At 42.5% G+C, this 121,896-nt stretch overlaps 1 protein-coding gene across 1 annotated transcript; it reads right to left on the reverse strand.

The window, feature by feature from the left end:
* Nucleotides 1–44,742: 44,742 nt before the first annotated feature.
* Nucleotides 44,743–121,507, reverse strand: plcl1 (phospholipase C like 1). Its single transcript, XM_086123796.1, has 12 exons — nucleotides 120,762–121,507; nucleotides 70,808–70,882; nucleotides 69,754–70,041; nucleotides 67,052–67,330; nucleotides 64,908–65,299; nucleotides 62,391–63,498; nucleotides 61,222–61,398; nucleotides 56,179–56,541; nucleotides 54,732–54,935; nucleotides 51,748–51,823; nucleotides 51,478–51,587; nucleotides 44,743–50,661 (listed from the first exon to the last, which is right to left on the reverse strand). The coding sequence occupies exons 1-12, from the start codon at nucleotides 120,930–120,932 to the stop codon at nucleotides 50,461–50,463; spliced, it is 3,444 nt and encodes a 1,147-aa protein (XP_085979922.1). The 5' UTR covers nucleotides 120,933–121,507; the 3' UTR covers nucleotides 44,743–50,460.
* Nucleotides 121,508–121,896: the final 389 nt, after the last annotated feature.

Raw genomic sequence — 121,896 nt, forward strand, 5'->3', positions numbered from 1 at the left:
AAGTTTCTTTGCATTTTTAAAAAAAAATCTATTGACTTTAACATCACATGGAGAGAAAAAAAACAGCATCTCGGAGTCTCAATTCTCATATTTTTGTAACATTTCTAACTGTCTCCCAAGTGTAAAATGAAATGAATCTTTCATGCAATGTGAAATTACTTTTTAACTTCTTATGTGTGATATCAGTTTCAGTCTCATAATCAATGGAATTGATTCTGGCATGTACAAAATGTGCGGCCGCATAATGCGCTGTTCCTCTGGGGCAACAAAATTGTTTGATGGCATCATGTAAACTGTCGTTGGGATGTGGAGGACTTGGGGAATGAAAATGGCGTTATGATTATTGTCAAACGCTCACAGCTCCTGATGCTGACGGCTCGCCATGATGCCGCTTCTTCACTCCACTCTGTGCTCAGCCATGTCTCGGAAGCTATGTTATGTATTGTCTTCTTTTTTTTTTTCTTCAACAGACAGCGGATGAGTGAGAGTGTTGTGCTTGTCTTTTATCATTTGATCTTCATTTTAAGTTTGAAAGGTGTTATATCAAAAAAAAAAGGTTCATTGATTGGTTGATTAGTTCATTGATGAAGAGAGTTGTATTCTTAATGACTGTAGTATGTTGTCCTTTTATGTGGGTTAGGGGACAACTTTTTTTGGTTGTTTTTGTGAATAATCTTTCATTTAACATTTATTAGCATCGTGACCCCTTGTAATGTCTCTTTTATTACCGGTAGGCTCTTTGCTTTTCCTTACATTTTTTTGGGGCTGAAATTAAATTACATTAAAAATAACAGCGTGTTTGCTTGAGGGAGGCATCAAGTGAGAGTGTGCGCAGGGTGCCATTCACGCTAGAACCGCTACAGCTCATAAATTTTGAGCCACCGTTTTTCAAGAAAAAAATATGGACATCTAAAATTGTGCAACTGGTATTATTTTAAATCATGTAAATATCTCAACCAAAATCTGACTTGACCTACCGTTTCTCGGCATGTCTTCATAAATCCCTACCAACTGCCCGCTTCCCTCCTACCTCCTTCCTTCAATAAAGGCCGTGCCAGTCAGAGGGGAGGGCGGGGGTCTTAGGCCCGCGCCTCCCAGACAACTGCAAACAATTAGGGAAATTAGTGGCTCCAGCATCACCATCAGGAGGCCTGCTTGTTTATAATTTAATCGGGCCGCATGTCAAAACAGTCAAGGCCTGAGAGAAACAAGATGCGTCGGCGAGCTGAAATTCAAACTGCCAGCCAGCTCAAAATATTAGGAGTGCTCGTTTAATATAGCGTGCCAGCGTGTGGCACACGGTGACATGTAGCAGCAGGACACAATCAGAAAGGCTTTTTTTCTTTTTTTGTAATCACGGAAAAAATAATTTAAACTTTTTTTTTTTTTTTAATCCAGCACACATTTTGTTAGTTAATGCTTTCAGTTTTTGGACTCCCCCACCCACTTTTACTCCCTGCCTCCCTCCCTCCTCATTTCACTTAGCGGTGCTCTGGGAATTTCAAACGCTTGGATCCGCGCCGCCTTTCAAATTCATTATAAAAGCTTTTTGCTAACTAAATACAGAGAAAGGGGGGGGAGAAAACTGCCACATTCATCTCTTGGACCCCCCCCCCCCACACCTCCACCCACGTCCTCCTGACAATATATAAATAAACTAGAGTGACCTGATTGAGATGTAAAAGGCAGGGAGTTAGCGCTGGGACCATACATTACTTCCCAACATTAAGAGGCGTCTGCTCAGGCGACACATGGCATTCGGAGAGAGCGGCCCCAACGGGCAAACGTTGAGGTTACAAATGATTCACACCAACCAAATGATGAAACAGCGAGAAAACCAACATTTCTTTTGCTATTAACACCTTCAAGACCTCTTGCCAAAACACACAAACATAAAGACATCAATGTTTCTCGAACATAAATCCCAAAATATTGGAACATCAATGGCCCGGTGTAGCGGAGGCCTTTGCTGAGGCCAAACAATCCTAATTTGGACCGGCACCAATTGTGCGCCTTGCGAAGCATCTCATCCTTGTGCTTGAATATCATGTATGCATTAATTTCTAACAGTGAAAGGAAACTCTAAAAACTTGCAAACTTAGCAAAAATTACAACAACAAAAAATTGACTGAACCAAAAAGAACCTATGTGGGTTTTTTCTTTGGCAGCAGTGTCCAAGCAATGGCCTGTGGCTCATTTGCAGATTGTCATCCGTTATTATCATTATTTTTCTTTTTGTGGCAGACTGAATTTAAAAATAACCACTAACACAGCCCGCAAAAAGGAGGTATCGAAAAAGTATGAGGGTTGTAACACCCACAGCCTCCACAGTTGTGACGCCCTACTGCAAGCAATACTACTAATAATGAGATGTGTTTATTTGGAGATTTTCTATGTTTGCAAATAGATAATGAAATCATTTACAGCTAAGATAGTAATACAACTTCTATTCATGTTGCAGCAAAAAGTGTTTCCTCCACTTTCTGCTTTGTGTTACATTATAGTGTGATATAGCCCACCCCAAAGTCCTGGAAAATCCTAAATGACCATATTTACCTTATAACCTTTGACAAAAAGGACTAGTCTTAGTGCATTTAATCAATTTAAGTCAAAAAACTTCACATTGGCTGCTGTTCTACTGTCGCACCTTGACTTGTGTAAATGGGTGTTCCAACTTGTTTTCTTATTGTTCAGTAGAATATGCATTGAAATGAAAATTCTTGGCCGAAACTGAAAACCAAAAATGTGGCCAACAAGGCAGAAAAGCGAAACACCTGAAAATGTACTAATAATCCAAAAAAAAAATCCTCTACTGAATCATTTTCTTTGCCAAATTGTCTGAATGCTTCATTGTGTTACGGGCCGAAATTAGAAGAACCTTTGGCTGTCACATCCACAAATGCAAAATGAAAGCACTCACGAGGAGCATAGAGAAGACTAGAGAAGATGGAACAGACTAATGGCATTTCGATAACTTTCAGTAAGGACAATTGATTTGATATGGTAGTAAATTGAGTTTCGAGCCTGGTAAGGGAGAAATTGAAACTCATCAGTCAAGTCATCATTGTGGTCATGGAGGATGGCTGCAATGTAGAACAGGGAAAGAGCCTGAATTTGAAGGATGCGAATTGGGACAGCCTCCGCATGACCTAATATGCAACCTCCCAAGAATGAAGACACTAATTTGGACACATCTGCTTTTAACAGCATTTAAAATGCAACCCAACCAAACATTGCCAGCATAATAAGGCAAGGCAAGTCAAGAAGAGATGGTAAGCGTGCTGTGCTGAAAGAAGAACTAAACAGAAGAGCAGAATGAGGTCAGCGTGGATGGAATAGGGAGTCCTGACGCTGATGGTCTCAGTGGAGCATCATTAAAGCTGATGGGAATCACAACAAGGCCGTAATTGGCGATAAGACAACGCATGGTGAAAGTGATCCAGAGCCAGGGATCATGATAGTACAAACACACGCATGCACACGCATACACTAACACATACACTCACTCAGTGTGCGCTTGAGTGACAGACCAGCCAGAGAGCAGACCACAAGGGCTGGCAGACATGCAGGATCCCGGTCAAAGAGCATTATTTCCAGTGCATGACTGCATGCAGCGTGGCACCAAACGGCTCTCATTACAGCAGCCCGCTAATGTGGCCGAGCTGAGCCGGCCTCTCTCACACACATTCGCACACACACACGCACTCACACACGCACACACACACAGACACACACACACACACACACACACGCACACACACATGCACACACTCAACACAAGGGCCCTGACCACCAGCCGCCAGGCCGCGCAATCAGCCGGCTGCTATCAGCTTTCTAATTGGATCAGTGGCACGAATGTGATTACAGCAGGCGTATTTATTTACATAATAATTATTACTGCCGTCCCCAGAGGAGCCGCTGAGAACATCAGGGCCTGAGGAGAGATGGAGGGCGGGATAGGATAGGAGGGAGGGAGATTATGGGCAGTGCAAACAGAGAGGATGAACAGTCTTCCTGGTGAGGAAGACAAATTGACAAAAGCCAAACAGTGGAAGAATGCATGCTCGCAAGTGCTCACTAATTTTCAAAAAAAAATTAAAGTTGCATTCAAAGGCTCTGCTTTCTTTCATGACATCAATTTGATTAAGATGCAGTGAATTTTGAATTTACTTACTACTTACTATTACAGTATTGCAGGCCACCCACATTGCAGTTCAGTGTTTGTCATTTATTTATTTTTTTATATTTTACTGTGTACTTATTGTAATGCCCAAACATGTGCATTTGATTCCGACTCTGGCCTTTCCGTGTGGAGTTTGCATGTTCTCCCCGTGCCTGCGTGGGTTTTCTCCGGGTACTCCGGTTTTCTCCCACATTCCAAAAACATGCACCACAGGTTAACGGAACACTCTAAATTGTCCCTAGGTGTGAATGTGAGTGCGAATGGTTGTTAGTCTATGTGTGCCTTCCGATTGGCTGGCAACCAGCTCAGGCTGTACCCTGCCTATGACCAGGATAACGGCTGGGATAGGGATAGTTATTGAGCTAACAACAAGAAAATATAATTAATGAATAATACTCGTATTTCTTACCTTGGAGAATAATTAATGCGTGTCTGACAACTACCTAGTTATATCTACAGCTTGCATTCACAAAGTACCTGAATTACTTTTGGGTTTTGAAAACTGAAACAAGTAGCTCACAAGTAACAACATACTGAATCCACACTTAGCTAAAATGTCTTCTTGATTTGTTTTGATGTTAACAATTAGAAACATGCACAACCCCGTCCCACCACAGGACAGCAACCAGCACAATGTTGTTGACAAGTTGTGCTGTTCAGTCATTTTCCATTACAGGCGGAAACACCTCTAAGATCGTCCATTTCATGTCCAGTAACCGGGTTTGCATTCAGTTAGGTATGAGACATTAGCGCATTGGAGATTAGCATGTTAGATGTTTTTGCAGGCGCTGTCTGCGGTCTGGTGTTGCAGTTCCCTCACATTAACATGAACATAATGCACATTAAGCCACATCACTGGTAGCCTGCCTTCCCCGTGGACTTCCCATCATGACAAGCTAGGGCTATAGTTGTTTGCACAAAACTCAGATAAAAGTTGCTCCCTTGAGAATCCTTCAAATACATCCTTCTAATTTAGCAGAAGGCTTTTGGACACAGAGAGTCAGGGTGAGCGATGTGGGAGGGGAGGTGGGGGGGGGGGGGGGGGGGCTCTGGGGACATGCTTAAGTTTATGTTTGTCGCCATTGAAGTAGTCCGTAGCCCGACTTTGCGTGCCACTTAATGGTGCATAATCACAGTCTTCTAAAATGGGCAATTATATATCGGCTATGGCACGCTAGAATGACGGCGAGCCCTCTGGGCCGTAGTAAATTAGCGGTCATTAATCAGTTTCATTTCGGAAGACGTGGTTGATAAATACCTCGAGAATGAATACGGTTTGCTCACCATGTATAAACTACATTTGATATGTGTTCTGATGGCCGACAGGGTGGGACAGGAAGCATGCAGGCTAACCAAAGCGTCCCAGAGGAGCGCTACCACAGTAGTTGACGTAAATAGACATCCGTTTAAAAAGAGAATTAATGCCACCTACGGACAATTAAAGATCTAATCGGCTTCCTCGTTTACAAAAAGTTCTGAAAAATAAATATTAAGCTAACTGGAGGTCTTTAGCCGATTTCCAATTGGGGATGGTCAAGCAGCAACTGTCAAAACAAAGACTCCACTGGGGGCAAACAGTGTCCACTTTGATGCAGGGTTAATCAAATATCTGGCAACCCTGCTTTCTGGATTTAATAGCTGCCGAGACCACACACAATTGCTTGTTAATGATTGAGGCGTTTCAGTGCTTGCAATTAACTGACTGCAAATGCGGCCATAGTTTCAATCTTTGGGCCTGTTCGCCTCTTTACACATGCACAGAATTTTTACAATTGGTTTAACAAGATTGACATCTCTTCCTTTTACACAGAACCCAGCAATGTTGTCATATTGACACCCCTATTTGTGCTTCAACATAGCGACAAGCACCATACAGTCAGGTAAGTACAAAGTAGATGAAGCCAGTGTCTGGTGTGAAGTATGAAATTGCTTGCAGAAAGAAATTGTAGAATGCCCTTCAGGGTAAACAAAACTGCAGGGTTGACTTCATCATCACTTTCCAATTCAATGAGAAGGAGTTTATCAGGAATCTTTCAGATAAACATCCTGCAATATTACAGCATCACTTCCATAACGCAAGACATCATTGTAAAGAATCCAGGAAAGCCGGATTTTAATGAACATTCACACCCGTGTTCCGACATTACGCAATACGTTCACACAGAGGCTCTGATACTGCTTCAGAAGTTGCAAAATTGCAGGGTGGCCTTAAATGGGAGAACTGCATGGCAAAATGTTGGTTTTGACAGGCTTGGCTCTATATTCATAAACAGCTGCGGTCATATGTGTAAAATGGAACATGTTGATTTTTGTGCCATGGCAAGTCTCGTTTAGCTTGTTTGGGAATTTGGCAGAAGGATCTGTTGGGCCATGTTGGGCGTTCTGGCAGACCGAGGGTATTTTCTTTTACACGTCCCCGGCGCACCTGAAAGTTGGGTGGCTGAAAGTCGAAAGTAAGCTAAACTTGACACCTGCTGGAAAAAGGTCAAAGTTTTGGCGTGAATTGTGTAATGTGATTTTGTTGAATTTGTTCGTGATGCACGGACAAACAGATTCTGAGCTGATATGGTGATGCATGTACGGTCATTGAATTTCCATTTCCATTTTCTAATCTGCGTTATCCTCACAAGGGTCGCAATGATGGAGGAGCCTATCCCAGCTGTCTTCAAGCAGTAGGTGGGGTAACACCCTGAAGTGGCCAATTGCAGGTCATCGAATTTCATTCATAAATATGGCAACAACAAACCCTCTGAATCATTGTCGAAATCAATTTATTGAATGCATTATTATTATCATCATTATAATATTCTTAAAATCACCAGCCTCAGGGCAGCACAGCTATGGGGGCGGGGATTCACACATTGACAAGAAGCATCAGGGTGCAAGGTGGTCTACAAGTGCCCACTCCACAGTGGTGATCTGTGATCGCCGACTTTCTATCATCCGTCAACAGAGGTCTACTTACAGTTACTTACAAATGTATTTTGCACACTATGATATGGACGCCAACAAATCACTTTCAAAGACTGCTCGCATTTAAAGGAAACAAGAGGAGCCGTTTCCATTGTTCACCAGGCTAATGGGCTGAATTCATGCCTACAACGGCACATGGCTGTTTCTGTGCGCGTCTGCAAAAATATATAAATAAAGGAAACATCGGAGTTAGAAAGTGCTCCCCTCCAAACTTACACTGGATAGAAGCCTGGAGTGTTACAGAGGCTTCTGAATATTCACAGAGAATGTGAAAAATTGCTGGGTCAACTTCATCATGTCTCTTCTTTGTTGAGCTACTGCACGGTACACCGGATACTATTGTACCTCTAAATGTGGAAGCCTGCATAGCTGACTTTGTCACCCCTATTTTGTGTCAGCGGCATTTAAAATTGGCAATGCGGGAATCAAGGACGGAAAAATTAAACGGTACTAGAGACTACACTGTACTTTTTTTCCGGTTATATGACTGACCAAATCATTTTCTTTGCAAACATGGGTGTTTCCTGTCCACTCTCCCAACTCGTTACCGTCACTCCTCTTAATCACTTAAGTCCTTCCAATCGTTCCTTTTGCTCAAGACACCTATGCAACTCTTGACGCTCAGCCACAGACAGACTGCGAAGGCAGCTAATGTCATTAATTATGAACCGATATGTTACCGTCTGTGTGCGGCTTGGGGGAATTTGTGGCTCCCTTGGCCTGGCATCTGGTCCCATCTCATCATCACGAAACAAGGGAATAGACGAGGAGGGTGGCAAGATAGATTTGACAGATGTGAAGGAAAGAAACCAAGAGGTGGTAAAAGCGGAAAAACTTCGGGGGGGGGGGGGGGTAAACAATTAGTGGGGGCAGGGGGGACTCAAAAGGAACAAAGAGAAGCGGACATGCCATCAAATGAGTGCTGTGTATGTTTGCATTTATCACTTAGCTTTTACGAGACCTTTATTGCTGAAGCAGGAGTTACAGAGTTTAAAGGTTATTGGAGTATGCAGAAGTGATCAACTGTCAACTGAGATGGTATAAGGTACAATGGCAACAGTCCTTGGCGTTGTTTATTTGTTTCTTTATTCGTCTCACAATGGAGAAATTCCCAATTTACAGCAGCAAAGTTATGAAAGGGAGAAAGTAGAAGAACAAAAACTATAGGAGTTGCTGTAAAGGCAGCCACTCTCGCGACGCCATCTTGAAGTCATAAGAACATAATGACAAAATAATACAACACAACACATAAGACACAGACAGTCATTCAATCTTAACCACTTTTGTGCATACTCTTTGTTGATTGAAGCAATTATAGATGAAAGAGGAGAGGATCAAAGTGTCCTTTCACCAGTGGATCAAGGGTGTCATGTTGAAAATGTGCACACGTCTGCTACGAGCTAATTTTTGAAAGCAAACATGAAGCTGTAGTGTCCATTGACAAAAAAAGAGATTGGTCAAAATTCCGATCGACTCGTTTGCATGGTAATCGTGATCAATTGGAATATAAAACCGCGACAACTGGACGTCGTCATAACAGACACACGTCATTTCCGCTATTACTTTATACTGTCAAAGACATATTCGTGTCTTTCACCACGCTAATAGTCTGTTTCCTCTTCGTTTCCAAAAGTGTGCTTCTGTGCTGCGTCTGAGTTTCACCATGTTTGTTTATTTCCGCTTGTGTATTTCTGATGGGTAGCACATCAAACTCCACATCCTGCTACAGAATAAATAAATAAAAATCACAGACGAGCATTGTTTTGTTGTGTTTTCGTGCTGGTATTGCTGGTGTGGGGTCATCAGTAAGACCCAACAGCAAAAGCAAGACCGTGATGGTCATCACTGTTTTGTTGTTGTTGTTTTTTGCAGGGTCCAGGTAGTTCCTATATTCAAAAGATTAAGATTCCACATGGATTGTTCCCTTTAATGGAGGTATCCTGGCACTCGTTTATATCCAGGTAAGAAAAAGAGTAACCATGGGGTCTTATTTGGGTTTTTAGAAACCTCAACATGAACATATTTGGGTTTTTGCGGGTATTTGCATGGCTTTGCACAACCTGAGTGTTGCTAACATTCAGGTTTTGAAAGGGTTATGGACCGCTTGTAAACATAGGCTAGTCATTGTAGTCTCAGTCTTTCTCATCATTGGTCGTAGCCTTTTGTGGTGGCATCAACAACAACAAAAAAACACAGAAAATTGTACAACCACAGAGGCAATCAGGTTTCGAGGTTCCACTGTATTTTGTGTACTGTATTGTGTGTGTTGAACAAAATGATGGTGATTCTTATTTCGGACGACGAAAATGACCAGTGGTTTTCAATGTTGTGACTGAATGGTGTAAACAGGGTTTCTTCTCTATATTTATCCAGAAATTATGTGTTGCAAAAGTTGATATTAAAATAAAATTCTTTCTATGTGACTAATTTGTCACCGCACAGCCATTCTGGTCGCGTCCTGACGTGGTTCACACCGGGACGGGGGGTAGGGTTGTGGGGGGGGGGACGGCACTCTGAGACAGAATGGAGCAAAATGGTATGCGGCCACTGTCCACTTTAAGGCTTACACCTGTGGTTTTGCAGCTGTGACAAAAATGTCCACTGTGGGAAAAGGCCTCCTCCCAAGAAATGTTCACAGTGCGGCAAACTTGCTTTAAGTCACTTGGGGGTTTTTTTTCTTTTTACCCGTCATATGCACCCGTGGCTGAATTCCAACTTTAAGCCGTGCGTCTCTTATGAAAAGCATCTTTGTTTTCTCAGACTTATTGTGACTGACATTGTCCCCTATCCCCCCCCCCCCCTGAGCACGAAGCAAAGTCAACTTGTGTGGCCTTGGCGTGTCCTGCCTGTGACCTCTGCTTTGTTCAAGTGAAATTAAACCTGTCGTGACAAATTCCACATAGAGTCAGAGGCCTTTTTTAAATTTTATTTTAATTGGTGGCACACCAACCACTTAAAAGCAGGCTGCATACCAGGAAAACTACAGTAGAGTGAAGCCTTCAAAGTGGAAGAAAAAAACCCAAACAGAAAACAATTCTGTAAAGTGAAGGGTCAAACCGTCACCGTCGTAAAACCCATTCCGAACTGCGCAGGCAAATGTTCTAACATTTGGACGTTCATCCATTGTATCATCAAGCAAAATAAACGAATATGAATGGAAATTCCGAGGCACTGCTCGGATTACAAATGCAATGTTAGATTCTGCTGAAAGAAGTATTCGCATGTCATTTGAATTTAATTGTATTTCTCATGTTGTACTGAACAACCAGACTTTCACATCTGCCTCACAGGCAAGAGGTTCTGTGTTTGAATCTTGGATTAGGCCCTTTTCTGTGACGTTTTTATTCTCTTAACCTTAAATATTGGTCCTTCCCCTAGCCTGTGGGTATCAAACTCAAGGCCCGGGGGGCTAGATCTGGCCCGCCACATTATTTCATGTGGCCCGCGATGGCAAATCAAATGTGTCAACTTTCATGATGCTTGCTAAAATCTCTTACAAAATTTGAAATTCTTGGATGTATTGGAATAATGTTCTTGTTACCAAAGCCCTCATGGCAGTAACTTAAACAAGAGTTGAATCAACCGTTCTTTATATGCTTCTAGTCATAATGACCCTCCAAGGGAAACAGTAACAGAAATGTGGCCCACAACAAAAAATGACTGACACTTCTCCCCCAGAGCAAACAAGCTAAGCAGACAAGACAATCGCGTATTCACTTCCTCATCTTTCAACTTGGAGTGGGTTGCTTGAGTTATCCTGTCCTGTAGGAGGTTCTTCCCCCATCAGAGAATGCCCAGATCTCCCAACACTAGTCACTGTGTTATTCATTTCGATACGTTTACTACACCAGCTGCTCCCACCCCTGAACTAGATCTGTGAGAGTACGTGGTTATTTAACTGCTTATGCAGTGTATCAACATGCAACTTTGACAACACTCAACAAACAAGATTTGAGTGATCAACTCCTTTATTACTTGGCTTGTCATATGTAAACATACCCCTGGTGTTGGGCGGAATCCTCGTACCTCCAAAATCATCACTTCTCAGGAGGCCCTAAAAGCCTAACGTTTGCTCAACCATTGCATCATTAAAGAGAGAAAGTTATTTTTAACAATTAAGATTGGTCAATAATTTGTCAAAATAACATAAATAACATGATCTGGTGCATGGGTGTGCCAAAGCATTTGCACGGGTTGTTCAAAGAAATGGAAAAATGCTTTTATGAGGTGCACAAACGACACAGTGAAGTAAGTATCTACCGGTAGTTTTCAGAATTTCTATTCTGATCTGAGAAATGTACCAAAGCGACTTAACTGAACTGCAAATCTAAAACAAACAAAGGGAGAAAAAAATGTAAATGTCATTGAACACAAATATACTGTATATTGGATGCGCTGATGGATGGACATGATAGTAGTCATGACAAAGCAAGAGAAAAACAGAACAAAAGATCAATCGAGAGATCTATCGAGAGATAAAGTGAGAAATGGACCTTTGACATTTAACAGGCATTTTATGGGCGCCATTTTTTTATGAAAGGAAGACTAAACAGTCATGAAGTTTCAAATAGCACTAGCAATAGATAGATGGATAGATGGATAGATAGATAGATAGATAGATAGATAGATTCATTCATTTTCCGAACCGTTTTTATCCTCACTAGGGTTGCGGGGGATGCTGGAGCCTATCCCAGCCGTCTTCGGGCAGTAGGCGGGGGACACCCTGAACCAGTTGCCAGCCAATTGCAGGGCATAGATAGATAGATAGATAGCCAAACTCCAAATTCTATGAGCCTTAATGCTTACGACAGTGGAGTTGACATACTGCAATTGGTGTGTCAATGTGTTTACAGATGTGTAAGGATTGAAGGGACACTTGGACAAAGGTGACCAAGTGCACTTGAAGTATCGCAAGACCTTTTCATTGGTTAATAAATAGAGCTTTAACAGTCCGGATATTGGAGAGAGATGACAGTACGGAGGGCGTGTGTGTATGTGTGTGTGGGTGTACTGTGTGACTCCTATACAGGGGTTGTTAAATTGTACTCACAAGGCTGCAGTTAAATGCTGGTTAATGATGGGCAACAGTAGAAAAAGGCAAGCCACCTTTGGACTTGACGAGTGTCCTCACAACAATCCTGACTCATAAATCCTAATGTATCCATGAACTACACCCACACCCACACACACACACACACGCACACACTCTCTCTCTCTCTCTCTCTCCCTCAGGAAAATGCTACTGTAAAGAGCGCTCCAAGTAATATTTATATAATGGAAAAAAATTAAATAAATGGACACTTGATGTTGGTGGCAACACTCGCGTCTCAGTACGATATACTGTATGTGCTTGAGGAGTGCACATGCGTGAAAGCGTGCTATATTCAGCACAATGAATTGTTTGCATGTGTATTTCATTTGTTGGACTATGAAGCGTTTTTGGGGAAAAGTACAATAAGAATCCGATTCAAGTTCATTCAGTACTCGCTTGCTGATATGAACATGAATAGCAAACACATATTTTGGGTGTGAGTCCGAGCCTTTCAAATAACAACAACTTCTGCCATCTATACAAGTAGCCGCTTCTTATAACAATGAAATTTACTGCCTTATACAGTACACTGAAACGGAATGCAAGTGATGTTAGCACGTTGATCCTCAACAACCCATCCACTTTCTAACATGGCCCCTTTGGAAAATTTATGACCACCTTGCTTCAGATGATCACTGACAGAAATCTCACAGGATTTGATGGTATCGTGCATGAAGATGGTATGATTCAATGAAGTTTTCAAGACTGGCTGAATTCCTAATTTGACCATTATTGGCACGTTCCACTCATCCAGGTTTCTTCGGGATACTTTCTTTGAGTGATTTGAATTACACGATCTGAACGGGGCACGTTGAAAAGTCTACTTCCAGCCAAGTAATCATACGGACTGTCAGACTGCTTTTATGCTCTATTGTTGAAAGGGTCCCACGGTCAACATGGGACAGCGATGGCGCTCACAATCACTGGCGCGCTGGCGCGCGCACAAAGACCCACATAATATGTTCGCCACCGAGGCCACAGACGCCCCAACGAGCCTCATGATTAGCATGGCCCTAGCCGCGCTTTTGTTTTTTTTGTTGTTTTTTTTTGCCTTTGTTTGTTTGCCACTGTGCAGAAATGTCTCTCTGGAATCTGGTGTGATTGCACCACAGGTTAGCGACACCCATCCATTAGAGCTCAGTGGAGCCTTGTACTTAGACAGTCTCAGCGGCAGCTATATTTGACCATGCATGCCTAGCTGAGGCCGGACGTCGCGCAGCTTTACTGCTGATGTTTTCCCCCCGCCGCACATTCCAGCCCCTGTTAGCCATCACGACGAGCTACGCTAATGTCCTCACATTAGTGGGCCGAATTGTATTTGTACAATTAAAGCAATTCTTTGCTTATAAACGATCCTGCTAATGTTCATCATTTTCATTTCAACTTTGTAAACCGTTATGTCAAGTATGGCATGTAAATATAGAATTGAGGCTTCCATTACTTGACCAAATCCATTCTACCTCAGGCTTGTTTTCTTTTTTCAGGATTGATGTTAACCCAAAATATGCTAAAGTCTGAGGACAGCTCGCTAACTTTGGGTTTAGTGATCGAACTGTGGTAGGCTCTGACCATGACAACTAAAGTGAAAGAAGATTAAAGTATGCGGTGTTACACTGGAATAGCCACAGCAGTGCATATATATTATGCAGCTTACTACTGGCAAGACAGAGATGTGCAAAACGATGGCAAAGTGTCACAATTTACTTGAGCAGGCCGTCTGTTCAAAAAGTGGCGGTCTGAGGGTGTTTTGATTTACACGCCCCAGTGCACCTGACAATTTAATGACAGAAAGTGGACTGGACATTAGACGAGCTAAAAGCAGGTCTAAGTTGTGGCACAGATGATGTAATAGTAATTTGTTGGATTTCAATGGATTTGAAGGCAGGCAGACAGATTCTGCAGCATCTCTGAGGCTGTCTCCAAGTGGCCACTTCACAGGGGTGATCTGTGATCGCCCTGGCCAAGTTTACATCATCCACCTGTGGAGGTCTGCTTCTAGTTTCTTACAAACTTGCTTTGCACGCTTCAATCTTCTGCATGTACTCCAGCAAGTTCATTTCTACATTTGTAATGTCAAAGACTGTGTGGGCATCGGAATCCATTGGCCAGGATACAAGCCAAATACGAAAATACCAAGAAAAAGTGAACTCCAACCATACAGACTGAGACTGTACTTTACGCTACACTTGCACTGGGCATGTAAATAGGGTTCTTTGGGTTTATTTTGACCCATAAAGTGCCAAAAATAGGCGATCATGTGAATAAACTGCAGGAAGCATCAAATCTAACAGTGAAAGAAGATGATAGACAGTTCCTCCATTACACTGGAAACAGTGCACAGATATGATGCTTGCCACCAAATAAGAAAATCTGCATAGCATGCCAGGATAGATTTTGACACAAAAAGGAGGTAAAATACTGGCAACCAAGATCAATGTATGTTTGCAGTCCTATGCTGAATCATTGATGAGTACATGTTAAGCTGCTTGCTTCAGGAACTACGACATTAGGCTCGACCCCAAATCTGCCAAAATGCTATCACAGTACTGAACTATGGAGGTCGACAACACAAGAGAATTGACGAAAGACCGCTTGGAGTATTATGCAGAAATTGTGGCAACTGCATAATGCCAAGAATGTGATATAAATAGGGGTGGGTATATTACATGGAGTCGTATTACGGAACTGAGGAAGACCACAAAGGCGATAATTCCCACTGAAGTGTATACAGTGTAAATAAGATTCACACTTTCCTCATTTTTAGACATACTTTTCTACAGGAGTAGTTGACAATATATTTGGTAAATATTTCTTGTCAATCAGATCTCATCCTTTTACTGTTTTATATCTGCTCACTTAGAAACGTTCACTGTGGTTTGAGATTTGTGTATACACCATACTGTACAGCTTGCATGAGTCTTCTATTTTGTCGGTGCGGTTTTCTTTAATAAATATTTTTTGTAATGGCACTTTGTCTGAGCCTGCATATTTGGAATCCTAAAACATTATTCGGTTCGGGGTGAACCTAACAAACTTGACTCTAGCATTAGTACCAGTAGTCGTAAGATTTATGATGTACTGTCAATTTCTCTGACAGTTGCCATCGAAACTGCATTGTAATATTTGTAAACGCAGACATTTAGTCTTGTATCTTAGATGTTTATGTTCTGGCCCGTGATTCAGCTTGTGTATCCACTCGCATGTTTGAATATATGTGTGGCAAAAGGAGGGTATCACATGGGAAAGAAAAGACATCTAGAAGGAAGAGCGAGAGCAGAGGCGAATCAAGCAAATCGTCATTTTGACTTAAAAATGCACTCATTATGTGCACTCATGAATTATTTTGCAGCAAAACACTAATTTTGCATTAGACTTACAGTACAGTGATTCGGGAGGCGCAAGAAGGATATTCAAGTGCTCCTGGGGGTTTTCCCCCCCCCTTTACTTTCTACCTTAGTGTGTTTTAGTGCTGCGGTGAAAATAGGTCATATCAGCACCAGGCGCGAAGGATGGCGGTGTAAAGTCTCTTGGCAATGGCACCAATACCAAGGGACAGCCCTTTCGCTGCAGTGGATGCTTGTGGTTATACACACACACACACACACACACACACACACTGATGGGCAACCCGCATTGCTATTAATACAAGCACCAACCATTTTAATATTTAATTGCTTTGATGGACTGCATCTGTGCTGCTCTGTGATGCAAACATTATTATACATACTAAGTGCCTTAATTGCAATTAGAGCTGAAAATTTAATTAAACTCAATAAATGAGATCAGAGATGTTTTCCCCTTGCCCCTCCCATCTTTTTTCTCTTCTGTGTATTTAAGCCCTTCCTTGTATGGGTGGCCCACTCCACTCAAGAGCCTTCATTATTCGCAGTATCAGTAAGTGTGAGGAAAACATTGGGGGTTTTTTTCTTATATTGTATTGCATATTGATTTCAAATAAGCTGAAACTGAACCCCAAAAAAGGACGTTTTTTTAATCATTAATACAAATGACAGGTAGCAGAATTACTCAAAAACTACAGTGAAACCTCTGGAAAAAAAATCAACTTCAACTTGAGAATTTATTTGATATTTGAATCAGGAAGTCCTACTATGTAATTTGTTAAAACTAACATTTTGTTTGTTTGTGTGTTATCAAAAGAACTTTACTGATTTTCACATTTGGAGTAAGTAGCAAAGGTGCACATTTGGAAACATATTTCTCGGTCAATGCGAAATAAACTCAGCTCATTCGCTATTTTCAATGACCTTGGGTCATGGGATGGTCTTGGGATGGCCAGCGTGAACATCATTTGCTCCATGCGTCACACACTGCAAGTACGTTTGTCTATTTTTGCTCTAAATTGGCCCTTAGTGTGGCTCCAAATAAAAGGGACAACTTGCGAGTGTTAGTAAGCAAGCCTAAAACCAATTACCATTGAAAAGAAGGAAATAATAACTAAATACGGCTATCTACCTACCTACTCTCTAAAAACAATTGGGTTATTTCATCACCGAAAACGACATTTTTTGATCATTTGTGCTGGGTCAAAATGATGGGTTATTTCTTACAAAAGTAATCAAATAGTTGGTTCAAATTAAACACTGATTGGGTTAGATGCCTGTAATGTTTTTGTTGGGTCAAAGATCAACAAATCAAGTCTGACCAGTGGCCATGACAGCCATCGACACCCGTTCTACACAATCAGCACCATGCTCAGGTTGATACTTTTGACATTTGGATTTCTTAATTTATCACTGTTTTGGTAAGTAATTGACACATTTTTGTCTTTTGAAAACCGTCACGTTGCTTTGTACCGCCGTGTGTTGGACAGGGTGAGTGCGGGTATCGTAAAAAAAAAGCTGTAGCGTGTGCAGTGCGCTGATCAGTGCAATATACTGGACCAGGCACCTCAAAATCTGACAAGAGGCCTTAAAGTGCAGTGATTGTCGCCCTTTGTCTTTTTTCACTTCACCCGAGCGGTGAGGTATCTTAAAATGGCTCGTAACTTGGCTCGTCATACACAGAAAAAATTCAACCAAGCAATGGCATGTCACCTCCCCCGCCCCAAAAAAAATCTTTTTAATCAGGTATATTTGCTCATGGCGGCCCGGCGGTCCAGTGGTTGGCGCTTCGACCTCACAGTGCAGAGGTTGTGGGTTCGATCCCAGCTACGGCCTCCCTGTGTGGAGTTTGCATGTTCTCCCCGGGCCTGCGTGGGTTTTCTCCGGGTACTCCAGTTTCCTCCCACATTCCAAAAACATGCACGGAAGGTTAATGGAACACTCTAACTCAGAGGTGGGCAAACTACGGCCCGCGGGCCGAATCCGGCGCGTTGGTCTTTTTAATCCGGCCCGCCGAAGGTTGGTCCACAATTAAGGTTCGATGTGAATGATTGCATTCATTTCAATTGGACTTGTAATGACAGGCATTTCACCGCCAGGTGGCGCATTGACTTGAAGTTGCAGAACACGGGGGGGATCTTTTCGACCACCTAGGACCTCTGTATCGCTCTACTTCTACTGGTCTGATCACAACCCATCTGCAGCAATGCACAGGCTAAAATAGGTCATCAACTTAGCTGGTAGCAGACGTGTGCACATTTTCAGCATGACGTCTCTGATCCACTGGTGAAAGGACACTTTGATCCTCTCCTCTTTCATCTATAACTGCTTCAGACAACAAAGTGTATGCAGAAAAGTGGTGAAGATTGCACGACTGTCTGTGTCCTATGTGTTGTGTTGTGTTATTTTGACTTCAAAATGGCGCCGCGTGAGTGGCTGCCTTTCCAGTAGCTCCTATATTTTGTTGTTCTACTTCTTCCTTTCATAACTTTGCTGCTGTGAATCGGGAATTTCTCCATTGCGAGACTAATAAAGGTTTTCTTATCTTATCTTAACAACACTGTTGTCATTTTTAAAAAGTATATTAATACAGTACTTTCATGCTTTTTTTCTTTTGATGTTTGATATGGACTGTCAACAAATGCAGTTTTGTTTTTTAATGTACCATAGCTCGTGCTGACCTGGCCCTTCTGTCAAATTTTAAAAGTCAATGCGGCCCCCGAGCCAAAAGGTTTGCCCACCCCTGCTCTAACTTGTCCCTCGGTGTGAGTGTGAGTGTGGGTGGTTGATCGTCTGTGTGTGCCCTGCGATTGGCTGGCAACTGGTTCAGGGTGTCCCCCGCCTCTGCCCAAAGACGACTGGGATAGGCTCCTGCACGCCCCACCACCCTTGTGAGGATAAAGCGGATCAGAAAATGGATGGATGGATGGATTTTGATGCATTTCTTTGATTGTGTTATGCACAGTCACTATTATGAAAACCACTTTTCAAAATGTGATCTAGTTCAGAATGATTCAAACGATTCGAAGTGGTACAATCCCATTTTTCACATCAGTTTGTTGGGGGTACATTTGCAATATCAGTACCAGCCTGATATTCTGGGGCCCCTGAACAATGGAAACACTGGCAGCGTTTGGTGGAAATCTGTCATTTGAGGCTAAAAAGTTCTCAAGATGATTACATGATACTTTTATTCTTCTCCCTTTAAACGACGTCAAATTCCACATACAATTGAACACAATTCCACAAAAAAAGAGATAAATAGAGCAACAGATAAATAAGGCATGACATCCAGTAGTTTCTATTTGGTGTCAAGGCTGCCATGACGAACACACATGGATGCAGGCAACAATATGGCCGTCTGTCAGGTGTATGCATTATTGATCAGGGGGCGAGGCGTGTCGGTGCGGGGTGTTTGCGGCCTGGTGTGTAAACAGCTGTGTACTGCTTGACATGCTTTTGCACTCTCAGCTCAGCGCTCACAGGGTCTGCTGGCACTGATCAGACCAGAACCAAGGCGACAAGGCAACCACTGGACCCTCCCTGCCCCCCCCCCCACCCCGAAACTGCTCCCCCGTGCACACAAATATCTTATTGGTGAGTGCACGAAGATGCGGGCACTTAAATTGTCACATGAGCTGAAAGGAGCCTCACATGCAGATAAATGGGACACACAAGCAACAAATATACACAGCTCGAAAGTAATACATGAATAAATGAACATACATCCAGTCTGTCATTTGAACTTTTCCAATTGTGAAGGTACGTGCGGAGGTAATAGTCGAGTGGATCTGAGAGGGTCTTTTCACCAATAAACCAAACACAAACAAACGGCCACAATGCTTCCAAAGTGGCGTGTGAGGTTTATCTACAAACAAGCAAGAATTTTGTCACTCTGGGATGTTTTTCAATCCGGACATGATATATATAAAAATCTTCAATTCTTACAGATTTTCCTTGTGTTTATCTTTCTTCTTCTACAGTTAGTCATTTGTTGTCAATGTGCTTAATAAAATGAAATGTATTTTTCTTCGACACAATGGGAGACTTATGTGGCATTTTAACATGTCATTTGGACACATAAGGTCTAAATTTTGGAAAACCATTTTCAGGACTGGCAAGTTTTAAAGCATGCGAGGACACTCTGATATGGCCAAAAGCATTGGAACAGACCTAATTATTTAGCACCAGAACCGCAACAGAGGATCCATCATTTATTTAGCTTTGCTTTTTACACAGAACCCAGCGATTTTCTAATGCGAAGCGTCTTGGTGGCATATTAACACAACAACATGAAAGGAGAAGTGAGTGTCAAGTGTAGAAAAAAAAGCATTGTCTTTAACAAAGGCATCGTCACGGCCCTTGAAATGACTTGGATGTGACAGAGAAGAATATTGGCAGAAAAGTTCGGCTCCTTCCTGATCTATGGAACAACAACACTGAAAAAGATTTTCTTTTTCAATTCCTTTGGGCATAACTTCAAGGTGACCTTTAACAGAGAATACCTGTATGTCACATACCTACCTGTACATGATTTTGTACATTAATACCAACCAACAACGATCCAAAATCACAGCCTTCATGATGAGTGGAATACATCAGGGAAATGTTTGCGAGCCAGTCATTTTCTATCAAGTTAAAAGTAAAGACCATGATGTCCTGCATCAGTGTCAGGGACCTGTTGGTGGGATGACCAACCCTGGAGTTCGACCTTTTTGAAACTTAGAGCTTTACTTCATCTATGCTGCATGTCATACATAAGCATATTTGACAATAAAGATGACCTTGACCTTCTTGTGTATGGATTAATGCCTGTTTGACACACACTTTTGAAATAAGAAATTTGCTCAAATTACCTTTAATCATGTTTTTTTTAACTGAATGTTATCATTGCTAATCAGTTACATTCCTTTATGGGAAGACACTGATAAAGTAGATGATTTCTTGCAGAAACAGGTCAATATAAATATTCAACACTTTATAAATCTCTGCCAGTGTTTACATTATCAAATGATCACATCCCTAGAAAATCACAATGTCCCATCACTGATGAGCTACTTTTGGACCAGGCCCGCCGGCTAGTCAGGTGCTGCTTGGGGGCTACCAGGTGACCATGGGCACCACATTGGTGACACCTGGACGAGACTATATCTACCGATACATTTGTCCATAAAGTGTAATTATGTTGTTGTTTGTTACGTTTCAGAAGAAATTAAGCACGTTTGCATTATTCGTGGTGGTTATGCGGTAACCCTGTGTCTTTTAAACTATGCCACATAAATGTTCATAAAAAAATGCCTCTCGATTCATGAACAACACAAATGGAGGAAGGAGAAGGAGGAAAACGCTTGACATTGGGAGTAAACAAACAAAAAAGAAAAGAGTGGGGAGGAGAGCGGATGTTAGCGACATGGTTTACGGAAGGAAAGGTTGAAATCGATGCGGCCACTAATTTATTCAATGCACACTGTTTCCAGAACATGGAGGCCACCTGATGATATCCAGACTTTTGTCCAAAATCAAATGAAAACCTTCCAGCAGTCGCCTGTGATGGTCATGTCTGAAAGGTACAAAAAGCCCAGTGAAACGTCTTGTGAACAAGCTACGTCTGCTAAACCCCCTCTTCAAGAAACGGCCACCGAGATGAAACACTTTGAAGATCATAATATTCTCCTTTAAAAGAATAAGAATATCTCGGTTATGACACATCATGTATAGCGTGACATGTTTGAACTAAAGGTAAGAATATACTTCAAAATATATTGACTACTTACAATAGTCAAGGATGGAAACTCTAAATCAGTCAGTGCATGACATCAGACATTAGCAATGTTATGTTGATATGACAAATCCATGAGCGTCGAAACGATTCATTTGCACTATACCTATTTATAGGTTTATATTTAATAAAGACCTTAAAATAAATGAAAAGGAATATTCTGCTGTAAAATTGAAGTGACTTTATGAATTCGCTGCCCTTGCTGCTTAGTACAATAGTGCTAAAATAACAAAATTTATAAAACTGGAACATTGCCGCGCATCCCACTGGTTGGGTGAAGAATAATGTTATGGACTTTTCTGGTAATAGTGTCCCAAATGACATCTTTGCAGGTAAAGTGTTTATGAGAGCCAGGAGGGTTAACCATGAGAGCGGAGAAAGCAATATGAAAGATCCGAGTAAAATCAACGGTGACAAATCTAATCTGTGAAAACAAATGTGCATTGAAATCCAGAGGTGCTTCCCCCAATAAAAGCTCAGTTGTCTGAATGAATCCAGGAAGTTCCATTCAGTATCATTATCTGATTGAATTCATATTGATTCCATATCAGTAATAAGTGATATATGGGGCTCATATTGGTTCTATTAGGTTAAACGGGTAGCCACGAGGTCATGTGCATGCAACATTTCATCGATGCTCATAAATTAAAAGGCATGTTTTATTAGATTGCTGTGCCTGAAGCCTTTTCAGTTTCTTTCAATCCATCTGTGTATAAAGTTGTGCTCATGCCACAATAAGACAATATAATTGACATATTTGAAGTAGACACGGTTCATGCAGTTAGGACAGCTTGTCAATTTTATTAGTGAACGCTGCACGAAAAATCCCTCATAAACTATTTGCAGACTCACCGTTTAGTAATTTCATTCGTTTATAGGAGGGTCAAAGTGTAAAGTGCATAATAAGCACTTTGACATTATGGCAGCTCACTGTGAGGTGCTAGTTAACGACGCTGTACTTAATGGCTTTTTTTTGTTTGTTTGTTTGTTTTTTACGAGCAAGCCAACCTACATACTGATCCATGATGGCATCACACAAGCGCTAACTTGCGTTAGCATGTACGAGCCACGTGTATCGCCGTAATGTCTGACCTGGCGCCTTAATCAGCGCTGCTGCTTGTAAATTGACCATTTGTACGCATTACCGGATTAGCGTCGCCCAATTATCTGCCATCTTGGGCGCTGATGTGAACAAATGCCACGTCCATAACGTGGATTTAATAGGCGTGTGCCAGGTTGACGTAGCACGCGGCTAATTCCCTGATTGCATTGCCAGTGAGCAGACCCTTTCCCTGTATGCTAATTGCAGCAGGTTAAGTAGCCACACGAGGCAATACGGACCTGTTGAGTCGAGTTGCGCACAGTGTATTTGCACATGCATTAAGTGAACTCTCGCCTCATCCTTATTGATGGAGCTCATATGACCGGCCGCCATAAAAAGCAGCTTCACCATTAAAATGAAATACATGTTCAGCAGGTAGGGTTTTTTTTACAACTACACTAAAAATAAAGTGTTTTACAAGCGTCATTGTTTTCAGCCAATGGGTAATGATAGACATGAAGAGATATTTTATGGACATTTTATGAGGGACTCTCTTTAGAAAAAAAAAAAATTGGGTGGTGAAGATTTAAAAAAAAAAGTGGCTGATTCTCACGCTAAGATACAAGTTACAACCTTAAGATATAACCTAAGGAGATGTGTTTTTTGCAAAGAATCTGAATCAGAATCATCTTTATTGGCTAAGTATGTAGAACACATAAGCAATTTGTCTCCGGTAGTCCAGGCTACACGAGTATTATCAATAACAAGCAACTACAATAAACAAGGACATGCCAAATAAGTATCGAAAGGACGTCACATGTTCATGTGGAGGTGAATTTAACATGATTTCACAAAATGTTCTATTTTCACAGATTTTCATAAAATGTGTGTTGATGCATATCCATATTATAGTGCCCATTTGAGGATTAGCATGACTTTGATGTGCGCCTGAGCTGTGAGCAGGATCCAGGCAGCATTTAGCATTTAGTCAACACCAGAGAAAAAGTCCTCTGTTGGCTCGAGTGAAGGCGCCTCTGTGGGTCAGTTCGGGTTCCTGACCAAAAGCCTCAAAACTGTGCCCAATTCAGCATGGCCTTCGCCGCAGGACATGGTGTGACTTTGTGTCATAAAAACATGCTGGATTGACAGAAGTCATGACTGGATCGGGATGAATTTTGAATGGGTGAAGGCAGTGTAGAACAATAAACCTGAAAAACGTGAACTAAACCGAATGTCAGGCAGCAAAAACAAAATGAACACTTACTGTAGTAAGCTAGGCGGGAGGAATCTTGCCCAGTCTATATTAGCTATTGTTTTTAGGCTTTGGTGAAGGTCAGCAGCGTTCAGCGGAGTGCCACTCTAGTGTGATTTTGGAATGAATGTGATTTTCTTTTTCTTGAAAGGCTTGCGTGCCAAACCGCCATGACATCTCCTCACGCTCAACTCTGTGCAGAGAAGTTCTCACATATTTGAACACTGCGTGGCTATCATAAAACATTTGGAGGAGGGCAGCGGCCATCCTATACTTAGTAAAGTAATGACTGGTGGCGTTTCACATGGACATGCATTCTGATTAGACTGTCATCTGGAGGCATGTCTGCAGCTGCCGCAAGGCCACAGAGCGACGCAGCAAAACAACAACAGCAAGGAGCAAAAAGTTGAAAAATCACACGGGTGCAGAACTGCAGGATGATCATGAGAATTGACACTCTCCTGATTGGCGCTTGCTGGGCAGATCCTGTGACCATTAGGCACTAAGTCAAAGTCTGAAGGTGAGAGTGGGCCCATTGGTTTAATCAGAACTACACTGCCCTCTGATGGTCACAGAGAAAACAACCAATCGAGCAGTTGTAAAGTACTGCTATGGTCTGGAAGGGTTTTTTTTTTATTTATTTATTTTTTTTTTTTTGCAGGATTCCAAATCAAGCACCATCTTCCTCGGTTGCTACCCGCCACAACCTTCAAGCAAAGATGAAGCTGACTTTGCATTCATCTCCACTGCCTTCAGACTGTGGTCATGGTGAGGTGCACAAGGCCAACAGAAAAATTACAACGGGCCCAAATACACGAGTTCTCAGACACAAATATGCTCTCTGTAGTGTATCCATTTTTTTAAGCACAACATCACACATTCCCGATGCCAAATACAAATAACGTACTGCACTGTATAGAAACAAATCTGACATTTCAATGTTCCACTAAAACAAGATAATTTACGTCAACTTTAGATCAATGTCTTTAATGTTGAAATTAAAACATTTAAGAACAGTATTGTAGACCAGTTGTTTGTAAAATCAGCTAAAATATATTCTTCTTTATTTGCTGAAAGAGTCTTCCAGCCACTCAGTTTTAACTCAGTTCATAATAGAGCTAAATTGCTGTTGTAAATGGAGAAAAAAAGCTTTTGTTTATTCAATTGGCATATTATTAATTAAAATGCATAAAATGTACATGTAGGGGAGACCAGAGACAACTGTTACAGTTTGAACATTTGTGTCAGTATTTATAAGAATAAAATTGTACAAATGGTGCCACTGTGAAGAGCACAAAAGCTTGTTTTCCGCTTCCCCAGTTATTGCTCTTTGTTCCCTCTTCCTTTGTATTCAAGGAACTTTCTGTTGTCCTGCTTTTGGTAAGGGTCAAAAAAGTGGGCTAAAGTTTGGTCAGGTCAGTGTTTCTTTGCTAGAGAAGAGACTTTTTTTTCTGTAATGTGTTCTTGAATTTTCTCCAGTTTATAGCTGGAGGAGAGGTACGGTCGGTAGTCAGAGCAGAAGTTCGCTCAGTAGCTGGGCAGAGGCCTTGGGAACAAGCTTAGTTGTTGGGTGGAGCTGAACTTGATCCATTTCTTATAAGGTTGCAAACTCACATTCCTCACTTGTGGCTGGGTTGTAATTGTTGACCCAATAAAAAAATCACATTTGTACCGAATGCATTGAGTCAAATGTATTTATTCTTTTATAAATGTTACGATTTACTCCAAGTAAGCTTGATACAACTGTCCCCGAGTGTGTCATGAGCTAGCTTGGTTTAGAGCTACAAATTCAAACTTGACAAGCCAAACACACACAAAATCAATAAGATATACATTTAGTAAGTTCCATTACAAAGCAGGTATTTAATCACAAAAATTATCTGAGCAAAAAATAAAAAATAAAAACTTTTAGCTCAAGATTATCTTTTACTTCACAATATTCTGTGCCTACCCTATGACACTACTTCTTCACATATGGACTGAGGACGAAATTAAGCAGTGCAAGGTGAATCAGGTGATTCTTACCTTGTTCCCGATTGGAGAAATAGCAAGCGTGACAATTGACCCATGTTCCTACATTCCAGCAGAATATACAGTATGTGATCGATTTAGGAGTTTGAAGTCATAAAAAAAAGGTGTGACATCTACATAAATGCGTGACATCATACTGTGACATTAGACTATCAGGTCAAAATGTCTTACAGTGTAAGGCTGCCAGTAAATTCTACAAAGGACGTCAGTCATTTGGTACCCTTCCAAACATTTTCTCAAGTTTCAGGTTTGTTTTTTCTTTCCATCGTCTAAGCCAGTGTTGTCTGTCGACCAGTCAAGACTGAACCTTGTCTTGGAAACATCACTTAAGTTGCGCAAGGAAACAATACACTTCAGTGATATTAGTTAAAGGCCTCAAACACAAAAAGTGAAGTACAGATTTTGAGGAAAGGTACGATCATCAAATCTTCAGTGACCATCTTTGATCATCATGGACCTTCTGGAGATGACCAAAAATTTTTTGATTTGCTTCTTAGGCATCTCTAGATACACAAGCCTGTGCTTGAGTTTCCCGCTACGCCACCATAGTTTTGAGACAAAAGCACGGAGAGCATTCTAATCTAAGAACAAGGAGAGAAATGGAAAGACCGTGTTGAGTCAGAGTGAGCTTGCCACATATGTTATTTATTTTCCCATGTAAACACACGGGGAACGCAGACATAATCAATAGGAAACTCCAGATTGTAAATAGACGGCTCTAATAGCCTAAACACTGCCCTCTAGTTACACACAAAGTAGCACTGAGACTGGGATGGATATGAGCATAAGGAGTGAAAAAAGAGAGGAGGGAAATGGGGGGGAGGGAAGCCTTATTTACCAATAAAGAAGCCTGATGAGAAGATAAACACACAGGAGACAGTCTGGGCGCATGAGGATGGAGGTGTGGGGCCCAGTGAAGGAGTGAGCCAGGGAGAGGTGGGAAAAGAGAGAAAGGAGATTTGATCTGATCCTACACAGAGTAGAAGTGAGACCAAAAATTGGAAAGGTTTTAGGTGGATTAAGAAAGGTGAGCAGAATCGGTCCCTCATTCCCGTTTTAATCCTCACTGCTAAATTTATGCAAAAGACACCTTGGTAATCCTGGTTTTGTCATGTCATAATCATGGAAGCAATTTAAAGGTCAAGTGTGAAGTAAATTTGACCAACCAAACTATGTTTGACGCAACTCACGCAGGTTCATAGTTTGACCCATAGCAACGCTGAACGACGAAAATGCTTTTGTTCGGCAATCTCCTCCAAGTGACGGCATTTACAGAATGCCAAGTCGCCAGTCAGCCATTGTACTGCATTGTTGATTATCCTATTAACTGCTCTTCGCCATTGTTAGAGTTATTCGGCAAAATGCTTTGGCGGTGGTGATGCACTGCACACATTCAGGGAAACAGTTGTTTGAGTGGCCAAAAGAATAGAGTATGTCAGCGGACCAGAAAATTGGAACGATACAATTTCGTTCTCGCAAAGCAAATGAATTTGACGCTGGTGTCAACGAGCATTCTTTGTTACAAGCACTGAGAAGACCTCTGTTTTCTCAACCAGATTTGTAAAAAAGGTACAGTAGGTGTGATGATTAATGAATAACTCTGGCTGTTGTTTATGAAAACATTTCGATTCCAAGTACTACACGTGACCATGGATGTAATCTTGTACGAAAACATTCAAATGATATGAGTGCTTGGATGGAATCCTTTGTAATGTTTTACAACTATCAATGCTCCCAATATAATGTGTGGAGTGGCCGACAACACAACAGAAGTACCTTGGCAATGACAATGTAGGACACCAACCCACTATGACGTTTCTTCTCAGTGCTAGCAGGAATACATGGACCAAGTAAGGCAATCCCATCGTGCACAATTTACAGCACGGCACAGCCTCGAATTGCAAACAACAATGCTAGGCTAATAACCGCAGCCTATATCGTTTACCATTCTTCCAATCCCAATGGGTCTCGGTCTCCACTCCATGGCCGGCCGTTCAGGCACAACATTTTCCGCATCCTGAGCATCTGGCTCGTACATGTATGGCCCATCTTGCCAACAATCCCCACTTTCCTCTAACTCAGGGGTGTCAAACTCATTATGACAGTGATACCACAAAATTATTACTTCTTTACAACAAATTAATACACTACTAGTTTTGAAATCAGTCAAGTCAATTATAATGCTTTGTTCTAGTGAGTGTAAACAGGATAACAAAATTCCTGCCAAATCTCAACGTTATTTATTACACATGACAATTTGGCATTGGGGTACAGATTTTAGCAAGTTGACGCACATGAATTGCTTTCGCGGGCCACGTGAAATAGCCTGGTGGGCCGAATTTGGTCCCCGGGCCTTGAGTTTGACACCTGTGCTCTAACTCTTCAAATACCTGGACCCCCTCAAATAAGTTTGAAACGTTACACTTTCTATAGTGACCTCTGCGATTGTTGTCCTTGAAGTGACGTCACACAAGTGACGAAATTTGGGAGCAGCACTTCATCACCACCAAGCCACTGAATTACGCATACTTTTTCTCCCATGTCAACAACTTTGCCAAACATTTGGCTTACAGACCCAAGTAAATTTTGCCTCCCCAAGTCGAGCATTTGCTTTTACATTATAATAATGACAGTGTTTATCTTAGTTATATATTTGTACTGAATGCCCGTTAATGTTAAAATACTAAGTTTCCCACCTTTTTTTTTGTACATTTATAATCAACTTAAAAACATTCCATATGATATAGACGAAATGCAAACTCATCACAGAAACAAAAACAAAAAAAAAAGCATGTAGCATTCCAGGTCTTAGTCATAAACCAGATAAAAATAAATCATCTACAGACAGTACTTTACTTTGTTTCGGAGCGAGGAGCCTTTAAAAAAGTTTTCCTTTTTTTTTTTCACAGGGATGAGCAGTCAACTGTATGCATCTTGGCATTGGCCCACTGCAGCTGGTGTGTTTGCCATACATTTTCCCACCGAGGCTCACACGTTTCCCAAAGTCTACCGTCATGGCTCAAGTATGTGTTGTACATGATTACATTTCATTTTTAATTACAACATGTCTGACGCCGGTACATTTAGACTAAACCGGTGGGTAAAAGGAGAACAGTTCCCTTTAAAACCTCAAATTACAGCTAATTTGGTGATATGATTAGAGAGCAAGCGTCCCGTAAACACAAACCCAAGGTCTGATTCTGACCCATTAATTGCACGCTGGTCTAAAATAGCTTATCACTTCATATTCTGGCACCAAGCTGACCATGAGAGCATCAGAAGATGAAGTAAGGACACAAGGGTCACGTCTTGTAGATGTTTGTGCGGCACATGTACACGAGTGTTGGCGTTCCACTTAATAACGTCGAGGATGTGGCTTTGTGTGCCGCTCGATGCGAAGAGCAAGCAGCTCTCTCACAAGTGGTTTCGGTTGCTCACGCCGTGTCACAAGTCATCAAGCTGACGCTGAGCGGCGACCCCGTGACCGCCATCAGAGATCACAAGTGAAGCACTTAGCGGTCAAGACCCCCCCAACCTCCCTCGCTGCCCCCACTCCTTCCTTCCTCCACGTAGACGGCCTTCTCTGATTCCACCGCTGCTGCTAATAAAGGCGGCGAGAGGCTAATTCAAGTCAACAGTTGAAGGAGAGTCCTTGAAAAGAGAAGTTAAAAGCTAGCCACGTCTACACTTTTTGTACTACTGGTGCCGTACTCGAAAGTGAGACAGGAAATTGAGTCCAACGGGACAACCAGACAAGGGATGCTGGTCATCTCTTAATATATTAATTACAATTGTAAACAAAGACTGCATCGGTCCATTTTATGCAGCGCCTATGGGTCATTCCAGTATTGGAAGCCTATTTATGGACGTTTTGTTTCAGATTTCAGCCTCCCTGTGCTGCCATGTCACTCCAATGGGCTCAGAGCCTTCCCAGTCTGTAGTGCTTGTCAGCGTAACCTAAACTAAAGTTGAGTTGAATATATGCGCAATTTGGCTGCTCCCTTAACCAGTTTAAACTCATCCTTACTGGGCCACAGCGTTGAGCTTCAATGACAACATTTTTCCACCCTGGTCAGAGAGAAATTGGGACAGCCAACCTGGCCCAGTAAAAACGCGTCTGTAGCAATCTGCACACACTATTACATTTGATGATGAGCATCTCTGGTGTATCTTATTGAGATTGCTTAAGTCAGTGGTTCTTAACCATATCAGAGGTACCGAACCAAACCAGTTCATATGCACATTCATCGAACCCTTCATTATTGAAAAAAAAATGTTTTAAATTTATTTTTTTGTTTACAAATTCAAGACATAAAAAAATGCATTTATTAACAACAGAAAGAGACCGACATTTTTTTGTGAACAAAAGGAATCTCCATGCTGTTTCAAGAAGTGTTCCTTCAGTTTTGCCGCTGCGAGACTACAGTTGCTCAACGTGGCATTACAAATCATGCAGATCGGACGCTGAGTCCCATCACGGTCCGTTATGCATGTGAATCCATGTTGTACACATTCGTCCGACCACTTTCTTTCTTTGCTCGACATCACACGTTGACGACTGAGCGAACTAAATTTCCCGCTGCACTGATTGCACAAGCAATGTCACAAGCAATTTTTTTTTTTTATCCTGGACTTAAATTGTCCTCAGAAGAGGATAGTTCGAGCGTGGGGTTTTTTTCCCTCTCCCTACCCAGTGTTTTCCTTTCTGAATTCTGACTGTAATTTCCCCATTGCGGGACAAATAAAGGGATATCTTATCTTATCTTATCTTATGTGATCATCTGCAGCTAGTGATGGCCAAGCGGGCGTGTCATAACTAATTGACAGGATGAGTCGGGTGTCTTAACCTCCATGGCAGAGGCTCCGTCGAACCCCTGAGACCGATTCACCGAACCCCTAGGGTTCGATTGAACCCAGCTTAAGAACCATTGGTTTAAGTCATTATATGTGGCAGCACTTGAAGTGTTGCTCTTGTGTTTTCAAACACTGTTTTTTCACTCCTGCGCAAAGCCTGACGGACGCAACTTTTTTCAAATGGAGGATATGAGCAGGTGTTTGTGCATCACATTCATTCATGAATGTTGAAGCACAATGCATGACACGTTTTCCCCTTCATTGTGGCCAGAAAATCAACCAGCCTCACAACATAACACAGTGTTTGCTTCACTCAATGCCTGAGAAGAGGCAACTCGTGGCTGCTCGCCACCTCACAACACCCTGAGAAAACGTGCAGGTTCTAGTTTTGGATTTGAAAGACATCTCTTTTGGAACACCAACATTTAGGTAAAAAATAATTGTGATCCTGACGACATCAGTACCAGAACGAGGCCAGTGAGTCCCACAACCAAGCGAGTGGAGTGTCATTTGCACCATCATTTCAATGATTCTTGTGGTCGGAGTTGAGAATGAAATGGCTTACTTCAACCAGGATCCATCACAGCCCCCTCGGGAGTGATGGCTTCTTCCTTGCTTCGGTTGTGGTGCTGCTTTTAACATCCATGCGGCTCCTCGGGCTCGGCAACCGGATGCCTCCTTTCACTGAGATTATCATCTCAATACAGGATTTAATCACCGTCCTGCTGCCGCCACGGAGGTTCCCGCAGAGAACTGTTGGCAGACAAGCAGTGTTGAACACCAGCGTCTAAGGACACTGGCACCAGCAGATCTTTCAGATCATTCAGGGCTCAGCATTGTAAAAAAAGTAATCACCTTGCTGGTAGGTTTTTTTTCTCCCCTTTTTTGGCTCAAGTCGTCCTCCCCGACCATGCCTTCGCGACGCCGCTGTCGTCGCGGCCAGCCAACAAACATTCTGGAGTGGGGTCAACAGTGATCGATTGCAGTCCTCCCGGCTGGTGCTTTTTCTTTTTTAAACAGGCAAGAATCCGTTGGTGTCTTTAAAGGCGCTACAGTACAAGCTCATTTCTTCATTCTTTTATAGTGAGCACCTATTGAGAGTGTTATGGTTCTGATATTTTCAGAGGCTGAAGTAGGCACAAGTTGAGATCCCCATGTCAATTTTGGTGACAACTGATTGCAGTTTTCAGACATTATAAGCAAAATCCTTTAGGCCAGGGGTGTCCAAACTCAGTCCTCAAGAGCTGCTGTCCTGCCGCTATCAAGTTCGCTCTAATGCTACTCCAGAGCTGGCTGATGAGCTGCTCATTTAAATCAGGTGCGTTGCAGCCAGGAGAGATAGAAAACAGGCAGGACAGCGGCCCTCCAGGCCCGGAGCTGGACATCTCCAGGGGCGGTGAAAAAGGGGCCTTCCAGGGGTGATTAAGGATTTACGGATTGCTTGAAAACATATTATTGAGAATGAATCCCAGTTTAATTTTCCTGAGCAAAATACATAAGTGCGCTTGTCAGTGAAAAATAGACAATCTTGAGTCCTTTAAGGAAGTACGCATTTTGTCAAAAGCTTCATGAAAATCTGGTTCAGCTCGGTTGTTTTGCAATTCTGATAGCAAACAAAAATCATCATGAGAGAAACAACTGTAGTTCTCCCAAGAGAATAAGGCAAAGAGCAGAAGAATATTTTTTTGCAGCTTTATTAAACACACTGGGAAGGAAAAGGGTGGAGTAATATTAAAAAAAAAAAAAAAAAAGAAAAAAGAAGCGATGATAGTTTCTCAGGGTAATAACAGGTTTGAGCGTAAGCTATGTTTGAGGCGACCACAATGGCTACCCTGTCCTGCACCGCAGCACTCCCATGACCCGGTCTGCGAGGGACTGCACAGGCCAGACACAATTAGTGGTCACAGATTCCTTGCTCTGTGTGTGTGTGTGTGTGTGTGTGTGTGTGTGTGTGTGTGTGTGTGTGTGTGTGTGTGTGTGTGTGTGTGTGTGTGTGTGTGTGTGTGTGTGTGTGTGTGTGTGTGTGTGTGTGTGTGTGTGTGTGTGTGTGTGTGTGTGTGTGTGTGTTTGCGTGCAGTTGCCATTCAGTGAAAACCAGCATTCCACATTGAGAGTCAGCGGGTGCATCAACCTGCTGGTCAGTTGCCGACGACAATGGTTTCCAGTCAATGTGTGTTGTTAAACGATATTGCCATCCAAATAAAAGGGATCAGGTGATTGACTCACTTCCATGGCCACGGGTATATAAAATCAAACGCCCAAGCGTGCAGACTGTTTTAACAAAACAATCTCAGGAGCACAGTGAATTCCAGCATGGAGCTGCGATTGGATGTCACCTGCATGTGCAAAAGGTCCACTCGTGAAATGTCCTCGCGCCGAAATATTCCAGTCGACTCTCAGCTGTATTAGCGCAACGTGGAAGCTTTTGGGAACGACGGCGACTCAGTCATGAAGTGCTCAACCAATGGAGAGAGCTCACCAGATGCTGAGCCGCGTAGTGCGAAAATGTCGCCAACATTCTGCCGTGTCAATCGCGACACACTTTCAAACTTTACGTGTCCTTCTAATTAACTTACGAACAGTGCGCAGAGAGTTTCATGGAGTGGGTTTCCATGGCTGCATCCCAACCAATGAAAGACACTCGGAATGCTTCAGCCAACAAAGACATTTTGAGCAATTCCTTATTGTTCAAAATGTGTCCAGCGGTGCACAAAACAGCGTCCATAAAGGCGCTGATGACAGAGTCTGCACAGAGTCCTCAACCTGATAGGACTCCTTCGTCTGCATCGTTCTCTCCATTTAATAATACGGCCTTTCTGATGGAAGTCAATGAACATTGCATCCCAGAAGACAGAGGCCATCACTTTTCCAGCCAAAGACACCACCTTGGCCTTCTTCTTGGGGCAGAAGACACTTGTTTCCACTGCGTGGACTGCCATTTGGTCTGGCTCAAAGTGGTGAAGCCAACATTCAATCCTAAAAAGCGTCTGGATCTGCTTTAACAAGAGCTAAGTTCAACCTGGTGCTCTTTTGATCAGGCGTCAAAAGTCACGGCACCCACCGAACAGAAACCTTTGACGTACCAAGTTCATGATGCCCAAGGCTCGCAACTCCTTGACAGGGGAAGATGCCTCCAGCATTCGCTCCTGTATTAACAGTTAAACATCTGTCATCCAATCACCGTGAACTCCGTCGATTTCTGGGAAGGTGGCATGCGAATTCAGCTGCCCACTTTTGCACAGCTGATGAAGATGGAGCATCAACCCCGAATGCAGCAAAGATGTCAGCATGAACGTCCTTGGGAGTATTTGATGTTTGGTATAACTGGCTCCATTGATGAGTTTTCGCCAAATGTTTCTCGTACCGCTTTTTCGAGACCTCAATTCCGTATCTGGTGTGGGTTTCGCCGGAAGGCAAACAGACCGCATGAGTTCATGTTGAATTTAACGCACGCCTCCTTTCATTGATGTGGCATAACTCCTTCTTAGTTAGCCTATGAATTTTCCAGACCACCCTCGTATAATAGGGAAGGGGCAACTCATGCCGAAGATCATTTGTGTCACCGGCCGCCATTTTAGCAGGGGCAGCAAAAAAACAAAAAAGTGCAATAATCAATTTCATATGACACCTCCGCAATTCAATATTACTTAGCTCTCAGGACGTTTTCAGCATTTATCTTCAAACATGTACAGTATAATGCGTTTAGACATTTTCAAGATTTCCTTTTACAGGGACTGAAATAAAACAAGTGGGAGTGTATGTTTGAAATGTATTCATGGCATTTCAATTCATTTGATACGTGAGTAAAATGAAATTAACGATATGAGCTTGGTAACGGAACAAATAAAACTCATAAGCCAAGGAAGGTACCTCTTTGTGTGACACCAACATGGCATGAATCACTCACCGGATAAAGTGATTTTTGTTTCTAAAGTTTTGAATTGTCCTTTAACAGAAGGAGACGGTTGAGATGTAAAATCACAAAGGCAGAAATGGAGCTTAGTGTTTGCATTAGAGGAGTCTTGCCCAATTCGGTCTCGTCTGTGGCTGTGCTTTTTGTTTTTATGGAACTAAAATGAAAAATAAAGCTCGAATCTTGGCACCTTCTTGTTGTTTTACGCACACAAAATGACAGTTGTCTATCTTTATTGTTTGTTGACAAGACACGTTTGGAATTGAATATTTTATTGTACTTTTATAATACTCCATGATCTGGATACTGTGATGAAATGAAGTATTCAATCCAAAGTTGCAGATGTCGCTTTTGTGTCTGCTTGCCGTCAGTCGTGATTTTTCTTTCCCTAATGCGATCCCCTGTGGACGCACAATAACAGCTTCGCTCTGTTTTGATCTCGGTCTGCTCTGTGGTGAGACTTGTTATGAACAAGAAAATGACAAACTGCCACTTGTTGTATTTTCACGAGTCGGCCCATGGCTGCAGATTTTTAAAAATATACATATATATATATGCAGCCCTATCAGGTTATACAAGACAGCAACAAATCAAGAGTGTGGCAGTTCAACCCATTTTTCTCTTCAAAACTGACAAAACCTTGCTGTCTCGCAGCATTTATAGTAGAGACTCCGAGGTCCAGCATAAGTCGTTCTGGAACACGAGTCAACAAGATGAGTTTTCCCAATGGAAATCACGCACCAAGTAGAGTGAAACGCTTAAAACATTATTCACACATGCGAAAGAAGCAGTTCAACACTGTCATAAATGTTTTTTAAAAAGTATAAAATTACATTACAATACATCATACAGCGCTTTTACAACAACTGCAATTGGAACGAAGCGCTTTACAGAACATCCATCTGCCCATCTTCTGATCCGCTTTATCCTCACAAGGGGCACGGGGCGTGCTGGAGCCTATGCCAGCTGTCTTTGGGCAGTAGGCGGGGGACACCCTGATGCGGTTGCCAGCCAATAGCAGGGCACACAGAGACAACCAACCATCCACACTCACACTTGCCCCCTGGACAATTTGGAGTATTCAATCAACCTGCCATGCATGCTTTTGGAATGTTGGAGGAAACCGGAGTACCCGGAGAAAACCCACGCAGGCCCGAGAAGAACATGCAAACTCCACACAGGAAGGCCAGAGCCGGGATCGAACCCACGACCTCTGCACTGTGAGGTCGATGCACGAACCACTTCAACGCCGGGCCACCGCTTGACAGAACAGTTAACATAAAAACATAACACTTTCTGAATTTTTATAAAAACACATAAGGTCAGGCTTTTCCTTCTTTAGGAAAAAGTGTCATCCAAACCCGCCCCCCCCCCCAAAAAAAAGCCCATCAAAAAGTGAAGTTCAGGGGTGTGACAGCCAAAAATGACAGCCATTCAAACTTAAGGTTTGTGTGGCTTTTGAGGTGTATTTCCCTGAATATCTCAAAACAGGAAAGGGAAGACAGACACTTTAAAGTGCAAATAGTCTTCCGAGATGAATGTATCAAAGTTCCAGCTTTGTCCAAGTCTAAATAGACATAGCGGACAAGGACTCTCAGCGGGGCTGGTTCAAACTGTTGGCGGCGTAGAGCCTCGGTGCTATTAGCCGCTCTTGCGTCCAAGAAGCCAGCGCCTGTCCTGTTTTAATGACAGCCCTCACCCAGAGGTAATTTCACCGCCATTACAGTCGCCTTTTTTAAAAGTGCTCTAAATTCCATCTTCCTTATCACCCTTTTAGATAATTAACCAAAGAGTGTCACACAATAGCGCCACATGTTTTCTATGCTTGATGGATCATCTGCTCTTTTCTTAAACATGCATTAAATGAGGTATCCAGCTGATGACAGGACTATGTCTTGATGGAAAAGTTTAAATGATTTTTTTTTTTACTTCTTGGAATTCAACCATTTGATGCAAATTGGTCTTTTTCTGTGCAAATGGCCTTTAATGACAAGCGGATCCATTGCACACCTTATACGGGGATGACTTCCAACTCACGCTCAGGAAGTGACTTGTCTGCAACAGAACGTCAAAGCTAACAATTGAAACGCTTACTTTGAACAGACAGGCTACAGTATCACCGATGCTGTTCTACGTTAAGTCCTGTAAGCTGTCAGTGGCACAAAACTGTTTTGAACTGGCAAAACAGATCAAAAAGAATTTTGTGGCATTTTTGGGACTTTGGATGCCAATAATAAAAACAACACACTGAAGGCATCGCGGTTTTCAAAATTTTACATTAATTTTTTTTAAAATTAGGAACCTTTTTTGTATATTAGAAATCTGCGACATACGAAACACATTTTCTTCACCAACAAAAAATATCAAACTGACCGTCTTTTTCTCCAATTGTTTGTTGTTGTGGTGCGCGACGGAAGAGACAACTCTCAGACACACTGAAATTAAATTTGTGTGAAAGTATATCACAGTTTATCGATAAACCACTATCATCTCTGTGTGTCTCACGCATCATTTTGCACAACAGCCGCAATCCATCGAAAGAAACTTTGAGAAAAGTTCCTCATCGAAATGTTTTAGGTGCAGTCATTGTCCATAAAAGGTACATTTTAAAAAAATGCACAAGCCATGCAAAAATTTTAAGCAAGTGAAAGAGTGGAAGTTGTCAGTTGACAAAAGTTTCGTCCATGATTGGAATGTTATTTAGAGGTTGATGAGTTGTGAATGTCCATTCAAACAAATTCCAAAAAAAAAAAAAAAAAGTAAAAACAGATCAAGTCGCAACACAATCTCATCAGAGTTTGTCTTTTTTTGAAAGAATGAATCTTGTTCATCTTGCTTGCATCAAATCACAGCCTATTATGAATAGGCGCGTGTTCCGGCAATTACTATGACAAGTGTCTGCTTCACCTCGTCGAACTCTTCTCCTCCCGACCCCCTACCTGAGCAATCACACGCCATCTTCAGACACATTATACGATAATTACAGCCATTCACAAGTTCGAATGATTTTTTTTTGTCTCAGTTTTTCTCACCAACAGTTAGTTAGCTCCAAGTCAAAACTTTTCAGTTTAGAAGAGGCTGCTAACAAATAGATAAATAAATGCTCAAACATGGATTGTTTTGTCTCTTTTCTATATTCCAACAAATGTTGTGTGTGTTAATAGCTTGTGCCACTTTAATTTGTTCTTAAATGCTGTAAATAGCAACCCCCAAACCCCCGCCGGGTCTTTTAATGAACAGGTAGCCCTCCATGATTACAGCAATCTTAACCCTCCACCCCGCTGTTAGTCGCTGCGAATCCACGCCACGTGCATGCTTGCCAGCTACGCGGTGCTAAAAGGACAAAAGCAATTTGAGGAGCTACCGCGTGCTGCAGGATGCTGGCTAATTTAACCGTGTAAAAAGAAAGGGAGGCAACAAAAGAAAACGAGGCGAGATGAGAGCAGGAAATAATTGCCGGCCTGTAAAGTGAAGTAGAATACGATGAAGGAGAAAAGGAGTCGTGGCCATTTTTACTCAAACGTACGTAAGGAGAAGCTTTGATTGATTGTAAGAGTTGCGACTACTATGAGTGAGTTTCACGCTGTACGAGAGAAGAGAACAAACTTGTTTTCTATCCTTTTCCCTGCCCTTGTCTCCATCTGTTCTACTTTTTCCATCCTGAGGCTCAGAGCAACAAACTAATGTGATGGTAAGATGAACTGACAACCATTCTCTAACACACTAGCGCATAGGAGTCAGTCAGTTTCATCTCAGTGTGTTTAGACTATGGGCTCTATTTTCATCCCCAGTACAAGTCTAGCGCAAAGTGCAGCCTAACTGTGCGAATGGGTGGAGTTTTCTTTCTTTTGGTATTATCGTAGACAGGTATAGATAGAAAGGGGCCTTTGCGCCGTTGTGGGAATGAACGCAGCTCCACTCATCCCCTTTAAAATTCAGCACGGGAGGGGTGTTCGCATAGTTTTAGACATTGCAGAGTCAGAATCGCCTTCATTGTCATTGTATTGCATACAATGAAATTTGGGTGACACTCCGTAGTGCATTTTGTAAAAATAAAAAATAAAAAATTGAATTAAAAATAAAATAAAATAACGGTATACTAAATACAAAACTCAACAACACACAACAACAGCAGCAGTAGTGGTAGTGTGGACTGAGGCTTATATTGCACACAGGACACATATTGCACATGAAATGAAATGGCTCAAATATTGCTCATTATTGCACAAGTGAAGTAAGAGAGTTTAGGTTTAAAATGCAGTAGCTTTGATTATTTTCTGTGGTTATTTATTGCAGTAATGGCTCTAGGAAAAAAAGAAAGCCCCATTTACAGATAATGTAAAGGCTGGGGCCATCACAGATCACCGCTGTGAAGTAAGCACTTGGAGACCATCTTCAGCCTGATCATTTGTCTCCTTGTGTGAAACACATACAACACATAGCTCTTCCATTTCCTATGTTTTTATGATTTTATGATTTTATGTCCTGTTTTTATATAATATCTCGTTTACTAATTTTTACATTGTATTTTCTTATTGTCTGTACAGTGTCCTTGGGTGGCATGAAAGGCGCTTTTAAATAAAATGCATTATTATTATTATTATTACATCCCCCCCCCCATCCCGTATACACAAACACACACACACACACACACACACATGTCCCTTTCACTGTGCCACTGCCAAGCTCTTTTTAAAAAAATACAATAAATTTGATGATAATAATACATATTTAATTAATTCATTTCTAAAAGGATTCAGCGGGTTCGGTGGACGCAGAGGTCCTACTTACGAATGAAAAGCAATGACATCCACGACACATGTCAGTGGAGTGCAGAGTTTGACTGCCTGCGCTGTGGTTAAATCCACCAAAATCGTGTGACACCACCTGCGCCATAATTTAGACCTGCTTTTTACTGGTCTGAGGTCTATTTCACTTTCTCTCACCAAATTGTCATGTGTGCAGGGGCGTGTAAAAGAAAACGCCCTCGGCCCGCATGGTGCAGTGAAGTCTGCCAGATTCCCAAACATGATAAAGTAGACTTGACCCGGCACAAATGGTCTGTCCCGACCAAGCCTTGTGACATCAACTGATGAATCCTTCTCAGATGAGTAGAAAAATGTCAGACAAACAGAGCAGTCCAGTTGCTCTGGACTGCAAAAATTGTCTTTTTGCTTGCACATTAAAGTCTACAGCCCTGTTTTTGCTTTAATTCCTCATTAAAAATAGTACATATAAGCAACAAATGCTGTCATATTTTTGAGACAGTAGGTTGAAAGTTGTTACTAGTGTGGACTGACAAATAAGGAAAAGACAGTATTTTGAGGCTCGTAGCAACATATTAGTGTGTGTGTGTGTGGGGGGGGGGGGTCATTTTAAAAGTTTTGAACTGAACTTTGAACTGGTTCGCATAAAAATGAAGCTTCCTAACACTGCACTGCGTCAAATTCATCCCTCCCCCACCCATTCACGCACCCAAATCGGTACCTTATACACAATCCAGCAAACCAGGAAAAAGGTATGGCCAGTGTTAAAAGGGCAAGTGACAAATATATTATAGTGTACTTTTTTAAAAATTGCCTCTGAGAGTTGGACATCATATCTGGGACTTTTAGTTTATGGCCATTGTTTTCTTTCCAGCCGCAAAAATGTATATTTGAAAAGAATCTTTCGATTTGGCCCGAGGGCCATGTCCTTGACGTATGTGGCCCAGGGTGAGCAGAACCAGAAGCGATCTCATCAGAGGCCTGTCGCCAGTGTATACTTGCGGCTGGGTGGCGAACCTCAGCTTGTATACATATTTGTTCAATTGTGTGTGTGTGTGTGTGTGTGTGTGTGTGTGTGTGTGTGTGTGTGTGTGTGTGTGTGTGTGTGTGTGTGTGTGTGTGTGTGTGTTGCTTCCGTAATCATGCCCGCCCTCCCACATACGTATACAAACAGGTAGGCCTTTGCCCATCACAGGCAACGAGATGGCAACACAACCAGTGAGGTTATATGCGCCCTTTTTCGCCAGATGCCCTTTGTAAATAAGCAGAAAGCCCTTGGAGGGGCGCCGTCGGGCCGCCTGGTTCACCTGGTCCCGACGGACGCAATCAGGACGCCTGAGCTCCCTCCCCTTACCTTAAATTGAGAGTGAGGAGTGGAACGGGTCTGGTGTGTATGAGCCTGCATGTTGTGACATAGCCGAGCCGTGGCTCTAATTCATTAAAGCAGCCTGCTAATATAAACAGCCATTCATTTAGCTGCCTGACACTGGGCCGTCTGGACAATATGAAGAGCCTCCATAGACCTGCCATACACTCTTGTGTGTGTGTGTGGGGCGGGGGGGGGGGGGGGGGGCACGCATGGCTGTGTGCGTGTTTGACTGTTTTTCTCAAGCGGATAGATTGAAACAAACCAGACGGCCGATCCTTTATTACTACTAAAATTAATTTACAGTCCAGCCAAACTAAAGTCCAATGCCTACGACATGATACGATTGAACTGACGTTTCGAGGAAAAAAGTGCCACAAAATTTCACCACTTCACTTCAATTATGACCACAACATATGTGTCTAGAATTTAGTTTCGTGAACATCAAAGGGTTTTGCTTTTTATTTGGCTTTAGCTGTAAGCACAGATGCCAAATGGGCATGAAAAGTCATGACAAGTGGCCATGACTGTCAAGAACCCTAGAAAATGTTATTTGTCAATTTGCGGCATTGTAGTAAAGATTTTTTCATTGGGCCCCAAATACTTTACTGGTGTCCCTGGCAGTAAACAATAAGACTTCACACATCATCACTTGTTACACTTCACCGTTTTCTTGTTTTACAACAATGAACATCCTTTTACACATAATGAATCCCTTCTGCAACACATCTAACCTTCACAGTATACCTGCATTATCAAAGACTGGGGGTTTTTTTTCTTTCTTTTAATGTGACTTAGACTGTCAGAAATGCTTTTTTTTACACCTCTATGACTCTGTGCCTGTCCAGTTAAAGTGGAGCTATGAACTTCATCCAACCATCCACTCTGTCTGGCTTAATCCACACCAGTGTCGCATGTTAACTCTGTAATTCCACAAGACGCACTTGTACGTCTTTTTAAAATTAGGCCCCGCCTACCAAGGACATACTAGTATGTCTAAGTCTTTTTTTTTTTTGCGTCATAGAGAGGAGGTGGGTCTTATGCAATCTGTGAATGAGAATAAGCCGTTTGCATTGTAAATCGTGTAAAAAAAAAAGCGACCAGGAGGTGGCAGTGGTGCCTCACGTGCTTGAAATGCATGCTTTTACAAAAAAAGCTCTTTTTCTCCGTTTTTTTGCCCAGGAATCGCCATTTGCATGAAACTTAGCCTTTTGTAATGCCAATTGCTGAAGAATGGAAAAAGATGGAAACACTTTTTTTTCCTGCTGAAATAAGATAGTCCAAATTTTATTTTGGTAGGCTCCATGTTTATATAGCATTGGAACCAAATATTCTGTGGGCCTTGCAAGATCAGTCAAAATCCAGTAAAATGCTGATATTGAGGGGGTTGCTCCAGTGAAAATGGCTGGGATTTATTTAACTGGAGCCCATCCCAGCGGACTTTGGGGAAGAGTTGAGGTTTAACCTGAACCTGTCGCCACAGAATACACGCGGTGCTGCGGCATTCGCAGGAGCCCAGATGTGAACCCATAACCTCTGAACTGTGAGGCAGATGTGCTAACCAGTTATCCACCATGCCGCAGTCGACATTCTCTGTTATTTCTAAAGGGTCAGGGCTATTCAAAACTGGGTACAGTATTACCACCACTGAAAACGTGAATCCTGTCATCACGCTTTGTTAGCTGCATTATGTTAAAATTATTATTGATCTATCGATCTATTTGTCGATGTCCTACTGAGTGTCATTCTAGCTCAAATTACTTTTGAAATAACAGCAGATGGGATCAAACAGCTTTTTATCAGAGTGTGGAGTTATGCCTCATGTGCAAACTAATGACTTCTTTATTGTCACCTGTCATATAGCAAAACAAGTTTGATTTTAACTTACACTGAAGTAATCAGAGCTACCGCATCCTTTCTCAGGGGACTGACTTCAACTGCGCGTGTTCCTCACCCGTGGTGGCGTCTGGCCCCGGGCTAGAGGACCCTGCCGCAGGGCCAAGAAGCAACGTGGCCGGCGAACCTCCAGATGTTTGCCTGCATTAGGGGCTGACAGGCTGTCATGTCACCACCTACGCTAACCACACAGTTCCATCACCTCCCATCTGCTGCCGAACACCTCCGGGGGGGTCAGGATCTCACTGCCCGTCAACTTCATAAACGACAATACTTCAGCTCATTAACACATATGTGCTAGGAAAGCACTCATTTAACAATATGCCAAATGCACCATAGAAGGGTTCACATACATTATTGACAGGTGTTCCCTACACATTAAATATCATGAGACACTATATTAAAGTTAGCACATTGAAGCAAAAAAAAAAAAATCAACTTTGAGGATAAAGCACCTAATTTGTTTAATATTCAAATTCATCTTTATAGCAGTAGAAATCATCGATTTTCTACAGTGCTTGTCGATTAAGATGATAGGTGAGCTGGAACCGGCGGCCCGGTAGTCCAGTGGTTAGCACGTCGGCTTCACAGTGCAGAGGTACCGGGTTCGATTCCAGCTCCAAAGTTTGCATGTTCTCTCCGGGCCTGCGTGGGTTTTCTCCGGGTGCTCAGGTTTCCTCCCACATTCCAAAAACATGCATGGCAGGTTGATTGGACGCTCTAAATTGTCCCTAGGTGTGAGTGTGGGCATGGATGGTCGTTCGTCTCTGTGTGCCCTGCGATTGGCTGGCAACTGATTCAGGGTGTCCCCCGCCTACTGCCCGAAGACGGCTGGGATAGGCTCCAGCACCCCCCTCTCTAACTGCTCCAAATTCAAACCCTGATTCATTGAGGCAGATTCTTTCACTTTTGGCTCAGTATAAGACTTGATTTTGCTTTGTCTTTGTACATTTTATTGTCATCATTATTCATTTCTTGTCTTATCGTTTGCTGTTGTAAATATTATTTTTGCTCCATGTACAGCACTTCGCAGACAGCGATGGTTGTTTTAAAGTCCTTTATAAATACAGTTGAGTTGAGATATGCTAAGCGCCACCTTACCATGTTTCCCCATTAAAAAATATTGAAATAAAACTCTATTGACATTGAATTATATGGACAAATACATTATATGATAAAATAGAGTAGTTATTTATGCAGCGTAGGAGCAGATTGACAACTATTCTGTTCAATTTGACCCGCATACAGTAAATCATTTGTTGTTGCTTAGCTCCCCCTGCTGGCAGGACTGATGATAGACCTCCAAGAGCCATTCAAAAATTGAGGGGAAAAAAATCTTCAAACAGTTGATTATTATTATTGATTATTATTGATTATGAGTATTTGTGTATGAGTATTGGTACGCTTTCAGTGTAAACATTTTTGATATTTACGCAAAAGACATCAACGTGGTATTATTTAACACTATAATATCAAAATCAGTCTATTCATGCACAAACAATTATATTAATGATTCATCAGTTTATATGAGTGCGTTGCTATTAACGTCGAAAGAAGGAGTATTATATCAAGAAAATAAATGAACTACATTTATCACAGAATGAAAATTCAACCTTTTTGACCACTGTGCCATGTTTATAATGGAGCGCAGTTGTCTTACCAGCCATATTGTTGCATTCGTGGTGACATTCGACGGGCATTCAATCCAAAAGTGTTCATGTCCATATATGGGGCAGTCAGAGTTTCAAAAAGGGGGGTTCCTGGAAACTGAAAAACATTTTAGGAATCAGCTAACGTACATTGGTACATTTTATCCGATATTCCTGAAAAAGATATAAACATAAAACTACAAAATTAGGATATAAAGCGTGTATTTTTATCTGTTTTAATTCTGCTTATTATAGGGAATCGGTGACAATGGAGAGACATTAAATATACTATCTTGTGTGCTTTACACGGGGTTATTTGCTTGAGAGGCCATATGCTATAAGGACACGTGCAGAGGTGTTGAAGTAATTTACTTGTTTTGGGTACCGTTGAAAATGTATTGTATTGTATTGATTATAATGTCAAGAACAAAGAAAGTTGAGTCTAAAATAGTATAGGAAAGATAGGGAAGAATAAAGAAGGCGGGTAAGAATAAAAAGGAGGAAGGAATGGAAGGAAAGCAAAGAAAAGAAGGCTGAAGACTGAATTAAAACCGAGTCTGAGGAAGGAAGGAAGTCAGGAAGTAAGTCAAAGTCTAACACAAAGGTCTCATCACAAAAAGATCCGTTTATTATGCCTGAAATACATATGTTTGTTACATCAGAATTCCTGTTAGATAGAAAACACCATAACTTTTTAAAATATAAGCAATGTACATTTAGTCATTCATTCTATTTATTTTTAGCTTTTAAAATACACATCCATAAATATTTCATATCTCTTTTGGTCTTCATTCTATCTTACAAAAAACAAAAACATCATACAGTGAATGTTAGAACAGTTGAAGGACCAATATTGAGTCAAAACGGCAAAGCCATCATAGTCAATGTAGATGCCATGAATGCGTTACGGGAATACATTTTCAACAGGTTGACATCACCATGACGGGTACGAGTACACTTTACATATTTGCGTATGCAGAAAAACACGAATGGTGCAAAGACGTCAAGCACTATTGGACCACACGACTACAATGACAGGTAGCATCACACAAGAAGAGACCACAGAGAGGTTCTAAAGGTTTAAGACACATGGGCAATGCGGACACCTTAACGCAATGTCCCTCTCCCAAATGGTGATTCAGAAAACTCCAAATTAATGAACAGTCAAGAGTCGAAGCTTTAGCGGTTCTTTGCTGAGGTTGTGCAGGATATCTAGGCGGCGCTGGAGCCAGGCCTGGCGGTGAGTTTTTGCCTGCTCCTGAAGTGCCCTTTGCAGGAGTAAACACTCTGGCTTTAAATACTGGGAACTTTGTTTGTCAAGCAGCGTGTTCAAGTACAGAAAACTCGCAGATGCTGACAAACGCCCTAAACACTAAATTTAAACATTCACAGGCCTACTCTGTTTTTAATCGACAAACCGAAATTCCAATGAAGTTGGGACATACAGTCGTGTAAAACAAAATACTACTGTTTTTCAACTTATATCCAATTGAATACACTGCAAAGATATTTGCTCAAACTGATCATTGTTCTGATCTTTTCACAAATAGTCAAGAAGAGTATTAAGAACAAAGTTTCGAGAACATAAAATTGCAAAGACTTTTGGGATCTCATCTTCTACGGTCCATTTCCTCAAAAGATTCAAATAATCTAGAGAAATATCTGTATGGTAGTGGCAAGGCCAAAACTAACATCGAATGCCTGTGACATTCGATCCCTCACGCATCACTGCACAAAAAAAACAGCATAACTGCAAAGCCCCTAATGCCATTTGTATCATATTTGATACATGCATCTTCATTATGTAACTCATTCTTTATATTACATTAAAAATCATCTGTATCAAATTTGATACTGCAGGTGATTTTCCCCAAATTATCACTTTCAGATGTAATCTACATAATGCTTATCAATGTGATACGACAAATATCTAAAACAACATGAAATATAAACAATCAAAAATATTTTTGAGGATTTTGCTACAAGGTTTAATCTCGGTTCCCAAAAATCGGATCTTTCTGGCTATTCCTATTCCTTGATGGGTCAGGCATTACAGGTTTTTAAATGATATACACACTTCAGAAAACCAATGTCAGTAAATACAGTTCGGCACTACATCAGTAAATGCAACTTAAAAGTCTACGATGCAAAACAAAGGCCATTTATCAACAACACCCAGAAACGCCGCCGGCTTCTCTGGCCCAAACTCCTCTGAGAAGGACTGGAGCAAAGTTGAAAAGTGTTCTATGGTCTGAGTTGACATTTCAAATTCATGTCCTCCGGGCCAAAGAGGATAAAGACCATTTGGATTGTTATCAGCGCAAAACTTCAAAGTCAGCATCTGCAATGGTGTTTGTGCCCATGGCATGGGTAACTTGCACATTGATGAAGGCACCATTAATGCTGAAAGGTGCAAACAGGTTTTGGAGCAACATATGCTGCCAAACAAGCAATGTCTTTTTCATGGACATCAGCGCTTATTTCAGCAAGACAAAGCAAGCCACATTCTGCATCTGTTACAACAATGTGGCCTTGTTGTGAAAGACTGCGAGTGTCTGCCAGCAGTCCAGACCTGTCTCCCATTGCAAAGGTGGAATCTGTAACGCATTATTAAGAGCAAAATAGACTTTTGGAGATCCCAGTGTATTTGGAAAGCTGATGTAACACAGTGGTAAACATGCCAAAATACAAACGATCAGTTTGAACATTAAATAACTTGTCTCTGTTGTGTATTCAATTGCATGTAGACTATAAAGGATTTGCAAAATCACTGTATTCTGCATTACACAACGACCCATCTATATTAGAATTGGGTTTGTATTAAACTGCAGAGACCTGACACCGACATAATTGATGCATTTTATTATAAGGCATGAGTGTTGTTTGTATTGGCCCATGTAAACTTATTCTTTGATCATAAAAATTAACTTATTAGAAACTCTAAATTATGCAATGGTGCATCTCAATAAATTTGATTACCGCAGAGAAGATACTACATTCTAGTAAAAAATTATAAAATATTCATATTAATAATAAAATTATAGTGAACCCCTGTATATTGGCAGTTCGGCATTCACAAATTCACCTATTTGTGGATTTCTTTTTGAAAACCTATCCTGTATCATTCGCTGAAAACTCATTCGCTTTTTTGTTCTCAAGTCGGTGTAATATGTATGACTTCAATGCCATCTTGTGGCATCTTGGTGCCAAGGAACTTATGTAAGTTGAAGTGAATTCAGGAGCTTCATTTAACCGTAGACGTGAGTAGTACTTTGCAACCATCTGGTGGCCTCCTCTAGCAAAGGAGATCCGAAGTTTCACTCAGATATTCGTATTACTTTTTGTTGCCATCTTGATCCATCTACAGGCAATTATAAGCTGTTTTAGGAGGGTGTGAATTACCTGAAGATTTGTACTCTGCGGCAGGCCTCAGTCCCTTTCCCTTTACGAAGAGCAGAGAAAAATGTCTCCACATTTATTACACAGACAGGAAAACACTTTGCCAAATACTACCTCATTTCTTTCCTAAATATTTTTTTGAATTATTTTGTGTCTAATTTCTTCAGAAGATGAATTGTGAGTTGTTTTTTTTAATCTGTAAACCATAATCATCAAAATTGCTTGTAAAAAATAAATCAGAAATATTTTACTCGGTGTTTCACAATTCAGTTTTCCCCAATTTTCTGGTTTGTTTATTGACATATCTATGTCGTATCCATTAGAATCATAACATGTTGAACGAGCAAACCTTCCGTATGGTTGCTAAGAGACAGAAACTCACTTGCAGCTACAAAAGCTGCCTCAAGCAGTGTCTCATTGCGAGGCCCAGACACCGAAAGAAGCCACCACGCAAATGTGCCCGCTAATGGCTTGTGATCAGCATTGGGATGCTTATACGACTTAAGACTGCTAGAGAGCCAGAAATATCCCACTAGCTTATGAGATCCAAACAACGCAAAGGAAACTACAACGCTTTAAAATATGGACACGGCCATCAGCCTATCATTTCATTTTCTTCTGCTCCTACAGTACCGTACCGATGACCTTAATTTCAATCAGGTCGGACCTAATTAATAAAACCTAATTCATTCATTCATCCATCCATTTCCGACTCCGCTTTGTCCACACGAGGATTGTGGGTGTGTTGGAGCCAATCCCAGCTATCTTCGGGCAATAGGCGGAGTACACCCCGAACCGGTTGCCAGCCAATCGCAGGACACACATAGACAAACAACCATTCGCTCTCACATTCACACCTAGGGACAATTTAGAGTGTTCAATTAGCCTGCCACCCATGTTTTTGGAATGTGGGAGGAAACCGCAGTACCCGGAGAAAACCCACACAGGCCCGGGGAGAACATGCAAACTCCACACAGGGAGGCCGTAGCTGGAATTGAACCCGGTACCTCTGCACTGTGAAGTCGACGTGCTAACCACTGGACTACCGGGCCGCCCTAATAAAACCTAATGCCAGCGTGAATTGCCAAAAGGGCTCATTTTGCCAGATCCCCGCATGTGATATTCCATATAACCTGGATGACCCCCTCCACGTGTCAGCGGCCTCGTGACGCGGACCTGGAAATATAATACTGTGGTTTGTTTTACGGGAGCGGATGCATTATTCATGTCAAAGATGGTCTGTGAGGTAAGAAGATCACCAGAGACACAGATTGAAAATGACTTTTTAGGATGTGAAGATATTTGAAACCGTTTTAGTTTTCACACCATAGTCTGGCAACCCATCTAAGCAGCAAACGAGTTGGGAATGAATTATTTTTGCCATCAGCTGGTTGGTGTAGCAAATGGTCTCATGCTAAACTCTTCCTATTGGCTTTCTTTTGATTTCTTTGGCAGCCTGTTTTGCATCCAAAGGAATCCAATGAGCAGGTCAGTCTAACCCTGCGGCAATAACAGGAGATCAACATAAACCTGTTTGGGCATGCGCTATCATCGCGGAGTCTGATAATGACGTAACTCGCATTACAATCATTACGTAGCGACATACAGACTTGTTTTCAGCCGAACAATTCAGAGATACCAAATCGGTGTCATGAGGGATCATCATCATGCGCGCCGTGGGAAATTATTTCACGAAATGAGTCTGAAATCGATTTATTTATGACAACTCATATGGTGGTTGGCACATTTGCCTCCCAGTTCTGAAGTTTTGTGTTCAAATCTGGGCTCCAGCCTTCCTTGTGTGACGTTTGCGTGTTCTCCCAGTGCAAAAACTTGCAGGATCAAAATATACAGACAAGACTCACGAAGTTTGGGTTCAAAGACGACATAGTAATACGAAGAAAAGACACCCAAAAGGCCAAAGTTAACAACCATCATCAACGACCAGTTGACGTTTTCACACATTCAAAGAGTCAATGTGTTCAATTAGAAAGACACGACACAGCCGAATCTATCTTTATTTAACGCACGTCCGTCTCTAACAGAGAGCGTCATACTGACTTACACCCTGTCGCACATGTCGCCGGAAATGGGGGGTCATGTGATCCGCACGTGTACTTTGAGCAAACAACCTCTCCAGTTACGCGTCCTTGCATTTCAACTTCTCCAAGTTAACATGGCAGGAAAACCAAAGGCCACCGAACAACCTGCATCATAATGCAGTTGCTTATGAATACTGTGCATACATTTCATTTATGTAACGTGATCATCTGTGAAATGACAGAGTTTCTGACAGGATATTACTGACTTCAAGCAGGAGAGGAGGAAATTCAAATTGACCGTGAAATTAAAGTCTAGTAATATCCAGCGTCTAAAACCAGAAAATCAAATTAGACTAAGCTTCATATGAATATAGAAACCATAATATACAAATATACAAAATTATTAGCTGGGTTCTTTTTTTTTTGTAGTGACGGTGTGCAAGGGGTCCAAATGCAAAAACAGCAAGGAAAGATTAATTAGAGGTGTGTGGGTTGGAGGTCTTAAATCCAGAAGCACTTATTTAGGATTCATTCAATAAATAAATTAAAATCCATATGGTCTGCTGACACTACTGTAATTTAAATGCTTAAAAAGAATGCCATCGATTCATGTGACATTTTTAAAGCTTTTTTTTCAAAATAATTTATTGATTCCATGTGACCCTTATATGATCTTTATATTAAATATGAAGAATGAAATAAAATCTCAGAATATTTTCTTATACAGTACGTTACTAATTCAACAAAATGGAGTTGAGTTAGACTGAGGCTCAATGTTCTGTCAGAAAATAAAGCGGTAATTTTGCGTCATTCAGAAAAGGCCTCTGTTCAGTTCGAACCACGGTAAGACTCTCACAGAGTAGAACTCACACTGCACCGACATCAGATGCGTCCGTTGCTGTGCGTGCTACTTCGGCGGCCGCTAAAGTTATGAGAGGTGTAGTGCAGCTCGGCCGCGGAGAATGTGGCTGCGGAGTTGTTGGAGGGAGGACTAGTGAGTCCAGAGGCCTCGCAGGCCAGTGCCACTTGCCTCAGGGCATCCAGGGAATCCATCTTGGCGCCGCGGAGCAGGTCGCTCTGACCCTGACGCAACATTAAGAGGACATCAATGTCTCTGCATGATTAGCAAAAACACTTTTTAAAAAAAATTAAATCCCGGTCTTGGTTTGAATTTGAGTCAAAATATAGTGTTGCACTCAATATGAATTGAAACATGGCTAAATAAGAATATAAATAAATGAATACTTGTAAGAAAAAAAATGCTACAATGTCAAATATCAAATAGACTTTCATCTTAACCCTTTAAGAGACAACGGTTACTAGAGTGGACAGCTATTCAAATGTTGTTTTCTCTTATATTCATTCATTCATTTTCCGATCCACTTATCCACGTCGTGGGGGGTGCCGGAGCCTATCCCAGCTGTCTTCAGGCAGCAGGCGGGGGACACCCTGAACCGGTTGTCAGCCAATCGCAGAGACGAACAACCATCCGTGCTCACACTCACACCTAGGGACAATTTGGAGTGTTCTATCAGCCTGCCATGCATGTTTTTGGAATGTGGGAGGAAACCGGAGTACCCGGAGAAAACCCACGAAGGCCTGGGGAGAACATGCAAACTCCACACTGGGAGGCCGGAGCTGGAATTGAACCCGGTACCTCTGCACTGTGAGGTCAACGCACTAACCACTCGTCCACCGGGCCGCTTCTCCTACGTTAATTAATCTTAATATCACAGATGTGAATCAAAAACTACATTGGACCCATATGTCTGTTACCTTCCACTGCCATAATTTTTTTGATTTGAAGACTTGATTAAAAAAAAATCCTGATGTAGGTTAGAATTATTTGTGCATGAAAAGGTTAATATTTGTGAACTGTATGAGTTTTACTTGCCGTACCTTGAGCACAGTGACGTTCCAGGTGAAACTTTCGACAGCTTTGCTCAGCTTGCATCCTTTCATTCCTTCCTTCTCCGCCAACCGAGACAGATCTTCATGGAATTCCATGCCTACAAAATACACCGTTACACACACACAATCAGGTTATCTGGTTTGTGATCCAAAATGAGCTCTCGGTTGCACACCGCTTCAAACTACAACCGCATTAATAAACATTGTGAAATGAATACCTCTCAGTGTTCATCACAAGTGAGGATTATGATTGTTTACCTTCTTTCTGCACCTGAGCAATCCTATCCTGGACCCCATCGGCATTTTCAATCAATTGTTTCTGAGCCGCAATCATCTGAAACCAAAAAATATATATATTGTGTTGAAAAAAGACTTATTAGCACAGTTGGCTGTTTCACTCACCAAGCGACGATGTTGTTCCCATTAGTTTAACTCGATGTTCTTGCAACAAAGATCAGAATGGTTCAGGGAAGTTACATCTCAAAACACACATGACCAAAAGTTGAGCCGTGATGTCAACAATGCGAGCCAGAGGGAAATGTGATGTCACTTTCAGTCGACATCAGAGAGCGCTCTTGGCCAAAATGGTGGCCTCCTGATAAAAATGGATTCATCGGCTTTTACTCCACTACCTTTGTTGCTATAAGATTTTCAAGTGGGAAAATGTATAAAAAATGAATGAACCTCAAACATTCCCCAAAAGGACTCCACCCAAAATTGTGCCTACTATAAATGGATGCGGGAGCTGCGATATGCAAAATGTAGTCCATAGCACAGTTCGGTATGTGACACGATAAACTTTCTACATGGGCAAGGGCAAAGTATTGCGACATGGAGCCATTCCACTTGCAGAAAGTGGAGGGGTTGTCACAGTGAGAGGGAAACTTCACCATTTGAGCAAGATTTCAGTGAAAAATGATGTGACGTCGCAATTACTCTTAATGCAGCATTTTGACATAGCTCTTTGATGAACAAAAAAAACCATCAGTCCCCTCCAAAAGTGGTTTAGTGGTTGGCTTCAAACAAAACGTGCTCTGTCCACAGTTGTTTTAACACCAAGAGATGTAAATACCACAAAATAAAAGCTGCACTTTGGAACTTTTGTCTCATATTTGTCTATCCCTTTTTCATGCACCAATAATGATAACCTGCAACCTGATAACACGATAAGCTGTCCACTGTAGTAACCGCTGTGCCTGAAAGGGCTATTGTCTATTATACAAACAAAACAAAACAATTGACCTTGCCGTTCCGATACATTTTGTCTCGCCTAATATAGAATTTACTAGATGGGAAGCTCACAATTTCTTCAACAAATCTAATCTCTGGCCTGAATGGAAATATTTTCCCACACCTTAATCAAGCACGGCTTTGAGTACTTGAAATCAAAAAAAGGGCCTTCGCCATATTGTTCCCAACTTGGCTGCATACAATTGTCCCGAACTGTCATGGTAACTTGTGATGACGAACCAACTTCTAATGCCTCGTCTAACCCAAATGCAAATAGTTTACATGCTGGCTTTTTCTAGGTCTGATCATCTACACCACTGGTACTGTGAGGCAAAATATGAATCCGCCATGGATGCATGACAATGTGTGGAGGTGTAACAGCCGAGCGGTGACACAGGTGGGAGGGAGGCCTCCTGAGATGGAGAGGGAGCGGCTGGACGCATGGGATGCGTGAGCTTGACGAGGCGTGTGGGTGACTGCTTCACGCGTTTCATCAAGTGTCTCTCTGCATACTCAATGCCACAAATATGTATGTGTGTGTGTGGGGGGGGGGGGGGGGGGGGGGCACTGCAATTTGATGTTTTCACATTATAGAGTGTCGGCCCGGGGGCGATGTTGTAATGTTGCACTTTTTCGGTCCAGTAACAAGGCTGGATGGATTTTAATCACACATTGTCATGGTGCTGAATTGTGTTTTGTATAAATTAGCAAATATGAGAACTCGCTAGGTTAAATTTTCAGCATGGTTTAAAAAACGGAAGCCTCTTGCACTCAAGAGATATTGCCGCAACTGTGTCTTCACACAATAATGCCTAGTCTTGGACAGCAAAAGAATTATTTTCGGTACATAAATAAATAATGGACAGCAAAAAATAAATGAATACTGTACTGTTTTGTGTCATGTGCTCACACAGTGTCCCGGGTTTGAGAGTCGCCAACTCACATGTTCGCTTTTTTTTTTCTTTAAACCTGTCCTCTGATATTCACTGAAAAATCCACATATTTTGCGGTCTTGGTGCTTAGGCCAAAGCAATAAAAGTATTATTTTGTTACAATTGCGTGGCATTTTTGTGGCAAGGATCGATTGGAAGTGAGTTGAGGTGTTTCATTTAGACAAAACTAGTGCTTTGGCACCATCTTGTGACATCTACAGGCAACTAAAAGCCTTTGCGGATGGGAGGGCATCGCTTGGTCCCTACCCACCAAAAATAGCAGAGCTTCACCCCCCCACCCCAACACACACACACACACACAAACAGGTGTCTGTTGTGGCTGATACTCCCTCCGAAGGTCAAACATTTTCATCCCAACATTCCATGTCAGTGCCTTCTACACAGAATAGCGACATGTGAAACAGATTCTAGATTCACATTCCGGGAGTTATCATGTGCTAACATTTGTGAAATTTATCCTAAAGTAAAAAAAATAAAACTTCAAACTCATGTTGGTGCTACACTGCCTTGTTGTGTGAGAACTTAATATCAGTGGACCAGCCAGGATACCCGTCATGACTCATTAACACTCATTTCAATGCCAATGCTGTTTAGTATTTCGCACAGACAAATTATTTTAATTGTGTTAGCGTGTTCATTTATCGGACACCATCATCATGAATTACAGATGTAGATTAACAAATGCACGTTTAGAACTGTACATTGTTTTACCACACTGGCTCAAAAGTCAATAACAACCTAAATAAAATACAATAAATAGTAATGTGAGTGGGTGGGAGCAAATGAAAAAAAAACAAGACGAAACAAAGCAATTTTCTTCGCTATGTATTTTTGGAAAAAAAAGCATCCTGTTTTTAAGAAGCTTTGCAGAAAGGCTAATAATAATAATGATAGCTCTTTTCGATACAAGTCATAAATCTGCTGGGGCAAACAGTTGCAGCATTATTTTAAGTAACATAAAAGTAACATAAAAGGTAGAATTATAAAATAGGCCAATGCACAATGAATAGAAATTCAAGATAATTAAAATACCAATTTGAACACATGGGGTGCACTGACCGTGTCATATGCAGAGAGCAGCTTGCGGGTGGGCTCGGACACACTGACGAGGGCCTCCAGACACGGGTAGCCATCCTTGAGCACCATGGTGGCCCCCATGGTGCCCTCCGGGCTCTGCAGCCTGGTGGCCAGGCTCTGGATGCACTGCTTGAGTTTGGCCACTGTGGGGAGCCCACACTGCTCTTTGAAACTGGCCATGGTGCCCTGAAAGCAGCACCAGAATATGAATCATATTAACAACCAAAAAAATAAAAAGAATTGCAGCGAGACCAGCATAGACTTGGCCTGACCAAACGAGATGAACACCACATGCCACCTGAGTGCGAGTTTGAGCAAGTGTGTGATTTGCAGCAAAGGCAAGATGAATGATGGACTGTCACCGATGAGCCAACAGTAGGTGTGTGTGTGTGTGTGTGTGTGTGTGTGTGTGTGTGTGTGTGTGTGTGTGTGTGTGTGTGTGTGTGTGTGTGTTAAAATAGGTGGGTGAGTGGCGGTAAGGTTTCCAATGTTGCTGCTATTTATACATACTTACAATCACCCGCCTCTCTTCTTTTTCTTTTTTTTTGTGATTCTTTTCACAGCTGACTTTTTGCGCCATTATGTAGTCTTTTGTATTTTATGTCAAGATAGCTCTTCCCAGATATTTTAATCTCAAAACAAAATTATAACTTTCTTTTCCTCCATGAAACCCAAAACTGACTAAAAAAAATACAATAAAACAAACATGATGACCAGAAATACAAGAAATTGGACTACCGGATGACCTGGATCAATAATACTGATGATCATTCTATTCAATCCAATAAAAATTGACCTGCAACCAATTTTGGCCACAGACCCTCAATTTGGGAAACACTCACACACATATCGTACACCTTTAAGCTTTTATGTGCCATCTTATTTCTGTCAAATAAAGTTAACTATGAGCCAGAGTAAAAACTAAAGCCTACCGATATCTTATCACAATGTTGACGGTCAGACTGCATTATGTTACAGTGATTTATAGGTATAATAAATATACATTCTACGAATAAAATCGCTACTTTTTTTTTTCATGAACACTTAGGCCCAATAAGCTACTGTAGTCAGTACATGGAGCGCTTAGAATCTTTTTAGGTGCAACTTGGTTTAGAGAGTTTTTTCACAAGTGGTGCAAGTAATCGTGCCACTTTAAATTGTGACTGTGAGAGCGGCATTGAAATAGAGTTTAAGATTGGGATAGGTAGAAATGTGTCCTTTCCTTGTTACTAAATAGGGTAATCAATTAGCAATAGTTCTTAGTGCAGTTGTGCACCAATGCAGCCACAATTATAAAGATTTTGTTCAATTGATCCAAAAGTAATCACTTAACTTTGTAAAGGCAGAATCATTGACACACTTCTTGTATTGGGGTCTTCTTAGGGTGGACTTGCACCCATTGAAGCAAACTTATAACAGCAAACTTTACCTGAGCTTCTTCCCGCAGGTCCATCACCTCTTTGAGAGGTGCACTGGCCAGTTTGAAAATCTCATCCACCGCCTTGATACCCGTGTTCCTCAAGGTGACATACTCGCGCCCGCGCCGGCTGCCCCGCCTCACCGACAGGCCCCTGCGGTGGACCTTGCCGCCCCCTCGCCGGTTGGTGACGGCTACATGCAAAAAGAGGCTGGCGTGGGGTAAGGGCTCCCCCATCAAGCCCAGCAGGGGCACGTTGCGGTAGCCGGACTGAAGGCACTCGAACGCCACGCTGAACTGGCCAATGAAGTCATCTCCAATGTAGTCATCGTCCAGCACAACGAAACGAAGGAGGGCTAACTCGGGCATGTTCACCTATAGATGGAGGAAAAGGACGAACCGGTCATGTGACGAACAACCAACAGGTTTTTATTGCTTTTATAAGTTAATATACGCAAAAGTGCATTTTGCCAAACTGCAAATTGTATGTCAGGACTCTTTTAACACAGACTAAAGAAAAAAAAAGACATTTTTTTAAAATCAGCGTCAAAAATAGATTTTGTGACAAATAAAGCCATCTTGATGGCCCGGGGGTCCGGTGGGTAGCGCGTCGACCTCACAGTGCAGTTTGCATGTCTGTGTGGAGTTTGCATGTTCTCCCCGGGCCTGTGTGGGTTTTCTCCGGGTACTGCGGTTTCCTACCACATTCCAAAAACATGCATGGCAGTTTAATGGAACACTCTAAATTGTCCCTAAGTGTGAATGTGAGCGCGGATGGTTGTTTGTCTCTGTGTGCCCTGCGATTGGCTAGCAACCGGTTGAGGGTGCCCGAAGGCGACTGGGATAGGCTCCAGCACGCCCCGCGACCCTTGTGAGGATAAAGCCGTTCAGAAAATGAAAATGGAAAAAAAAAAGAAAGCCATCAGTGATTAAAATCTGCTGTTGACTCGTGTTATGGAAATCAAAAAGGTTGGGATCGCAAAGTCACATATGTGATATACACTGTATGGCTGAAAATATTGAAAAGTGAAGAAAATATGATGAAAAATGAATGCTTATTTCATTTCACTCAGGAACTATGCGGACACACTCAGCACATTCGTAATGGGGCACCTACAGCAAATTCTAGAAGACGTCGCAGGTGTCATTGGGAATTGTTTAAAATTGGTGAGGTCAGCAAAGTCATCCAAGCATGCCCTTGTCTCCCTTGCATTGTGTACACGGAACAGAAAAGGGATCTTCACCAAGTACTGAGCATGTGGCGTGTCACAAAACCGTATATATTGCATCTCTGCGTTTAGCTTTGAGAGGGAGACAAATATGAAAAAAAGAAAGAAAAGCTACATCGAGTGTTCACATCATGTCGCGACAACCCTGAGCCACACGGAGGCTTAAACAGAGCTCCCTGCTATGAGCTGTCACTTGCCAAGCCATCGAGGTGCAGCATCCACTTTAATTACACGCTACAATAAAAGGCATGTCCCGCCGCGCCGCACAGGGGCTTGCAATATTAAATTGCACACATTTCCAAGGAAGCCTCCGCACTAATAAGGTGGCAGGAGAAGCTGAAGAAAAGTGGCGGAACGGCGAGTGTGTTGGCAGCGTGACTCCATTATTGCTTTGTGCGCATGAAGACGAGTAGGCAATGCTCAATTAGGAGGTGTAATCGTGCACACAAACACAAGTCAGAGTTCTACTATATCACCATAACGCACATACTGCAGACGGTACTCTGTATAATCTATGTATATTTTTTCCGTGATGCGGCAATGTATAGATAAAGCGATTTTTTATTTTAAACATTTTTAACTGTCAAATGTAATACAAGTTAACCACTGTACTGTAAAATGACACTCAAATAAAGCCCCTTACCTTGTGGAGTACTAAAAATGCGCTGTGTGTTGTAGGCTAGCATGTCTAATTTTTTTCATGATCGTCATTAGCCGTTATACTTGGAGCAACATGCTAGTTACCTGCTAGCATATGATTGAATTAAGTATTGAACGTTGTGCATTTAACTGATATGTAATTAATTGTGCTGCTCGTGTTTTATTGAGCATCCAGACCATTTCCTAGGCCACAATAACTTCGATTTCCCCTTCTATGGTTAACATTACAAATTTCGCATTTGCTAGTTCATGTAGTTGAACTCTTAGCTTTCACAACTCTTTAGTCTAATTTTATTCTCTGCGCGCGCGCGCATGTGTGTGTGTGTATGTGTGTGCGTGCATGCATTCGTGCATGTGTATGTGTCACTCAGCTCAGTCACTCACAAAAGCTGTGAGTGAGACCTAAGTTGTGCAGAGCGCAGTGTTTCATACATGGCCAACCCAGACAGACAACCCCAGCAGACTGCGTGTGTGCATGTGCCAGTGTGTGCGTGTGTGTGTGTGTGTGTGTGTGTGTGTGTGTGTGTGTGTGTGTGTGTGTGTGTGTGTGTGTGTGTGTGTGTGTTGCGCCAGCAGTAACTGAACAGAATAGCTCTGTGACATTTAATTCAATGACGCGGCAATGTTGAGTCGCGCAGGAAATGGTAAGAGGCAATTCAGCCTGCTTGAGGACAATGTTCTTAATTAGAGCAAGCAATTGCCGAAACCAAATGCTGTGGTCAGACCAAATGTGAGTTGAACTATTCTTGTGATATGAGAAAGTCAATGTGTTCACGCAGATAGGTGCGAATCTGTATCGGGCGGCACGATTCGTGCATTTGAGGGGATGTGAGTGGGGGCAAACACATTGAGTTTGAATTGGAAGACACACATGACATTGCAACAGCCGATTAGCGTTGAGAATGGATTTACTACGTCACACAATATTTGTCCTTATTTAAAATGCCATTTTTGTCATACATGTGGTGATAAAGTGTGCAGTCCTACTGTCTGTGGTGGCTGCAGTAGCACCGATGAAAAACTGTAGCCACTTCATTTAAGTTTCCCATCCCCCTTGTGGGTCTCTTCAAGAGGTGAGTTTTATTATCTAGTGGTTAATATCTCCTTATAAATATTTTTTTACTATACTGACAGCATCGTCTGTAAGTAAATAAATGATAGCTTCTGCCCTCCATAGATTAATTTACTTTGCCTAATTTCCAACGGGAAAAATTATGTACATCACATAATTCGAAATTATTTATGGCAGTCACTGATGGCATAGTGGTACATTTGCCGGACTTCGTCGCAGACGGCGTGGGATCAGAGGCTTCTCAGCTACGCTGTGAATTTGAGTGTCTGACTCAGTCTGTGTGTGCCATGACACTGATTGGCGCCCAGCACCGCCTGTCACCAAAGTCAGCCGGGATAGTCTCCAGATCACCTGCGACCCTGAACACGATAAGGGATATAGGGGATGGTTTAATGGAGGGTTGGATGACTTATTGTCTGGTTGTTGATGAGAGTTGTGCTTTTGGCTTAGTATTTCAAAGTGCAAGCAGGAAAATATTTTAAAAGTTGTAATGATTGAAAAAAGCCACCGACGGCTGTGTCTTGAAAAAATGATCCCGTGGTACCATGGCAACAGTTAAATTATGGCAAAGCGTGATTGCTGGTAATTTTCTCTGATGTACAAGACGCAAAGAGCAAAACAAGAAAGAAAAATACAAACCCTCTTCACATCTCTACAAATGAAATTTGGAGCTCGCATCTTCAGTCAAACTAAAGGTTAAACAGTCATTTATGGCGTGTGCAATTATATTATAACTCGGGAGTTATAACTTCACAAACAGGGAGCTGAAGTTACTGCCAACATTTGTTACTTTCGAAAGTCAAATGCTGTAAGACCCACCAGGCACCGGGCAGAGGCAGCCATACTCGACCTAAGTTGATCGTTTGCGTACAAAAAAGAAAAATAATTTTTAAAAAAACAATTACATTTTACACAAAAATAAGAGCCTCTTATACATTCTGACGCCTTCCTCTCACTCTAGTGGCTGGGGGAGGCAATTGTATTTTTAAATACGCCAAGGGAAAAAAAAATTGTGACTCTGTAAAAAAATTCAAATTCACTGGGTATTTGTTGACTTTTTTTTTTAATCATTTCATTTTGACAAGGGTGTTAACAACACTCTTTTCTGTGGCGTGTCAAGGCACATTTATTTTCACTTGACAGGGACAAAGTCAAAGTCATCCAGTCCTCAAAAATGATCATTTTTGATGACCACTCAAATAGATCGGCGAGGTACTGTGTCTCATACACAGTAAAAATACTTCAAATTTACTTTTGAGTGTTTTTCTCTCTTCCAAGTGTAAATTTCACTCTGTTTAGTCCGGGACCATCTTTTTGGAGTAAAATACACTGTAAGAAGTGTACTACTAAAGCGCTGCAATGAAAGAACGGCAACCATGTATTGGATGACCCGACTGTTAAGGAATTGCAATAGAGAGAGAAAACGGGTGAGGAATAAAGTGCGCTGATATTCTGAGAGGTCGTTGCCAATGATTGTCTCAAGAAATCCACGTCAATTCCAACTGGGAAGTTGTCTTTACTTATTTTTCTGGTGTGTCAATCACAAAATGGAAAATTGATGATTTTCACATCGGCAATGTTTTAGGCTTTAGCTCACAACATGGACGTATGACTTCCAATCAATCCAATTTTTTTTTCTTCAAGATAAAAAATACTATTTCAATCTGGGATTGACGATTTTTTTTTCCTTTCACTTTGGCCCTAACACTCCTTTGTACTTTAGTGCAATTCTTAATCCTCAAAATAGTTCAGTTACCATTGAGTCATTCAATTGGGGAATTTTATTGAGCTTTTTATACTTGTATTTATTTAATTAGTCATTTTAATCCTCTATGGCTTTTGTGATGCTAAAAAGAGATGTGTCAATTGTTATTCTGGTAAGAATATTGCTAATAATTTCAGCGCTCAAAAAGATTCAAGGCGCCACACGAGTGATTTGTGTTTGAATCATAAGACTTACATAAAATTCCGTTGGTGCCCCTCACCCGCTCCTCCACCAGCTTTTAACAAGCCAATGTCCTTGCTTTTTATTATATTTGCAAAATGTATTCAGATGCAGAGCAGCACGTTATAGCAAGTATCACGAAATCTTACTTGGAATTCAAAGGTCTCGTCAAAGAGGGGGTCGTCCTGGTTCTGCAGAGCAGTGCGTGTGCGCTGCTCCGCACAGTCAGCAGGGACTCCGTGTAGTTCCAGAACCACGTAGGGGTCAATGACCTCTCCCTTGGCACCTGATCCCTGAGGTTTGGGTAGGTTGTGTGCACTAATAACCTGTTTGGCAGAACATGACATCAGAGGGAACCCAGGAGGTGGTGTATTTGAAAATACCATATTTCCTCAAATAGTGGCCACCCGTAATATAAAAGCTTTGCCCAAATTAGGCGCTACATGCCACATCAGACGAATAAACACCATTCATCAAATACAGTAGATGCCTCCAACTTCCTATCAGCAGACATAAAAAATTAATATTATATTTCTATTTATAATTCTGTTACTAACCAAATCAGCAGCACTTACTACGGCATGTTGTTTCCTTCACAGTATTAAAGTAAAGGTTTATGTTATCTAGATCTTTAATGGAATTTAGAGTTTGAGTAGACTCTGATATATGGTCACTCCACAATGTTGTGTGCATCCATTTTTAGTCATTCATTTTGCGATCCGCTTTATCCTCACAAGGGTCGTGCTGGAGCCTATCCCAGCTGTCTTCGGGCAGTAGACGGGGGGACACCCTGAACCGGTTGCCAGCCAGTCACAAGGCACACAGAGACGAACAACCATCCGGGCTCACACTCACACCTAGGGACAATTTAGTGTTCAATCAGCCTGCCATGCATGGTTTTTGGAATGTGGGAGGAAACTGGAGTACCTGGAGAAAACCCACACAGGCCCGGGGAGAACATGCAAACTCCACACAGAGAGGCCGGAGCTGGGATTGAACCCGGTACATCTGCACTGTGAGGTCAACATGCTAACCACTGGACCATCGGGCCGCATCCATTTTTATGTTTCAGGAAACTAGGCCAATTAATTCTTTTGCTATGTATCTATCGATTTTCTGCACGGCTTATCCACATTAGAGTCACCTATGATATACAACTCGCCAGCTAATCATATACAGAGAAAAGAACATTTACACCCACATTCACAAGGACAATCCTTTCACCTATCTGAAGTTCAGTAAATAAATGAAAAGTGGCCTGCCACTATGTGGGGAAATATGGCAATGAAGTGTTAAATAATATATAATGGAAAGAAACCTTAATGCGAAGAGTTTGCGGTGGGACACCAGGCACGCAGCCATGTGTATGGGCGCTGAAATAGGATACTTCGTCCCTCATGACGGCAGGTCGGAGGACGTAACCACACCCTCCATTTTGAGAGAAGCGGCCCCTGTGAAGGTCCAGCATGGCGCCGGGGGTCTGCTGGTTTAAGGCCACGAGCTGCACACCACCTTTCCAGTATCCCTGCGGGTTTGGGTTACTGGAATCCAGACGCACCGAGCTGGGCCGCACCCTCGTTAAAGTGCGCTTGGTGAACATGACAAGGTCTTCCGGACTCTCTGTGGCCAGCCGCCCGGCCTCCCCTTCACCCAAGGAGCACAGCGTCCAATAGGGTGTCTCGTTCACCGAGGGAGTGCCGGGAGAGCCGGGACTGCTGGGCGGCGAGTGCTGCTTGCGAACAGCTCGTTGGGCGTAAAAGTGGCGGCTGTCTATCCGAGCGATTGCCACCAGGTCCGAGAGTTCTTTGTGGAGGCGCAGTTTCCTCGGCTGAGAGGGTGGAGGTACCACCAAAACCACACCCAGATCCTCCTCACCCGGGATGGTCAACCGCCGCCCGGCCAGAGGACCCCCTCCTCCGATCTCTTCTTCCTCCTCAGACACTTCCCCGTCGGATCCTTCATGATCCGGAGGGAGCTTCTTGCCCACTATTAGGACACGTCCCTTCAGTTGCTCAGGGGATGGTAAGGTGGTGGCTCGACCTCCCAAGCTGACTGGTAGGGATTCCGGAGTGTAAAGCCGGGAGCCAAGTACTTTCTTCAGATGCTGTGCCATCGTACGCTGCTGGGCTAGTGAGCAGCGTTGGCACAAGTAGACCAGGAGTGGGTACCGCGACGTCAGGAAGGCGTACTTGTTGACCACCTCCAAAGCGGAGCGGATGGTGACGGGTGCGTGGTGGTGGTAATGCTGATGATGGTGGCAAGGGATGTCTGGACCATAGTCAACCCCGAGGAGAGGCTCTCCTTCTGGGCCATCAGTTACTCCGAGCTCCAGGCACCGACAGCCAGACTGAAGGGCTTTGATAAGCCCGCCAAGGTCTGCTCTGCCATGGACCTGATCATCCAGAAGGTAGGACCGGTACGAGGTGCTGACAAAACAATCGGCAGAATTAGTGAATAACATCGGTTTACAGATTTTTAATACATTTCTTGATAAGCGATGCAATGAAACATTTTTGCGTTGATTGCGAATTAGTCCTCGTTTTTTTTCTCTACCACATCAGGTTTTCAAAATAATGATAATATTAACAATAATATAGTAATATACTTAGTAATATTTATGATGTAAGGGTGAGGTTCAGAAACTCTCATGACAATAATGTTAGTTAGCACAACAATGCAAGCTGTTTGCTCCAAAATAAATTGCTGGGTTGTTTTTAACTTTTATTTTTAAGTAATTGGTTCTGTAAACTCTCATTTCTTTTTTGAAAATACGGGAAAGTTAATTTTGACATGATCAAAAGTTGAAATATTTTGTTGACTTGCACAACTTAAAATGTTATCGACGTTTGTTGCCTTTTAATAAATAAATTAACGTTCACTCAACTTTTTGTTTTTGTAACCTGAGCACGTTTCCAATCACAAGTTAATTGGACAGCAAAGAATGTTTGTTTGTTTTTTGGCCTTTGTGGATACACTTGTTCCAAAAGTGGAGTATGTTAGGAGAAAAAGAACACAGCCAACCTCCTATTTAAGGAATGGTATTTGCGTATCAAAACCTACCCTCCCAAAATCTACCCTCCATTATTCTGGTCAAAGAAATTAAAAAAAAAAAACTAAAATACTTTGGCACCATCAGCTGTGTGCCAAGGAGTTCCTTGGAGGTTGAAGTGAGTTGAGGAGTTTCATTTACACAAAAGTAGTGCTTTACAGCCACCTTGTGGCATCTGTAGGGTTGATACTCATGGATTTTCGTTATTCGCAACAGAGCTCACGAGAGAAACACAACGTCACAAACAAGCAGCAATTTGCAGGCTCCAGAGTCACAATACACGTCATCAGTTGGTATCAACACTAAGCCAGACTGTTTGATTGAGTTTATGTTCTTACTGTAGTGAATGTATTTTTGCTATAACTCCTTCACATTACACCTTTTCTATTAAGAGGATTTTGTTTTTATATTTTTACGCTTTTATGATATAAATTGTGTGTACCATTATGGATGATGCTAACATACACATATTTTTACACTTGAAGTTATTAGTGCTAAAATGTGCCCTAATATATTATAAGTGCAGTGAGGTTTGATGGGGGTTTTTGGGGGGTTTTTACGTCTTACGGTGGTTACCTTCTTTTACATTTGTGAAAATAAAGAATGCTAAAAGTGTTGTGCATGAGCTACAGGTATATTTGTGACCGAAGCTTCCTTTGCATGACGCCTTCGTCGGCATTACAATTTTTACATTGTACTATTATTACAGTGACTAACTTATTTCGACACTTATATGGCGGCGAAGAATGTTGAGATGTTACTTCACATCTGTAAAGCATTGGGTACCTAATGTAGTAGTGTGACAGAGGCATGTTCATGTCCTGGCACACCCCCTCATGCTCAGGGTCGAGCAGCTGACACTCAGGAGACTGCAGATAGCGAGCGAAGCCATCCAGCCCCAGAAGCCCCCTCTCCTTGCCCTGTGCGGAGGGCTCATAGCGCCTCAGGAGCTCCAAGCAGCCCTCGGTGGTGGCCAAGGACAGACCCTGCTCCGTCTCCAAGAAGAGGCGCAGGTCCTGAGGGTCCAGACACTCGCGGTCCTTGGCCAACTGCACCATCAGGAAATAGACGTCCGGCCGGGTGCACAGCTCACAGTAGGCCTCCTGGAACTCCTCGCGCGTCACGTGGGAGGTCAGCTTTTCCTTGCTGCGCTGGATCTCCTTGAAGCGCAGACGGACCTGTGAAGGCAAATCGTAAGATGAGGACAGAGTCCCATCAGTGAGATGAATGTTAACAAACTTTCCAAAACTCTTGACTCATCCGTTCCATGAAGTTGGTCGATCTGATTAAACGTTGGTTTATTTTGTTTCGCAGAGGAAATGGAAATGACCCAGATACATGGCGCCGTAATAATGTCGTCCCTATTACTCATCCTTTGTCCTACTCGCCCTCACTCGTTAATCTTGTTCCTTTTCTTCTTAACATTCTTTATTGTTACGTGCTCCTTGGGGGGGAAAAAAATAATGTCTGCCTTTCTGACAGCAAAGGACACAAATGCACGAAGCAGCTAGAGAGTCACTGCCATTAATAAAAACCAATAAATGAAGCAGAGACCCTGTTGGAAAATCTTTTTTTTTCCTCATCAAGGCAAATTCATGTTCATTCTATAAAAGTCTGATTAGCATCTCCCCTCAAACTAATGTGAAAAGATGGTCGCCTCCCTGAGGAAATTACATAACATTTGTAAACAAAGCAGGCTTATAGACCCTGTTTGATTTTATACACTAGCGTGGGACATCGCCTTTGACATGGCACGAAATACAAAAGGTTAGCCCAGGAAGTCCCAAGGCTTGCAGAAATCAAAATAGATCAACAAAATGACTAAGAATAAATCCTGTATGATAAAGAGATGATGGGATATGCTTATTCATGGTTTGAATGTGTGTGGCAGAATGAAAGTGCAAGAGGCTAGAATTACACATGACTTTTGATAGTTGGGTAATTTTATACCTGCCAAAAAAAAAAAAAAAATTGTGTTCAAGAATAAAGTGCTCTATTTGCAGGGATGAATAGAAATGGAATAAGTATGATGTGTTGAAATCAATGAATTATTGTTTTTGAATAGCGTGATAAAACAAAATAATAATGATTCTTTTTTTTTTTTTTTCGAAATCGCCCAACCCCAATACTTATGTTAATCTTGCAAAGTCGGCAAATCAAAAAGGTGACCTGTGTGTTTTACAGAAAACCTCACAAAGCAGGATGTTGTATAACTTTTTCCCACAGCGGCACTGTATCTTTTCATCACTGTTCAACACCCATTTTTTGTGCCGCTGTTCCACAAATGGCTTACAAAAGTCACTGTATGTCTGCACTATGGCAGTCTTCTCGCGCCCCACCTCTGTTCTTCCATATAACATAACGATAATACTTTAAGTTGTACACGGCGCCATTGATATCAATATTTGAAATCTGAAAAGTGAAAACTCAATCGAAAAACAAAAGGTGCAGCTCCTTTGAGAAAAAAATCAATATATTTTCTGCTAAAAAATCGAAGGTGAGATCTAAAAAGCATTTTGACGCATAAACAAGTTCATGCTGTTTGTGGAAGATCCAAGCACTGATATTGAGCGCGATCGCAGAATTCAAGCAATGGTTTTGAACAGAGTTTTACAGTGTACAGGAAAGTCCAAATTTAGAAATGCTCCTCATTTAGCCTCAATAGTCTGGGCAGCACCTTTGGTCCATTAGGAGAAATACAGCACAATCAAGAAAGAGACAATGAACACAATTTTTTTGATTGTGAGTATTATTCTATGCTAGGTTGGTAAGTATTGCAGCCCCATTTGTGTTAAAGTGAGTTGAACGTTTATATTGGGACTGATGCTGTGATGTATTAACCAATGTTATATGAGTCAAGTCATTTAAAGGACAATTACGGGACACAGATTCCCCATGCCTGCATGCCATGGCAAAGGTAACAGTCGCACCTTGGCCTCCTTGATGCCAGGGCAAAGTTTAACGATAGTCGTGACCGCCACATCCTCAGACACGATGCCGTAACCATCTTCGTCCACTCGAGCAAACTCTGTCGCCAGCCACTCGCTCCTCATCTTGCTGCCCAGACTGCCCTCCATCGTTGCTGCTTCTCCCAAACCGCTACCTCCTGCGAGTCCGCCGCCAACGATCGAGGGGTGCGCCAACAGGTAACGGAGGCCCGTCACCCAGATATTGGCCACATCCGCTGAGAGTGCCACCAAATCTAGAGACTATAGGGATGAAATTGTTTGGGTTAAAAAAAACATTTGCAATGATCAATGAAGATATCGTGGTAACTTGAAGTTTGACCGAAACCCTGATTGCACTTTCACTTTAAGAGACAATATATTTGAAACATTTGCCTCCTTGTTCAAATTTTTCCTATTGCAAACTGGTACAGGCAATGGTTTAATGAACAGTTTAACATTCCTCTGCAAGAGTCTAATATTCTGTGATTGGCTGGCAACCAGTTCAGGATGTACCCCCCCCCCCACCCCCCTACAGCCCGAAGACGGCTGGGATAGGCTCCAGCACGTCTGCGACCCTTGTGAGACAAGCGGATTAGAAAATGGATGGATGGATGGATGGATGGAGTCAAGTATTATTAATTTGGACCCTCGCAGTTGTTCATTCACAAATTTATTTGTAGATTTTTCTGGGAATCTATTTTCTAATTATTCGCCAAAATTCAATGTTTTGTGTGTTCATGTCAAAATGAGTATTTATTTGGCATTTGACATCATCATACAACTTGTTGGTCATTTGATTATTTTGAATTTATGGCCTTCATTCAAGGCCGAACAGCATTTCTCGTATTAAAAAAATATCCACTGGAATTAATCAGAGGTGTCAGAAATACCGTATTTTCCGCACAATAAGGTGCTTTGGAGTATCAGGTGCGCCTTCAATGAATGGCCTATTTTAAAACAGTGTTCATATGAAGGGCAGGCCGCATAAAGGCGCATAGAGTAGAAGCTACCATAGTGGCTACGGTTGCCTTATACATCCACTAGATGGAGCTACGCTAAAGGGAATCCAATCCAATCCAATACAGCTTGATGTACAGTAATCCTTCATTTATCGCGATCAATGGGGACCAAAACCACCCGCGATAAACGAGAATCCGCGAAGTAGCGACCAATTAACATATATATATTTTTTAAAAAGCCCCACGTAGGCCTTTGCGCTTGAGCAGAGCGTACTAACACACACACACACACACAGGCCAGCGATGCACTTTTGCAGAGGATGAGCATGAAACCAGTACAGCTCGTCATTATTTGGACTCGTGCAGAAGAAAAAACCTAATTGGGTCACTACTTATGTATTCACTCTTGGCACTTTGTGATTGGCCAGTCACACACAGCGACTGCTCGTCCTGAGACAGACTGCCTGTTGCAAGAGGAGCCGTGCCTCACTCTCAGGCAGATAGTGACTTATGATCTGTCTGTGCTTGGCTCGGCTTGACTCTGGCTCACGTTGCTCGAATCAGTTCTCAGTTTTCCTCAGCTCGCCTCTATTTCAGTTTATGTGATATTTAAAGTTTGCTCAACCTTTGCTCAAAGTTCTGAATGTGGTGATTTTGAAAATAATACAGTGAGCAAGGCAGACAGATTATTTCCCAGTTTGCCATCAATGCATTCTTACATTAATCCTGTCATTTAAAAAATAATAATAAATTTAAAAAATGTTCTGGAAGTGGTTCTTTGATTTTTGTGATCAAAACCGTAATTCGAATTGCAAACTTTGAGGCCGTTTGGTAAAAAGTTTTCAAATAAATATAAGTCAATTTTAGATTTAGGATAATGGAACAATTTATGCCAAACCTGTGCGCAGTTCCAGTTTAAGCCCCACCCACTCCGAGTCCAGATATGGATACAGATTAATTATGGGTGAACAGATACAGACCGTAGCGTACTCACTCATCCCTAGTTTCGAGCCACTGTTGAACTTAAAATTGTCCAGACTATCTGATTTCAGCCCCTCATCAGCAATTATTCTCTGATTTCTATTGACCTTCATGAAAGCAGACAGAATATCTTTTGCATTTGATCAAATTAAGACATTTTAAAATATCTGCTTTTACTATGGAAAACAAGGGCCAAACCAGCAACTGAATCAGATTCAAAAAGGCTGATGTATACAACATCAATTTCACTTGAGTGATATTGCTTAGACGTTGTTAATAAACAGGAATCTAGGAAAAATGATTTTGTACTACACGTGAATGCAAAATAACATTTCTTAGGATTATTTGATTAATCAGTGGAATAATTATTCGAATAACTGATTCTACAATATTAGATAGTGACAGCCATAAGAATGATGTATTCACGATTGGTGAATGACTGGGGCGCATTCCAATTTACGTGTAAATTCAGGGTACACCGCCACCTTTGGAACAGAGCTCCATAGTTGACAAGTTAACACTTCACACATTCAAATAAGGCTGGTAGAGATAAGAAGGCTAAAACCGCAATTCTAGCCATTTTCCCTGTTTTCTTCAATCACCGTGCCTTGGTCCAATGGCATGTAAGAGATTGTTGACTGTTTTGCGACCTGGCTGGAAGCATGCAACAGGTCGGCTGAACTCCAAATGGAACCATTTGCCCACCCAAACCTTTAAACTACCACGCCCCTCGCTCAGCCTTACCTGGTAGTCCTCCCCATGTATGACAGAGAATGCGGCTTCCTCAGCCAGTTGTTCGCACAGGGGTCCATTATGCAGGAAGGTCTCGGTGCTCTTGCCTGTTCGCACCTCTCGGATGCTGACAACATCCAGGCGGGCCCGATCCCCGTCCTTCTTGGACGGCTCCCAGCGCAAGCAGCTCAGGTCGGCCTCCAGCGTGTAGAAGCGACAATAGATCCGGGAGTTGGGGCGCACCTTCTTCAGCTCGCATCCGCCCTGCATGAAGGCCAGGCAGTCGGCTGCGCTGTTCACCTGTGGAATGAAAAACAATGTTGTGTTTAACTGTACTGTACGTTCCATGTCGACAATAAAATTGATGAGTACATTTTTCCACACTAGTTACCCGCATTGTTCTTTGGGGCTGTATTCTCGCATGCGAGTCAGTAAAGATTTTAAAGTTGCTCAGTTCAGCATTTTTCATTTTGCAAAGCAAACATCTCATAAATTGTGGCGCCCACGTGATCCTGGAATGCAACAGCCGTAAATGATGGCCATTGTTTGCGTCGCCATTCAGAGGCAAATTTCGATGTATAATTAGCAATTTGTATTTCAGCTCAATATCTGTGTATGAAGCTACTGAAGCTATTCAAGTGTAAAAATAATTCATTTAAAAATAAGTCGGTACTTTTGTGCTCCGCGTTTGGAGTCCGTGTCACAACTGAGTAGACCATGACATACAACAAATGGACGAGTCACCTATCTTTATTTATTAATAGTACACTGCAGGGAGGATTGATTTAAATCATATTTTTTTTCTTTCAGTTTTGGTCTCAGATGTCGCACTCTTGGCCTGTGTTTTCAGAGAACCACCCAGTCCATGAATTCTCATGATGTCTTTATGGGGGAAGATAGCGTTTCAGTGGTTGGGATGTTATTCTCAAAGAAGCTGAGTGAAAAGGTCAATTCACATTCCTGTTCAACGTCAAGGGTGTCAAGAAATAAAAAGATTCCACATTAAAGCACTCGACTATGTCACATGGTATCTGCGTGTAGGTATGAAATGTGCTTTAAAATGTACCTTCTTCTCTGAGGGCATGCTGCTGAATGACACAGTCTTCTTTCTGCCTCCGCCCACCTTCTGCACCGAAGGATCCTGGGAAAAAAAAAATCATTGTAGCATCAAGATGTTTATATTTTGTACCGTGGTTAACGTGACGTCACCTCTTTTACAAAAATCACAGTTAAGAACAAACTTTTTCCAAGTAAAAATGTTCCTCCTTTTTTCACTTGTCTGAGCATTCTTGTCAAATGCACAACGCCAGTCACAGAAGATACAAAATGCTTTGATCATACATTGCCGCTCTGGCTGAAAGTCCAATTAAGCCAAAGGAAATGTAGGAAAATGACTACTGCCGATCATCTGAGCCCATCATGACACAAAAACACTCTGGACAAAATATGGTATTTATTTATTTATTTGTTTGTTTATTTATTGCAAGGGCGGGCGGGAGGTGTTTCTACTACAACTGAACAAAAATTACTTGGACACCGCTGGATTATTTATTTATTTTTTGCTTGGAATGCACTTCGATTGTCTGGCAAATAGTTCAGGGTGTGTACTCTGCCTACTGCCCGATGACCGCTGGGATAGTTTTCGGCAAGCCCGCCACCCTTGTTAGAATAAGTGGATTAGAAAATGGATGGATGTAGTTATGTACTTTACAGTAATGTAATGGGGAACAAAACGCATTTTCATGACCGTTATGGCCTAGTTCAAACGACATGACTTTTTTGTCGTTCATGTCGGTCGCGGTGTCAGACTACCAGATAAATATCGTTCTGTATCTTGGACGAGATGTCACACTACAAGTTTGTCAGCAACCAGACTCTGCCCAATCATTGCGTGCTTCCATCAAGATTCAGTCCATCGGCGCAGACCGTCGGGGATGCGGGACAAGCGGCTGTCATGTTGACGGAGGCATTAAGTGCATGTGCATTCTTTCTATGTTCAGAAAAGGCCAAAAAACAAACAAACAAGGAGTGTATGGCCTCGTTCCTGGATGGTGGAGAGAGGGCGGTCTGCACTGTCTATTCTCCAAAAAGAACTTGAGGCGATGAATTTGTTGAATGATACCACATTTGAGAATCAGCAACAAGCTTTGCAGTTAGCAAACATAGCATGAATTGAAATGCTACGTATACCAAGATTTCCCCTTTTTTTTCCAAGTCACTTTTGAAACACTACACATCACATCGTGATTGTGTGCGCCAGGTCCATTCTCTCATCATAAGTAGGTGGGCACATCTTCCTATTGGTCAATGCCGAAGAACCAATTGAAGCACGACGTAGGACATGTTACATTATGCGGCAAGAAGAACAAAAATTACGACATGCCAGACTTTCGTTGTCATGAAGCGTCTTATCCTTGAGTATGTCGCGCTAAACGAGCTCGACATGTCAAGAGAACTCAAAATTGACGAGGAGACACTACGTTGGTCTGCGACACGTCTGTCAGCTCAAAATCCGGCTACATTGGTGTAGCCTCTCGTTGGCATTGAGATAATTAAAATTACACTTTACCTGTACTGTTAATACAGGTTTTATGATTGCGTCATTGACTCTATGAGAGATTATTTTCATTGTCATTATTTCCTCTAGACCAGCATTTGACACCCTGCCTTGCTCAGCATGAGCCACACAATAATGACAGACAGGTCAGAAGTCAGGAACAACAGTCGCTGTGTGGAACATGGACAAAGAGGGGGCAGAGCTTTGTTTTGAACAGGCAGGAAGTACAGTTTTCTTTTCATCTATTACTACAGCAGACGTGCCCAGTGATGAAGACTGACAAAGTGCATGTTAGTGTTGGCTTTCACTCCGTAATAGAATTTTCTATATTTCGTCTTTTGTCTTCCCTCCATCTTCTTTTCAAATACACATCCTTATTCAATCAATGACTGGATGCTTTTCCCAAAGTAAGGTGATAGATCTGATGCCAGAGTCTTCATTCCCCTCCTTCTGGAAGCAAGAATTTACTTCACAAACACAGCATTCACTGAGAATGTAATTTACATATACACTATTGGAAAACAGTTCATAATTAAATGACGAATGGGAGAATTCACTTCGATTTTTTATAAGGAGGCATGTGAAAGAACTGAGCAGAATAAAATTGTAACTCACAAATGGCTGGTCAAATGACCAAATAGGGAATTCATGTATTTATTTATCTATGAAATCATTAATTAGCTAATTAACTCATGATTAAATTAAATGATCTGCTGTTCCCCACCGTCTATTTCGCTTTTTTTTTCTTTAAAGTTGGATTTTTCACTCAATGGTTTATGGGACAACATGTAAGATTTTTTTTGGTCCCAATTTACTGTGGCTCATAGGGTATACCCAGATCGTGTGTGTGTGTGTGTGTGTGTGTGTGTGTGTGTGTGTGTGTGTGTGTGTGTGTGTGTGCGTGCGTGCGTCAGGAAAGACCATCATCCTAGGTCATTTAAAAATAGGTTGATAAACACACCCTGCTCACTTGTCAGCTACCTGCACTTATAATCACCCTCCACCGAGACATATGACTGACAGCTCCATCGCAGCATGGCGGGCAAACATCACCGCTTTGACAACCTTCATCAGCGATGCGGTGAGGAGGTGTCAGCCAGGGGGACCTGCTCGCATCGCATAATGAGTGTCGGCGCTCTTACTGAAGCAGGTTCTGGCTTGTATTATCAGCAAGCCGATAATGCAATACCTGTTGCTGTCAGAGAGTTATCAATGGAGTAAGATGTATTACTATGGTGGTGGATTGGAGCGGTATACAACTGAACTGCATCATGCTGAGAGCTTATCCGAACACCGTCAACATATGTAACTGTGAGGGCCTCATCGTGAAACTGAATAAATTATGCATACACATGTAATAGTTAAAGTGTATCTTTGGAGTGTGTGCAGAGATGTGCCACAAACAGACCTACATTTCAAGGTAACCTGACATTATCATCGGCATCATCAATAATGTACTGTAAAGCAACACAAGGGAAGCCAAGGAGGGCAATCTGAGAGCTGAAAAAAAATCTGCTTTGTTGCATCTGTGTTACAGGCATGTGCTGCAAACTGTAATTGCTCATGTATTTGGCTCACTCTCGTTCCTACCGACTGATGTCAGGCTGCTGAATAAACATGCATGAAAACCTGAAACCATTGTAAATATTGCACAGCCACCTTATGTATGCATAAGATGCATATATGCAACTTATGTGTACAGCTTTCTGAAACATTTATTTTTGTGCATGCAACCCTTCCCCCCCTCCCCAATTTTGCTGCTGTAGACTGCAAATTTCCCCAATGTGGGACAAATAAAGGTTAACTTATCTTATCTTATCTTATCAGACTAATGTTCTGATTCAGGGGTGGAAAGCTTGTTTTCAGCAGAGTCCATAATGGTAGTTAAAACTACAGCTATTGTATGTTCTCAATAAGTATAGTAAGGGGGAAAAAATGCAAAATATCCTGCTTTTCTACAGAGAAAACGAACCGATTTAACATTTCAATGAAAAAGGTAAAAGCTTACATCTTTTTTTTCAAGGAAATATATTTTGATTTGTCTACTTTTTTAGGAAACGGATGATGCGGACAAGTGCAGCTGTCAATTTATTATTTTTTATAATTGAGCGGTATAAACAGCAATGGCATGAAGTCTTCAAGCCAGGAGCAGAGATGGGAAAAGTATTCACACTCTGATACGTGAAATATGATACTTATGTACCTATGTTAAATGTACGTACATAAAAAATGATCTCTCACGTCATCATGATTGTTCACATTTCTCCATGTAACCACTGTCTCTCTCTTTTGTATACTCCATCCATCCATCCATCCATCCAAGTTCCAAGCCGCTTTATCCTCACAAGGGTCACGGGGCGGGCTGGAGCCTATCCCGGCTGTCTTCGAGCGCTAGGCGGGGGACACCCTGAACCGGTTGCCAGCCAATCGCAGCGCACACAGAGACGAACAACCATCCGCGCTCACACTCTCACCTACGGACAATTTAGAGTGCTCAATCAGCCTACCATGCATGTCTTTGGAATGTGGGAGAAAACCGGTGTAGAAACCCACGCAGGCACAGGGAGAACATCCAAACTCCACACAGGAAGGCTGCAGCCGGAATCTAACCTTGCACCTCTGCACTGTGAGGTTGATGTGCTAGCCAATCATCCACCATGTTGCAATCTAGTTATATAAGAAATATAATTGACGCCCCATCACACACAATACCCCCTGAGTACAGTATTATCCCTTTTTTGTGTTGGATAATAGCCCTGTGATTTACTGGCAACCAGTCTCAAGTGAAGACTGCCTCTCACCCAAAGTCGGCTGAAATAGGGTCACGCTCCCCCGCAATCCTGAACAGGATCTCATACCTGACATGCCCAAAATGTTTTTTGGACCACTGGAATTGATGAATTGCATTTAAATGGGGATTTGACACAAAGCATGAGCTTGCTCACTCAATGAATTAAACTCATATGTCAGGGTACGCTTTACTTTAGTTCATTTTCTGCCCAATCCCAATACTACAGAAAACATTGTTTTTTCCACTTGTATCCGCAGTGTTATTGAGCTTTGCACCAACAATTGCATGATACTTATGTGTACCTCATGCAGTGGTTCTTAACCTTCTTAGAAATACCAAACCCAACCAGTTAATATGCACAATCACCGAACCCTTTATTAGTGAAAAATAAATAAATATGATTTTTTTACAAATTCAAGATATACCAAAAAAATGCATTTTTTAAAAACAAAAAAAAGTAAATTACATGGCATAAGTATGGTTTTTTTTTTTATTGTATGCTGTACAATCATGTCAATCACACTGTGACTACTAACCGAACTAAATTTCCCACAGCACTGATTGCACAAGCAATGTCATGTGATCATCTGCAGCCAGTGATGGCCAAGCGGGCATCACTAATTGACATGTTGAGTTGGGTGTGCCTTAAACTCCATGGCAGAGGTTCCGTCGAAACCCTGAGACCGATTCACCAAAGCCCTTGGGATCGATCGAACGCAGGTTAAGAACCACTGACTTAATAGAATGTCCCAACCCAAGATATTTTTTTATCCTTTTTTTTTCTACCTTTCCTGACTCAGTCTCCCACCCTCAGCCTTTGCTCCACTTCCCTCGTCTCTCCACTTCCCATCTGCTCTGATTTTTCCTCTGGGCGGCGACTAAGCCGTGAAGCCTACGATTAAATCGCAGATGAACAATCCAAACAAAGTGCCATCGCAGAGAGTGAGAGAGAGCAAGAGAGTGAGAGACCGACAGAGAGCGATGCAGCCAATGGATTAGTACCCATAGATGTCCTCTTGGGGCAAACGCCGAATGCCGTATTAAACACTTTGCCAGACCGTGCTCACAGTTTCCTGGATGGCGTTGTATGTCGTGCACAGGAATGTCAATTTAGAAATATGCAACACACACACTCTGGATTATCAGCCTCCAGCCACAACATCAATGTTTCCAAACGTCCGAGGCCCTCAGCATCATCAGCACAGCCAGGCCGCTCATGCTCGGTCTACCTAAATAAGCGCTGACCTGCTTTCACTAAGCGTATCTGTTCGGCTCCGTCTGGTCAACTTAATGAAGACATTTTCTGGGACGCATACGTGAACAAAGGCAAACAGGCGCTCACTGACGAGGGAATGCCGGGATTGGAAATCCATACGTTTGCTTGGCTGGCATCAATGTTTACCTCGCAAGCAAAGTTGCCTTCATCCGTGTCTGCTTGAAGGTCTCACAGAACTTTCCGGCTCAATCATTGAGTTGTTTCCGTTCCTGTTGTTGCTTCTCGCTGCAAGGCCACTGATCAATAACAGACGCTTAGGAATTCTTTCGGCGAGTACCGTGAATTCTAAACAACAACATGTTGATAAATGATGAACTGTTGTTATCTCTTTTTTCGCTCACAGTTTTCCAACGTGACTTTGAACTTTTTATGTCCCTTCCCATTGAAATTCATGGAAACCGTCACATAAAACAGAAGAGAATTCAACTTTGCATATTCAAACACAAATAATATAATCAAACGCATGTAAAGCTTAATGCATAATATAAAATGCAAAACATATTACATCGTTTACGTGAGACGCTGGTGGGCATTTAGCCGCGTCTGGGGCCCAAGAGCGTTTCCCCCCCTCATGCCACTCGGAGGCATACCACCACGCGAGCGCTGGACTTTAGTGGAGGACCTTCTCTGCTCCTTCTTCCTCTTCTTATATTAGGCTGCATGTTGTGACTGTTCCTCCTAATTGTTTAAGTTGCTATACTGTTGCTGTGGCTCTTTTTTGCTTTTGTGTCTTTATTCTGTTGTATGGGCTTGATGTCTCACAGTATGTAAACTTGGATTACTCAGTGACAGCTTGTCAGTATGTCGAGCTCTCTACTAGAGTGTCAGCTCTTCCGTGTCTTCTGCATCCAGCCCTGCTCTCTGTAGTTACTTTGTATTTTCATCGATACAGACTTGTACTTTTCAACTTCCGTGTCATGTCTGGTCCTCGGTCCTATTTCTGCTCCTCACATGATGCTGCATCTCTTCCGGTAGATATCAATGTTGAACTCTTAAAATTGGGACTTGCCTGTACACGTGTAAGCCCATTGAAAACAACAGCTTAAAGATATGCAAATGTAGCAGTGGTTCGAACGCTGAACCACAACATTTCATCACAACTTTCATCGTCATCGTTCAGCAGAAAACATATAATCCGAAGGTTACCGTATGAGGCGATCCTCGACATATCATCTAAAGTACAAGCAGACACAATGGTTGCCATCATATGATTAATTCGACAAGAGTGGAACTTCGAAGTCAGGCCTGTGCGGGCTCACATCCGCCCTTCAGGTTTACATTCACACACGTTATCTCCCCTCGCCATCACTGCATTGCATACAACCTCGTAGCGCAACGCACACAAAGTATGCCTGACGTGCATGAGCTTGCATGTTTTTCAACTGAATCCAGTTGCTGGAGGTTAAACTTAGAGATGGAGGAAGTACATATTTATTGCTTGCAGACATGCTTTGAGGAAATACAAGTGCTGACATTTTGCTGACGAGTCGGGCTGGGAAAGCAATAGCATGGGTTGTCGAAAGTCGATGGAGAGTAATGAGTTAGTTATTCCTTTTAAGTTACTTTAAAGCTTCATGCTTGAAATGCGAATTTTGCAACCATAGCTGGTAACTTTAACTTGCTATGAGGATCTTTAACAATATTGTCTGGGGTAAAATGGAAAAAAAAACTATGATGGCAGATTACTGTCTTTGATGAATATTTGCACTAATCACAAGATAATTTTTTTTTCACAAATATTGAAACTGAAATTTGGTCCAATCATTAAATAATTCAAGACCACTCACCAAATTTAAAATGAACATTCATCCATCCATTCATTTTCCGATCTGCTTATCCTCACAAGGGTCACAGTAGTTTTTGGAATGTGGGAGGAAACCGGACTACCCGGAGAAAACCCACACAGGCCCGGGGAGAACATGCAAACTCCACACAGGGAGGTGGAATTGAACCCGGTACCTCTGCACTGTGAAGTCGATGCGCTAACCACTGGATCACCGGGCCGCCCATAAAATGAACAACATACTGAAATTATTTTTTTACGCAAGTTGAATAAATACATGGACCACATATTCTAAAGCTCTTGTCCTCATTATCGTTGCGGATGAGTTCGAGACTATCCCAATTATCCATGCAAAATAAACAATGTTCATAGTCACGTTTCCATATTTGGACGGTCAGTTCATGGTCTTCAGTAAACGTAACATGCATGGTTTTGGAATCTGGGAGGAAGCTAGAAGACCTGCAGCAAACCCTTGAAACTGCAGGCAGAACAAACAAACTCCACACGGAAGGGCCTGAGCAGAAATTTAAGCCCTGAAACCTCAGAACTTTAAGGCAGACGTGCTAACCACTAATTCACCTTGCTGCCCAGAAGGAATAGAAATTGGACCTCATTAGACTGTGCACTTATGATTGTTATGATGAAGAATGAACAGTTGCACCTCCATCTTTTCCATGGAGTCCTCGAGAGGTGTGAATGAGGGAGATAAAAGAGGCATGGGTGGGGGGTAGGGGGGGCGCAGAAGGCCAGTAAGAGGTGCAGTCAAAGTAAATAGTGAAAGGACAATGGGTCATTGTGGTGTATATGGAGCAGGTCTGGACAGCAGCTGGCTCTTCACTCAAGATGAATGAGTTCACATGACATACGCACACTCAAACAAACGTGTATTGTTATTCTAGAAAATTACTTTCCCAGTGGGGGGAAAAAACAAACAAATGCTAAATGTTAGTACCCAGGAGTGCAGACGAGAGATGAAAGCTTTCGAAAAATAATCGAATTGCAATTTTTTTTTCGTCAATACTGCATTTGTGAGTTACGACGCGATTACTTTTTTCAAGGTTATCTTCCCACATTCTTTTTTTTTTTTTTTTTTTTGCACAAAAACAAGCAATTAATAAATCTGGTAACTGATTTCAAAAGTGAAATAAAGTGGTAGAAATTATACTCGCCGACTTGAAATGCGTTTACAAGTACAATTCTTTTTCATTCCAATTAAAAGGATTCCTACTGAAGATCTCTGGTCACTTGTTTTCATCCTCCACTTTGTTCATCAGAAGAGGTGTTTTACAGCGCTCTGACACGCACAGGCCACTGAACGTCATGTGATTTCTCAAGATGGAATTCGTTCCTTCATCTATTTAGCACAGCAGTTGTTGACCGTTTTAGCGTTTTTATTGAAGCAAAAACAAGTCCAAAATGGTTTCAAACAAGTTCTCCCATCACAAACGGGCTCTGGTAGGCAAAACAAGCCCTCAGCAGTGGCAGCCACTCGGATGATTTTATAAAATATTTGGAACAATCTCGATGCGTGGCGGGCGTAACAAATTTGCATTGACTCAGTGATTCCGTAGCATTTGGCAGCTGTGCGTTTTGCCACATAAATGCTGCACAGTTATCTGCCTTCCTAATCCTGCTTTAAACTTCGGCACAACTTTATCCCGGCCTTGGCTGCTGTGGTCCTTGGTCTGCTCCCCAATATTCTTTTCACATACCTCTAAAACCATCATAGAACAGGTTCATTTCCACTAAGACTACCGTGGATTACACACAAGTGGAGTCTATTTACCATCATCAGTCAACATTGGATCAATTTGAAATCCTCAGAGAACTTCTGGCGACGGCTTCGCACTGACCGTTAAGGGGCTGAAAAATATGGCATGCCCCATTTTTTTAGTACTTAAGTTTCCAAAAAGAAATTTCAAATATCTTATGAATGTCATCCCACTTTACAATTGCGCCCCACTTGGTGTTGATTGTCAAAAAAAAAAAAAAAAAAACGCCTGTAATGTAGCACAAGGTCAAAAGTTTAAGGGAGGGGATGGATACTTTCGCAAGCCACTACATAAAAATGCATTCATCGATTTTCAAGAATTTTAGACCTCCTGGCGGGTGAGCTGGAATCTATCCCAACTGACTTCGGGCTCTGCACTTTACAGCTTGGACTGAAAGACAAACAACCAGTCACAGTCACATTCACATAATGTAAAGTAAATTGCATCATTTGTTTGGATTCTTGCTTTGCAAAAGAAAGTTTAGTCACGCGGCAATAAAAAGGCCTTGAGTTGAGTTGCAATAACCTTCACCAATCTCTCAACTGATATGAACTGAGGGAGCCAATGGAACACTCATGTGAAAATCCATTTCGAGCTGTGGCACGCGCGTACACACCCACACACACTTCAATTTCCATTCATCGAGCAACTAGTTATCCTTGTGCATAAATCACACACATGAGTGACACAACCCATGCCAACACCTGGCCGTTGCGTAATTCTGCTGCCAATCGGATCTCATGATCTGATGCCATAAATCCGGCTACTGAGCCGCAGGCACACAGGCGGCAGATTAACTCAATAGATTACTGCTACAGGCAGACGCTAATCCAGTGCTCCCGTGGACGCCACCAGTGCAGCACGCGGAGGCGTATGTGACAATCATGCTCGGTTTTGATTGACATCTGCATATTTGTCTTGTATTATTGAGTGAAAATATGAGGAAAAGCGCTCAATATGAAGCACGATGAACCACGATTGTAAATCGGTTGTTTCCATGAATACATTTCTGTCCGCGTTGAGAGAGCGGAGCATGATTATCTTTGTAAAGGCACACAAAGGACGAGACATCAGCTCTCCTTCATGTCGACAATATTTATCTTCATCGACCTCCCTCTCTTCTCGTTACTTCTCAAGAACAGTGGTCGCCCCCGACAACCGCCTTCCCCCTCCACTCAGTCCTTGTAGATCACGTCTCTGTTATTGTTTCATCCTTTTCCTTCCCTTGCCCTTTCCTTCCTCCATCACACCATCCAAGCATTAACATTCTCCGGTGAGGGCCCGAAGGGGGCTTGGGAGAGGGTCTTTTTTGGGATTATGGCCACCGAGGGGGGCTTTTATCCCAAGAGATGACACACTTCCAAGTCAAGAGGACATTTGTTACGTAACAGCGTCAAGCTCGTCTGACTCCACTTTTATCTACTGAGTGTACAAGTGAGTGGAGCCACCGACGGGGGGTTAGGTTAGGAGGGAGAAGATTGTAGCTGGAATGAATGGCGGTGAACGGCGGGGAGAAAGTGGGGCAAGATTGTGGGGGGTTAAGAACAAGATGAGAAACGATTTGTTCAAGAAGACAGGTTTGTGACACAATTTTGGTGCAGTTGCAGATGAAAGTGCAATTACATGTGCGCTCATATAACGTGTTTGGGAGGGTTAAATTTAATCACGGGGCCACTCACTGTGCAGGCAGGGGCCGCTGTTGCCCATCCCTAAATTAGATCATTGGTGCGGAAAGAAAGAAAGAAAGAATCAGCTAAGCAATGCCCTCCATAATTGATTGGCACCCTTGGTTAAGATGTGCTCAAAGCCTTCAAACAAAGTGAACTTTTTGATTGTCGAAGCATACTCTCCTACTGAAAAATATCGAAATGGTTCAACAGACATTGAGTCAAGCTCCTCCCCAGGCCATTTCATTCCCCCATTGAAAACCTGTGGAGTGAGCTAAAGAGGGGAGTCCAGATGAGAGGACTCAAGTCAGTGGATGACTCCGAGGGATTCTGCAAAGAAAAATGGTGCTCGGTCCCTCATTCTGTATTCTCCCATCTTGTGAAATATTATATGACAAGATTAGGTGCGATTTTGTTTGTTGGCAAAAGGGGGTTGTACAAAGTATTAAAATCAGAGGTGCTAATAATTGTGGCACACATGCTTTAATGGAGAAGGATCATGTCTTCATGTGTCATTTTGAGGGGGGAACAGTGAGGATAAGACAAAAATAAAAGTGTATATTTTCCGGCTAACAATGCCGATTTCCAAGCTTCCTGAACTAACCACTCTTACTTGAGAGGCCCTTATAAGCTTCCTGAGTTTGAAGGCCTTGTAGGGCAATCACTTCATCAATGGAGTCAAATAAGGGACAGCCAATAAGTTCGCAAACGAAAATAAAACGACAGTCCAGACTGCTATCGGAGCGCAGTGTGTTCATGTGTGGGTGTGTGGGAAGAGGAGCGCACCGAGATGAGTTGGATGTGAGCCATGTATGCTTCAGAAAAGGAGATGTTTTGCAAAATGGCCTGATGAATCTTTCACACAAGACGAGGCACAGATGAAGACAGAAAAAGATGAAGAATGAAAAGCAGGATGAGGAAGATAAATAATTGACTGTAAGGTAATTAGCTGGCAGGTGGCATGCTGAGTGCATGCACTGTCATGATGACATTTTCACATTTGAAAGGTCCTTTATGAGGGAAGGAGAAGACTTTCCAGACGAGATAATGGAGGTTGAAGATTTCGAATGATAAACATCACCACAGACAAATACCCAAGGTTTGTCCTTGTGTTACCCTTAATCCAAAAAAGCAAATGCTCATGTTTTCGTCATTAGCCATTCCATTTCACCCATAATCAAATCCCTTTTTACCCCGGTGAAATTGCTTTAGTTTCCTCTTAGCCATTATTCTTAGGCTACGACCATTTGCAACATGACATGTGGTGAGAGTGCCAATCATAAACAAAGCTTTACCGAGGTTGACCAATGTTAGCATGAATCTAGCAGACTTTCTATTGAGGAAATGGCTTGATTTTTAAATTGTAAATGTAAAAAAAAAGGGAAATGTTTTGTCAGATGTAAACCTCAACTGTGAGTGGCAGCGTGAAGTAAACATGCTTTCAAATTCAGCCTCTGAAAAGATCATTTTGACCCCGAGACAGGTATTCATGTGATAATGTTTCATGGCAGATTGCGCTTGTAGTTTAAAGTGGAGTACTGAGTAGACTTTCAGACTGCCGCCGCCCCCTCCCCCTCCCCACAAATGCCAACAATTTATTCTATTCAAGCACAATTGACAGAAATGATGCAACAGCAAGTAATAATACCCTTTTTTTTTAAAATCTATGTCACTGCCGCATGCCAAAGTCCTTGTTACGTAGCAAAACGGAGCAGCCAGTCTGGCAGACGGCGCCATTACTAGCCCAGACAGCAGTAAAGCAACAATCTCCCAAAAAGAACGACAACATTCACTCTTGCATGTCACAGTCACCCACACACAATTCGCTGTTGATACTACAACTATATACTATGTATACTATACACTATATCATACCACATGCCATTGCAAATGCTAACAAAGAAACTCAGGTGAAGGACACTCATTAAATAATACTCTGCATCAGGACTGAACTATCTATCCATTTTCCGAACCGCTTAATCCTCACTAGGGTCGCGGGGGGTGCTGGAGCCTATCCCAGCCGTCTTCGGGCAGTAGGCGGGGGACACCCTGAACCAGTTGCCAGCCAATCGCAGGGCACACAGAGACGAACAACCATGCGCACTCACACTCACACCTAGGGACAATTTAGAGTGTTCAATCAGCCTGCCATGCATGTTTTTGGAACGTGGGAGGAAACCGGAGCACCCGGAGAAAAACCACGCAGGCCCGGGGAGAACATGCAAACTCCACACAGGGAGGCCGGAGCTGGAATTGAACCCGGTACCTCTGCACTGTGAAGCCGACGTGCTAACCACTGGACTACCGGGCCGCCCCGGACTGAACTATAAATAGACTTTTTTTTTTCCTATTTGACCAAGTCCAACTATGTTTAACCCTTTCAGGGACAGCATTTACTACAGTAGACGGCTCATCATGCTATCAGGCGACAGGTTATCATTATTGGTGCATGAAAGGGTTAATTCCTGAAAACGAATGACCTCTTTCAAAAGAAACTTGAAATATAGTTTTTCAGATGATCAAAACAGCCATCTGATTGGTTAACCTGACCGCGAGGGAATTGGTGACAGCAAACCCTGCCACAGCGACGAGTTCGTATTCATTTATTAGCGTTGAGTTTAGTCTGTTTAGTAGCCGTCTCTCACTGCTCGGTGCAGTTTGCTGCTCCCCGGTGCCGAATCTCCTCGTCGTCTGTCCCCTCCAAGGGTGACCACCATGAATAAAGCAACACTGTTGTTTATCTGCACACATGTTTAATAAAGGAAAGGCTTCCATGCCATCTAAGAAGAGTGCTGAGCATCGTAACCATCCATTCATCCATTTTTTAATCGGCTTCTCCTCACAAGGGTCACGAGCGTGCTGGAGCCTATCCCAGCTGTCATCAGACAGTAGCCAGGGTACACCCTGAACTAGTTGCCAGCCAATCGCACTCACACTAACACCTAGGGACAATTTAGAATGTGCCATGAAACTGCCATGCATATTTTTGGAATGTAGGGGGAAACCGGAGTACCCGGAGAAAACCCACACAGGCTCAGGGAGAACATGCAAACTCCACAGAGGAAGGCCGGAGCCGGAATCTAACCCTGCACCACTGCACTAACCAGTCGTCCATCGTGTCACCCTGAACATCATATAAGTTCTCTAATTTTGTGGTCATAAAAATCTTATTTTTCTGTTTTAAGGTTTACGCCTGACCGGACCTGGACTTGAACTCGGTCCATGAGAACTCAAACCTTTGTGACTCATGCTTGACTTGGACTCAATAAAGTTGGACTTGACGACAACTTCCCATAGCTGACGTAGCGAAGTCCTTCTTTTGAGGTGAGACAGTCGCAACGGTGGCTCTGGTAGTTGCAGCCAAGTACTGCACTTCATTTCGACTCAGTTGTTTCAAGACACAATTAATCAACAATCAATTCTACACATCCCACAGAATTCTTAACACTTCATTTCGCAATCAATTGTTAATAATTTCTTTTAATAATAAAATTCTGGATATCTACACAAGAGAGATCACACAAATTGTTTTACACCTCCCACATGCTTTCAACACAGTTAAACCAATTAAAGCACAATTAAACATATGAAAACATGTTGAAAGCTATAGATGGGTTCATGGAAATTAGCATGGGAGAGCTTTTCTGCCTTTTTCACTAAATAATGCTCAATTTACAAAAGGAGCACATCGTGCCTTACTTACTGGAAGTAAAAAAATATATACTGTATATGTGTAGATAGATATCTCAATCAGAAATGACATATTCCCACTTTTGTATTTTAATCTCCTGTCTATTTGTTATTTTCGACTGCTGGTGCTCGAAGGCTCCTGTCAGTCGAGCGTAAAACGAATTCGGGGAGTTTGGGGGTGCTCACATTCGGCAAATGCACTCTTGTCCTTTCTTCGTCGAAGGACAAACCTCCGACGAGAACGAATGGCAATGCTGCAAAGATGTACAGAAATGTTGGGTGAAATGAGGGCAAAAGAAACACAAGAGCAAAAACAAAACCCGAGCCCGTTTGTGCAGACAGTGAAGCAAACGTCTCAATGTAATAATGAGATTTATGTTCCTTACTTAATCTGCAGGATAACCATCAGACAAGGCACCACGCTCTGACCTCATTTCCCAAGAAGTCGAAGAAGAGCAATAGTTGCTGCTGTTCTGTGTTCTTTACATAATTACCATAAATAAATTGAAGCTGAGGCCTTGGCCTTAAAAGACCGAGCAAAATAACGCCAAGTGAGACAGATGGACAAATGATGTATTGAAGCCACTGGAGCTAACATGAACTGACATTACTAGGAAACACAAATAGTAGGCTTCGCATGTGAGAAAATGTATATCAATACTAACGCACGATTGAGGTAAAGTACCAAGTATATGTGCCATTAAAAGTCACACACACACACACACACGCACGCACGCACGCACGCGTGCGCACACACACACACACACACACACACAGAACATTTAACAGAATACATTTAAAGGCAAGTGACAGGATGTGCAAGTGTATGGATGGATGCAGATAAATGTGTGCATGAACTGATTCGAATGGCGGACAGACCGGATGATGGTGTAAAGCGCAGTGTAAATCTGTGCAGAGGTGGTCTTGACTAAGTTTTGGTGTTCAATCGCCTATGATCAGAAATACAGTGAAAGTGAGTGGAAATATGAATATTTACAACATAAATCAATAAAAGTCGAACAAACATGTTACTAAAAAAAAAACTACATTTCACGTTTATAATACTAACAAAAGAATTGCTGAAATTATAACGAAAATGCCATTCATTTTCCAACTTAGTTCTATTTGAGATGTTGCATTAAGACGAAGAAGTGCAGGGTTCGATTTCACCTCTGGTCTTCCTATGTGGAGTTTGTATGTTCGGCCTGTGCCTGCGTGGGTTTTTCTCTGGGAATTCTGGTTTTCTCCCACATTCCAAAAACATGAATGGCAGGTTAATGTGAGTGTGAGTGCGAATGGTTGTTTGTCTATGTGGGCCCTGAGATTAGCCGGCAACCAGCTCAGGGTGTCCCCAGCCTACTGCCTGAAGACAGCTAGGATAGGCTCCAGCACCCCCCGCGACCCTTGTGAGGATGGAGCAGATTCGAACATGGATAAATGGATGATTTAGATGATGCATTTAAATTAAGAAATTCATTGCCGCATTTGAAATAGCCCTGTGATTTACTGGTGACAGCTCCAAGGTGGAGTCAGCATTTTGCAGTTAGTATCTAGGATGGAAAATACCATTGGTAGTTTAGTGGGACTGGCATGGTATTAATTCCCACTCTAAGACCCAATAAACCCCTGCAATTGACTGGCAACCAGTCAGGAAGAATCGATCATGTCTAAATTTGCATGGGATCAATTCCAGCTCGATGTCATTCACCAAGGCTCTGTGGTTGATTGGCAACCAGCCCAGACTGTAGTGTAGTCTGTAGCCATTCACACTAAATCAGATGGGATTACAAAATGGATAAACGGCTGTTTTTATTGACTCCTTGTTATGTTGGTGTTTCTTTGTTGGATGTGAACAGTTGCATTATTTGTGCTCGCTAAGTTTTGATCAAGGGGAGGCAAAGCTAATCAAGCGGATTAGAGTTAATCCTCTTCTCTGTTCATAACCGCACCGCCATGCGGGCCACTCAAATGACACACATATGGCATGATGAATGTAGCGGTGAAGGGATAAGCGTGACAAAATGATGGAAAGAGAAGTTGGACCATGGACTTAATAGGTTGGCAAAGCGAGACAAGGGAGGAAGAGGAAGCAACCATGCAGCAGGCATGAAATAGATGATGATAAATGCCGTTCTGTTACTACCTGAAGAGAATTGGAGACAGCGAGACGGGAAGATGGAGCGAAAATGTCTGCATGCTACGGTTTGATACCAGTACTGAACTATAAAAAGTTGTGATGTATTTTCATGGGCTCCTACAAACAACACTACAACAAAAGACAAAGCATCATTTACAGTCCTGTGCTACGTTTAGATTATTTCATTCCAAATAAAGACAATGTAAGATGAGGTAGAAAATGTCAATGGAAATGTAGTTGTTCAGAGCCTCACTGGCATGGCATCAACTTCCATCCATCATACAATCGCCCTGTGGTTGGTTGACTGGAGACCAGTTCTGGTCTTTTGCATGAATTTAGTTGGAACACAAAATGCCATTGTTTTTAGTATTCTAGTATTGGAGTGTCATACTCCATTCCCGCTTGAAACCCCATTCACATATTGCAATTCACTGGCGACTAATCAGGTTCAAGCAGGATCAAATTCCCTCAATGCAGCTCTGTGATTGCCTGTGACTAATCCAGGTTGTAATCTACCTTTCGCTCTAAATACACTGGGATAGAAAATGTCAATGGAAATGTCTGACTGACTGCGACGTAATGTTTTAAAGTGTTAAAAAAATATTTTAAAAAGCGTTATGTCATAAGATGGCACATCATTAAAAGCGCCCCAAAAAATTGTTTAACAACAAGATATAAAAGGCGCTTAGAATTGTGTGGGCGGAGTCAAACGTTTAGGTGCACCCCACGTTAAACCAAGCCTCAAACTGCGCTCTGCACCCAGGGCTACTCGTTCCATACAGCCTGTGCTGAAATCTCATGAGATTAAATGCTGATGGACACATGAATGGAAGCATGTTGGCACTGTGGGAATTTTTCTGCGTGCGTGCACCTAAGTGTGTGCAAGTGTGCGTGTGTGTGTGAGGGCGAGAGAGAGAGAGAAAAGAATGAGATAATGAGAGAAAACAGCTCCTAGCCAGTGGAGGTGTGTGCGCACGGAGGTCAAAACCCCCACGGGTGGCACCCAGCTGCTGCAGATGCTATACTAGGGTAATGCACACGCACACACGCACGCACACACACACACACAGAACATGCATTAACATGCAAGTAAATGATGACCTCCTCGACCAAAAAAACAACAAAATATTACATAATATAATCTGTTTATGTAACAAAAATACATATGCACACACACGAGACAAATGAAGGAAACAAGGTCATGTACCACCGATGAACAGACACAAACACAAGAAGCAGTCTGAAAATGTGCAATGCAATTGTTAAAAAGAAAAAAAAAATCATCCCGCCAGATCTTTGCATTTTGTCTGACATCATCGCGATCATCTAAATTTCCTGGATGCAAACAAATAGAAGAATATTTCAAGAACATAAAACTTCAGGCGGGCAATGAAATGGAGACTCCACTGCAGTGGCAAACAATGATTTTGCATGCTGCTACCTGTTTAGCCACGAGCACCAACAAGCTGAGTTAACTGGTAAACAAGTTTGAAGGTGCTTGAAAGAGACGGAGCACTCCATGTCAACCTCCCGCAGGATCCGACTGTGAACACATGGTCCGCGGTCGCACTTGTCTCGATGTAGCAAGCAAATATTTTTTTCCGGAAACCTGACAGATGCTTATAGTGCCTCAATTCTCAGCAAAATGGTTGCAAAAAGGTAAGGACTGGTAGGACCGTGTCCTACATTAGCGGCATTATTTGTCATCGCGATGACCTCCTTATCAGCTCCGAACTCAATTAGCTTTTTTTTCCCCCTTACGCTTCTTCAATCTCTTCGATGCACACGACATCTGCTATTTCTCACAGGCACCCTGAGATCACAAACACACATGGACTATACAAAGACAGTCATCATCCAAACGAAGTCCTTTATGTGCCTGTACAAGAATGTGACACACACATACGCTTGTAGAGCAATAAAGTCCTCTTTAAAAAGCACTTTACTGCATTAATGCTGAAGGGTGTCATCATGTGACAGCACATACAGTGCCCAAATGTCATACAAAAGTAAAAATTACAATTTCGTAAATAAATGTCATTAACCACTGTGATGGATAGAGATCAAGCCCTTCCAATTGATGCCCCAATCAGGTTGATAATTGCCCATAGATACTGTGAGATGGGAGAAAACAAAAAAAATATTCTCAACTCACTTCAACACAGTTCCTTGACACACTTTCCATGAAATGATGCCAAAGTACTACTAAACTTATATTGCATTGACCCAAGTAAAAGAACAGCAAATCGATTTTTATTTCTGAAAAAAAAAACAAAGGATAGAGTCCCGCAAAAAAACTCTGTGTATTTGTGAATTTCATCCATCCATCCATTTTCTGAACCGCTTTATCCTCACAAGGGTCGCAAGGTGTGCTGGAGCCCATCCCAGCTGTCTTCAGGCAGTAGGCGGGGGACACCCTGAACCGGTTGCCAGCCATGCCAGCCAATCGCAGAGCACAATTAGATGAACAACCATTTGCACTCACACTTACACCTAGGGACAATTTAGAATGTTCCATTAACCTGCCATGCATGTTTTAGGAATGTAGGGAGAAACTGGAGTACCTGGGGGAAACCCAAGCAGGCATGGGGAGAACATGCGAACTCCACACAGGATGGCCAGAGCTGGAATCGAACCCAGTACCTCTGCACTGTGAGGTCGATGCGCTAACCACTCAATCACCGGGCCGCCATTTGTGAATTCCAAACCATGAATATGTTTTAACCCTGGGCAATCCACGGGGTCTAATTTGGCCCCTATAAATTCTGCTACTCAAATGCTACCCTTAAATCCCAAAGGGTCAAATTTGGCCCTAATCCTAAATTAGGATTAAAGCATGAAATATTTGGAAAAACATATATTTTGGTGTTCAGTGAACATATAGCAGTCATTTAATGTATAATTCATCATTTTCCAAAGAAGAAAAGGGTTCTTGGGTTCTCCAGGGTTAAAAAGAATTATTCATTCACTCTGACGACAAGGTACAGGAAACATAAGATTAAAAGGAGAGCTTTCACATCAACAACATGCATCTTACTTCACAGGATGCGGTTATTCTGTTCTTTTACTTTTCTTTTTATCATCCAGCTATCCATTTCATATTGTTGCTTGTCCTCATTAAGGTCGCAGGTGAGCAAAAGCCTGGCCCGGCTAACATTGGGCGAATAGAGGGAGCAAGTCGCCAGCAAGGCACATCGAGACAAACATCCATCCATCCATCCATCATCTACCGCTTATCCGGGGCCGGGTCGCGGGGGCAACAGCTTTAGCAGGGAAGCCCAGACTTCCCTCTCCCTAGCTACTTCTTCCAGCTCTCCCCGGGGGATCCCGAGACGTTCCCAGGCCAGCTGGGTGACATAGTCTCTCCAGCGTGTCCTGGGTCTTCCTCTGGGTCTCCTCCCGGTGGGACATGCCCGGAACACCTCACCAGGGAGGCGCTCAGGGGGCATCCGAATCAGATGCCCAAGCCACCTCATCTGGCTCCTCTCGATGTGGAGGAGAAGCGGCTCGACTCTGAGCCCCTCCCGGATGTCCGAGCTTCTCACCTTATCTCTAAGGGAGAGCCCGGACACCCTGCGGAGAAAACTCATTTCGGCCGCTTGTAGCCGGGATCTCGTTCTTTCGGTCACGACCCATAGCTCGTGACCATAGATGAGGGTTGGAACGTAGATCGACCGGTAAATTGAGAGCTTCGCCCTTTGGCTCAGTTCCTTCTTCACCACGACAGACCGATACAACGTCCGCATCACAGCAGACGCTGCACCGATCCGCCTGTCGATCTCCCGCTCCCTCCTGCCCCCACTCGTGAACAAGACCCCAAGATACTTGAACTCCTCCACTTGGGGCAAGATCTCCTCCCCGACCCGGAGGGGACACTCCACCCTTTTCCGACTGAGGACCATGGTTTCAGATTTGGAGGTGCTGATCTTCATCCCAACCGCTTCACACTCGGCTGCGAAATGCTCCAGTGAGAGTTGGAGAGCCCTGTTTGAAGGAGTCAACAGCACCACATCATCTGCAAAAAGCAGGGATGCAATACTGAGGCCCCCAAAACGGATCCCCTCAAGGCTTCGGCTGCGCCTAGAAATTCTGTCCATAAAGGTTATGAACAGAATCGGCGACAAAGGGCAGCCGTGGCGGAGTCCTACCCCCACTGGAAACGATTCCGACTTACTGCCGGCAATGCGAACCAAACTCTGACATCGGTGGTATAGTGACCGAACAGCCCGTATCAGGGGGTTCGGTACCCCATACCCACGAAGCACCCCCCACAGAACTCCCCGAGGGACACGGTCAAACGCCTTCTCCAAGTCCACAAAACACATGTAGACTGGTTGGGCGAATTCCCACATACCCTCGAGGACCCTGCTAAGGGTGTAGAGCTGGTCCACTGTTCCACGGCCAGGACGAAAACCACACTGCTCCTCCTCAATCTGAGGCTCGACTTCCTGACGGACCCTCCTCTCCAGCACCCCTGAATAGACCTTACCGGGGAGGCTGAGGAGTGTGATCCCTCTGTAGTTGGAACACACCCTCCGGTCCCCCTTTTTAAAAAGAGGGACTACCACCCCAGTCTGCCAATCCAGAGGCACTCTCCCTGTTGACCACGCGATGTTGCAGAGGCGTGTCAACCAGGACAGCCCCACAGCATCCAGAGCCTTGAGGAACTCCGGGCGGATCTCATCCACCCCCGGGGCCTTGCCACCGAGGAGCTTTTTAACCACATCGGTGACTTCAACCACAGAGATAGGAGAGCCCACCTCAGAGTCCCCAGGCTCTGCTTCCTCCAAGGAAGGCGTGTTGGTGGAGTTGAGGAGGTCTTCGAAGTACTCTGCCCACCGATTCACAACGTCCCGAGTCGAAGTCAGCAGCGCCCCATCCCCACTGTACACAGTGTTAGTGGTGCACTGCTTCCCCCTCCTGAGACGTCGGATGGTGGACCAGAATTTCCTCGAAGCCGTCCGGAAGTCGGCTTCCATGGCCTCACCGAACTGTTCCCACGCTCCGGTTTTTGCCTCGGCGACCACCGAAGCTGCGTTCCGCTTGGCCAGTCGATACCCGTCAGCTGCCTCTGGGGTCCCACAGGCCATAAAGGCTCGATAGGACTCCTTCTTCAGCTTGACGGCATCCCTTACTGCTGGTGTCCACCAGCGAGTACGGGGGTTGCCGCCACGACAGGCACCAACCACCTTACGGCCACAACTCAGATTGGCCGCCTCAACAATAGAGGCACGGAACATGGTCCACTCGGGCTCAATGTCCCCCGCCTCCCCCGGAACATGGGAAAAGCTCTGTCGGAGGTGGGAGTTGAAACTCCTTCTGACAGGGGATTCCGCCAGACGCTCCCAACAAACCCTCACAATACGTTTGGGTCTGCCAGGACGGACCGGCATCTTCCCCCACCAGCGGAGCCTACTCACCACCAGGTGGTGATCAGTTGACAGCTCCGCCCCTCTCTTCACCCGAGTGTCCAGAACATGCGGCCGCAAATCCGATGATACAACTACAAAGTCGATCATCGAACTGCGGCCTAGGGTGTCCTGGTGCCAAGTGCACATATGGACACCCTTATGTTTGAACAAGGTGTTCGTTATGGACAATCCGTGGCGAGCACAGAAGTCCAATAACAAAACACCACTCGAGTTCTGATCGGGGGGGCCGTTCCTCCCAATCACGCCCCTCCAGGTCTCACTGTCATTGCCCACGTGAGCATTGAAGTCCCCCAGCAGAACAAGGGAGTCCCCAGCAGGAGTACTCTCCAGCACGCCCTCCAAGGACTCCAAAAAGGGTGGGTATGCTGAGCTGCTGTTTGGTGCATATGCACAAACAACAGTCAGGACCCGTCCACCCACCCGAAGGCAGAGGGAGGCAACCCTCTCGTCTACCGGTGTGAACCCCAATGTACAGGCACTGAGCCGGGGGGCAATGAGTATGCCCACACCTGCTCTGCGCCTCTCACCTTGAGCAACTCCAGAGTGGAAGAGAGTCCAACCCCTCTCGAGAGAACTGGTACCAGAACCCAGGCTGTGTGTGGAGGCAAGTCCGACTATATCCAGTCGGAAATTCTCTGCCTCACACACCAGCTCGGGCTCCTTCCCTGCCAGAGAGGTGACATTCCATGTCCCAAGAGCTAGCTTCTGCAGCCGAGGATCGGACCGCCAGGGTCCCCGCCTTTGGCTGCCGCCCAGCTCACATTGCACCTGACCCCTTTGGCCCCTCTCATGGGTGGTGAGCCCATGGGAAGGGGAGACAAACAAACATGGTCAATTTAGAGTCTAACATTTGTCTGCGGAAGGTGGAAGGAAGCCGGAGTAAAACCCACTCAAGCACACGGAGAACAGGCAGCAAACTCCACACAGCAGGAGGGCAGAAGCCAAGGTTCGAACCCAGAACTTGGGAACTGTGAAGCAGACGTGCTAACCACAGGTCTATCATGATTTTATTAGAACCTAGCCATATTTTTGGGCCTCCGTTAGATCCAACCACAGGCGTATTTCGAAAACTCCAAATCGTGCAACTTTAGAAGTTCCATTGTACAAAGCAGTTTTTGAAAAGTGTTTGAATCGACAGCTTCGATTACAATCCGAACTGATCTCCCCCTTGTTGCTTTTATTTGATTCTGTCACATCTTGGCATCCATCTAGTATCATCCCCATTTTAATGCCACGGCTCCACTTTTAAAGCTTTCTTTTCATTCCGCACTTCCCTCCATTCTTCACATTGTAGGCTTGTCTCTCCTCCTCCTCCTCCTCCTGCTGCGTGGCATTCCCAGCTCGATGTAGGACGCACGGCGAGCAGTAATGAGAGCGCACAGCATTGTCTGCAGGAGGCACACATTCCCAGGGCATCGCGAATCACTGTAACCATGGAAATGACTGCCACCACGGCGTCACCATGCACAGATGTGGCACTCTTGATGCCTCGCATTCACACACACACACAAAGAAATGCACAATTTCATTTTTTGACGCCATCACGACACCAACCCTGAGCAGTTACCTGAATGGTGCAAGAATATACAACAAGCTCACGAGTTATCATAAAAGCCTTGTAACAAAATGTATTTCACATTTGAAAATCCACTTATAGGAGAACCCGTGACCTCTAATGGGACAAGCCAGAAGTCATAATATCAGCAACTCTTAAGGTCAAACAGAAACATTTTATTGATGATGGTCACCATCAGACTTTTTCCCCAACGTGTTGATGTCTGCTGGGCCCCTTTTAGGGGTCCTTTTTTTGTATTTGACAAATAGTTTAGTCCTGTTGAACCTTGGTTCTTGTTGACTTTTGTTTCTTACTGTAACTTAGTTCTGTTTCTCATGTTCGGCCTTTCAGGGACAGTGGTTACTACCGTGGACAGTTTATCATGTTGTCAGGTGACAGGGTGCATGAAAGGGTTAATGTGCTTCCCTAGTTCAATAAATTCTATTTCATTTTCTGTCAGCACTGTTTGCTTTTTTTGTTTTAAATAATACAAACAAACAAATAATGGTAACCTCAGCCAAGAAAGAAATACGGTAATACTAACTTGAAAAACAATTTATGTATTATATTACTCTTCCTTTCCTTTGAAAAGCTTCTCAATGAGTCCAGAATCCATTTTCATGCCATGGTTGAGGAAAGTAAATAAAAATGGTTTTTTTTCCCCGCTTGCGCTGGAGAATGAACTAAAAACGATTCGCCTTGAAGCTGTCACCTTAAGAAACGTGCAGGCGGCGCTTTCAGCAGCACACGGGCAATTTTGCGTGAGCGTAAATTCACAGGACCTCTGGGATCAAGAGAGAGAAATATAAAACAACTTTTCATGGTTTTGTGATTGGCCAGGGTATTTTAAATAACAAAATGTCCACATGTAAAAAAAAAATAAAATGTTTGGGGTTTTTTTCCAAAACATGTACCGGTACTTTGACAAAACATCCATCCATTTTCTAATCTGCGTTTCCTCACAAGGGTCACGGGCATGCTGGAGCCTATCCCAGCTGTCTTTGTAGGCAGGGTCCACCCTAAACTGCTTGTTAATCGCAGGGCACACACAAACAACCATTTGCGCTCACAATCACAACTAGGGACAATTTGGAGTACGCAATCAACCTGCCATGAATGTTTTTAGAATGTGGGAGGAAACCGGCGTATCCGGAGAAAACCCACGCAGGCCCGGGGAGAACATGCAAAGTCCACACTGGAAGGCCAGAGCCGGAATCGAACCCTGCACCTCTGCACTGTGAGGCTGAGGTGCTAAAAAGTTGACCACCATGCCGCCCACAAAACAACATTATGTATTTAAAACAAATGAGCCAATAACGATGGAGTAAAAATGTTAACAATTTTAAAAGTAGTATAAATAAATATTAACTCATTCACTCCCAAAGACGTATTTAGATATATTTTCAGATGCCATTTAATCCCAGCTCCTCATCTTATATTGACTGTACTTGAAAATGGTCTGAAAGGGTCTGAAAATGCCATTTTCAGACTACATCTAAATACGTCTTTGGGAGTGAATGAGTTTATAAACAATAAATTAAGTATTACAAAATAAAAAAGTAGGAAGCAAATTTCTTTGCAATGAATTGCACAAGGAACTAAGTTACACAGTAATAAAAGGAAGACGAAATAATTATGAAGAGTTCAAACGCATCTTCGACCAAACCATCACAAAAACAAAAAAATGACAGTTGGAAGAGGACATGAACTAGAATAAAGAGAATAATTGGGGTCAAATCGATAATATTATTATTTATATTTTTATATTAATATATTAAGTTATTTAGTATGTTTTTATGAACTATCACAATCTCTGTGTTGGTGCTGGGCAGAGGGAAATGTCGGCGGCGTCTTCCTTTCCGGATGTCGTGGGGGCAACCGGCCACATAGCCAGCCACTGCCCGGCGCCAGCACCAAGAAGTGCATCTCTCGACGCTCAATCAGAGCATGCTGGAAAGTGCTTGGCCAGCTTGACTATCGTTATATCATCTATTTGTGTGGCTGGTCGAGTCTAAATGGGTTCCAACAGGGAAATGTATTTTTAGTGTGTGTAAACTTTTGTGAGTGGGTGATGTTATTACGCGAGTCTGTGTACAGTGCTGCATTCAAGTATGTCATGGAATATCGCCAACTCTTCCACTCGCGCACAGTCGCAACTTTGAAAGCGGTGCTTCAGAATCAAATCACGATACCATGTGATTTCATGTGACTAGTGGGTCGGTCGTACCAACCCAAGGAAGAGGAAAACATCTCGCCCCCCCCCCCCCCCGCACGGCTATAAATAGTATCATTTGTCTATAAAATTGTTATAAGTACACCTTTGCATAACACTGTAATCCTTATTAACGTATAAGAGAATAAAAAAAGAAAGAAACATGGACCAACTTTATGGACCAACTTACAACAAAGAATAGCTTTAGTAACTGGAACAGAAAAGATTTAAAGTGCATCTGAAATTCAAAAATAACATTGAATCCTTAATTTAACAATAAATATTTTTTGACTGACCATGTCAAACCATATGATACTGAAATATAAAATGACATAAACTCAATAACTAATAATGGATTCAAACTAATCACCAACATTATTTCAGGAGCACAGTATAAAAAAACTTTAACCAGCAAAACAAAAATATATAAAAGAATTTGTGCTTTTTTTTTTCGGGCGAAATAGTTTCAGCCCTATTATTCAAAAGATGGTTGAACAAGTTTACTTCACACCTGGCCTTTGAGCATAATTAATACTCAATACAATTCAGGGTTTCCTGTAGTGCTGTATAAGCCTGGCATGCCACCAGGTTTTTCTCGTCTCTCTGCAATATGTGAAAGAGCCTTATTTAAATGGCTTGTAAACTACACCCATGTTAGGATTTACTGAATAGAACGGTCCGTGTGTCGTCTGTAGCGTCACATTAGTGGTGAATGTGAGTGTATCTGTGTGAATGTATGCTTCAAAGTATAGTAGAACAACTCAGTGTGCACTCTTGGTTACATTACTGAAACTGGAAGGAAGTGGGAATGGTGTAGTGTCCTGTTTGTAGATTAAACTGCGGTGGAAATGAAGCAATGAGTGTAGAAATGTAATGTGTGTGTGTGTGTGTCTGTGTGTGTGGCGCATGCTAGCGTCACCGCGTGTGATGAGAGTGTGAGAGCAGTGCGCAATTGCTAACGTACATCGAGGTAACATTTCTGTGAAACATATCGTCGTTCAAAATGTCATTCTCTAAGGGCTAAAAAACTTGAAACAACACGATCCGATACAAAGTCGAGATTAATACGTAGATACTCTTTGTTGTTTGAAGCAATCATAGATGGAAGCGGATAGCTTTGAAGTCTTGATCACAGCAGCGTCTGTTGGCGTGTAACATACATACATGCTGTACATACAGCACAAATGGTTCAATTCATCAGCTTCACTTTCAAGCGCCAACACTCATTTCTCTCCATATCTCACACACACCTCCACACTCCACATTGACGCTCATCACTCCTCGTCTTAAGACTGCCCAACAGCGCTGAAATCTCCTACTGAACAAAACGGGGCTGTCAAAAATTCTAAAAAGTGCCCCGCAGCCGTCAAGTGACGACGGTTGAATTCCACCCCATCAAAATCGGTGCTGGTACAACCATGCTGCCGAAAAGGTGACACCATTAATCAAGGATTTTCTCCTTCAATTCATGTCACGGCCAAAACACTCCACAACGGTTCCACAAGAATGACGACAATCACCAATTGCCAAAAACAACACCCCCCCCCGCCCCCACACACCCACTTGGGTGCAAGGACGTGACTTCACATCCATACCTATTATGACAGCTTACATTAAAAATAATCAGGAGGGTTGCGGGTGCGCTGTTCTGGCGAATACAAGACCAGACACAAAGATGGGAAAACCAGATATTTATGAAACTTTACAATACTGTTCCGTTTCCTCTTCAATACCTCGAAATGGGCTGACGGAGGTACACTTTAAGGGTACAATGTCTTCATTTAGTTTTTGGTTCTGAATCTGCCAATTGCTGCCTTGTTTTTATGAGCCAGTGAGACATTTTTCATTCACAAAGATCCTTCACTTGACAGTTTTAAATGGCTGTCATGGAACAAGCATTACAATTTATTGTAATAGATGAGCATGTGTGTGTGTGTGTGTGTGTGTGTGTGTGTGTGTGCATTCCTAACTTGTGGGAATTTAAATTAGGTTTTCAGATAAGATTGAGATTAATACTATATTAACAAATTGGCTTTTAAACGAATATTAACACGTCCACCATGGAGACACAGCATGCTAACGAGCTTGCAAAGGAGGGAATATGTCACCTTGTCTTGTCTGTGGTTGCACAGAGTCGCCATGTTATCGACTTTAATAAGACGTCTAGACGCAGACATCCTGAAGTTAGAAACGTAGAGCAGGTGGATGAGACAGGAGGGAAAATATGAATTAATCCATGGCCAAAGCAGTGGCAATGCTAGCATTTTATATAAAAGAAAATAAGACAATACTATAAAACAAAGTGGAATAGACGAAATGGCAAGTTTACAAAGAAATGAAGTGAGCCCCACTCCTCTTTTCTTTATCTTTTCAAGAAGGCAAGTAACAATAACCAACTGAAATAACGTGGTTGCACAAGTGTGCACCCCCCCATTACAACTCTGTTGTGGCTGTATTCAGAATCACATTCACACTCTTATTAAATGGGAGTCAGCACACACCTGGCAGTTCCTCTGATTAACCCCAAGCAAAGTTTTGATGTTCCAGTTGGCTTTTCCTGCCTTTTTTCTCCCTCTCTCGAGTAGAAGCATTAATGTTTAGCACTAATACTGACTGGTATTTAAACTGCTCTTTATTCTCTCCACTTTGTGGAAGGCCCCAGTTCTAGCTGAAGAAAACAGCTAAGGAATGCCCCTGCCACCACAATGTTTCACTGTCCAGTTAGGTATGGTTTTCTTTTGGTGATGAGCAGTTTTGTGTTTGGAATTATGGCCACAAAATACCACTTGGTTTCACTGGACCATAACACAATTTAGCATGTGTTTATGACACATCACAAAGTGTCCAGTGCTTTCATTCCATTCACAAGGCATCAAACTTGGTAAAAAGTATCTCAGTGGAAGTGTTATAAAAACCCAACAACATTAAAACCACAAATTCTCATAAAACATAGGAAACAACGATTGCATCACATTTTTTTTCATGATTTTAGTATGGCCCTCGGAGTACTTTGAAAAAAAAGTTCGACACCCCTAAGCATAAAGCACTTAAGCAAAGGGTGGCGGTGCCTTGGTAACAAACAAGAATGGATGAGAAACGTGGCCTCTTTGAGATAGGGGTGACAGGCCGAGGCAGAGATGGAGAGCTGCACTAAATAAATCAAACGGCGCTGCAGAGAAGTGTCAGTGAAATGTTTACGATAGGTTGGCATAATGGAGAGACAGAGCAGTTGAGAGGAAATTCCCACTCTCTGTCATAGGGTCCCTGAACATGGGAAGACCTCAGGTAAACGAAGCAAACCGGATTGTGTGTCAAATATTCACTCCTTATTTGTTCAGTATTTTAATTTTTGATTATATTTCTTTAAAAAAACACCTGGGAGTTACACATCAATGCATTGTTACGTTATGTAATCATCATAATGTTGCTATAGTGCATTAACGTTGAAGCTAATGCAGCATTCTTTTGGACGGATGTCGGAATGTTTACTTTTTTTTTTTAATGTGGTATATGCAAACTACGTTGCACCCTGTATTAAAAGTGGCTAACAATAGACTCGCAGATTGGTACGAGACATGCATTTGTTTACAGTAAATTGGTGCAGATGGCACCACCAAACCTGGTTGTGGCCAAGGAAATAAAAATAACACCAACAAAAGTGGCATCTATGATACAGTGCTGGATAGCCTATTGCATGTATTCTGTATTGACGAGCTTTTACGAGAATAATGCCTGAACTCTCAGTCCTTTACCATTTCCTGCCCTCCCTGGTAGCACACGCTATTCCTTATTGACCTGATGTGCCAACATCTGGACTCCAAAAGACCTATAAGAAAAATAACTGGCTAAAATCAGCACAGACGAGCCCCGTAAACTTGCTGGCTGAAGTGAAGTCAGCCCAGCAAGCGTTTGAGGCCGTGGTTGGTCGGTCTACTGCGAGCTAAACTGTAAGAGTTAGATTGATGGAACTTTTTTTTGTAGTTTACATTCTATGCATACACTTGTGTACAATGATCTCTACTTTGCTACCAAGAGAAACTTTTTGTACACTTTGTATCTTTCTTTTGGATTTTTTGAATAATTTTACAAACTGCATTTTATACCTTCCAGTACTAATTGCAGTAAATTAGAAGAAGAATAAAACAGACGGACAGTCAGCTGAATAAAACATTTATTGGCAGGAAAAAAAAGGATTACAGCAGTGTATTATTGATACATATTTAGAGTATGAATATTATAAGAATGAGCAGGATCATATAGGATGTCCAGTAATTCCCAACCAGTGTGCAGTGGAAGCTCATCATGTGTATCGTGAGGAATTCCCCAATGCCACTTATTTGGATGGAAAAATATTTACTTACTATCCAAAAAACATTTTTGTTCTATGTCAGTGATGAGCAGGAGTCAAGGCGATTCAATGCTCCTCCACTAGATGTATATATTTAATCGGTTTACCCAATTTTTGTAACATTTTTGTTAAGTGGTGTGGTGTGGTGTGAGGTCCCCCCCCCCCCCCCCCGAATGCGGAATAGGTGTGTTGGTCCACTAAAGGTTGGGAAACTCTGCTCAACTTTTTTTTATCTGCCTTTTTTGGGCAACCGTTTGGGTGTGGCTGACACATCTCTGAGGCACCTGTGCGCGTATAGAAATCAAGCTACCATTTTATCCGTGCGTTCTGTAGATCTTGTAGGCGCCTCCACTTGCATTGGACCCTTCCAAAGGCTTGCTATACGACCACCGTCACACAGCTGAACCTGGATTTGGTCTCAGCCTTGGTCGGAGACTTGTCACTCTAAGGACTGGGGACAAAAGGGAATGCAGCCTCTCCAATGTAGAATGCTAGCAACTGTCTCCCAACCAGATGTTGTGACCCATGTCCTCCTGGCATGTTTTGTATAAATCTAAGGGGCTTGATGACACAAAAATGGTGTGCAAAAGTGGTTTATAGTCAGCATTATCGCCCACTCTGTTTGAGTCTTTGATCAAATTTGCCATGTCTGCTGTGGCACATTGATTATCCTAGACCAGTGGTTCTTAACCTGGGTTCGATCGAACCCCAGGGGTTCGGTGAATCGGTCTCAAGGGTTCGATGGACCCTCTGCCATGGAGGACTCAAGATGTCAATTAGTTATGACACACCCACTTTACATTGCTTGTCCAATTAGTGCTGCGGGAAATTTAGTTCGCTCAGTTGTCAATGTGTGACTGTCATGATAGTACGTCATGTGATTTTTTTTTTGAATGTTTTAATTACATGCTAACTATGTCAAGCAAAAAAAACCAAAGTGGTTGTACGAATACTGTATGTACCATGTGGATTGATTCACATGCATCACGGAACGTGAAGGGACTCAGCATCCTATCTGCATGATTTGTCATGCCAAGTTGAGCAACTCTATTCTCGCACCAGCAAAACTGAAGGAGCACTTCTTGAATCAAATTGTAGTTTTTTAAGTTATGAGGGGTTTGGTGAATGTGCAAATGAATTGGTTGGGTTCGGTACCTCTAACAAGGTTAAGAACCACTGTTCTCGACAAAAGACAAAACAAATTTCAGTAATTAGCAAGACACAATACTGCGATTGGCTGACGACCAGTTAATGCTGTACTTACTACCCGAAGACAGCTGGGATAGGCTTCGGCACACGCGCGACTCTCGCGAAGATAAGCGGTTCGGAAAATGGACGGGCGGAATACGACACAATAATTTTAAACCTAACCCAAAATAGTGATTTAACAAAGACTTGCACAGAAACAGAATCAAACAAAATCTGTATGCTGTGATGAAAATTCACCCTTTCACTTTTAAAAGAAATTAAATACACTAAAATGAAAAAAAATAGGTTACCTTCTGTGACTTCATGTTTCCTCTTCATCCACCATGTTTGAAGGCTGCAGAAGGACGGCATATTTGTCCAAGAAGTTGGTCGGATTTGCAAGATTAACATTCATGGATGTCACCATCATGTTTCCCAATTTCATCACCAAAATGCTGGTAACTCGTTAATGATGTCAGTCCCAGCTATGACTTCCGATGCAAATAGGAACGCACCACAAACTGCATGTGGTGCTAACTGGCATCACATTCAAATGTATGCTGTTTTTTATACCTTGGTCATTTAGATTACAAATTACAGAAGCACATCATTGGCTCAAATCAGGACCTCATTCACTGCCACCCGCTGCCTCATTGTTGTCAGAAAAGATAGCAATAGATACCTGTGCCTTTCCATGGATGCAGTATTTTTAGATCTCCTGATACTCCGCAATACACATTTATATCAACTGTATATTTAAAAAGCACATTTGCAATTAATCTGCAAGCAAACTCTTCATGAATCTGTCTTTGGCAAAGAACATCAGAATCATTACTTTCACACCACAGCAAGGAAACAACATGGCTGAGAAGTCATTGTTTATCATTTCATCCACAGTCGTGGTTTCATGAAAGAAAATGCACACATTTGTCAATCTTGCACAACACAACTAAACAGTAACGGTTGGAATTGTGAAGAATTAAGAAGAGATTTTTGTGTCATTGTGATTCATGAGATATGATTTGAATGAATGGGCCATTCGTCGCAGTAAGCTAAATAGTGTCAGCCGTCTGTGACAAAAGATCACTCTTCTTGGCTATTAGCTAGCTATCACTGCATGTGATGGAAGTATACGATGAGAAATGAAAGCACAGCAACAGATAATAAAATGTCATTAGATACAAATTTTAATTCAGAGAAATGTTGCTTTTTACTTGTGATAATTACTGAGGGGGAAAAGAGCATGTGAATGTACACCTGAAATCTTGTGTCACCCTGGCCACCCCACCGAAAAATTTCTGGCTTCGTCCCTGTGGAGCACAATTTTAAGTGGATGGAGTCGAAATAGAGGTGAAATTGATTAAATAAAGATTAGCAATAAGCAAATAATTGTTTGCTCAGTGTGAAGTGCGGTGGAAACATCCTCTGAGTTGTCTGATGAAGTGGATGGAAATTAATTCCAAGCTACCCGTAGTTGATCTACTTAGTGGAAAGTTCGTGAATTCATTCATTCATTCATTTTCCGAACCGCTTTATCCTAACTTGGGTCGCGGGGGGTGCTGGAGCCTATCCCAGCTGTCTTCAGGCAGTAGGCGGGGGACACCCTGAATCGGTTGCCAGCCAATCGCAGGGCACACAGAGACGAACAACCATTCACGCCTAGGGACAATTTAGAGTGTTCAATCAGCCTGCCATGCATGTTTTTGGAATGTGGGAGGAAACCGGAGTACCCGGAGAAAACCAACACAGGCCCGGGGAGAACATGCAAACTCCACACAGGGAGGACGGAGCTGGAATTTAACCCGGTACCTCTGCACTGTGAGGTCGACGTGCTAACCACTGGAGTAAGCCGGAGTACCCGCAGAAAACCCAAGCAGGCACAGGGAGAACATGCAAACTGTACACAGGGAGGCCGGAGCTGGAATTGAACCTGGTAACTCTGCACTGTGAGGTCGACGCATTAACCTCTGGACGACCGGGCTGCCCTACCACAATAATATCGAACCATTTTGGGCCCATGCTGATATCTCAAGTACTGTTCCTGACAAATAAAACGCAAATCTTGATTACAGCCATGCGTTGGGCCCGGTTTTGGAAGAACAAAATATCCTGCAGCAGCCAGACAGGGCCATTTGCCACAAAAACAAAAACACTTGAAATTCCAGATCATACAGACAAACACACAAGAGTGATCTAATTAAACTTTGCCTTGTGTACTATGCACACAAAAGATGCTGCAGTGGCAGCACAATAACCTCTAAAAATCCAATAATGTGATGTAAACACCACATTATTGATGCTCATGTTAGTGTCTGGTTGACACGGCGATAGAGGCATGCAGAGGTGCAGGGTTTGATTCCTGGCCCCCGGCCTTTCTGTGTGGTGTTTGCGTGGGTTTTCTCCGGGTCCTCCGGTTTCCTCCCATATTCCAAAAACATGCACGACGGACTAATTGAACACTCATTTGTCCCTAGGTGTGATTCTCACCGCGAATGGCTGTTCGTCTATGCATTCCCTGCGTTTGGCTGACATCCAATTCAAGGTGTCCCCTGCTTACTGCACGAAGACAGCTGGGATGGACTCCAGCATGCCCGCAATCCTCGTGAGGATAAGCGGATCAGAAAATCGAAGCGTGGATGTAGGTTTGTGTCTTTTTATTAAATTTAAGGGTATCCTTTGGGCACTGTGCCTTTGGTAATCTGCCAGTGCTATCTACTGATAGATTCTGTGATTAGCTTCAATAGAACTGCTCCAACAACTTGTTATCAGACTTGTTTTCATGTTTTACAGTCTGTAAATCTTGTTTCCACTTGTGTGACAATGAAGAAAGCTAACAAAATGAGCAAACCTGCAAAACGTGATTCACAACAAAAATTATCTTCACATTCCACCGACATCATTTGCGAGATATGACTCGTGTTTTGTTGTTTTTACGTTTTAACATGAAATGTGTTTGTTTTTTTGATACCAAATTAATAATGCTTTAAAAAAAGAACACGACACGTAATTAGCATGAGAAATGACCTTCATATTTCAGCTTTATTGAGTTAGACGGCATATTGTCAACATGGGCTGAGGTTTCATCAATTCTTGCGGTTTGGTGTGTGTGATCTTATCAAAAGCATGGTACAAGATGTTCCTGAAAGATGATGATGACAATGCTTCAGCGTGAGCAGGCGGGCGAGGGAGCTAATTGATACACACTAGCGAGTTGTTTTGAGCCTACCTTATGTACTGTACACTGACCTTCCTAACTCTGCATGTGGCCACTGTTTGACTTCATGCTAATTAGCCTCCCATGTTCCCATGAACACCGCAGGATGCTTTGCATGGAAGGCCTGCATCATACATAACAAATATTAGCCTTAGATGAGCATTTATAAACCTGAACACACAGTATGGAAAACAAAAACAAACAAAAAAACTGCCCGTGTCACTAATATTCCAGTCAAGAGTCGTCTGATAATCTGGGTGATACGCTGACAGGTCATCAATAAAGTGCTTACGATTCCCCAGTGTCAAAGAGCAAGAGGTGAACTCTTGCTTTAGCCTGAGTGAGACCAACATAGCAGGAGAGTCTACTAATAGAGAAGGATTAATGACAAAACCCATTACGCTTCTCTTCGTCTTCTCTAAAACATGCTTAGGTACACTAGGTGCTTCTGTTTTTCTTAGCAAGGGAGTTCAAATGCAGTTCACTCGCGTTCCCAATAGCATCTATGAAGTGAAGTAATACGCATCCATTTCTCAAAAGCGCTCCGTTCGCATAAGAGGATGCCACACCCAACAACTCATTGGAACACAGCGTCTCTTCGAGGTTCAAGGAAATAGTGGTGACTCAAAATGTGCACAGTTCTTGCTTGGCACAATAATGACTGCAAGTTTCGAGAAGATTGGTTGTCAACAGCAAACAAAGCCAGTCTCTGACCTGGAGCTGCAGTTAATGCATGCTAGCAGGCTAAGTCTGAAAGATTTTTTTTTTCTATTTCTTATTTATGTTGGCACCACAGTCAGAAGGGGAGGAGAAAATAACCACAGCACAACTTGAAGGTGTGGTTGAAAACCAGTTAGGTTCTTTTCTTAACTGTACCAGCAGGACTAATTAAACACAGACATACCACACTGTCATCAAACATTCTCACATGATGATGTCACAAAAATTCAATGAACTATAGTGCAATATATGCCATTCATTTTGTACTAATTCTGAATACCGAACCATCATGCATGACATCATTTGAGCATTTCATTAAGAGTCTCACAATACTGTTTGCATTTCTGCAAGCAGAGAAGAAGAAAGGGAAAAAACATTACTGGTGTGCAATTATTTTTAGTAGGCGTCAGCAGGTCTTTCCAGATAACGATAGTTGGAGATTCTTCTCCAGTCATGTGAATGACAGAGGAAAATTGATTTTGGTAAGATCCACAGTATTACCTGGACCTGTGAGTTGTTGTCATTCTGAGTCCAAGGTCATGATGAAAAATATTTGTTTGAAAAACCACTTTAGTCCAATTCATTGAAATGCCATCTGATGCAATACCCCCGTCCTCAAAAAATGTTTTAAAAAAAACAATGTTTTGGGCTATATGTTTAAAATACAGAAAAGTAGCAGCTGTTTTGTAAAACACAAAAACATCATTAAAACAAACTGTCTTATAAAGTGTTCGTATTGTACATAAGTTAATATTTGTGTGTTGAATTTGTACAACTAAGGGGCGTGGCCTAGTGAGTGACATACTTAGCCTAAATTGAGCTGGCTGGTTATTCCAGTGTGAGCGTCTGGGCATAAGCTTTTGAGTGTTCTCAAGTTGTATTTGTGTGTGAAGGGATGTACAATTACCCGCTATTTGTAAAGCCTCATAGAACATAGCCTGTTTTCAGTGGGCGGTCTTGTATCATGAAAAAGATCCTCCAATACCGAATATGGCTTTCATTGACAGGACGATCAGGAGATCAATTTTACTTGTGGAAGCCAACTGTTTGGATACAGGTCCTTAAACGTAACATTGTGAACATCAAGATTGCTAAGGTAGCTATTTCTTAAAGTATTTGTGCCTCAACGTCCTTGATTTCCCTTCATTCTTATGTGACAGATGTGAGTTATAATCCCTCCTCATTCATCAAGTGGTTTATTATTTTATTTTAAAAATCATATTTGGAACTGGAACTACACAAGCAGTGTTAACACTAATGAGTTATGGTTGCCATGAAAAGTAGGAGAGGATTAGCGAGAACTAATTACTTCCGTGTACGATTGATGTTTGCCTGGGTGGGGTCAAATCATGCTAACTAAATTACTGTATTTTAATTTGGCCTTGATTTAAACATTAATAGAAGCCCAGCACTCGAGTTTGTGTGTGCCTCTACGGTTTACATCTGTCCTGCAATCCTCCAGTGAACGTGTCATTGAGCAAGCTTTACAAACGCACAAACCAAAGTTACCCCCACCCTCTTCAAACCACGTCAGCTTGGTCGCGAACACAACCACACATATGCATGCGCACACATACACGTATATACTGTGTACTAACATTTAAATATTTAAACAAATCATATTTATTGCACCCAGGAAGACCATATCATACAAAAGTCTGTTTTGTTGCTTCAATGAACCCTTTCCCAGCAGTCCTTTTCAGACAGTACAACAAAATCCAAAGTTAAAAACTAAAAATTTCAATAATCAAACATTTTCACTGGATTTAAAACAAAGTTATTAGTAACTAATAGCAATAAAAATAATAACGCACCACGACATACTCGCTCACACAATTAAAACATATCACGAACCCCCGCTTTTCATCATGGATTTGCCTTGCCTCAAACAGCGAAAATACGCAATAATTGATGCTCCCCTACCCCCAAACGGTTTCTCACTGATGGTGATCTTGCCCTGTTTGTGTTTCAGTCTCCAGCAGGATTGGAGGGCGTTCCCTCCAGAACCGCACATGTCTCGAATCATAATCGTTAACCAGCCCCCTTTCAAAGCTCCGCCACGCCGACAACCATTTGTCGGATTATTCAGCCTTTCTCGTTTCCAAGTGTCTGTATATTCTTGACATTCCCGATTTTTGCCTCGTAGTTCTCTCGTAACGTTTTTCTTGTATTTTCATTCATAGTACTTTTTGTACATGATATTATTCTGGGTTTGTATTCTACATGTATTGGATTAACTTGTCCTTTTGTGACAAGCAATTTATGTTCATATTTGTACTTATCTCTTGAAAGCATTTTTGGTGTGTCCTGTTTTTATCCTGGTTCTTTGTTATCAGTGTCTTTCGTTGTAATTTGTCGGTCTTGCTTTTCTCAATACAGTAAACATTTTGTCAACTCTTATCTGCGTCTACATTTTTGGAATCTTATTCTTTTCCGGAGGACTCCGGAACTCCTGACAGGGATAAGCAATATTTCTGTCGAAATGGAACTCCTCAACTCACTTCAACATACAGTAGTTCCTTGGGTACACATATGCCACAAGATGGTAGCAGAAAAATACTGTTATTGCTTTGGCCGAATCACCAAAACAGCAAATAAGTGTCTTTTCAGCAATTACAGGGGGAAAGGTGAAAAAAAATGCTAACTTTCAAGAGCAAGTTTTCCCAACCCGTGATCGTCTGGAAATGGGGTGCAAATAAAGAATAACGTTTACTAAAATTTGTTTTGAAAAACAATCACTTGTGGGCCTTGTCTGAATTAAGTGACACATGCTAGTGCTAACCCTAGCAACAGTGAACCAAAAGAAATTTACTGGAGAGTTTCTTTTGAAAGGAGCAACTACACAAATTCAGGATGTACCCTTGCTCTCTCCCCAAAGTCAGCTTGGGTCGGCTCCAGTTTACCCGCAAACCCAATGAGGATAAGTGCTATACCTGTCACAAGTGGGTGTATGGATGATGCTCTATGTGATATTGAAGTGTGTGGCTCCATTTGTCCATTCATGAACACGGTTCAGCAAATATCTGTTCTTCCTCTCCTACTGAATCTAAATGGTTGCTAAGGACCAGCTGCTGTTTGTGTATACGCGGGGAGAGAGCGCGAGGGCATTGCAGGAATGCAGGAATTTCATTAGCTCATCAGGGAAGGAAACGTCCGATCTGATTTGTCAGAACATTAACGTTCACATGAACTCCAGTTTACCAAAAATAAAAATACAAAATATGTGAAAATTTAGGTCAGGCGGAACTTGACCAATCATGTGGATATACTTTGTAATAAATTCAGCTTTGCAACAATACCACACAATCAGTCAAGGCTGCTTTTAATTATTTTATATTCGTAGCCTTCAAGTGTCATACAAATATTTGCTGAAATTAGGAAAAATTACGGCGGCCCGGTAGTCCAGTGGTTAGCACGTCGGCTTCACAGTGCAGAGGTACCGGGTTCGATTCCAGCTCCGGCCTCCCTGTGTGGAGTTTGCATGTTCTCCCCGGGCCTGCGTGGGTTTTCTCCGGGTGCTCCGGTTTCCTCCCACATTCCAAAAAAGCATGCATGGCAGGCTGATTGGACGCTCTAAATTGTCCCTAGGTATGAGTGTGGGCGTGGATGGTTGTTCGTCTCTGTGTGCCCTGCGATTGGCTGGCAACTGATTCAGGGTGTCCCCCGCCTACTGCCCGGAGACGGCTGGGATAGGCTCCAGCACCCCCCGCGACCCTAGTGAGGATCAAGCGGTTCGGAAAATGGATGGATGGAAGGAAAAATTACTTGGTCAATTGGTGGTTAATGATAGACTACAAACTTTTGGGTGAATAAAGTACACACTGTACACAGGAAGTTACTTTGATAATAAGGAAAGACGAGCTTGGTGATGCGTGCAAGTAACCTCTTGGGATATGAAAAATTAGATGTGTCAGGCAACTCATCTTTCAAAATTGAGACCTTCTAACTTATTTTAACACTTGCATGGCAGTTAATGTTCAGATGTTATTTTTCTAAAAATCGTGTGTTGTTAACTCAACTCAACAGATTTTCTGATGATGATTTATGTTTTTTGATCATGGAAGAGACTATGCTTGGTGTAAAACGGATCTATTTCACAAAAGAGAATGAAACACTATATTTAAACACCTAAATATTCAACCAAACACAGCCCAATCCCAATACTCAAACCGCAGTACACCCCACGGTGCTCATTGAAGCGTACATGTGGTAAAGTGCACGCGGTGTTCGAGAATGCAGGTTACAAGCGTGCGAAAATTGCAGAAATGGGACCTTGCGTGTTACATCATTGACTTGCGCCACTGTGTTGGATCTGCGCCATCAAAAGTGGCGACATCAATGGTTTTGGCAGTTTTGCTGCTTAAAATGATATTAAACTGCAGTCGAGTAGAAGTCAAGGAAAAGCTCCTGATCGGGCTTCCAGTCGATGTCAGCTATGCCTCCACTATTTGCAGCCGATATGCAGCGCACGATATGCAGCGCATGCGCGGAAGGTCGCTGAGCACGGCAACCACTCTCGGACTAGATGACTTTAAAACATCGATTGAAATTACGCGAATAAAATTCATTAATTATGTAATAATTTGATATTTACGCTTGAAAAGATTTTTTTTTATGGCACAGGCACAGGAATTCCACCGAACATCACCAATTTCCCGTTATTTTCATCACATCCGCAATGAATTGTATACGGGTAATATACTTTGGCTGCGGGTACGTGGAACACGGTTGCAAAAGGGGCGGGGCAACAGAGTTTTGGGGCGATTTGGGACACCCTGCAAACTCACACCCTCTTAACTGGCAATTGAAGGGAACAAGAGTGGAAATATGGGAATTGGGATTGGGCCCGTATATTTTCGTATACGTTTGCTAGCTTTATGCTGACATATAATGTACAATGCTATTACATTTTTTAAAATATACCTATTCGCAGATTTTTAGGGGAAATCCATCCTATTTAATTCAGTGGAAAAAGAACCACCAATTTCTCTTTTTGTGCTCAGAAAAGCATTACTTTGCTACCACATAGTAACAAATATAGGAAATTCAAATTTTTGCTATTAAAATAGTGGTGTGGGGGGGGGGTCACTTTATAACTCATTATTTACAGACGCGAACGACTTTTTATACTTGAATGACTAATGCCATATATTTATATAATATTCATACTTAATTCCATTCACAGTCCATGATGTCACAGTCTGAGTGCAACAATTTCCTATACTGTTTGCCCTATGGACAAAACTGTTGAAATCTAAACAAATGCTAATATATTTTAATCATTCAAATTTTTCGGATGAGAGACAGCAGTCTGACCCACAACCACGGGAGCCCGTTACATCATCTCTTGTGTGTGTGTGTATGTGTGTGCGCGTGCGTGTGCACGTGTGTCAGCTGTGCGTAGCATTAACCTCGGGGTGGATAGATCGGGGGAAACTCTAGAGACTGCATGTCGGCTTGTTTTGTCGTTTCCAGCTTCAGCCCGGAGGGCAACACACACAAACACATATACACACACACACGTACACGTCTGTCAGGTTGTCATCCTCTTTTCTACTTTAGATCCACAAAGACAGAGAGGGAGAGTGTGTGGTACAAGGACGAAGTGAGATGCGTTTACACAAACAAAGTGGGCGGGACAGGAAGTGATTTGGAGATAAACAACTTGTTGTCTCTCAGTTGTCCTTGCCACACTACAACCTCAACTTTTTTTTTCTCTCCCAAATCCTATTTTATGCGTTGGTGTTTTAATTCCACGTCACAAGCGAGGGAGGGGTGAAGGTCAACTTTCTAAACCCAACATAAATCGCATTAACGTCCTAATACAAGACCCAAACACACTTTCATTCCCAACCTCATTCTCCTGCAAACATGATTAAAAATCATCTGCTCAGGCACCAAAAGTGCCATCATATTTGCTTTTGCAAACAGCTAAAAGCAATTTGTCACTCTGCAGTTCGACTGAAAGGGATCACTTTAAAAATAAATAAATAAAATTAAATAATGTTGAGGGCGGCCCGGTGGTCCAGTGATTAGCGCGTCGACCTCGCAGTGCAGAGGTACCGGGTTCAATTCTAGCTCCAGCCTCCCTGTATGGAGTTTGCATTTTCTCCCTGGGCCTGTGTAGATTTTCTCCGGGTACTCCCGTTTCCTCCCACATTCCAAAAACATGCATGGCGGTCTGATTGAACACTCAAAATTGTCCCTAGGTGTGATAATCTACCTGAATAGATTATGACAAACATTTTGAAACGTATAACAACACTGTAATTTTTCAAAATATTTCTTTCTTGAATGTGGAAATATAACCTTTCACACCCATTGAAAAATTATAGCAAAACATTTGGTCGCGAGACTATCACCCAACTTTTGGAACATGTGTAGGTCGGGCATGATAACTGATTAATGATCATTAAAACTGGTGCACAGAAATATGGTTATTCTTGAGCTTGTAGGATGAAATCCACTGTCTCGTGTGAAATTTGAATGAAGCTAACCAGTCCGGGATGTGAAAAGAGAGCATGCAGGTGTACAAAATGTTGCGACCTGTGATTATGTAAAGTGATGTCCTGATACATGACAGAAGATGCTTTGTCCCCAACAGTCAACAGCTGTGATGAGCTGATGTGACTGCACCAGCAGCAGCATGACACCAACTCACAGTGGGCCCTCAGTGGCCAGCATTGCTTTGCATGCATCCTTGCGCACGCGCTGGCGCGCACACACACACACACACACACACACACGAACATCACTGTTGACCAGTGTCCAGGAGTAAACAAATGATTGTTCTCTGCTTGGCACTGAGGGAGATGATACGAGAGCTGGACTGAATGCAACAAAGTGAGAAAAAGGAAATAATGTATGTAAACATTTTAAAGGGAAAAACAGGATTTGGAACAAATAAATAAATAAAATAAAATAGAACAAAATAAAACACACAATTCACACCACTAACAAACTACCCACATGTGCTTCACATGCAATGTCAGCTCTGATCTCATCTATTCACTTGTCAGTAGGTTATAATTTTATGAATGATTGTGTGCAAATGGGGGTCATGGGGCGTGCTGGAGTCTTTCCCAGCCATCTTCAGGCAGTAGGCGGGGACACCCTGAACCGGTTGCCAGCCAATCGCACCGCATACAGAGACGAACAACCATCCGTGCTCACACTCACACCGAGGGGCAATATTAAGTGTTTAATCAGTCTGCCATGCATATTTTTGGAATGCGGGAGGAAACCAGAGTACCCAGAGAAAACCCATGCAAAGTCCACACAGGAAGGCCAGAGGTGGAATCGAACCCGGTACCTGTGCACTGTGAGGTCGATGCGCTAACCACTGGCCCACCCGGCCGCCCACTTCTGGATGTGTTTTCACAAGTATAAAAGACAGCAGTCTTCAGTGAAAATTAGGGACGGTAAGACCATTCGGACTTCAATGAGCCCCTTGAAATGTCTCTCTAAGTAACAAGGCCAGTTGTTCTAGCAGGCTTTTCCTGACTTTATAGACTTTTATTGATAGATCTATCGATCGACCGATCGATCGATAGATCAATATAGACTTGATAGCACAAACAGTCCACCGCAGAGAGGTTCCAAAGCATCCGCTTGTTGTTTTTAGGTTCAGGAATAAAGGGCTGGTGACGGTGCTGATGTACGAGTATGTATCATACCCTCCCACTCGATTCATATCTGAGACACTGAAAATGCATCTCCACACATTTCAGGAGTTTTTTCTCCCCTCCATAAGTGTCACCCGCCTGCAAGTCCGAGGCCCAAGCCACCTCTCGCCAGATGGCTTGGCGATGCAAGATGTTTCGATGATCATAGCATCCACCCCCCCCCCCATGCCTCCTCTGCATCCAAAACCCCGTCAGCGTGATGTCATCAATGTCACACTGCCCTCCTTCCAATTGCATGAGCTGGTGACATTTGAACACACGCAAACACACATTTAATCACACACTGAGTTGCTAGGAATCCTCGAGTGACTCAATGACAAAATGATTGGATTACCACTAGCACTTTTAGTTCAGTCTAGAGTTTATTACAAAGATGTTTGTCTCATCTACACAACAGACAGCATCGTACGTGAATTACCTCTCTCACAGTCGGTATGTTGTGCCCAAATACTTGTTAATCCCATGCTATCAGCCGCCATCGCCATATTTGCCTGCTGGCAGTTTACATGCAAACATGACAAGCTAATTGAATGATGCTTCGTTTGGCTCGCATGGATATGGCAGACTGAGGCTGAGCTGAGATCTTTAACCTGATTGAGATGAGCATTCCTGCGCAAATTCCACCAGCCGATGCGGCGGAATTTCCATCGTCGTCCGCAGCTGTGCACTAATTACAGGATTGCAGTTTATTTTTTTGAGTTAATCGCATTGCTCGGGAAATTATTATTCTGTTAAAATGGAATCCGTGCTTACTCCTACAACTGAAGGAATTATTCGATTTAGCGTCCTAATTTTTCACCAGTGAACGCAAGTGGAAGCAAGGCTAGAGCCGCCGTTCCCTTTACGCAGAGTACACACACAGTGCGAAGGGCATTGTCGTCCGTGGCGGGCACCAATTTGCGTGAGGGGGCACATCGTGACATCATTGAGTGGGCGCGTCATGTGTGAACCCTCCAACATGCACCCGACATGTTATTCATATTATTTTTTTGTAAACATCAAACACAGCTAAATCTTTCAGGGAAGAAAACATAACATTTTTCGTAAAATGCAAAGACAATTTAAAGTCTTCAATGAACGGAGTGTGGAGTCTTTAGAACGTTCAACATCCACGTTTTGTCATTATCGGAGAAAAAATAGGGTTTCAATTCACCAAGTGTGGATGCGTTCTTTTCCCACACTGTGATGTCATGCCATTTGTGTTGCGGACACAGTTACGTCCGTATCGAGCCACATCAGAACTCAGCCAGCCATCCATTTTGTATCGTCGAGAACCGAATTGGAAATCTTGAGTGGTTTCTAGTGGCGTTGGCCATGTCACACAGACAGGAACAGCATAGAAAGTGTTCATAATTCATCAGAGTTACGTAAGCTCATAATAGTGTAAAAACATTCAGGGGAGTCTGAGTCAGAGTTGAGAAGGTTAGAGCGCCGATGTCCAATGAAAACGACTGCAAACATTCTCGAAAATGACGAGATCTCTTCAAAACAGTCTGTACTTCTTGACCTTGATAACAATAACATGCTCGATATTGAGGTTGCTTGCAAGGGAAGCGATGATGTCATCACCAATTCAGACAAACTTGAACCATGAATTACAACAAAACATAACCAGAACAATCTATTAAAGTTGATGAAGATGATCATCGGGAATGCTACTTGCCTATGCCTTTCATTTCCTGTGTTTGCATTTTAAAAGCTGAACAAACAAGTCTACGTGTGCATGCGCGTGTCGGTTGGTGTCTCAGACGCGTGTGTTGTCGCAGGAATGCAAAACAAGCTTCGAAATTTTCCGTGCTTTGCAACTCTTTCCCCTCAACAGATTTCTGTTAAAGGGCAACCGCACACATTGTACGAAGATCTTGTAGCTCAGCACAGAGGGTACCATCAAGAGCGTCTTCACATCTCATCCCCACTGAACAGGGGTTGCAAAATGGCACAAAATGGGTGCACGACTGTGTGATGGGATTGTATAGCTCAAAATGGGTTAAGCGTACAGTAACTTTGCCATTGAGTTAAGCCAGTCATCTCAAAAATGGTCGAAAATAAAATTCATTATAAATACTGACTTCATTATTAATCCTACTGTTGATGCCATGTAGGTCTTAACGATGGCGTTAAGACCACGCTGTTTCAACTGGAAAAGCATTTTCTAGGTATAATTAATAACATTTTAAAAATCATGATTATATCTTTGAACCGAACAAACAAATACTGGGCGGCCCGGTGATCCAGTGGTTTGCGTGTCGACCTCACAGTGCAGAGGTACCGGATTCAATTCCAGCTCCGGCCTCCCTGTGTGGAGTTTGCATGTTCTCCCCGGGCCTGTGTGGGTTTTCTCCGGGTACTCCGGTTTCCTCCCACATTCCAAAAACATGCATGGCAGGCTGATTGAACACTCTAAATCGTCCCTAGGTGTGTATATGAGCATGGATGGATGCTCGTCTCTGTGTGCCCTGCGATTAGCTGGCAACCGGTTCAGGGTGTCCCCGCCTACTGCCCGAAGATGGCTGGGAAAGACTCCAGCACGCCCCATGACCCCCATAACAAAGATTTTTTTTTTTTTTTAGTTATTCCATGTCCTCCTGTGGGGTTAAGATCAGGGATGTTGTTAATATTTGTCAACTGTCAGCTTCTAAAGCCCTTTGAGACTCTTCTGTGATTCAAGGCTACATAAATAAACTTGACGATTAAAAACACCTTTTGGACTTGAAAGCGCACTTTTGTAGCACTTGCAGTGAATGCATCTGCGTGGCCTGGTATCTTTTTTCTGACATTCTGGAGACGGTCCTCCAAGAACCCTGTCGCTAGTTTATAACTTTCTCCCTGGGGCGAGACGTGCATCCTTCCAGCTTTCTACACTCTTTCTCATGCAAAGCCGAGGCAAGAATCACGTCATCTACTGGCTACCTGTGATCTACATTCTACAGTGAGACTGTAAAAAAGGCCACCAAGTCCTCTTACTGTGTAAGGAAATCGTTCTAGATTAGATCGATAGATAGATATTTGTGTGCCATAAACATTGATTACTTTTGTATGCATTTAAATAATGTTTGAGTCTAGTTGACATAATTTGTGCATGCGCAGTGGCAGGTGTGGTTGCAGCGCTGCTGTGATGCTCGAGGACATGCACATAGTATTGTGAGTTTGTTCGGCCACTGAGGACTAAATCGTATCACCCAAATACACAAGCATGATTTATGATTAGCAGTTGCCTGTTTTCACCAAATTGGTTTGAGTGTTTATGTGATGTTCATGAGTGAACCTGTCATTTTTAAAAATAAGAGCGCCAAGCAGAAGTGCTGTGTGCTGTGAGTGACGGCGTGTTTTGTTTTTGGTTTGTTTGTTTGTTTGTTTTGTCACATGGATGGACAAATAAATACTTTTAAGTGCACACAGACATTCAACATTACACATGATTAAGCAAGTACTCCACGGCGGTTATTGAGTACTTTAAACATATGGCTTCGAAGAATTGAGGCGGCCTATTGGGCATTTTTCTATATGTGACGGCAATGGTGACAGTGGTGTCCATCCACTCAGTTAAGTCAGGTCAAGTCACACGAATGGCAGCTGAACTAACTGGGCCTTTTATTTCATGGAACATTGTGTGTATCTAAAATGCATTTTTTTCAAGATGGAGAATGAATTCTTGCATAATGCTATGGAGGCACCAAATGCTAGACAACGTTTGTAAGCAGTCAGCTCACTAATGATCAGGTGAATGTGCAGTATTTTGACATGAAGTGACCATCAGTAAATTGTCCACGCTTTTTTTTTCTTACATTCATTTTGTTTTGATTCTCGTTGATCTTTATCTCTGACCTATTTCACTGAAGGCGGAACTTGGTTGCCCCTGACCCCTTTTATTGAATGACAAAATTCTGACTAGTGATAATGCCAAGGAGCTAGTAACTCTGAGAAACCACTAGCCATGAATGTAATGTGCAAAGTACAAATTCCGATTTACATAAAATATTTAATGACATAACAATATGTATAATAGTATAAGTCAATAAAAAATGGGTACAAATAAACAAATAAAAGGTGGCTTTTTGAGTCTTTGTTAGTTCATAAAAGTAACGTTTTTTTCTGTAGTCATGTTTTCTGTTAATTTATTTATCTTATGTATTTTTTTTAATTGTGGATTTCTTTTTTTTTTTTTATTACTTTTGCAATGTTGTTTTTTTTATTATCTCAATTTGCATTCACAAACAGCAATGAACACATTGATTTATCTGATTGATGTCTGTTTTCTATTTTTTTTTTTACATGTGACAAGCCAAACAAATAAATCACCTAAATAACACTTTAAAAAGTCAATAAAATGACAAAATACACATTTAAACCTAAGGCTTGTAATGCAACCAGATCATCTCCTCCAATTGACAGTGATGTGACGCGGTGACACCTCACAGTGGGTGCCAACGGGGCAACATTGTCACAGATGACTGAGCCCATCACTGACATGGCGGCTCTCATCCGCCACTTTCTGTCAGCGGAGCTGAGACAGGGCGATCTGTTCATCTGGCTCTTGCAGATGGACGGGTTGCTGTCACGGACCATTGATGGGAAATATGGCGACGGATGTTTGCTTTACGTGTGAAATGAGCCGAGATGGTCTTAAACACTTGGACTAAAAGCAGGCATCATAAACTGATGTCTTTATCGATTTCAACACTTTTATCAACGGTGCGGAATTGCTGTAAAGTGTTATCACAACAGGTTGAAGCTCTGCAGGCATAATGGAGTTTGCAGCAACCAGCAGAGGGCACACAATTCAGGCCCAGTTAGTTTGGAACCTAAACAGGACCACAATGGGACAGGGTGGTGCATCGCACACAAACGCTCAACATAACAATTGGCTATTGTTCTGTTCTGTCACAATCACAATAAGGATTTACAATCATAAATATGAAACATATTTGCTTGATTGTTGACCCAAAAATTATCTGAGCAAAGGGGAGGAAATACAAAATGTGATCAAAGTGGTAAAATAAAACTACTAACTAAACTAAAATAAACTAAAATATTTCAGGCCATTTTTCTCATTTTCTCACCCCACCCGGAACGATGAATTCTGTTCTCTACCAGAGAATCCTAAAGAAGAATGTTCAGCCATTAGTTCATGACCTTATGCAAAAGCACACACAAACACACCAGCAATTAAAACTTCTGAACGTTTTAAATAAGACAGAACAAAGGTTTTGCAATGGCCTAGTTAAGGTTTGGACTTGAATTTGAATTTTGAACTGAAATGCCGTGGTGTGACCGAAGGCTGTTCATGTTTAAAAAAAATGGCCAAAATATTTCCACGGACTGGCACAGGGATGTGAAAAACTCCAGTTATAGAAAATTCGTGATTTCAGTTGTTGCTGCTGAGGGTGGCCACTATCTGTTTTAAGTCAGCTGGGAAAGGCGACAGCTCACCCGCAGCGCGACTGAAAATAAGCGGTGTTGGAAAATGGATGGATGACAACCAATAAGGCAGGTTTCTTCAAACGACGACCCCTTAATCTGGAGACATTTGCGGTGAAATGTACAGTACGTACAGTCGATCTCTGTGTCCTGGATTGAGTTGTAGCTTCATAAACCCAACCACACACTTGCTAACAAATGAGGTTCTGACATGAAGTGTAATGATGGCCAAACATGATCCGCTTCCCCACTTCCTCACCCTACTTCTTACTCACCTGCAACCTGAGCACGTGTGAGCATGGAAAAGCATCAGGTCACCTTGATAGAGGTGAGAGCTTTGGAACCGGACTACCAGGTAATAAACATAACCAGGGTTGGGCAACCTAGGCCTCGTGGGCTACATGCAGCCACGAAGAGCAATTGATCAGGTCCACCCTTACAGACTTCAAACAAATAAAGCATCAAAGACGCACATTGTTAAGATAAGGGTTGGTCAAATGAGACCTTTCGGCAACATTTTCACCGACAACCAGATATCACATTTGCGCACAAGCTAAATCCTATGCCCCCCCCCGCCCCATATATGGCGCATCCATCAATCACAAAGTCCCACAACATAGTTTTAAATTCAAAAGAAGCAAACTGAACTAATACTTCAATTTTGTTGCATCCATTTTGCGAGATTACGACAGTTTTGAGGTGGCTACTCACCATTTTAATCTATCTCTACACGTTACCACATTACCACCATCCCATAAAAAGCATGTATCTCCTTCATTCATTGGCTATATTCTTTGTTTCCAAAAGCTGAAGAAATGGATTTTGATGTTGTCCTGATAAAACTCATACAAGCTGGCGATACATGTTTTTTTTTTTTATTAGGCAGCAACATAAGTGTGCTGTGTCTTATGTCAGTCACTGTCCAATATAATTAATTTTTGCATTTTTGGATAATTTCCCCCAAACACAAAAAAAATTAGGCTATGATCAAATTCAACAAACATGTTAATGAGAAGCCTCATTACCTGTCAATAAAAACACCACATTTTGAGCATGTTTTGGTGGTGCTTTTAATGGTTTTGAGGTGGCCCCACATACAAGCCTTGAGGGCCCCTGAGCATCTTAATCACTGTGCAACAAAAAGCATGTATCACTACATTTTGGGATTTTTTTTTTCTATCGACATACAAAAAATATTACACTTTTCTCAGATGAGAACGCATATTATTATTAATAGTAGCAGTAGTAGTATATGTTATCAAAAAATTGATGCAAAATATGAAGGTACATGTGTACTTTTTATCAGCATGTTTGAGCATGTTTTAACAGAGTACCTGTCATGGTCCATTTAAATGCATGTATTTCCCCTTTTGGAGGCCATTTAATATATATCAAGATCTGATTTTTTAAGTACACATTCTTTTTATTAGACAGCAACAATGTGTAGTGTCAGTCTTCAATTAAAATCTCCCAAATGTTGCCAATTTATATATTTCAAGTCATGAAGATTTTTTTTTTTTTTGTCTAAAAACTCACCTTGTTTCAAATAAGTCAAAGACATGTATATATTCTTACCTTTATGATGCTGCTTCGACGGGGTGCTGCCTTCACGGACTCCAGCGGGGTGGTCTCCGGGTCCTGACCGCCCCCGCCGGGCAGGACGACACCGCTGCGCCGGCCGCGGGACACTCGAGCCGGGATAGAGTCCGGCGCTCCGTCGCTGCAGAGTCCATCGCGCTCGGACATGTTGATGCGGCTCGAGTCGGTGATTTGAAAACGGAAATGAATCAACCTGTGGAAAGTTTGGCTCGGTTGTGCTTGAATGCCATTTAAATGTTCAAACAAAGAAGAATGATCAAGCGTGTGTACGCGTGTGTGTGCGCAAGCGCGCGGTGTTGAATCACAACGACATCCACTGGCTTCAACTGTTTGGGTCCTTGAACGCAACCGGCCGTGTCTATGTTTGGTTCTTTTGGAGCAAAACCAGACTGGTGCGCGCCCCCCTGGTGAAGCGCAACAAGTCCTCCCAGTGCTTTATCGTGGAGAGGAGGGGGTCCGCGAGTGTGCGTCAAAACCCGCCCACGTCTGTCACGGTGCACTTGCAAGTGGATCCAATCCAAACGGGTTCCGAACCCCGCGCTTGGCGAGGTGGCGTCCTCTCCGATGTCAAAGTGCACGAAGGAAGCCAAGTTGAAACAAGTAGAAAAAGGTGCGATTCTGCCTCCTCTCTGCGCATGGCCGCGATTCCCATCGCCAAAAAAAATGTGCTGCTGCTACCGACTCGGTTGCACTGTTGACGGCACCAGCGAGCGACTTTTGACGGCAAAACGGAACAATTGACACGCGCCCGCCTCTCCGCCTTCAGTCAAACCCCGCCTTAATGGTGACCTCAATCGTGATTGGCGTGTGTTTTAGCCAATGGACGTACAGTAATTGAAATGTGTGAGTCCTGAAGAAACAAGGACCATTCATCCAGAAATTCACAATGTACTACTTCATTGGTTAAAGAAGTGATTCCTACTTTCTGTGCGCAGTGAGATCCTTAGGTGTGCCATGAGAAAATATTCAATTTGACTTTTCCGTAATGGTAGGAAGTAATGAAGTACAAATAATTGGTCGGAAGAAACGAAATACAAATACTGTACTTCGTTGGATGCTCACGTAGATTTTTCATTTGTTTCTTCTTTACTAGAGTATTTATCTTTTTGAC

The sequence above is a fragment of the Hippocampus guttulatus genome, chromosome 11 (assembly GCF_054856545.1).
Source record: "Hippocampus guttulatus isolate MCC_2025c chromosome 11, RoL_Hgut_1.0, whole genome shotgun sequence".
Lineage (NCBI taxonomy): Eukaryota > Metazoa > Chordata > Actinopteri > Syngnathiformes > Syngnathidae > Hippocampus > Hippocampus guttulatus.

Coding starts and splice junctions, on each gene's coding strand:
- plcl1 (XM_086123796.1), bottom strand. CDS start 120,932: ATGTCCGAGCGCGATGGACTCTGCAGCGACGGAGCGCCGGACTCTATC. Junction 67,331..69,753: donor TACATGGGGAGGACTACCAG/GTAAGGCTGAGC, acceptor TCATCCCTATAG/TCTCTAGATTTGGTGGCACT. Junction 54,936..56,178: donor ACCTGCGGGAAGAAGCTCAG/GTAAAGTTTGCT, acceptor TGCTGCTTTCAG/GGCACCATGGCCAGTTTCAA.